General features: G+C 43.0%; 4 protein-coding genes across 10 annotated transcripts in view; 1 reads left to right on the top strand and 3 right to left on the bottom strand.

The window, feature by feature from the left end:
- Positions 1–4,531, bottom strand: part of SKP1 (S-phase kinase associated protein 1) — an 18,752-nt gene extending 14,221 nt beyond the window's left edge. Inside the window, exons 1-2 of the mRNA XM_030574074.1 lie at positions 4,424–4,531; positions 494–590 (exon numbers count right to left, since the gene is read on the bottom strand). Of these exons, the coding sequence (XP_030429934.1) occupies positions 494–590 (97 nt within the window). The 5' untranslated portion in view covers positions 4,424–4,531. The remainder of the gene's footprint in view (positions 1–493; positions 591–4,423) is intronic.
- A 25,801-nt stretch (positions 4,532–30,332) lies between these two features.
- On the bottom strand, positions 30,333–110,711 carry LOC115656635 (serine/threonine-protein phosphatase 2A catalytic subunit alpha isoform). 6 transcript variants are annotated; one of them, XM_030573643.1, is made up of 17 exons: positions 105,943–106,122; positions 103,386–103,580; positions 102,452–102,630; positions 101,332–101,444; positions 99,330–99,469; positions 95,220–95,308; positions 90,354–90,507; positions 87,018–87,352; positions 85,970–86,063; positions 84,853–85,015; positions 83,411–83,508; positions 35,354–35,563; positions 34,266–34,439; positions 33,967–34,056; positions 33,329–33,490; positions 32,448–32,566; positions 30,333–31,073 (listed from the first exon to the last, which is right to left on the bottom strand). In XM_030573643.1, exons 1-17 carry the CDS (start codon positions 106,105–106,107, stop codon positions 31,001–31,003), a joined length of 2,553 nt encoding a protein of 850 aa, XP_030429503.1. In that variant the 5' UTR covers positions 106,108–106,122; the 3' UTR covers positions 30,333–31,000. The 6 variants fall into 6 exon arrangements, with proteins under 6 accessions (XP_030429503.1, XP_030429502.1, XP_030429498.1 ...); XM_030573638.1 differs by lacking the exons at positions 30,333–31,073; positions 32,448–32,566; positions 33,329–33,490; ... (1 more) ...; positions 34,266–34,439; positions 35,354–35,563 and adding exons at positions 79,115–80,629; positions 109,552–109,695; positions 110,406–110,711 and having other exon boundaries at positions 105,943–106,128; XM_030573639.1 differs by lacking the exons at positions 30,333–31,073; positions 32,448–32,566; positions 33,329–33,490; ... (1 more) ...; positions 34,266–34,439; positions 35,354–35,563 and adding exons at positions 79,115–80,629; positions 109,552–109,695; positions 110,411–110,450 and having other exon boundaries at positions 105,943–106,128.
- A 4,151-nt stretch (positions 110,712–114,862) lies between these two features.
- UBE2B (ubiquitin conjugating enzyme E2 B) lies at positions 114,863–127,669 on the top strand. 2 transcript variants are annotated; one of them, XM_030573644.1, is made up of 6 exons: positions 114,863–115,019; positions 120,494–120,574; positions 121,722–121,747; positions 123,270–123,359; positions 125,843–125,931; positions 127,099–127,669. In XM_030573644.1, exons 1-6 carry the CDS (start codon positions 114,976–114,978, stop codon positions 127,225–127,227), a joined length of 459 nt encoding a protein of 152 aa, XP_030429504.1. In that variant the 5' UTR covers positions 114,863–114,975; the 3' UTR covers positions 127,228–127,669. The 2 variants fall into 2 exon arrangements, with proteins under 2 accessions (XP_030429504.1, XP_030429505.1); XM_030573645.1 differs by lacking the exon at positions 114,863–115,019 and adding an exon at positions 115,442–115,662.
- Positions 127,670–132,663: 4,994 nt separating this feature from the next.
- CDKN2AIPNL (CDKN2A interacting protein N-terminal like) lies at positions 132,664–142,705 on the bottom strand. The gene is made up of 3 exons (XM_030573646.1): positions 142,461–142,705; positions 139,724–139,823; positions 132,664–137,539 (listed from the first exon to the last, which is right to left on the bottom strand). Exons 1-3 carry the CDS (start codon positions 142,664–142,666, stop codon positions 137,528–137,530), a joined length of 318 nt encoding a protein of 105 aa, XP_030429506.1. The 5' UTR covers positions 142,667–142,705; the 3' UTR covers positions 132,664–137,527.
- Positions 142,706–144,179: the final 1,474 nt, after the last annotated feature.

Here is a 144,179-nt window from a genome sequence, read left to right as displayed (position 1 = left end):
TCACCAATTTACTTTAAAAAAAATAAACCACTACACACTCACTTTCATCTCTTAGCTTTGATGTTTGTTGTACCTTAGTAGCCATCATACAAAGCCAGTAAATTCAACCCATAACAAGTGTTTTGTAGAGATTAGCTATTTAGCATGATCGCATGCTTAGAATCAATTTATGTTACTTGCCTACCACCACAAATCAGTAACTGTACTTTAGGTCTAAAAATCCAAGTAGGTTGCACATCAAAACTCATCTCCATCTTACAACTACACCATAAGAATCCACACTTAAGTGTTACTTGCAAAAGTTTTTGCTTTGCTATTTGTGACTGTACTAATCCCTTCCCTTACTACTATATCTGTGCCGAGGATAGTGCTTCCAAGAACCATTTAAGCGGAATTGTGGTAATGCACCTCAGTTTTTAAAAATTCTGATTTGAGTGATGTTTCCTGGGACACTAGTTTGCAATAAGCCTTTATCTCAAATCTGCAATCTTACCTTCCAACATAGTCTTGATAGTTACAGATTGCTTTGCAATTTCAACATCAACTTCAAATATTTCTCCATCTGAACTCTGTAGTTTAATTGAAGGCATCTAAAACATGAGAAAGTCACTAGTTATTTTCATGCAATAGTTTGCAGAGAAGTTAGTGTAATACAAAGTGTTGTTCAAGTTATAAAAGCCATCTTTACCACTCACATCGCCTCTTCAAGACAAATGCCATCAAGATGGGACATACCATTTTATATGGAAAGGAAAATAAGTGTCTCCCATACAATCAGAGACATCTTTACAAAATTTACTGTCTGGATAAACAAGTCTTAATTCACTACTTCTAGATCAAAGCATCTGAGGATGAGAGAGAGTGGAAAAGGAATAATCTAAGATTGAGCTAAGCAATTAGGAAGTGTCTAATATGTTGAACAAGAGGCCAACACATTTCACATTTAAATTTTAGGGCAATGATGCCATGTGAATGAATGTCAGCCATATGTTGGCAGTACTACAGATGCAGTAGCATCCTTCCCTGGTCTTGAATATCGTTTTAAGTGCTCCCAAGTACTAATGTCAAAATATTAAGATTAGTATCATCCTTCAAATTTGCTAGGCCCTTCTGCCATCTGGTGACCATTCAGGTGCAATTAGATCCCACAGCACTTTCAAAATTCTGGTTTCTTGGACAAGTCTCCCTCAGATGAAACAAGACTGACATATTACTGATATTGGAGAGCTTTCAGGACAGATACTGGGCAAGCTTTTTGCAGCTGACCCCACACTTACTGTTCAAGACATTAAGTAATACACTGCTGGGTCTAGAAAAAAGTGTATTTTAGAGCATAAGTTCAGAAAACAACAACAACTTGTAAGATTACTGCTTCTTGTTGCAGCATGTGTGTTTGAGTTTCCTGGAGGTATTTTATTAGGAGTCTGATTATGAAGACTCCCAAAATTGATCATCCTAAGAGTTATGCTACCGCTCAAATACTAGTTATAGGCTTAATGAGGAAATTATGGGTGAGGTTCTATGGCTATGCAGATGGTCAGACTAGGTGATAATGGTGCCTCATTGCCTTAAAAAATGATATATATCTACAAGTCCTTCAAGTGTTTCTGAAGTCAGGCTATTTCAAATTTTAGAAACCGGCTTTAATTCATTACAACTAATATGTAAGCTGTATTAGTGAATTTCTCCAGTTAACTGCTAACAGAAAAAGAAAGCAAGCTTGCTTCTATTGCAATGTTAAAGAATTAGTCTGGACTAACTGGTTCTATACTAGCTGTGAAAGTCATTTGTTTTAACAGGAAAGGTCTTTGAAGGCAGCTACACTTAGAGAAGAGTCTGTGTGAAGTCATTAGCCCTAGTGCCTTCAAAGTCTCAAGACCTTTTTTGGTCATTTATTACCTATGTGTTGTTTAACTTTGCAGAAGGCTATTACAGTTTAGAGCTCCTTTAGTGGATATAAGAGAGCTAAGTCATGCATCATTTAATGCAGCCAGACAATCCAGTTCAAAACCTGTTGGAAAAAGCTTTAGGGACAAAAGGTACAGAAAGGTTAGGGGGCCTAAGATTCCACAGACCCAAGATCTACTGCAATTAAAGCAGCTGACTGGCTGTCTCTCTTTCAGTTAGCTTGCATTATCTGCTCCACAGGGCAGACTGTAGCACGTCAATACTGCTGATCCTGACTACTGCCAATAAAAATAAGAAAAAAAACAAAGCAGCAAACAGCCCAATGAAGCCCAGCCAGCGCAGGTTATTAAGCAGCACACAAGCTGAATATAGAACCTCATCTGAGAGGATGAGTGCAATCTCAATTTATGTTTGGCAGAGTTAGAGCCAATCCTTTAACCCAAGATGTAGTATCTACATCTTAAGTGGTATGGGTATTTTTGGATGGACTCATGATCACTGCATCTCTCATTGAAGTATGATACTGAATTTGTTGCTTCAATGTAACAACTATGGTTTCTCTTTTAAGAGTGCTGAATATTGATTAAAGTTACACGAATTCAATATTATTAAGCAGACTAGTCCTACAATGAGAAGTTGAGATTGCTCAAGTACAAATCTAGCTTCATATTTTCTAGATATAAATATGACTTCACATCTAAACCAGTCACCCCTGCAATCTCTTACGGGGCAGGGAGAGGGGACAAATCAGCCAGCAACAAGACAGTCTATTTTTGACTATTTAGACTTCCAAAATGTCAAGGAAATTAATAACATGCAAATAGTAAGTTATAGCTTCCAGTTTGTTTAGCATCAATACAGCAAATTTCTGTTAAGTGTAATTTGATTTACATCATAGCACTGCTTGTTCCATAAGCAGACTGAGTCAGCATTATTTTTAATTGCCCTATTTTCAGTCTAACTATGCTAAAATATTCAGTGAAGGGAGAGTCTCATACATCTAAGTATTTTAACTGTATGATGAAATTACTGCTTATTGTGATCAGAAAATGCAAGACTTTCTTTAAACTGAAATTTTCATATTTGGGATTTACAAGTCTCCCTTTAAGTGAATGTTTTTTGAAGGAAGCAATTTCAAGTTGTTTGTTTGTTATCAGAGTGACAGTATCAAGTTTCCTTGTATATCCAGTCCACATGCATGACAACTGCATTGACAAAATAGGTTGAGTAGTTATTAACATAACCTGATTAATAGAGGACATTAAGCAGCACAGAATATTTTCATACAATGAATAGTTTAAAATTAACCACAGCATCTTGACATTATACCTATTCGGATCTCGCCAACCAAAATTTAGTCATGTTAAGGTGCAACAAATGCAAGAAGGGCAAAATTAATATTCATACATTCCCAGGTTGTACACATCTAGAATTATTACATAATTCTGCATGATGGGCTATATCCATAGATTTTGCCTGATCAAATTCAGTCAATGCAAAACTATTTACATTAAGGGCAGTTTCACACATTAGTTTTAGTCCATAATTCAAATACACATTGTGAAACTGATGTGATCAAACAGGGCTTTATTGCTAGAAGTCTTAACCAAAAGGACGTTTTAAAGTAGTTTAATTCCCATTATCAATCATGAGGAGTGTTTATATTTCGTTAGTAAAGAAGAGACTACCTCTGCAAGAGAAATATCATTTGCAGTGTACAACTTGGAAAACAAGTTAGCCTCAGAAACTCAGTGACTAAGCAGAACAGTGCAGAGCCTGCATTTGACAACACTTAATCAGGTAACGTTTTATTATTGTTGTTAAGGGCTGTACTTAAATTACAGCATTATGCTCACGTTTTACTAGCCCTAGCCGCTCAGCTCAACCATTTACGGTGTCTTTAGCCAACTCTGTGCCCTGCGAAGCTGTTACAGCACGTACTCCGGGCTCTTCCCCTGTACTTCTCACACTCCCCGTCCATTAATAAGGGCCGCGTTTCAGACACTTGTTTAACGGTTCTCGTCGCAAGGTCTGACAAACACACACGCTAGAGAAATGCTCCGTGGAGCCCAGGGCAACGCACAACACAGCAGAGCAGACCGGGGTTTGTCTGCGCTTGAAGGGCTCAGAGAGAGCCTTCTACCCGGGCAGTACCGGGGGCCGGGGCTCTGCATTACCCCGCGCCTCCCCAGACCGGCCTGCCCTTCGCCCAGGGAAGCCCGCAGCCCTCCCGCCCCGCCATAAGTGGTACGAAACCCCCGGTTCCCACCCCACCTGGGGGAAGAGGCGGCTCCCCAGGGAGCAGGCCGCAGCCCGTAGCAACCACCAGCCGACGCCTCCCCATTTTCCTCCGCGCAGGGCCAGGCCCAGCTCCCCGCGGGCGGCCGCTGCGGCCTCCATCCCCGGCCTGGCCTAGAGCCCTCGGCCCCGCCCAGCTCTGCTCCCGGGATCGCCAGCCCCACCGCGAGCAGGCGCAGCCCAGCTAGGGGCCGAGACCTGAGCCGTCGGCCCTCACCGCGAGACGGCGCCCGGCGCTTCGTCCCTCCGCGACGTCCGAGACCCGGGAACAGCAGCTGCAGCTAAGGCCCGACTGCGGCGACGCCTTTTATAGCACGGGGCGGAGCGGGGCGGGACTCCGGGAGGTGGAAACGAAGGACCCTCGCTGCCTCACAGACCAACTGTAGGTGTCCGCGCAGATCGCCTGAGTGATCGTGGGGAAATGTAAAATTGAAGCCCACCCGCGGGACACAAACGCCCCCCTCACCTCCCCCTTAGATACAGGGGAGCGAAGGGGAAGGGATTTCATGCATGTAAACAGATTGGGGGAGTTAAGCAACAGCCATGGTGTCTTTCAGGCACAGGGTGCCCCTGCCAGAAAAGCTACCTCACATGGCAACGGCAACAGCCTCATAGTGGATGGAGGGGGCTCACCCCAGCACGTGGTTGTTCCCAGGGCCCAGCCTCTAGCCAGCAGCTTCTCATTCCCCCACCGCCTTCCTCACCCAGCAGGAGGGAGGAGTGCAGACGCCTCCAGCACTAGGCCCCCGTGGGTTCAGTTCCCAGTTCTGGCACTGACTCCCTGCCTGGCTTTGGTCTGTCTCATGCCTCATTAGCAAAGTGGGAGAGATGATATTTCCATGGCAGGATTCATTAATAGCTGTCAGGCAGGGGCCACATCCGCTTATGAGTTTGTAGCATGATCCTGATCAGATCCTAGAGGTGCAACTACTACATAGATCATACTGATACTCTTCCAATGCAGTTTTCACAATGTATCATAACAAATCTCAGGGCAGTTTGGACATGGTGGGTGTTACTGAGCTAAACACCTCAGCCACTCTGTCCCTGGTAGGAACAAAATTGAGCCTCCTGCTCCAAAACCCAAAGACCCCTAACACTTGCAGTAAAGAGAAATCATCACAAGCTCTGTCAAGTGCACCTCATTTTCAGAGATTCCCAAAGTTCCTCTAACAAAAATGAGGGAACACCACTTTGTGTAAAAGGTAGGGAAAGTTTAATATTAAACAGGTTATAGCAAAGTTTTTACTATAAAAGAATGAAACCTACAACATTTTAAGATTCCTGTATGAATCATTTTTGTGTCCTTCATTTTGATTCTCTGACACACACATTTATGCCTCTGTAGGTGCATGATTTTCATTAACTGTTAACAGTATAGGGCCAATGCCACACAGTTGAGAGGTTCTGATTCTATCCTGTGGAGGGTGGGGTAACTCACAGGATTATGATTGTGTAACTACATATATTTTACTCTATACCTCAGAAGGCTGAGTCAACTCTGCAAAGATTCATACCTCTGCTTTCAAGATATTGTACTTACCTGCATGCACTGGAAGTATAAAACAATGAAACTCACAGTTGTCAATTCCTCTTAGCGAGCTAGGGTTACAATCATTGTCTGATGAAGGGAGTGACACAAAAACTAGGCAATTAAAAAAAATAAGGTTGAGAGCTGAGGATAAATTTGCTAAGCAGCAATTTAATCTAAAAGCTGCATGTCAGCTAAAATCCTCTTACATTAATGTGTTAGTGCTGTCAATTGTTACATTAAACCCCATCTCCACTAAGGGAAATGCCATGTCTCTACTGCAGCACTTGATTTCTGAAGAACGGTTGGCTCAGTGCCATCTCTTGCAAACAAATAGCCTAGAGCCTGCAGGCACCATTCACAACATTAGTACTAGAATAAAACACTATTCAGAGTAACCCTGATTCAGTTTAAGGGCCTACTTGTATGGCTCCTGTCATCCTCTCAATCCTCAGTGTGAGGTAAAATTTCAAAATCAGAGATTAAGAAAAATAATGGTGAGAGAAGCTTAAAATAATGGATTCATTCTGTATTACTTCAGTTTCTTGAGTCACCCTTTCAGATGTAAACACAATAAAACTTTGCCTTACACAACCACTCAGCGGAGTGGCAAAAATTTGGTCTTTAAACAAAATCATATTGGAGATCTTGAGGATAATTTTAAATTGTTGCTTAAGACAATGGTTTGCCAATCTAAACTGGAAATTTATAACTATATAGCTGGATAGCAGTTTCACACAAGTTTATGTGACACAGTTAAATTTGGGTCTAACTGGTGATCATTAATCATTTAAACTCCATGCCTCTATTGAGCTCCAAGCAGGTGGACAGAACCTGCCTCTGACTGGAGTCCCCTTCATAGACATCAGCAGGAGTCTGCCAGCATGGAGTTCATAGCAGTAATTGGCCCTTGGGCCCAGAACCTCAAAATACTTAGGCATTGTTCTGCTCCACGTTGCAACACCTAACCCCTACTGCAGTCTGCAGCCTAGCGGAACCCTCAGCCCTAAGCTAGGTGCCCAGACTCCATACACAATGCAGGAGACAAGTTAGGCACCTAAGCAAGGGATCCTCAGAAGCCAGAAAACTGTGTAAGCAGCTGACCCGGTGCTCGCATGCTCACTCTGTATTTCCCTTTACCACCAGCTTTTTTGCAGATACTGTGTGTGACGGGACTCCTGGAGTGCAACCTGGACTGTGGGACCACTGAGCCCTCTGTTTCACCAACATGGGGCATCCTTCTCACACTGTGAGGCAGTTGTTAAGCCACATACATCTGGCAGGTACTGCACTTACACAGAAATCTACAGGCAGGGACACATATAGGGTGACCAGATGTTCCGATTTTATAGAGACAGTCCCAATTTTGGGGTCTTTTTCTTATATAGGCTCCTATTATCCCCCACCCCGTCCTGATTTTTCACACTTGCTGTCTGGTCACCCTAGATACACACAACTGAGTTACATGGATGGTTTGCCAGCCACTCGTGAAACAATAGAGAGGCTCCAACCAATCCCCCCCACCCCACTCCTCCAGCTCCCCAGCCTTGCTCCCTGGAACTGTACCATCTTGCTCTGTTCAGAAGCCTGACCAGTGTAAATTCATTACCCAGTCCGGTCCTCCCCTGATGGGAAGAGGACACACATTTGCCTTTGTAACCTGAGCTGAGATTTCCTAAGCACTTCAACCAAAACATACTGTTTTAGGTAAAATATAGAACAGATGTATTAACTACAGTAAGATAGCTTTTAAGTGATTATAAGTAGCAAGCATAGAGATCAAAGTTGTTTACTTAAGAAACAAAAATAAATTTGCAATCTGAGTTCTGCAAACTAAATAGGATTTGAATCAAGCGGTGTCTCATCCTGACAGATGGTACAGTCCTCAAACATGCGGGACTCTTTTCCAGCCTGGGATCACCCTGACCAGTTCAAAGCCTTTGTCAGACAGACGTTTCTTCCAGGTGTGGAGTTGGGGAGGGCGGAAGAGAGGTCAAGTGATGATGTCACTTCCCTTCCTTTATAGTTTCTTCCAGATTACTGGAAAAATATATGTGACATGAGGGTCCTCCCCTGTTGGTCAAGCACTCTATTGTCTAGATCAGGGATGGGCAACCCATGGCTCCTGGGCATTCCCTCACTTAGTGTGAGAATCCTGCTTCACGGTCTCACAGGCTTTGGCTTGAGTTAGGCCTCCAAGTGGCTCATTAGCTGTGGGGCGGCATCAACACTTAGGCGAGACTGCAAACACCAACCAGCAGAAACATAGATGCCTGCAGGGCTAGGCAACAGTTCTGAAAATGTCCCCATTTGAAAAATGGTGGACTGAGGTACCTAAAGAAGGGGATAGGCACCTAAATACCTTTGAGGAAATGGGCCTAATTCATTCATAGTGCCTGTCCATTTTAAAGTAGAAAGAAAGACAGACCTCTAAGCTGCAGTTAATGTATGTAACCTGGCGGTCCTGTTACTGTCACCCTTGTCTTCTTCCTCCCGAATCACCCCCACTGTGTTCTTCAACTCCCTGTTGGTCTTGTCCCTATGTTGGACCACTAGTCCCTTCAAAGTAAGCTCTTTAAACTACCTTTTATTTGCTGTTGATATAGCATCCAGTACAATGAATTCCTGATGCTGATTGTGGCCTCTGGATGATACTGCCATAATACATAATTTATATTAATTATTATACCTGTCCTGTGCACTGTCTTTGTATTATTAGAATTGTTAATCTGCTTTGCTTAGCCCAAGTACAAATACAGTAGACCAAAGCTGAGAATATCCTGTCACACTCCAAGATGTAAGGTCACTAATTGCCTTTAAGAGTCTTGTTTTCCCAGAACTAGCAGAACCAGTCCCATCTAGCAGGATAGTGTCACCATAGAGAGAACACAGACTTCCTGGGGACTCAGACAATAGCATAAACACATCCAACAACACAGATGGGAGAAAATACTAACGATAAAGATGCCGGTGGAGTCAGTGGGTGGGAAAAGAAACACATACTTAACTTCGTCCTGCTGTTATTTGTTTGTATTTTGTTGTTGAACTACTCCCCAATAAGCAAGTAGAGGTGGGAGGATGTCATGGAATACTGTAGATAAGTGAAATGTGTGTCCAAATGTTATACCAAGGGATGAATCTTTCATTGTATATTTACCAGTCTTCAAAAGAGAATTAGCACGTAATTTTCTGAATCTGTCTGCAACCAGCCTCTTCCACCAGGGAAAGGTGTTTCCATGGGCAGATTATTGAGGCATACACAACATAGGCTGACGCCTAAAGCCCGCATTGTGAAGTCATGTGATGACTTTTTTGGGGGGGGTAAATGAAAGCTGATGTTCTGATGTAAGTTTCTTGTTTTCCTGGTTACAAAGAAAAGCTTGAAACCGTGATGTGGGACCAATGCACTGATGTCTTCAGAGAGCCTGAAACAATAGCTCTGAGAGATGAGAATTGCTCCATAGATCTCACTGAGGTATTAATTCCCAGACTCACTCCTCCAGGAGGGTCCACCAACACCATCTCAGCAGAAGATTCTATAGCCATGTCTATACTAGAGGAAAAAACTGTGTGTTTAACACCTCTTAACATGTTAAAACCATAGTGTTGTGTTAAAACCTCCACATAAATGAGACAAGTAGTAGTTCTAACACATTAGCTGAATGAAGTAAACCTAGGCTCCCTCTTAGGGTTGACCCTGAGCAGCTAACACACATGAAAATACAAATTGCTCTGTCTAAACTAGGGTTTTTACTTTCTATAAATACTTTTTTCCTAGTAAAGACTAGGCCTATGTGTTGGAGCAGAAGAGTGCAACAACCAAGACCCATCCACCCCAGCTGCTGGGAGTAAGTACTGAGGGCTACCTCGATACACCTATGATGGGTTGGGTCACAGAAACCCCCTTGGGACTCTCCCCTGTTGTAGTGAGACTAACTCTGAGCCTGTTTTCCTTGACAGCTTGGGACTTCAGTACCCTGTCTTGTTGAGCCACATATGCTAGCCTATTACAAACACAGACCCAGGTCTGAACCACATCCTCCACAAGCTGCAGACTTAAGCTGTTTTCAGTTAAGAAGTACTCCTATCTCTAGCACCCAGATACCCAGTTCCCAATGGGGTCCAAACTCCAAATAAATCCATTTTACTCTGTATAAAACTGATACAGGGTAAATTCAAATTGTCCACCCTCTATAACACTGATAGATATGCACAGCTGTTTGCTCCTCCAGGAATTAATGGCTTACTCTGGGTTTATTAATAAACAAAAGTGATTTTATTAAGTATAATAAGTAGGATTTAAGTGATTCCAAGTAATAACAGACAGAACAAAGTAAATTACCAAGCACAACAAAACAAAAACATGCAAGTCTAAACCTAATACAGTAGGAAACTAAATGCAGGTAAATCTCACCCTCAGATATGTTCCAATAAGCTTCTTTCACAGTCTAGACTTCTTCCTAGGCTGGGTCCAGCAAGGAGTGGAGAGGCTATCTTCTGAGCCAGCTGAAGATAAAAATGGAGGGGTTTCCAGGGCCTTTTATATTCTCTCTCTTGTGGGCAGAAACCCCTTTGTCCTCCTGTGTGAGATCACAGCAACAAGACTGAGTCCGTAGCCACCTGGGCAAGTCACATGTTTATGAATGATTCAGCTTTTTGCAGGCCAATGCCATTGCTTACATGTTAGTTTGATCATTCCGAAGAAAGCTCAGAGGTGGATTGGTGTCTCCCAAAGTCCATCGTCAGTTAAGTGTTTCTTGATTGGGCACTTCCTGGGAATAGTCCTTTCTCAAGAAGCTGACCTAATGATTCACTGAGGCTACTTCGAATCAAACAAATATATAGCCAATATTCATAACTTCAACTACAAAAATGATACTCACATACAGCCAGCATAATCATAGTCAGCAAACTACAACCTTTCCGTAGACACCCCACTTGGCCTCCTCTATATAAGAACTGGTGAAACCATAGGACCCTGGTTGCAACGATGAACTATACAGTCACAGTTTATGTCAATAACATCACAACACCCTTGCCTCTACAAGAGAAGAGGGGATCCCTGCGGCCACTTTGGGGTGTGGGGGCATGCTACTGCCTGTACTTGGCTGAGAAGGGTGACAGGGCAACCCTCACTAATCACTGCTCCAAGTGGATGGCAGGACAATGGCATGTGGACAGAGTCTGGATTGCCTAAATCCAGATCTGGACTGTATAAAGTATTTTTCCTTCAGGAGATATCTAATTTTGCCTACATTTTTGTAAGGAGGGGCTAAATTTGAGGAACTTTGTCATAGGAACAAGTATAGTGTGTGAAAAAAATAATCAACCTGTGTGCATCTCCTCTTTCTCCATTGTAACTCACGTTGTATTAAAAAACATGGTTCAGAGGATTAGACACAATAGTAACAGCTGGTCTGTTTTTCATACTGCTTTGTTACATCTCTGAAGGGATAGTAAACCTAATCCACTTTTCTGACACCAGAAAGAGGGAGGGGGCACCTGCCAGAAGAAAGACTCTCCCTCTAAGCCAGGAGGTCAGACTCAAGATGTTGTGTTTGTTCTTTATACAATATACTATCAGTTCCTACATCCATGCTTATTTATGGTCCATGGCAGGATGTACATGTATAAATTCAGAACGTAGTCTTTCCCACCCCCTCATACTGTACAGCAGTTCACCTAATGGTATTAATGAAACGTTTGCACAGATATCAAGGGGAGAATACAGCCTTTATGGTGCAACTACACATGCAGTATCTATTATTTTTGCTTTGTCCTGTCATTGCATCCATCACTCAGGGAGATGCTATATGTGGGCCCAACGAGGTGTGATGTGAATTTCTGCCCTTTGCATCTCTTCCTCCCGCATCCTCCTATCTCTGTGCCTTTGTGAGTTTCCACTGTTCCTTCTGCATTTCCTTCCCCATAAAAACTCCAGATTCCCCCTTACCAAATTCCCCCTTTCCAGCAAGTAAACTAATCAGCCATGAAATAGTTAATCAAAATGTCATCACTGGGTTTTAGAGCTGATACTGTCATCAGATCAACAAGGAGCAGAGGCATTTACCCCTCTCAGAATCATTAATTTATACTTGCCAACTCTCACAATTTTCTTTCACGTCTAGCGTGTTTGGGGTGTTTTTTTAATTTGTTTCTTGAAAACATGATAAAAGGCTGCCAACACAATTTTTCCCGTAATCAAAATGGTCGCCATCTCCTGTTACAGTCAATGGAGCTGAAACCAGCAAGTTGGCCACCATTTCCATGCAGCTTACCTGCACGTGGCAGTGAGGCTGCCTATAATAAAGTTGACTGCCACCGCTCACTGTTTTCAATGACATTGAAGCCCCAACCCACAAACAAAATGGCTGCCTCTTATGGTTCAGGGGGCTCAAAGGACACAGGGACTGTGAGGAGTAGGAAAGATGCTGTGAAAAATGGATGGGGAGAATGAGTAGTATCAGAAGACAGAATTAGAGGTTGTAGTGGGATGGGATGCAGGAGGGTGCCCAGAACAGTGATGTGGTCAAAGATGTAGAGATGGGGGAGGGACACTTTCAAACAGGCACTGGCTCAGTGCCTGTGAAAATCATATGTGCTCTGAATTATTCAGCTGTACTATTTGTCAGACTATTACAGAGCTGATAGATCTACCTATGTTACTACTTATTGTTTCAAACAAGCCTTTGAGCCATTGTATAGCTACTATGGAATCTGAGTGATAGATGTCCACTGTGTGCCAAGAATAATACGGATTTATCCCCAAATCTCCAAACCCAGCTACTGCAATTTAAAGCAGTTCCAAGGATCCTCTAGGTTGCAGCAGCGGCTGCTCTCAGGTTTAGAGAGATGGACAAGTGATGAATGCTGCATTTGCCTCTTCACCTTAGGAGGGTGTTTGTGTGGTGGGGATTTTAAACTTTTTCAAGTTATCTTTATGCACAGAGAAAATGGGCACAACCCCAGTGCTTTTTGTGTGTTTATCTTTAAGTGAAAGATAAACAGCACTACAGTAAGTAAATGGTTGAGGATGAATGCGTTATTTAGTTTATCCAGCAGATGGTGCCAGACTCAGAATTAGGTGGACCTAAATAACAGGCCCATTGACAGAAGTATTTCACAGCGCTGTAAAAGAAAGTTTCAGATAGTTAAGTCAGTACTGCTGGGCCCAATCTTGCACCACTTCATTTTTCCATCCCTGCCAGCTTTGTGCCCTGGGCACCTGCCCTGCTCACCTCACCCTAGTTACAGCCCTGAATGTAGGGGTGAAAAGGACCTTGAGTAATCATCTAGTCCAGGGGTCGGCAACCTTTCAGAAGTGGTGTGCCAAGTCTTCCTTTATTCACTCTAATTTAAGGTTTCGTGTGCCAGTAATACATCAGAGGTCTCTCTCTCTACAAGTCTATATATTATATAACTAAACTAGTCTTGTATTATAAAATAAACAAGGCTTTCAAAATGTTTAAGGAGCTTCATTTAAAATTATATTAAAATGTTGATCTTACACCACCAGCCCGCTCAGCCCGCTGCTGGTCTGGGGTTCTGTTCACCTATGCCGGCAGTGGGCTGAGTGAGGCCTGCGGCCAGGACCCTAGCTGGGAAGGGTCTGGCAGCCAGAACCCCAGACCGGCAGCGGGCTGTGCGGGGCCAGCAGTCGGGACCCCTGACTGGCAGCGGGCTGAGCAGCTCAGCCCACTGCCACAGGGGTTCCATCCTCTGGCTCCTGCCAGCTGGGATCCCGGCTGCCGGACCCGCTCAGCCCGGTGCCGGTCTGGGGTCCTGGCCCTGCCCACATACAGTGGGTACCTACCTTCTCCCTGGTTCTGGCCCATTCTCTTCCTCTCTCTGCACTGAGCTGAGAGTTGGAGTGGACGGAGCACAGGGCTGGGGGTGAAGGGTCTGGCCAGGAGCTAGAATGAAGGAGGGGAGCTCAGGGTTGAGGCAGAAGGTTTGGGTGTGGGGGCACTCACCTGCGCAGTTCCCATTTGGTGTGAGGGGTGCAGGGGCTCCCGTTTGGTGCTCGGGGTGGGGTGCAAGAGTCAGGGCAGAGGGCTGGGGGCATGTGAGGGGGGTGCAGGTGTCAGGGTAGGGGGGCTGGGTATGTGTGAGGGTGCCAGTCAGGGCTGGGGTCATGGGGGGGTGAAAGAGTCAGAGGGCTGGGTGGTACAGGGCTCAGGGCAGGCGCCTGGGGTGTGTGTGTGTGTGGAGGTGCAGGGCTCAGGGCAGAGGGCTGAGTGACTGCCCTCCCAGAAACTCCAACCCCCTCACTCCTTATCCCGACTACCCCCTCCTGGGACCCCTACCCCTTATCCCCTGACTGCCCCCCCTAGGACCCTGCCCCCTACCTGTCGTCCCCTGACTGCCCCAACCCTTATCCACACCCAGATAGACCCCTTGGACTCCCATGCCTATCTAACTGCTCCCCGCCCCCTGACAGGACCCCCAGAACTCTGGACCCATACAACACCCTCCCCTGCTCCCTGCCTGCCCCAACCCCTCTCCACACCCCTGCCTCCTGACAGGACCCTGCAGAACTCCAAACTCATCCAACCCCCCACAGCTCCTTGTGTCCTGACCACCCCCTCCAGAGATGCCCCCCACAGCCTAACTGCTCCCCCAGGACCCTCCTTGCTCCCTGTCCCGACTGCCCTGACCCGCTATCCACCCCCCAAAGACACCAGGACTCCCATGCCACATCCAACACCCCTGCTCCCTGACTGCCCCCTCCAGAGATCCCCACCCTAACCACCCCTGGGATCCCACCCACCCTGCTCCCTGTCCCTTGACTGCCCCCACCCCTTACCCAATTCCCCCCCCCGCTGGCCCCGGACCTGGCCCCCTTACCATGAGGCTCCCCACTCATCAAGAGCCCTGCCACTGCCACCTCCATGTGCGTAGCCCTGCCCTGCCCCTCAGAGTGCTGTGCGCACAGCAGCAGGGCTCTGGATGAGCGGGCAGCATCTTTCCCCTCCCCACAGAGCCAAATGCTGCCTCATGGGAGCGCCTAGCCCCAGCCCCAGCCACCAGAGCACTGCGCGCACAGCGACAGGGCTCTAGGGGAAAGCGGGGGGGGGGGGGAGAGGCTTGCTGCGCTCGGGTAAGCACTGCAGCCTGGGACCGTGGACCCCGCAGCTTGCCGCGTCGGCAGGATTTTTAATGGCACACGAGTCCCAGCAGGCAGCCACGTGCTATTAAAAATTGGCTCATGTACCATCTTTGACACGCATGCCGTAGGTTGCCCACACCGATCTAGTCTATCGCCCCTGCAGAAGCAGGACAAAGTGTATCTAGACTGCCTTTGATAGGTGTTTTTCTAACTTGTGGAATTCACATCACTGGAAATTTCTAAGAACAACCTCCCCTGGAAGCCTTTTCCAGTGCTTAATTATCCTTGTAGCAAGAAAAATTTTCCCAATAGCTAACCTAAAACTCCCTTAATGGGCTTAATCTGCAGTACTACTTGTCCTACCTTCAGTGGATATTGAGAACTGATCACTGCCCTCTTCCCACCAACCAAGTTACTTTCTGATGGCATTTGAGCACATATCCTTCACTTCATTATGCCCCTGTGTCTACAGGAATCCTTGGAGTCCTGAAGGACTGTGACTTAAAAGGATAGCAGATTGCAGTGGAATGGTGGAGATAATTTTATTAAGACAGACTCCACACTTGGATGTTGTATCTAATGCTCACTGAACAGAATAAAAGAGAGCAAATACAATAAATACTTGAGAGCATTAGAGGGAATTTAGGAAAGGACTCAGGGAGAGATCTGCACAAAAATGGTGAAAAGCTGTTACATTTGAAACATTTCAGTTTAAATAAAGAATCACATGCTATCCTAGCAACTGCTTGTTTACTTCAGTGACAAGACAAGTGAAGGGTTCTGAAGAATGAAATGAAACATTTGCAAGCAGTAGTAGACAGGTTCCAGAAAAGAAGTTTGGCTGGGTTCAGAAACTTGCTTTGCAACCTAATGCCTTCTTGAAGATCTAAGAAAAGAACTCAGACCAGGGATGCAGGGTTAGAAAAGCTGGCTTCTAATTATCCATGAGATAGGAAGGAAGAGATGGATTAAGAGTCATTCGGGGTTCCTAGGATGCTAAAAACATCTTCCCCATTCCCATTCTCTCCCTCCACCCACTTGCTCTTCTGAAAGATTTCATAAGTGAACTGAGTGCAAAAAGTTGATGTGCCTTAAGAAACAGAATGTGACTTTTGCATCTAGGTCTTCAGTGGCAAACTGTAGAGAACTGTCACTAGATTAAATTCACTCTTGTGCAAAGGGTCAGCATAAAGTGATGCACCACTTGAGGCTACCAAAATAGGGCTTGAGTGAGACATAAGTGGTGCACAGAGCTTATGCAAGCGCTCTGCATAGGAAAACCTCCCATTGGCACAGATAGTTTCTACACTTAAAACCCTACAGTGGCTCAACTGCAGTGGCACAGCTTTAGCATTTTAAGTGTAGACAAGCCCTCCACCATTGATTTAAGTTGTGGCCTTGAGCCTCAGTTTCTCTATCTATAAAATGGGGATAGTGACACTTTATCCACTTTTATAACCACTTTAAAATCTACCAGTGGAAAAAGACGGTTACTTACCTTTGTAACTGTTGTTCTTCGAGATGTGTTGCTCATATCCATTCCAGTTAGGTGTGTACGCGCCGCGTGCACATTCGGAGAAACTTTTACCCTAGAACCCAGACGGGTCGGCTGGGCGCCCCCTGGAGTGGCGCCGCTATGGCGCCCCATACATATCCCAGCCGACCCAGCCACCCTTCAGTTCCTTCTTGCCGGCTACTCCGACAGTGGGGAAGGAGGGTGGGTTTGGAATGGATATGAGCAACACATCTCGAAGAACAACAGTTACAAAGGTAAGTAACTGTCTTTTCTTCTTCAAGTGATTGCTCATATGCATTCCAGTTAGGTGATTCCCAAGCCTTACCTAGGCGGTGGGGTCGGAGCGCGACGTGGCGGTATTTAAGACTGCTACGCCGAAGGCCGCATCCTCTCTTGATTGTCTGACCAGCGCATAGTGCGCAGCGAATGTGTGGACCGACGACCAGGTCGCTGCACGGCATATCTCCTACATAGGCACGTGCGCAAGGAAGGCCGCCGACGTCGCCTGAGCCCTCGTGGAATGTGCCTTGAGGTGGCCAGAGGGGACACGAGCTAAGTCGTAGCATGCATGAATGCATGCAGTTACCCAGGAGGAAATCCTCTGCGAGGATATAGGCTGCCCTCTCATTCGTTCCGCGATCGCCACAAACAGCTGACGGGAATTCCGAAATGGCTTTGTTCTCTCAATGTAGAAAGCCAACGTTCTACGTACATCTAAGGAGTGTAGCTGTTGCTCCCGCTGAGAAGCGTGTGGTCTCGGGAAGAAGACGGGGAGGAGGATGTCCTGGTTGGTGTGGAAGGTGGAAACCACCTTAGGGAGGAACGCCGGATGGGGCCGCAGGTGTACCTTGTCTTTATGGAAAACGGTGTAGGGCGGGTCCACTGTGAGAGCTCTCAGCTCGGAGACCCGCCTGGCCGATGTAATGGCCACCAGGAATGCCGTCTGCCATGACAGGTACGTGAGCGAGCAAGTTGCCAGTGGCTCAAATGGTGGGAGCGTGAGTCTGTTCAGGACCAAGTTAAGGTCCCAGGTAGGGGCAGGGCGGCGTACTGTGGGGTATAGATGTTCCAGGCCTTTAAGAAATCTGGAGACTAAGGGATGGGAGAATACGGAGCGACCGCCTTCCCCTGGCCGGAAGGCGGATATGGCCGCTAAGTGTACCTTTAAGGAGGCAGTTGCCAGGCCCTGCTGCTTAAGGTACTGGAGGTAGCCCAGGACCATGGACATCAGAGTCTGTGTAGGGTTCACCCCTTGAGAAGCATGCCAGCAAGAGAAACGCTTCCACTTGGCCCTGTACGTTGAGCGAGTGGAGGGCTTCCTGCTGTTAAGGAGTATATGCTGGATCGGTGTGGAGCAACTGAGCTCCACTGTGCTCAGCCATGCAGGAGCCACGCCGTGAGGTGTAGCGCTCGTAGGTCCAGGTGACGAAGCGCGCCGTGATCCTGGGTAATCAGGTCTGGGTGGAGAGGAAGGGGAATCGGGTGGTCCACAGATAGGTTCAGCAAGGTGGTGAACCAGTGCTGTCTGGGCCACGCAGGTGCGATCAAGATCAGATGCGCTTTGTCCCTGCGCAGCTTCAACAGGACCTTGTGCACCAGAGGGAACGGAGGGAAGGCATACAGGAGGTGGTGGGTCCACGGCAGGAGAAATACGTCCAAGATTGACCCCGGAGAGAGACCTTGGAAGGAGCAAAACTCCTGGCACTTCCTGTTGGACCTGGTTGCGAAGAGGTCTATGCGGGGAAATCCCCACCTCTGGAAGATGGAATGGATGATATCCGGTCTGATCGACCATTCGTGGCAGAGGAAGGATCTGCTGAGGCTGTCCGCCAGCGTGTTCTCGACCCCTGGGAGGAAGGATACCACCAGGTCTATCGACTGGGCTATACAGAAGTCCCAGAGTCGAATGGCCTCCTGACATAGGGGAGACGAACGGGTCCCCCCCTGCTTGTTGATATAATACATGGCCGTTGTGTTGTTCGTGAGTACGGAAACACAGCGGCCTTGTAGGTGTCGTTGAAACACCTGGCAGGCGAGGCGGACTGCCCTTAGCTCCCGGACATTTATGTGGAGTGACAGCTCCTGGGGCGACCAGAGGCCCTGGGTGGGCAGGTCCCCTAAGTGGGCTCCCCACCCCAGGGATGACACATCGGTTGCTAGAGTTACCGATGGTTGCTTTGAATGGAACAGCATGCCCGCACATACTAGAGATGGGGTCAGCCACCAGTCGAGGGAGCGGAGAGGGTCGGGGGGATCGTCACTAATACATCTGGTTGGTCCCTGTTCAGTCGGAATACTGAGTGAAGCCACGTTTGGAGGCGCCTCATTCTGAGTTTGGCATGCTTTGTCACGTAAGTGCAAGCGGCCATATGGCCGAGCAGTGTGAGGCAGGTTCGAGCTGAGGTGAGTGGGGAGGCTTGCAAGCTGCGGATGATCACCCCAATCGCCTGGAAGCGAGGTTGAGGTAAGAAGGCCCTGGCTTGAACTGAGTCCAGGGTCGCGCCTATGAAGTCCAACCTCTGTGTGGGTATTAGGCTGGACTTCTCGGCATTGATAAGCAGGCCCAGCTGTGAAAAGAGGTCCGTAACGGCCTCGACATGCCGTCGCACCTGAGACTGGGAGGACCCTTTCAGGAGCCAGTTGTCGAGGTACGGGAAGACGTGGATTTTCCGCCGACGGAGGTGGGCAGCCACGACAGCCATGCACTTGGTGAACACCCTCGGGGCTGTCGAGAGGCCGACGGGCAGAACTGCGAACTGGAAGTGCTGGTGTCTGACCGTGAAGCGGAGGTACTTCCTGTGTGGTGGAAAGATGGCGATATGGAAGTACGCGTCCTTCATGTCGAGGGCGGCGTACCAGTCTCCAGGATCCAGGGATGGGATAATGGTTCCCAGGGAGATCATGCGGAACTTCAACTTGAGCATCCATTTGTTGAGGCCCCTTAGGTCTAGGATGGGCCTGAGACCTCCCTTGGATTTTGGAATTAGAAAATAATCGGGAGTAGAATCCCTTGCCTCTCTCGGCTAGAGGTACTTCCTCTATAGCCCCCGCCGCCAGGAGGGAACGAACCTCCTGCAGGAGGGTTTGCTCGTGAGAGGGGTCCCTGAAGAGGGACCAGGAAGGGGGAGAGGAAGCAAATTGCAGATGGTAACCCTGCTTCACTGTGCGTAGCACCCAACGGTCTGACGTTAATCGGGACCATGCCGGGAGGAAGTGGGAGAGGCGGTTGGAGAAGGTAGGGGAAGGATCCTGTGTTGAGACTGGTAAGTCGTCCCCGGGCGCACCTTCAAAAGCCGGACTTGGGGCCCGGCTGTGGTTTGGAAGGCCCTTGGTTCTGGCCTCCCTGGGAGTTGGGTTGGCGTTTGTGTCCCCCCTGGCCACGCCGTCTATTGAGGTCCTGCCTCTGACGGGGTGGGAAGTATGGGCGCCGTGCTTGGGGCCTGAAGGGTCTACGCTGGGTGGAAGGGGTATGCATCCCCAGCGAGCGAATGACGACTCGGTTGTCCTTTAAATTTTGTAATTTGGAGTCCGTCTTCTCCGAGAACAATCCTTTCCCGTCAAAGGGGAGGTCCTGGATTGTATACTGCAGTTCCGGGGGTAGTGTGGAGGCTTGAAGCCATGAGATGCGCCTCATGGTTATCCCGGACGCCAGGGTTCTGGCTGCCGAGTCAGCCGCGTTGAGGGAGGCCTGGAGGGAGGTCCTGGCCACCTTTTTACCCTCCTCCAGGAACGCGTTAAATTCCGGGCGTGAGTCCTGGGGAAGCAGTTCGGTGAACTTTCCCACCTCCGTCCAGATGTTGTGGTTATAGCGTCCCAGTACGGCCTGCTGGTTGGCCACCCGGAGTTGCAGAGCCCCCGCCGAGTATACCTTGCGACCCATGAGGTCCATCCGTTTTGCCTCCTTGGACTTGGGGGCCGGTGCCTGCTGGCCATGCCGTTCCCTGTCATTAACCGACTGGGCCACTAGGGAGGAGGGTGGACATACAGGTACTCGTACCCCCAAGAGGGTACCATGTACTTCCTCTCCACCCCCTTAGCTGACGGCGGGATGGAGGCTGGTGATTGCCATAGGTTTTCGGCAGTGGACTGAATGGTCCTTATGAACGGAAGGGCTACCCGGGTAGGAGCATCGGCCGAGAGGATACTCACTACCGGGTCCTCCACCTCTGCGACCTCCTCGACTGGGAGGTTGATATTAAGAGCCACTCGACGGAGGAGGTCCTGGTGGGCCTTGAGGTCTATCGGTGGAGGCCCCGATGCCGACGACCTGGCCACTGCCTCATCTGGTGAGGAAGAGGAGGAGGATACCCCGGGGATAAGGGTCTCCTGTACGGCCTCTTGCTCTTGACCTGGTTCCTGCTCCTGTTGTCCCGGGGAGTGCGTGGGCGACTGTCTGTCCGACTCAACCACCGGGGGGGCGGGAAACAGTGGCCTCTGGTACCCGATGCTCTGAGGCGGTGGGACATATCTGAGGCACGGGGGCGCCCTGGGCCTGATGGTAAGCCCAGGGTGTCCAAAAACCCCACTGTTGGGCACCCGAGTCCCATGGTCGGGGGTCTTGGAACACACCCAACGGTGCCTCGGGGTCCTGGTCCCCATAGTAACTGCCCGCCTGGGAGGATGCCGACGTGCCCCTTGATGGCCATGGTGGTGCTGCAAAAGTCGGTGCCGCGGTACCGACCGACCTCACACCTCTGGACAACGGTGACCGGTGCTGGCATCGGTGCTGGGATCGAGACCAGGACCTGTGACTGGCTCGGTGCCGGGAGGTCGACTGGGATCGCGAGCGCCGTTGCCTAGATCCGCTCCTGGAGGTGTGGCGCCCACCTCGGTGCCGAGAGCTGGAGCGGTGTCGGGAGTACCGAGTTGACCCTCGGGAAGTAGACCGGCGCCGGGAGCCCGACCAGTGCAGAGAGCGTAAGCGGTACCAGGGTGATCGGTGCCGGGAGCTCGACCGGTGCCGGGAGTCTGAGCGGTGCCGGGATCGTGATTGATGCCTTGAGCCTGAGTGGCGCCTTGATGTGGAGCGTCCACGGGACCGCGATCTGGAACGGTGCCGGCCTGTTACACTGACCGAAGCTGGTCTGGGTCAGGGTCGGTTTGCCCACAGAGCAGAGAACCCGCACCGGCGGTGCTGGGGGTAAGGGCATCGGTGCCTCGGTGATCGCAATTAGCTCCCTCGCCGCTGCGAATGTTTCCGGGGTAGAGGGAGAGGCGAGCTCCACCACGGTGTGTACCGGGGAGCTGCCAGGTGCCGGACTCGACGGCCCGTGCGGGGTCGGAGTCAACAGTACCGGCTTCGGCGGTGCCGCGGCAGGTATCGATGCTGGGCGATCCACCTTCTGCGCAGGGTCTGACTGCGGGATGGCTGAAGGCCAGATGATCTGTGCCTTTGCAGCCTTTGGCCTCAGGGAGAGGGAGCGGCTCTGGGCCGGTTTCAGTGCTGGCTTCTTGGTGGTGGCACTCGGTGTGGCGGTGCTCTTGCTCACCGGCTGACTTGCGCTCGGTGCTGAGGGCAAGGGTGTCAGGGCCGCTTCCATGAGGAGCTGTCGCAGTCTAATGTCCCGCTCCTTCTTGGTCCTCGGCTTGAAGGACTTACAGATTGCGCACTTGGCTGATAAGTGCAACTCCCCTAGGCACTTCAAGCATGAGTCGTGGGGGTCTCCCACGGGCATGGGCTTGTGACAAGCCGAGCACTGCTTGAAGCCCGATGAGCCGGGCATGGGCTCCGGCTCCCAGTGCGGGGGGAGGGAGGGGTACCTCGATCCCCTCGCTACCCTACTAACTAAACTAACACACTATATAACTTACTAAGAACTATATATCTATATATGTACAACAACTACTATATACAACGGTAGCAAAACGAGCTGCTAGGGAGTGTGGAGGTCAGCAAAGCCGCGCTCCACAGTTCCAATGACCGACACGGGCGGTAAGAAGGAACTGAAGGGTGGCCGGGTCAGCTGGGATATATATGGGGTGCCATAGCAGCGCCACTCCAGGGGGCGCCCAGCCGACCCGTCTGGGTTGCTAGGGTAAAAGTTTCTCCGACGAACGTGCATGCGGCGCGCACACACCCTAACTGGAATGCATATGAGCAATCACTCGAAGAAGAACTATCAAAACTAATCATGCAAAAAAAGCAGATTAAGTAATTTTTTTCAGAAAATGCAACTGAAGTCACAGAGAGCTTACCCCCAATTTCAGTGTTAACTGTGCGGCTACCAAACAAACAAAATTATTTAGCTGTATGTTCAGTATACGGTTTTAAAACCATCACATCTTTGTTAAATCAGAACAGTTGAGGACATTAACTACTACATTCCAAGGTTCAAAACTTGACATTTCCACTGCCAAAAATCTAAATAAAGGGAACACTGTTTTGTATGATGGGAGAATGGAGAAATGCACTAGGACTTTGCTCAAACATTCCATCAAGATTCTCTTTCTATATTCTCCCATAGAACAGAAGATTTCAGCCCAACAGTTGTGTGATACAAACTATGAACATAGCTATTCTAAGTACCTGCTGTTGAAAGGGCACCTAGCCCTGCTGAGCAAGAGTCTCAAAGGTACTAGGGGGATTAGGCACCCAAATGATTTTGCATTCAATAGAAATTGGGCAACTAAACTTCCTTAGGTGCCTCTGAAAATTTCACCTAGAACCTACAAGTAGTGCAGTGTGGTAACACACAGAAGACATAAGTTCAGGACTCTCCCTCCAGTGCTGCCCAGGAGTGGCAGGAGCGATCTGTGCAGAGATGGAAGGACTGCTTCACATCACTACCATGTTAACTGTGCAAGAGCTCCAGCCATCCTTTCTGTGGTGGAACACTGCAGTGCCTTTTAAACTAGCCTTCAACCCTCTGATTGGCTAACCCCTTGCAGCCTCCCCTCCTGATTGGCAGCTTCCAGTGCAGTCTCTCCACTTGGAGGTTAGCTACACTGAGGCCTCCAGCAACAGGCCTCTGGGCCTTGCCCATCCTGTCATTCCCCCCTACCCCCCCTAACAGGGTTGGGGTGGTAGTTCTATAGAGAGTAATCTCTCATTACCCCATCTTTTGCCCCACTTTGGCAGGGTCTTCTCCTTCCCAGACTGTCTGGAGAGCTACTAGTAATAGTCTCTGCAACCCTATCTACCAGGGTTCTTTTCTCAGGCCTCTGCCTTAGAGCTTGTCTTAGTCCTTGCCCCTTTCAATCAGGTCTCTCCCCCCCTAGAACTGTCTGGAGAGCCTCTACCTGGTATTTGCCCTCTGGGTCTACTCTCCCAGATCTTTCTTACCTGAAGAGCATGTCTATGGTCTTTTGACTCATTCTCTTCTCCCGGATTTCAGGGTGTTTGTACACTGAGCCTGTAGCTGCATCTCTTAATCATATGCCATGTGGCGCAAGTGCTGTTTTTCATCCTCAGTGAACTGGAGATCTTCAGTCAGCTGAGCTTGAGATCCTCCAGTTACTTTTCTGCTGCCTCTAGTCATTTTGCCAGGTCATCCTCTAAGGAGAGCGCTCACAAAGCTTGCCAGTGCTACTCCCCTCTCTATCCTAGGGTCCTGTTCCATACCCTAGCTCTGCACTTTCACCTTCTCCTGCTGGGGCGACTGTTTGGGCTTCTGTGCTAGTTAGCACACTGGGTATGTTAGCTGGGAGTTCCTACAGTACCCTGCTGAACTCTAAAATCTGTCCAGGTCTCTATGGTATCCTGCTGTGCCTAAAGATCTGTCTGGGTCCCTGCTGTACTTCGCAGAGTTTTCTCCCTGGGCCAATGCTTCCTATAAAGCCAAGCATTGTTCCCTCTGCCCCTTGGCTTCCACTTGCACTTGAGTCAACTCCTGCTCTACCCAGACCAGCTGGCTAATGACTTTCCCTCAGGAGATGCTAGCTTTGTCCAAGTCTTCTTGGCACTTCCTTAGAGGGTCCCTCACATCTGGGCCATTCTGGTCTCACCTCCAGGCTCTTTTTCATGGTCTCCCTACGCTGGCTCCCAGCCCCTGCTTTCTTTCCCAGCTGGGCCCAGACCCTCTCGATCCTAGATCACAGTCCTGGTCTTTCCCACGAGAGTTGAATAACCCACCCAGTCTCTTCCCAAAATTATGGGCCACAGCAGGTCCCTGACCATGCCAACATGGAGTCGAGCTCTCCAGCCCTCTACCTCCAGCCCAACTGCTGCCGTGGGATAGACTCAGGTCTCCACATGTACACAGGAGACATTTACTAGAAGTCAGTCCAGGCCAGTTGCCCTCACCTGATCTTCCCACATCAAGGTGTATCCCATGCCCTGAGACTACCAGACCCATGACAACTTCCTCCCAGATTGTCAACTATCCAGAGTGGGGACACCCTGATCTTTGTAAACCCTGCAATTGGTTCTACTATAACAGTTTAAGTAGCCACACTATTACTGGGCAGTTCCTTTTAATATGCTTGGGCTGCCCACACCTGTAGCAGACTACCGGGTCTCCTTGCTCCTTCCCACTAGTATTCCGATAGGCTGCAGAGCTCTCCGTACCCCTTGCTGTTGCAGTACGTCCCCCACATCTAGAACCCTCAAGCCCTTTTCCCCTTGCAAGCTTCCCTGGGTCACCCTCTGGTGAACCCCTCTGTTTACTAAAACAGCTTAGGCCGTTCTCTCCTTCAGCCTCAAATTAAGCCTCAGCTCACTTGACTGCTTCCCCTGTGGAGGCCAGCTGAAAATGTCTTAACCAGCTTTGTGCCCCTACTGGTAGGGCCTTTAGGAATTGCTCTAGGAGCTTCGCCACCAAGCTGGTCTCTGCACAAAGCCAGTGCATTGCTAGGTGCATAACTTCTGGGCTCATAACCCCAGCTGATCCAAAATTGCTGCCTTCACCACTGGGTAAGAATTCGCTGCTCATCACTTACCACTTGGCAAGCTGCCTGCACCATGCCCATCAGGAACGGAGCTATGCAAACCACCCAAGTCAATTCTTCCCATCCGGCTGCCTTTGCCACCTGCTCAAAGGTCTGGAGGAAGGCCTCTGGGTCATCATCCAGTCTAAGCTTTGCCAGGCCTGGATCCAAACCAATCACTAGTTCCATCACAAACTGGGTTCCTAGGTGTGGTGTGACCCAACCACTTGTGTATCCACACCTACAGGTGGAGGTGGATCTCCTGCCATTGTTGCTGCGCCACAAACTGGATTTCTTGTTTCTGTAGGTTCTCCGTCAACTGCATCAGGAGGATCCAAGGCTGCTGCTCCTGCTGTCAACAGGTAAATCCTCTTCAATAGTTGTGCCCCTTGTTGATCAGGGGCCAGGCTGAAAGAAACCTCACTACTGGTAACAAATGTAATGGCATGGCACCTACCTCTTGCATACCCCTTCTGGTTGTGTGTGTCTGCAGTCTTTTAAACAGCCCCAGCCCTGGTACTGGGCCATATATCCAGGGCTTCCTCCTTGGAGGCAATGGTTTTGCCCTTTCTGGCCCCAGTTCTCATGGCCAAACATAGGGATTGTCTCCAGAGGGAGTGCCTGCTCTGATAACATACGCACTTGTTTCACATCAAATACCCAAACTGCTTTCATAAATGACTGTCCAGGCTGCGTGAACCTTGGTCCTTGTCAATCTGGTCTGGCAACACTTTTCTTGGTGTTGCAGTAATATTCCTACAGTTCGGCTGCCATTTTCTTGAACACTCCTTTTAAAAATGCATTCTGCTCTGCATCTTCACTGTACTTTTCTTTTGCATTGAGTCTGCCCACTGTGTCAAATCCATTACAGCGTTGTACGATTGATGGACGGAAACAGAACATCTCAAAAAATTTAAATAGTTTTCATCAATGATTTGGTATTCCGAGCAATGACTGAATGGCAAGGTCATGTCATTTAAAAACAAGATCAGTGTCCCCATTACCTCAATGCAGGATGAAATCTCCATTTCACTTGCAACGAACTCACAGTAGTGACACATTCAGCATTGTAAAGAACTGCTTCAAACCATGAATTCCATCGTGTCACTACTGGTTCTCCACACAGGCATTTGGTCAAGATTAAGCTTTTTTCTCTCCCCCTGCAAAGAAAGCCCTGAAACGCAGTTTGTGAGCTGGGCAGTGTTTAAACATTTTCTTCATTGCAGCAATGACTATCTATTTTAGAAAAAATGAACATGCCGCGGATTGCTAGCCAGACTTACAATATATGCATTGTACATTACATGCACCATATTAGGAAGCAGGCCCTGTTGAACCTGAGTATATGCTCGAGTACAGCATGTTGCATTGTTACTATCCCAGACACCCTAAAATCTGTATCAAAATTGGTTAGGCAGTTTGGTGACAGCTGGTGACAAAGTTGAATAATTTACCAGGTTAAGAACAGGACTGTCCAAAAGAAATGATTGTAGCTTTTCTGAGCCATTAGTTTGCGGGTACGCCAATGATATGCAGAACACAATTATCTTTGTAATCTGTTGACTCAAACAGAATCATCTTTTTTCATATGCTCTTTCAGCTCCTGTGTACTTAAAACATCATGGATACGTAATCTTGGTGATGCTTATTAGCAGAAGGAAGAGCACACGTGTTTAGAATTGGTTTCTGAATGTACTCCCTTAAGACTGGGCTATCCAGTTTCTCCACTGGTATATCTGCACTTGTGATGCTCAAAATGTGGCATATATTAAACTTTGAGGCACTCTCAATTGTCAGTACTGCCATTAAACAGATATGACAGTTGTCTGATGTTTTGTTTTTGCTTTGCGTTTGGCATTAAGATGCTGATCAGAATACAAGAGTATCAATATTTGGCTTGTGTGTGTGGTTTAATATGACATTGCAACTTTCCTCTATCAGCATGCAATTGCTTGGGATGCTGCTCTGCACAATCTAAAGCACTGATTTTATTTTTGCAGTTTGAGTCTTAGGATTTGCCATATTCTTAAACTCGTGGAAGTACTGTATGTGTGTAAACAAACATGTGTCTCCTAGCAATATAAGTATTGCTAGATCAGATGAGTCTGTTCAAGTTTGAATGTGCATGACAAATTAAATACAGTACATCTTCACGATAACAAACCTCTGAGGATCTAAGCCATTTTTTCAGCATACCCCAGGCTTAGTTATAGCAAAAAAGGGACGGACCACAGCCCCAGGGGCAGAGGATCTCTGAGCTCCCAACATTTGCTCTCTAATGTTGAACTGAGCCAAATAAGTCTCCCAAGAAGTTTTTCCTCTCAAAGTTAGTCGTCCTTTGCATCATTTGAGATGGGACAGCCCAATGTCTTCTCTTGACTACGAACAGGGCACAAAAACTGTTGTAAACGTTTGCTCTTACCCAAGTCCTCTGGCTGGCTCAATTCCTCATCCAAGCAGTTGCCTTCTACTATGATCTGTGATGCTTTGATCTCCTTCTGGAGCTGAATTTTCACCTTCTTGTCCTTGCTAATAGATGAGCTGCAGCAAGTTCTAAGTTGGTAAATGGTTGCTTGGTCTCTATTGTTTTGTGGAAAGTCTTCTGGTCTATGGAAATCAGATTGTTGGTCACCTCCATCTGTTTTACTATTCCAGCCTAGTTGTGCTGCTGTCTTATCACTTTGTAGTTGCTGCTCCAACAGGGATCTCATCTCAGCCTGCAAGTCAGAGTCCTTTCTGGGAAACCTTCAGCTTGTTTTAGGTAATCTTAATTCCTTTTGCAAAGTCTCGAGCTCATGTTTTAAACCTCAGATGAATGTTGGATATTTACAAGCGTTTCTAATTATTTGTTTCGTCTTGGCTCAAGAGGAACTTACATAATATTTTCACTTCAAGGTCCCAGAGACACAGACAAGGTTTTCATCTTGAGGCTAAAAGACCAAAAACATCAAGACACTTGATCGTGGCCTTGGATAAGCCAAAAGACTACTCACGCTTGATCTTAGCTCAATGTCACTCCTTGGAAACTTGAACCCACTTCTCTCTGTGTTGTCCCTTTTTGACAAAGTGGCTAACCAAAAACTTGGGCATCAGGGATGTTCTAGTTGGGAGCAGAGGCTGATAGAGTCTGGTATTCTCTTTGATGCAATCTTGTTTATATACGAAGGGCCATACAAAATGCTACTCCTCCAAATGTTCTTAGTTCCCCTGCAAAAGGAAGTTTTAGACTCAAGCCTTTTTAGCCAACAGACCCACAAGCTCTCTAGCTTTTCCCAGGGTCACACTACTTACAGGCTTTCTTGCCTCTAGTTCTGTTCTTTTTGGTCCTGTGTGTTCTGTCTTCACGTTTACACATAAACACTAAATATGCAGCAGAAGCCCTCTGCCTACTCAGTCCAAACTCCTGGGCAGTGTTACATAACCCTTTTGTCCTAGGCAGGGGCCTATGATTAATATATTCTGACAATTATGTTAATTGAAGGCTGCGTTCACACTATCAGTCTCAGTGAGGTTTTAACTCTACCCATAAAAAGGTTTCACCCAGCTTTAACAGTACGCGAAGCTCTGGAGATCTCTTCACACCTGTCTAAAAGCAGTAAGCACGCTGCTGGTACTACACAATTAGCAACAGAGAAAAAAGGCAATGTGGTGATAGCGCTTCAGACAGCCCCTTATTCTGTTAAAAAGTCCCTGTAATGTCTACACTAAATCACAACAGGTAAGCATTGCACCTGCACCACTGTAGTGGAAACATTTACTACAGTGACAGAAAGGGTTTTCCGTTGCTTTAGTAAATCCACCTCGTTGACAGGCTGCAGCTAGGTTGAGGGAAGAATCCTTCTGTCAACCTACCGATCTCTATACCAGGCTTATGTTGGCTTAACTACATTTTAGAGATGTGAATTTTTCATACCTTTGAGTGGTGTAGCTAGGTTGACCTACATTTTGTGTGTAGACCAGGGCTAAGAGAATTTTGTGCTCCCAGTGTCTTAAGTTTTAACTCATTAGAACGCTTTACGCATGGTAATAGACTATCCAGATTCTTTCTGGTTCTCATGCACTAACTCGTAATGTGAGCTGCAAAAATCAAACCTTTTAAGTTTCCATGAAAGGAGAAACAGGAATAGTCAAAGTTTGATTAACTCTGTATGTAACTGAAACATGAGGCAATTCCTACCACCTTAAATGTGGTATGCAGCTCATTTCTCAAGTTACTTACTCTGCCAGAGCAAGTGACAACTCAGCTTCAAAATTAATCCAAGTTTTGTTTACGGGAATTGTCGGTTTCTCTGGTGCTGAGTAACACAATTGACCAATTGCTCATTTGTCAACCTTGGAGGAAGGTAACTTAATAGCAACATTTACATTTTTAAATAGGCAAGCATTTCTTCCTTTGGAATCTTTCCAACTTCTTTAAATGGTTAATGATGCTGTCATGTAGCTCACCAATTTTCAATTAAAACTACCCCATTATGAAGAACAATTTTAACATGTTAATGGAATCTTGAAACACACACACATTACATTCTCCTTGGTTTTCCAAGTAATTAAAAACAGGACAGATTATGCAGAGACACTAGAGAAAGGCCCGGATGACTAGGCAAAGGGAGAAACGCAAAAATATTTTAGTTCAGATTCTGTGCTCAGGTCTATTTATGCAGCACCCATTGACTTTAAGTGAGAGCTGCTTTTGTGTATTTGCAGACAATGTCACCAAGTTACGTGCTCTGTTCACATGCTTCTGCAGAGGCTACCTTGCGCCTCCTTGAAACAGAAAATCCAACATGCCCATTTATGTAATAAGGATGGACTGGTGGGACAGCAGAGAATGAGGTCAGTTAAAATCAAGCAGCAAGTTCACTCCACACTTTTTACAAACATGGGAAAGGAAGGAGCAAAAGAAATTCAGAGTACAAGCTACTTGTAAAAATTCCTATTAAAAAACTGCAAAACACCAAAAAAATGACATATTGAACTAAAGCCCGGCTCAATACACCCCCTTCTATTAATGGATTAAAGAGCACTGCAGAACATGCTTCTACCCCGATGCTACTTAAAACCCATCATGTAATCAACCTTTTATGAAAGCCAGCACAGAGTTGACCTGAAATACTTAGTTCACAAGTTTATTATGAAAAAACACTGCAGTACTCTCCTGCAGTAACATCATTTTACAGGAAAAAAAAACAGTTCTGTTCAAAATAACTCACTATGCTTGGACAATTACAAGGGACAATGAAGGAGGCAGAATGGGGAGGAAGAAAATGAGACAAAAATCAATACAATTAAATTAAACAGTATTCCCTGAAAAAAAAAAATCAGAAGAGATTCAGAACACAAATAGGAGGCGGGCTTGGTACTTATTTTAAAAATGTTCATTAAGCTTCAATGATTGTTTGCTGCTATCCTTATCTACAGTCATGCTGAATAAAGCTATAGCTAAATGGAAAGTTAAATGTATTCACGACGTGTTAATGTCTACATCTTAATATTTGCAGTCTCTCAGAGAAAGCAAAAGTAACTACAAATAGTGCTATGCCAGAAACTGGTTTCTTGACCAACAATGTTGCTTCAGCATGCAATGAACTGGTTCATTCTAAAGTGGTCACGGTTGTTGACAAGAGGCTTTGTATTATTATGGCACATCTTTTGGTCCATGTGAAAATGAGTTTGAATGTTAAATATTTTCTGACACTTTGGAGTTACTGTTGCTCTTCCCATTTCCTTTAGGTCAACACATGGTTCATGGCAATACTGTACAAGTGTGAAATCTTTACAGGAAATAGTCTGGGGTGCGACGAGTAACATGTGGTTCACCTCTGCGTGGTGCTGGATCAAACTGCAAGCTGAAAGGAAACACGTTTTTATTCAAATTGCTACAGATTTTGTTGACGAATTCATAATTACCATATGTGTGCCCCTGATTAGCTGTATTCCCCATAAGAATTCTGGGACTGTTACATGATAGTTAAGTGCCCTTTTCCTCAATATTAAACCCATACTTGGAGCTCATAGATTAAATGGGTTTTTTCTACAGTCAATAGGAACTGAGGACTGGTGAAGAATATCAAGGCTGTCACTAAAGTGTATTCTCTACAATACCCACAAGCCAGAGTGCGTTTAGGAAGTCTACAAGGTACCCCAATATCAATGCTGCAGAGAGGAGGCGATTTAAGAGTATGACACATTTCCAGGTTCTCACTCCATCTTTTATATTCCAAGCATTCTTGTAACTCAGTGTTTTTCAACCTCTCTCATTTTGGGGACTCCTAATAAATTCTGAATGGAGGTTGGAAATTCAATCTATGGTTCAAGGATCACTACCATAAAAGCCTTAGATGACTAAACAGAATTGAACTATAAATGTTGTGCATGCTCAGCACGATGACATTTGATGCAGCATGAGGAAGGGCGCTAAACTGCAGGCTTCTCTGGTGGTAACACTTCTGGATTTTGGCCTGTAAGTAGGGTAGTCACATACTTCTGTGTAATCAGAAAAACGTAATGCCTTTTCTTGGAGCTGAAGCTTTATTTTCAGAGTCACCTTTTGCAGACCCCTTATATATAGTCCACAGACACTGGGTTGAAAACCACTGTTTTAACTAAATGCTTTCAATGTATGACTCACCCTACAGAAATCAAACGTATGAAGAATTCTAATCACCTTTGACATGGGGCAAACATTGGAAGAAATATGTTTTCTGACTTTAGAACTATCAGAGAAGAGATCTGAGCTAAGCTTCAACGACAGCTTTATAAGAAAAATGGCTAATATTCCCAAACCAAACAAAAAATAGTTTAAAAATAGTAAATAAGATATCAAGTCACATTTTAAATTTATATATCTATATCTGTATGAATATGAGAGAGAGAGAGAGCTGCTGCTACATGAAGTGTTTAATTCAGTCATGTCTGAAATGTAATTTCTGGAATCTGTGTTTAACAATCCCTTCTCCCTCCACCTTCAAATTATCTTTCTATTTGCACAGCTCTGTAGAGCTACTGAAAGAATTTAAAGAATTTCAGAACTGCAGTTAATAATTTACGCTACCTGATGCCTAGACAGTCACTACTCATTATTCCCTTTTTAGATTTGGCATTTGATATTAGTCTAACAGTTACTACACTCCTTTCCCCCCACAACAGTATAAAGTGATCTATTTTTACAACTGTTTTCTTAACTACATTGCTTAATGAGAATCTGATCTTTAAATACTTACAAGGAGTATTTTAGAGTATCATCAAGTTCCATAATTGCAGCCTGGTTGCCACAACGGTAACAATAGTTTGGAGCACTGAAAATTGTTACTACATTCCGATCATGGCACCAGTTGTACCCCTAAAGAGGGAAAATACAAAAATCAAATAAGTCTTTATTAAGATGTACTTCAAACATTCATTCCCTCTTCTCTCTGTATGTAGCTGTAAGAACCAGACAGACAATCTCAGTGGTTCACAGATTATGGCTCATCGAACCCTTTACGTAGTACATCTAAGAACATTAAAAACTAAGCAGTGAGGAATCAGAAGGAGAGGTTGCCCACACTGGATATCTTTATTGATAATTCTCAGAATGGGGGAGAAATCTGTTCTTTATACCATAACCAGAGATTTGTGATTTGAGAAGAACACAAGAGTGTCCCTGGTTAAGATCAAAGTATAATAAAATAACCAGTGGTGCAAGTAAAATCCATGTCTTACCAGTTCCGGGGGGTGAGGGGAGTAGCTAAAGGGGGCATGTGACCTCCCCATGTGACTCCTCACTGCAACACCCCTAGCCCAGAGCCCCCGCGCTCTCCCTATCCCCAACCCACATCCATCCCCTGTAACCTGGGGCAGCAATGAATTATCAAAAGGAAGGCAGAAGATTAGTAGTTGCAATGCATTTGACTTTAGATGCATTAACTATATACAGAAGTTTAATGCTCTTCCAGTTTCAGGATGAAGCTTCTGGATGTCTTTCCTTTCTCTTATCGGAGCAGGACAATGTATTGCCATGGAAGCCCATTCTGAAACAGAATCACTAGGATAATGGCATTTAAGTATCAAAGCATTTAAGCTCAAATTGTAGGTATTTAAAACAAAACTGCACAATACTTACCTCCATTACCAGCTGATGTGCTCTTGAAACCAACGTAAGGCCATTGGCATGATTAAAAGTTTCTGAAATATCTTGCCCAAACGTATAGCCAGCACCACGAGGAGAAATGCCCCAACCACCACGATCATCTGGATCTGACCATAGCAAATCACACATCGGACCCTGCAACACATTTTTAAAGTCAGGAGTTTTCAGCTGTATGACAGAGTCAGTGAATGTGTGTTTATATATCTATATCTATCTCAGACTCAAGTGTTCACTTAAATATACTAACAGCACAGTTGGCACTTGGGAAACCCTGGCAACTGATTACAGTAAGAGAAGAATCTTTGTGACGAAGGGACTTGCTCTAAGAGATTGGAGACCTCAGATTAAAAGGGCTTATTATGATCTAGTATGATCACCTTCTCCAACTTATTCTCTAAATCCTGGGCAAGAATAATGTATGCGTACCACTACCGTCCTTTAGACGGTCTGCAGGTAGACTGACATTGTCATACTATGAATACATATCTGTTTGTCATGAACTTCGTTCTTGAACTATGTTTATATAAGCACACAAGGATATAAAGAAAGTATGCTGAAATGGAAAAACTTGTGTCTAAACAGCACATTTTGATAATAGATCTATCAAATACCTCATGGGGAACTTCTTGCAGGCGATCAAGTGCTCTGATGTGATCCAGTGTATCTATGGATGGTGAGAGGCCACCATGTAGACAAAAAATCTGGAAGAGTTGTACATCTGTTAGAATCATCCAATTGATTTGCAAATATTTTATATTAACACATGCTAGTAAAATGTATAATCAGCAGCAAAATTGTAACAGAGAAATGAGCAATAAGAGCTCTAAGATTTAATCTGATTCTACACCTCTTAAAAGCTACTCTTTTTAAGACAGCTTTTTAAAAAAATGTCTGACTAATTTCAACATACCTGGCCATCCACCAAGGCAGTTAGAGGAAGATAGTCAAAAAGGTCTGTGAAGTACTTCCAAACATTTGCATTTCCATATTTCCTTAAACATTCATCGTAGAAACCATATACTTGTGTTATCTGCCTGCTTTCGTGGTTCCCCCGAAGAATTGTGATGCGTTCACGGTAACGGACCTACAACACAAAGCATTTATTATGACGATCAAATATCACCTCTCCCTTAAAAACAACCCACCCCCCCGCCAAAAAAAACCAACAAGAAAAAAGTAGACTTCCCAGAAGGAAGAATCAGAACAAAGGGAGAACAGGGCTAAGTTATATTTTTCATGAAATGCCCAACAGAAGAGAGTTATGTAGATCAGTGCCATTTCTTCTGATGTAATCTGCAAAAAGCTAAAAAGGTAAAAACATTCAAGCACAAGATCTATTAATAAAAGACCCTGAACTGCCAAAGACCTACTATGGGCAAAACGCTGGGCTAAGGTCTGTGGCCACTACTATTCATGGATTTCATATAAGCTTTTATCTGCTCTCAGCTGCTTTCTCCTAGTAGCTTTCAGTTTAGTACACTATTTTCAGAAGATTTATAACCAATTAGTTTAACCCTGACTCATTAAAAAAACTTTAAAGTATCTTTAGGCTCTCCCTTTTGTCAGGCCTGAAACATCTCAAGTTTTTCCCTCTACCTGTGGATAGTCTCTCCAACCCTCTTTCATCCTCCAACCTTTGCCCAGCAGTGCAAGACCCACATTTGACATTTAAACCCTTTCAAACATGAATTGCAAGTTACTTCAGTTAATTAATACAGCACTGATTTTCAATAAAAATATTCTTAGAAATCATAACTTTTGCTGAGGCAGAATAGTCTAGTACGAGCAAAGAACTGGAAGTCAGGAATACCAGCTCTGCCAGTGACAAACTGTGGTTTTAAGAGTCATTTAGTCAGTTTCTACATCTATAAAAACAGAGGTAACATCTAACAGCAGTGTCAGATGTAGATGGTACAAAAAGTATATTATAAAAATAGTTTTATTAAGTTAGATATATAGTCATAAATACAGAATAAACTGGAGGGAAAAAAACATTACCTTAAGAGCTACAAGCAGTGTGACTGTTTCAACTGAATAATATCCTCTGTCAACATAGTCCCCCATAAACAAGTAATTTGTGTCCGGTGATTTGCCTCCAATTCTGAAGAGTTCCATGAGGTCATGAAATTGCCCGTGGACATCTCCACAGACTGTGACTGGACATCGCACTTCTTGTACATTGGATTCTTTTGTCAAAATTTCTTTAGCCTGGAACAGAGCACAAGAAATTGTCTATAAACAGCCATGATGTTAAAGCTCTGCTCTACATTCCCAGATCATTTACTGTATGCTCCCTTCAAGTACTTTTGAACAGCCTTTTCAAGACTGATCTGTCTTACCCCAAATATTTTGTTAAGTGCATATTCTTGCTTGACTATTTTTAAAATAGTTTTAAAATAACTGAACTGAAAGTATGTCATTCTGCTTAATATTTTTTTTTTGGGGGGGGGGTTTGAAAGCAGACATTAAGCCTGTTGCAGCACTTTATGCCTCAAACCTAATTGGTCCTACTATACCATAGCACCTTTTACAAGTATAGCAGCATTTTCATTGCTATTACTAGTCTAGAACCAATGAATCTGGATTCTGCCTAACATGCAGTGTAATTTCAAGTATATGAGATGGTATTCTTCCCTTGTTGCTTTCAAGTTGTTAAGTGTTGATTAGCACTGGTAAGTAGCTCATGTATTCTGCCTCAAGAGGAGAAAATGTGTAGCAGTTCTCTAACTGTGGGTCATGACCCCATTTTAATGGGATCGCCAGGGCTGGCTTAAACTTGCTGCAGCTCAGGCCCAAAGCTGAAGCCTGCGCTTCAACCCTGGGTAGCAGGGCTCAAGTTACAGGCCACCTCCCTGGGGTGGAAGCCCTTGGGCTTCTTCTGCTTTATCCCCCTCGCCTCAGTCCCCCCTCATGGGTCTTATAGTAATTTTTTGTTGTCAGAAGGGGGTCATGGTACAATGAAGTTTGAGAAGCCCTGCACTAGTGAATAGATTCCTGTTTATTATGTACTTAAACCTAATTTTTAAAAAATTATCAAAGCATTCCAAGGTGGTTAGTTTTAGTACTACCCTAAAAGAAGTGAAGGTCGGTGGCTTTCTAAAGAAATAAAATGTGAGTCAAGTTAGAACTTGACTTTCTCACAACTAGGCTACCACACTGGGGCCACTGAAAAGCTGTCTAATTTGGAAGAACCTTTAAGGATATAAAGGAATTTAGAATAAATTCCCTGAACACAGAACTATTCACTAATATTTAAAGTCAAAACAGTTCTGCTACAGCCAAGATCTTATTTATCCCACAGACCTTCCAATGCATTTAGAATTAATCTCCTTCCACTTCTTCCTATACTTCTATGTCAAAGGTATAAATCAAATAATTGAAAAAAGTCAACTGGTTCAATCTTTACGATTTGCAACCATTTTCCGGTCAGACGTCTTTCTAAACAAATCCAGATACCAGGTAAAACACACTAGCTTTTTCTACTGAGATCAGCAGCCATGAAATAGCTCACATTAACTTTTCTGATGTCATTATCGAGTTTCAGAGATATATCAAGATAAATGGGTAACACATCATTGTTTCAGATTGCCTACAGATTCAAGAACATTTCTTTTTATTTATTTATTTGCATTTAGATTTTGAACTAGAAAGATACTCTAAATCAATCCCTTATCACAAACTTGGTGTGTTTTCCATAAATTTTTAAAAAAAATGAAAGTATTACATTTTGCAGTACACATTAATCAATCCCAATATTACTTACAACTATGGGAAATTGGAATCAAACATATATTTCTGGCCTAATTTCCAATTTAAGTCAGGACCTCAAAAAAAGATTCTGAAAAGTGATTCCTTGTCATGCAACATCATTGGCTTCATCCCACTCAATCACTAGGTATACCACCACAACGATCAGAGGAGACGTTTTCAATTGACTACTGTGAAATATTAAAGCTGACATCATGCAAACAAGTGTGCCACTGGAGACCTTTATGTGGTGAGGAGCAATGTCCATGGACAGCCTAGAACAGGGGTCTCAAACGCGGCCCGCGGGGCTCTTGCGTGTGGCCCTGTCATAAACAGATTAACCCTTAACAAATGTCTCTTGTACCTGTAAAGGGTTACAAGCAGGGAACTGGACACCTGACCAGAAGACCAATCAGAAGACAAGATACTTTTAAATTTGGGTGGAGGGAAGTTTGTGTGTGTGTTCTTTGTCCGTTGTGTGTTCTCTCGGAGGGTCTGAGAGAGACCAGACATTACTACAGGCTCTCTAAGTTTCTTTCCAAATAGTAAGTAAAAACAGGCGGTTTAGGCTTTTTGATTGTTTTACTCTATTTGCAATTGTGGATCTGGCTGGTTAACTTTTATGTGTGTAGTTGGTGGGAATATTTTGATTTGTATAGGTACTGGGGGGGAAGTCTCTTTCTGGTGTCTGTAAGCTATAGGACCCTGTAATATTTACATCTTGAAGTTACAGAGATAATTCTTCACTTTTTCCTTTCTTTTATTAAAAGGTTTCTTTTTAGAGAACCTGATTGATTTTTTTTCTTGTCTCCCTTGTTTTATTCCAGGGGATTGGGATAACTCACCAGGACGGGTGGGGGAGACGGGAGGGGGAGAGATAGAATCTCTCTGTTTTCCTTGACTCTGTTTGCCTCTTTGTGGAAGGGAAGGGAGATGCTTCTCTGTATGGTGATTTAAGAGGTTGGATCAGTATCTCTCAGGATAGCCCAGGAAGGAAAATTCTGGGAGGGGGAAAGGTGGAGGAATGGTTTATTTCTCTTTGTTTTAAGAACCAAGGGATCTGGGTTCTTGGGGTCCCCAGGGAAGGCTGGGGAGGTCAGCGTGCCCCAAAACACTATATTTTTGGGTGGTGGCAGTGCTATCAGATCTAAGCTGGTAATTAAGCTTAGAGGATTCAGGTGCTAGTATCTCATTTTCTGAACTCTAAGGTTCAGATCTGAGAACGAATGCTATGATAGGCCCAAGCTCCCTGTGCCCCCCCCCACCCCTCTGCCTACTCGCGGAATTGCCCCCTGTGGCATTGCGAGCCCCACGTCGCTGTCTGAAGCAGCTGGCAGCATGCTCCTTCGGGCCAGGAGAAGGAGGCAGAGGGTTCCTACCTCCTACCAGGCACCACCCCCCACAGCTCCCATTGGCCAGGAACAGGGAACCGTGGCCAATGGGAGCTTCGTGGGAGGTATCTAGAGGAGCAGCAAGAGCAGCACATGCACAGAACCCTGAGCCCCCTCCCCCAAGGGCTGCAGGAACAGGGTTCCAGCTGCTTCCTGGAATGGAGCAGAGCGTGGCCAGGGTCAGTTGCTCTAGGTAAGCAGCACCGGGCTGGAGCCTGCACCCCAACTCCCTGCCCTTAGTCCCCTGCCACATCCCACACCACTCCTGCACTCCCTGCCCTGAGTCACCTGCCACAACCCTCACCCTCTTGCATCCCACCCACCAACACCTTTCCTTAGCCCCCTGCCACACCCCGCACCTCAATTCCCTGCCCTGAGCCCCTGCCATGCCCTGCACCCTTTCTGCACCCTCTGGGGGCAGCGTTGGGATGGGGACTTTGGGGAAGGGATTCGTTTGGGGCAGGGGCGGGGCCCAATGGAAGGGATGGAGTGGAGGCGGGGCCAGAGGCAATGAGAGGGGTTGTCAGTGATGCAGCCCTCGGTTCAATGCACTCGTCCTCATATGGCTCTCATGGTCATTTGTGTTTGAGACCCCTGGCCCAGAACAGCTCAGAGAAACACAAACTATTTATCTCAAAGGGTTAGTGCTGATAATTACAGTATGACTATTTTAGAGTGTCAGTTACTTCACTGCTCACCATTTAGCACAAACATCAAGCTTATTAATCACTGTTGGATGCTGTGGGAGATGATGGGGCAGCCACTTGATGTTAATGGTTGCTCGACTTAACAGATAAATTCATAAACATCTCTAACTTTAAAGTAAAGTAATCAATACCCTTTTTGTTTCCCTCAGCTCCCCAAAAAAGTGCAAAGGGGAAGAGGAAATGCATCCCTTCACCAATACTAAAAACTAAAGCAACCCCCAAACTTTTCTGAGTATCATAGAAAACCATATCCTACTCTCTGGAAACAGTATTTTTAAATTGTGTAGTGTCTAAGTAAAATACCTAGATGTTTGAAAATTTTCAGCTCCCCGCTCCAAAACCTCCACATTCAATTACTCAGTGGAAATAAAACAAATTAGTCTTCATTTGCCTAATTACAGTTCTAAGTTCTCTGCTTTATAATTTAGATCTAGTGGGCTGCATAAGACAGATTCTTGGCTAGAGACCTAAAATTTAAAAAAATCTATTTTTCCTTCCTGGTTGTTGGGAGGGTAGGATGGGGTGGAACCCAACTCTTTTCACAGGGGAGACTATTTAAAGAGAAATGGATTACTCTGATCTGTTAGGGGAAAGGATGCCAAGCAATACCCCAAAGTGAAATAAAGGAATGATGATTCCTTCTCTCCATAAAACAAAAAAACAAACACACACATAACTGCATGGAAACTAGGAGAAACAGAATGTCATGTCAGTATCACAGGTATTAGGGCTGCCATTTGTACACCCAACATACAAGACATCTGTTCATATGAAAAGTAAAACATAGCATAGAATTTTTTTTTAAAGCATTCAATTCATTACATTATTTTAATCCGATCTTGCTGCCAGCTGTCATAGTTTGTGCCCATTTTGGGCACAGGATACATGCCAAAAAACTTTTTAACTTCCCAAGCCAAGAGAGTATGTGCAATATAAATAGGAGCACATTTAACAAGGTACTTTTCTTGATATTTCAGTTTAACTTCCATAGCCCTAAAAAGAAAAGGCCTAACATCTGACAATCTAGACCAGGGATTGGCAACGTTTCAGAAGTGGTGTGCCGAGTCTTCATTTAACAACTCTGATTTAAAGTTGTGTGCCAGTCACACATTTTAACGTTTTTAGAAGATCTTTTCGTAAGTCTATAATATATAAACAAACTATTGTATGTAAAGTAAATAAGGTTTTAAAAATGTTTAAGAAGCTTCATTTAAAATTAAAATGCAGAGCCTCCCGGACCGGTGGCTAGGACCCTGGCAGTGTGAGTGCCACTGAAAAAAAAAAAAAAATCAGCTTGTGCGCCACCTTTTGGACATGTTCCATAGGTTGCCTACCCCGATCTAGACTCATGCACCAGTTTATTTTATTTTGTACAGCACAAATCTTCCGAAAGCACTGTAGGTGGAACTAATTTGTGCCCATTTAAAGAGCATTAGATTTAAAATTTAGGGAACCAGAGACATTTAATGTACTTTTTATTATTCAGAAACATTGATATGAAACATGCTTCTGTATATCCAAGTTTCCACATTGTTTTATAGGTAATCAGATGGATGACTGAAATGTCATCTCAATGTTTCTGGATATTATCCAGTCTAGCAGCCATGGTAACAGAGTTTTAAACCAAGCAGTGCCAGAGAGGATTAAACTTTAAATATTAAAGTAAGATGTAACTCACCAGACCTCACCTAAACCTGAAAAGTAGTTTTAAAAATGCAAAAAGGTGATAGGTACCCCGGAACACACAAAATTAATCTGAGGGACAGAATTCTCATTGTCCTTAGAATACAACAAATAAATATGAAAATTAATCCAGTTTGCAGACATGCAAACTGACATAAGAGAAACCTGGATCTACTCATGTTGTGTCCAAGACTGAAGTTGCACAAGGCTGGTGGTGGCTACTTACTCGTATGGTAACTTTAGGACAGAATTCTGATTTAAGTTATTTTAACTCAGAGCACAGATTTTATCAAGAACATAAGAATGGCCGTACTGGGTCAAACCAAAGGTCCACCCAGCCCAGTATCCTGTCTACCAACAGTAGCCAATGCCAGGTGCCCCAGAGGGAGTGAACCTAACAGGTAATCATAGAAACAGAGTATCAGGGTTGGAAGGGTCCTCAGGAGGTCATCTAGTCCAACCCCCTGCTCAAAACAGGACCAATTCCCAACTAAATCATCCCAGCCAGGGCTATGTCAAGCCTGACCTTAAAAACCTCTAAGGAAGGAGATTCCACCACCTCCCTAGGTAACCCATTCTAGTGCTTCACCCCCTCCTAGGTGAAAAAGTTTTTCCTAATATCCAACCTAAACCTCCTCCACTGCAACTTGAGACTCCTTGTTCTGTCATCTGGTACCACCAAGAACAGTCTAGATCCATCCTCTTTGGATCCCCTTTTCAGGCAGTTGAAAGCAGCTATCAAATCCCCCCTCATTCTTCTCTTCTGCAGAAAAAACAATCCCAGTTCCTTCAGCCTTTCCTCATAAGTCATTGCTCCAGCCCCCTAATCATTTTTGTTGCCCTCCGCTGGACTCCAAATTTTTCCACATCCTTCTTGTAGTGTGGGGTCCAAAACTGGACACAGTACTCCAGATGAGGCCTCACCAATGTCAAATATAGGGGAACGATCACGTCCCTCGATCGGATGGCAATGCCCCAACTTATACAGCCCAAAATGCCATTCACCTTCTTGGCAAGAAGGGCATACTGTTGACTCATAGCCAGCTTCTCGTCCACTGTAACCCCTAGGTACTTTTCTGCAGCACTGCTGCCTAGCCATTCGGTCCCTAGTCTGTAGCAGTGCATGGGATTCTTCCGTCCTAAGTGCAGTGATGATGAAGTGAACTCTCTCCTGCCATCCATCACCACCCTGACAAACAGAGGCTCGGGACACCATTCCTTACCCATCCTGGCTAACAGCCATTAATGGACTTAAATTCATGGAGGTTATCTAGTTCACTTTTAAACCCTGTTATAGTCCCAGCCTTCACAACCTGCTCAGGCAAGGAGTTCCACATGCTCATTATACACAATGTGAAGAAGTACTAGTTTCAAAGATGCTAGTAGCCAAATATTGCTTTGGATACTATCTAATTCAGTTCTTATCATATTAAGCATTTCATATTAGACAAAATTTCATTCAGAAGTGGCTCATGTCTTTTCCAAAAGTAACTGATTCTGCATAATCATGCACAAAACATGTAGGATCAAACTCAAGGAAGTTGTCACAATTGTTAATTTGAGTACTGAGAATGTTATTAGTTCAACTCCCTATGGCCTCTCTCTACTAACCTGATTTCTTCATTAAAAAAAGAGCGCATACTCCCATCAAGCCTTGCTAATCTCACTCTCAAAAACATTATCTTCATTATGTTAAACATCTCTTTTCCTGACTAGAGTTTAAAGTTAACACTGTAAGAACAAAAATGTGTTAACATGTACAAATTTGCCAGTAAAAAATGTCCTTACAAATAATTTCAGCTGTAACAGAATATGTAAGCAGTTTTATGCAAAAATAGCACATGCTACAAAGAAGATCCTCCTAAGAATTTTTCATCCAAGGTTACCACCACTTCACATCAAAGATACACACACCTTTTTCTTGTCCTTATCTTTAGGAGATAAAAATCACTTTCAAAACATTAAAACGTCCTTAGTCAGCTTTTGAAAGACTCATTTCTTGAATCTTGAGAGTGTACGCATCCTTTAACAATAGCTATGTTTTCCTGTCTTAGAGCTACAACATAGAGGTGCAGATTTCAAGAATAATGAAAAGAATTAAAGATTTCAAGATTAACAGGTATTATGAAAAACCTATGCTGAAGCAATAGTCTTATATACGGATACTGCTACAGAAAATACTTGTAGTTCCACTTTAAAGAGAAGAGGCAGAAGGAGAAGTCAGCAAAACGTGATGTAGTGTAGGCTGTTAATGGAGAACTCCACCCATTTACTCAGCAGGGCAATCCAAAAGCTCAAGACATAAGAAGCACTTATCAGATACACTTCAGATTAGTCATACTGTGACTAAAGTTCATTTACAATTGGCATTTGAGTTGTCTGCTTACCCAACAAGTTTTCTCAAAAGCAATTTGACAATGACAGAGTAAGCCCTCAGACTACAAATGGAAAAAAGACTCAATATTGGTTTAGTCAGGAATAGGAATTTGGTTTGCAACATGCTGTAGTACAAGTATTAGAGGAAAATTTAAAATGGTATTTTTTTTAAAGAATATATTATTGGATTATTGCTCATCCCACCCTATACAGTTTGTAATGAGATCCCAGTACCTAGGAAGAAGACAAAAATCTAAAGTACTATTCTGTAGATTTGCTTTTGAATTCAGAGCACATTTCTGCAAAAAACAATCATTTTAAATATACAGTTCAAATATTTTGCTGGAGGTCATCTTTTTAAAGCATGGAGCAAATTATTAGTCTACTAACCTTCAGTAACCATTTATTACCAATCGTCAATTTGGTTTTAAGTATAGAAGATGGGTCAACTGCACCTGCCACTGCTATTAAAAAGCAGATACTCCTGCTAAGTGAAACTCATAAGTTGTGGCTCAGATTCTTTGGTGCACAGAATTTCTGCTTGATGCAACAGAGATGGGTGTGGAAGGATCATGTGTATGTACACATACTGGCATTCATTTCTTACAGCTCCCTGATTCTCAGAGTAGATCTTCAGCAGATATAGCCCTGCCAAAATCCAAGACACCCAGGAGCTCCTCTAAAATACATCAGCTGGGGCAAACTGCATTCCAGCTTTGCCCTATTTACCAGCTCCCTATCCTGGGGCTCATGTGAGTTTGACATAGGTGTATACCAGCCTAACTCCAGCAGAGCTCCTCTGTATCTGAGAATTCCCCTATACTCAGCTGTTTTTCAGACTTTTTGCACTGCCAGAGTGCTCCAGTCAGGCACAATCATTTTTCAATCATTCCTGTATTTCCTTCAGGTCCTTTCGTGGTTTTCCAGTCAGAAGTCTGAAGTTCCTAGCCAATACATTTGATCATTTGTAATATCACAATTTGGGGTGTGTAGCTCAAACATTGCAGGCAAAATAGAATACCTGCTCAGAGAAACTTGAGGACTTAAATGCATAACACAAATATGAAACAGAATAATGCAGGAACTACTCTGAATTTTGTAGATGTAGAAAACCTAAAAAACAAAACCACGTACAGCGTAGTGTACACTACCAAGAACCAACAGGTAACAGAAATACCAACTAGGAGCCCGTATGCAGATCATTTTATATAAAACTTAACATCCAACATCTTATTCTGAATAGATCACAGCCTCTTAAATCCCCAACCGACCTGATTTCAAGTCAACATGCATAACCAATCTTTGCATAGAACTCAGGAGGTATTTATGTGAGCACAAACCCCAAGCTGCATACATTGAGTATTAATAAGATATTTCCTCTGTAGGTCTGTCCCATGTGTAGCAGTTTAGCATATGAATCTTTTTTTCTCCTTAGGAGACCAAATCTTTGAGCTGCTTTTGCTCCCATGGATGCCCCAGCATGTTGAACTGGCATGTCTTGCAAGATGGAGACTGGTTTCAGCAGTAACATCTCTTCTATAGTGTGCTGTTTTCAGTCACCAGGAAAGAGGATGCTCTGACCATTCTGAAGACACCACCCATTCCCCCAACTTCCTCCTCTAGATCTGCTACACAGGATATGACTACGGCCAGATTGATCAACTGAATGGGATTGGCTCACAGGTTCAGGTCCTGGTACAAGACCACAATACCAAGCAAGGCCATTCACTGATGGACATTATTTCTCTTCTTTGTGTGCAAAGATTCCCTATTTGTATGTTTCAGCATGGGGCTAGGAGAAGAGGAAGTTTGGATCAGGATGATTTTAAAAGCTGTGAGGATCTTTTAACTGACTCAGGTATTTATTATGTAGTCAAAAGAACTGCAATTCTATGATATTCTTAGAAGGCAGATGTTAGGCTGAATGGCAGAAAAGGCTAACAAGCCAATTTTGACCTATGTTGAACTTTAGAAACTGCTGATGAGAAAGTTGTGGGTATGTGCAGGAGTCAGATCAAGAGATAAGACTCTTCCCTGGGGGTTATCTGACTCAGCTTAAATTTACTTTTGCCTTTCAGTTCATACTTCAGCTTTTAGGTGGGAAGTAGATTCTCATCCAGATGGAGGAATAGCAATAAGCCTTGTTTGGCCAGGCTATTACTTTGAGCTGAAAATACACTGTCCTGGCCTCTCCATTTTGTGAGCTTCCTGCACTTCCGGATGTTCTCAGTTCCAGTTATGGTGAATACTTAGGGTTCAATGAAACAACGGATGCCTGGTCCTTCAATACATGTGCTATGGACACATAGTACAGCCACAGAGTATACTTGCTGCCCTTTCTTTTAATGATTGCTGGGGACTGGAGAAAGGTGCTGAAGAGGATCAAAACAGTTAATAAAACTAAAGTTGTGTGTGTTAGGGTGAAAGCAAAAACAAAAGGTGCAAAAAGCATATGGATAGTAGATTAACTTTAGAAGTGGGTAAACTGAACCATTACTAAAGTGCAAAAGCTTTAACTGGGGCTGACCATTCCAACTGTAGACACGGTAACAAAATATAGAGCTGCCTGAAGTGGGCAGCAATGCTCAATCTTAAAGGATACAAACACTTCGTTATCTACAGATTGCTATTTGCCTGAGTGCCAGAGGGAGCGACTAAACCAATTTGACTGCACTGATAGCAGCAAGATCAAACATTCATAAGGAAGTTAACTGGAAAAAAATCAAGCTCATACACTCCATGATACAACACAGATAAGCAATTCATTTTTCACTACTCATACTTTGGAAGAAATTCTTCCTGTGAAGGAAAAAAAAAAAAAGAAAAAAAAAAAAAAAGGTTCTACAGTGCTTTTAAGCTCAATTCTGCCAGAACACTCTCCATCCCTGATTTTTAACTCAAAGCAATAGGTTTGTCAAGGTTGCAAATACCTACAGTTTTAATGTATTTCTGTCTCCACCCTTACCCACAAAACCAGAAAAACAAATTATTATTTGGCTAAAATGATTCACTTTAGGTACTAGACTAAATTAAAGACTTGGGAGGAAATCACGTTTCACTTAACACCAACAGCTGACCTGTCCGGAAATGTCATGAATAGTACAGGCTCCTCTGAAACAAAGGTCATGCTATTTTCCCTACTCTTGAACTCAAGTTTATGAAATTTTAACACAAGAGTCACGATGAAATGGATGGCTCAGGTAATTAAGTAAACAAACCTTCATCCTTAGATGACTGATTCAAAAACAGATTAGTAGCACATGAAGCCAACTATTCAGGTCTTGTCTATATGCAAGAGTTGTATTGCTTCAACTTAAGTCAGTTTTTAAACATTTAGTTAAATCACTGCAAACCTCTACATGGATGCTTTTTTCAGTTTAAAATAGCGTATATTTATTTATCTTAAACTACTTCCTAATTCACTTTAAGTAAAATCAGAATAAGCATTTCCACACAATTAACTAAAGGTATGACTTAATTAGTTAAAACCAGTGCAACTGTCGTATGTAGATGAGCTCTAACATTAATTCTCAGCAGAACACTGATTTTATGGCCACTGGAATTGGTAGTTCAAGCATTTAACAGGCAGGACTGAAACTCAATGATTCGCATCGAAGATCAGGTTTGAAGTACATGGCAAGGACATTGTGGGTAAGCCAACACTACCACTGGCTGTCACATACCTGTTCTGTGGATATAGATTTCAGCATTACATTAGCAACCAGCACTTTTCATAAAAACTAGGATTACTTTAAAGAGAGTGAAAAGATTGAACACTTTTTAATGAAAACGATCATAGAAATACAGAACTGGATGGGATCTTGAGAAGTCATCAAATTCAGTCCCTGCACTGAGGCAGGACCAAGACCACCTCCAACAGATATTTGTCCAACCAGTTCTTAAAACTCCCAATGAGAGGAATACCATAATCTAACTTGGAATATTATTCCAGATCTTCACTACCCTTATAATTAGAAAGCTTTTCCTAGCATCTACCTTCAGTCTCCCTTGCTGCAGATTATTTGTCCTTGTCATAAACAGATAGCTAAGGGTTAATGTCTCTTTCACCTGGAAAGAAGTAACCTGAAACACCTGACCAGAGGACCAATCAGGAAACAAGACTTTTTCAAATCTGGGTGGAGGGAAGTTTATGTGTGAGTCCTTTGTTCTTGGTCTTGAATCTGGCTCTCTCTCGGCTATGAGAGGATTTCTGTTTCCTGCTTTCTAATCTTCTGTTTCCAAGTTGTGAGTACAAAGATCAGATAGTGATTTATATGGGTTTTTTTTGTGTTTACAGGTCTGTAGTTGCTGGAGTGTTTTGAATTGTATTCTTTTGGAATAAGGCTGTTTATTCATATTTCTTTTAAGTAATTGACCCTGTATTTGTCACCTTAATACAGAGAGACCATTTTTATGTATTTTTTTTTCTTTTTACATAAAGCTTTCTTTTTAAGACCTGTTGAAGTTTTTCTTTAGTGGGGAACTCCAGGGAATTGAGTCTGTGCTCACCAGGGAATTGGTGGGAGGAAGAAGTCAGGGGAAAATCTGTGTGTGTTAGATTTACTAGCCTGACTTTGCATACCCTCTGAGTGAAGAGGGAAGTACTTCTGTTTCCAGGACTGGAAATAGAGAGGGTGGAATCCCTCTGTTTAGATTCAAGGAGCTTACTTCTGTGTATCTCTCCAGGAACACCTGGAGGGGGGAAGGGAAAAGGTTTATTTCCCTTTCTTGTGAGACTCAAGGGATTTGGGTCTTGGGGTCCCCAGGGAAGGTTTCTGGGGGGACCAGAGTGCCCCAAAACACTCTTAATTTTTTGGGTGGTGGTAGCTTTACTAGGTCGAAGCTAGTAACTAAGCTTGGAGGTTTTCATGCTAACCCCCATATTTTGGACGCTAAGGTCCAAATCTGGGACTAGGTTATGACAGTCCTACCTTCAGCAGACATGGAAAACATGATCATCGTCTTCTTTATAACAGCCTTTACAATATTTTAATAATTATCAGGTTCCCCCCCGCTATTGGCTTATTTTCCCAAGACTAAACATGCCCACTTTTTTTAAACTTGTCCTCACACATCAGGTTTCCTAAACTTTTTTTTTTTTTTTGGCTGCACACTCTCCTCTGGACTCTTGCCAATTTGTCCAGATCTTTCTTAAAGGCAGGCATCCAGAACTGGACTCACTGATACAGTACAGTAACTCCTCATTTAACGTTGTAGTTATGTTCCTGAAAAATGTGACTTTAAGCAAAACAATGTTAAGTGGATCCAATTTCCCATAAGAATTAATGTAAATGGAGGGGTTAAGTGCCAGAGAAATTTTTTTTGGTTTGACAAAAAGGCATTATATACATTTTAAACAAGCAATTTAATACATGTATTAAACAGGCTGGCAGCCCCGCCCCGCCTCCCCCCCCCCACCCCATCAGCTCCCCTACACTGGGGTGGAGGGGCAAGGACACAGCACATGTCCTTCCCCATCCATCCAGCCTCTTGAACACCGCAAGACAGCTGATTGCTGTGGGAAGGAGGTGGGAAAAGCAGGGGGGAAGGCGATGTTCCAGGGAATCCACTGACGGGCAGCAGATGCTTGGGGGGGGGGGGCGAGGTATAGGGGAGCTGATGTGGGGCTGCTAGCTAGGGGACAAAGCAGGCGGCCAAACATTAGAGGGGAGCATTGCACAACTTTAAAGGAGCAAGTTCTGTAATGGATCAGGGACATAACATCAAAACAACATTGAGAGGACATTAAGAGGGGAGTTCTTGTAGTCCATCTGAGGACTCACCAGCGAGAGCAGAACAGGACATTTTTAGTTAGAAAGTTATCAAAAGTTTTCCACAAAGCACCAACAATTCTTTAAAGGTGTAAACTGTGACAATATAACCTCCACATCAATGACTCACTCCTCAACTACACCAAGCTCAAGGGGGCCGAGGCAAAGATGGTGCTCAATCACCTTTTCCATTTCTCTTGGAATGGCTAAACAGACTCCCCCAAGCTTCCATACAGCTCAAGGTATGTTCTTGTAATGAACCCCACAAGAAGGGCAAGAATGTAAAGCTGGCTATATGACTTCCTCTAACTCTTGAGTTTCGCTACACTAGGGGTGGACAAACTATTGTCCGGGGGCCACATCCAGCCCTTCAGATGTTTTAATCTGGCCTGGGTTGTGGGCTTGCCCCACTCCGCGTGCGCCTGCCACAGTGTGTGTGCCGTGGCTCCCGAAGCAGCGGCATGTCCCCCCTCCAATTCCAATGCATAGGGGCAGCCAGGGGGCTCTGCATGCTGCCCCTACCTCAAGCACCACCCCTGCCAACAGGTTCCCAGCCAATGGAAGCTGCAGAGCAGGGTCCTGCAGACAGGGCAGCATGCAGAGCCGCCTAGCCACACCTCCATATAGGAGCTGGAGGGGGAACATGCTACAGCTTCCAGAAGCTGGTTGAGGTAAGCGACACCTAGATCCTGCACCCCGACCCCTTCCTATGCCCCAACCCACTGCCCCAGCCCTGATCCCCCTCCCACCCTCTGAACCCCTCAGTCCCAGCCTGGAGCACTCTCCTGTACTCCCAACCCTCATCCCCAGCCCACCCCCAAGACACCACCCCTAGCCGGAGCTGGAGCCCCCTCCTGCACACTAACGCCCAATTTTGTGAGCATTCATGGCCTGACATACAATTTCCATACCCAGATGTGGCCCTCGGGCCAAAAAGTTTTCCCACCCCTGCACTACACCAAGGAATCCCCAGCTGCCCCTTTAGTGCAGCTTTCCAGCTGTTTGCAGCAAGTTCAAACAAAGCAAGCTCATTTTTACAGAGCTCTCGGGCACTGTTATAAACTATTTGAACAGTTTTGCATGAAGTTAAGATACATAATGCCAGGCCACAAATTTTGTATCAAACTGAATTAGCCCTCAGAATCCATAAGCAAGCTTTGCTGTCAGAGATCATGCTTTCAACCTACAGCAGCACCACTTTAATTTAAGCTGAATGGGTAGTCAAGTTCAGAGGTCTACAATGGGCCTAAATTACCTGCTTGTTAAATTTGTTCTCAATCGTAAAAATAGTCTCAGAAACTAAATTACAAGTACAAATCAGGTTTCAAGTTTAGATTGCTATGAAGAGCTGACAATGAAAAAGTCTGTAATAACAAGTAAATTATGCCATTAATTACAAAAGAATGTCAATTGAGTTTGTACAGCTTTATAAACCTGTTTACACTAGGAAAGTTACCTATTGTTGACAAGTGCTGAACATGGGTTAAATACAAGTGTAGCTAAGGACAGAATGTCCCACTGTTTCCTAAACTATGGAAAGAGCAGGTTTTGACCAAAGTTTCTGGCAGAGTGCTGAATGCGTTTGCTCTTGCCACCCCTGCAGTTAATCCATGTTCAATACTGGTTTAACTGCACCAATTCATTACTAGTTAATTTTGCTAGCAACAGATATACAGAGGTAGAACAAAGCAGTTGCAGCTTTAAGAAAAAATTTTCTTACATAGTAATGGATTTCTCCCCCCCTTAAAAATCAAGTCTAAAAAGAGTGGCCCAATTATAGATTGTACAATCTCCAGGGCAGGGACTGTATCAACATTTATTTTGTGCTAGTTGTATAAACAGGACACTGACTGGAGTTTCTAAAAACTATGATATCATAATTCAGCCCTTAATGCATCTGTAAGGTGGCATCTGAGCTCCTGAAACTACACAACACTCCCCTGCTACATCTCTTTTCAGCATACTTCGTTTGCAGACAGGCCAGAGGGCAACTAGATCATTGCTCCTTCTCCCAGTAATGCACTGTGAACACCAAGGAGTATGAAAAGCAGCCCATGTTCCAGAACTTAGAGTTTATGCCTTGCTTTCCCCTTCCTTGCATACTCACATTAAGAGCTGGTCTATACCTGATCATGAGGGATTTATACTGCCCTCAATTTATAAACACTCATTAAGGAATCTTCACACAATGCAATGTTATCAAAATTAACATTCGAAGCGTGGCTACCAAATAGCAACAAGCTATGGTTTAAGTGATGTGCCAAGTTTTATTATATTTTTAATAAATGGAACACATAAGCAAAGCAACACCTGTAAGATGCATCAGTTATACACTAAGGCCTTGGCTACACTAGCGCTTTACAGCGCTGCAACTGTCTCGCTCAGGGGTGTGAAAATGCACACCCCTGAATGCAGCAAGTTACAGTGTTGCAAAGCGCCAGTGTAAACAGTGCCCCAGCGCTGGGAGCGTGGCTCCAAGCGTTGCAAGCTAATCCCCACGGAGAGGTGGAGTACCTGAAGCGCTGCGACCACACTTGCACTTCAAATCACTGCCGCGGGAGCGCTCCTGCGGCAGCGCTGTACAGCTGCAAGTGTAGCCATACCCTAAGAAGCCATTCATCTTAGAATAAATATCAACTATTCAAAAAACATCTAATCACCATTCATGACTGTAGTTTTATTTTTAATTTGAAAAAATAAAAATTTAGAAAACTAGTACTTCAAGGAGTTATTTCTTTCATACATCCAGTGGACATTTTGCCAAGTTATAGCATAGTCACCATTCACTATGTGACCAGGCACAATACGACAAGGTGGTATATTAATGGAGCAACTAGATTAGAGTCATTATATTACAGCATGGAATAATGCAAACAATGTGTATTCTTAACCAGGAGAGTTGAAGAAGGAAACAGAGCAGAACCCTTAGGCTTATTACTATTCCACTAGCTCCAATTTACAATACACACAACCCAGGCTTCTTGAATGGCAGAATTCAAGGTCTGATAATCCTTATCAGACAAAAGTTAAAGGATTCTTGTATATTTTGTCCATAAATTGATTTTTCTTATCACAGCACTTAAAGTCTGTAAAACAATGTATATTCAATACTGCTACTCCCCTTTAAAAGGCACAACTATTATTTAATTCAACTCTGACTTTCAAGTATCCTATTTTGTTAATAAACCCACCCTTAATCCCATTCAATTTTCAATTATTCTCTCCTTCTCCAGCCTTCTATTCATGTCTTGGAATCACCAGGAAGCTTCATTTCCACTTCAATCTCTCACTGAAACTCCCTTTAGAGTCAGTAAGGCCTGGTCTACACTAAAAAATTGGATAGACCCAGCTAAATCACTCAGACATAGGGAAAATCCACACCACTGAGCAACATAGTTAAGCCAACCAAACCCCGTCATGCTAGGAGGTGGATGGAAGAATTCTGTCTCATGTAGGCCCTGTTGATGCACTCTAAAAAAAGACTCATAGTGCATACACAGTACTGTTTCCAATGGGACTACATCAAAATATATTAAGTACCTTTTTGAGCATGTCAGCAGGTCTACACGGAACAGTTAGAATGCAACACACACATTAAAGCACTCTATAATTTAGACCATTCTGGTGTGCACTGCCTCACTATGAAGACAAGCCTTAAGTCTGTACAACAAAATTCCTCCTGCTAGATCAAAATAGGATATTTATTCCAAATTAAGCAATCTCACAGAGCTGCACCTAAACAACAAAAGGTGCGACTTTAAACCAATTTAGTTATTTTAGTTGAAGTTTGTGTATTAAGCTAATTTTATAGATGTGCAAGGGACTGTCAGTTTCAGTGGGGGTATATATATTTTTACAAGTTGAAGCAGATTCATGCCAGAGGATCAACTATGTCCCCTTCTCTGGCCACTCCCGTTACCTATCTACTCTCATTTCTGTTATCTCACCCTTGAAGTCTGACTACCATTTATGCCAAACTTATTTCTTTCTACTACCTCTCATCTTGCCCACTGACAATTCCCTCATCTTCACAATCTCAGAACAACTTTTTACATTTATTTCCTTCTTCATTGTGGCTAAAAGGTCTCATTGTTTCAATCTACCCTTACTGCTAAAAAACTGCTTCTCTCACCTTATGAGTGTTTCAACTTCCCTTCTCTCTATCAAAAATGGTTCAGTTTAGGTCATCTTTCCTACCAGCTGTATAAGACGTACTTCTGCAGTGCTCATCACCATTATACATAAGTCCTGAGGGAAAGATCCACAAAGGAAGTAATGCATCTAACTGCCACTTTAGTCATCTACGTCCACAATTCAGATCCTACAAACATCCATTCAGCAGCTGCCACCTAATGCCATACGTACATAGGTTTCTTTTTATGAAGTTCCAGCGGCACTTAAAAATCTGCCAGCAATCATGGCAATACTGCCTCCATCCTGACTCCAGATGCCTCTCTCATGCTTAAGTCCCAGCAGGATCTTAAAAGGTGTTCCCCCACCACTACCTTCCCTGAAGGGCCAAATCCAGTAGGCATTATTAGAATTAACCTTAAAGCACATCTACTGGATCAGGCCCCATACAGAACCCCACAGGAATATAATGGTGTCCAGCCCACATAACCTTTGTTGTACATACAAAACTACACAGGATCTTTTCAGGGGGCAAGACAAAGATACCACATTTATTATGATAATTTGATTTATGACTAATAACTAATATCTTAATTCTTATACACACACATTATACCTAATACACACACACACACACACACACACACACACCAGATGTTCTGCAGCTGCTGCATAGTTACCAGTCCTGAAGATAGCTTAAGTTCATGCTGATTTTGTAGCTTGGGTTCGTAGCTTGTGGCGGCTAACTGGCCAGGAAAGCCGGGCACAAGGACAAGCTGGATTTCTGTTGGGCAGGCACTGATGTCCTACCATGTTGGCAGCAGAATGTTACCCAGAGTCTCTCATCTCACCCTTCTTTTTTATAGGCTTTTAGTTTGGATTCAAAGTCTATAGGTTTTGCTGTGTCACACTGCCTCTGGGTTTGGATTGATCACCCATCAATTGCAGGCGTGACTTTCAGCCTTGAACCTGGCTTTGATCTTTCTTCTGTTGTCCTTTTCTTTTTAGGGTGGATGCTTCTTACTTTGTTTAGGGCTGTTGTCTAGGTCTTCAGCCATTGGTATTTGAACTTTATCTCATCAGGACAGGCTGGGGCTGGAGGTTGATTCCGTCATCCACACATACCTCATTTACACATCTAAACTAAACTAATAAGATTACAGCAGGGTTTGGAAAAATGAAGGTTGGAGGAAGCTTTTACAAAATGGAGTGAGTGTTTTAAAATGGGGTTTGAATAACAATATGGAACAGAAGTTACAGTGTAGGCAAGTGTAGTGTGGATGGTGAACAGAAGTTACATTAATAAATTAAAAACAATTTCATTTATCAGTTCTACACCTTAAAGACAAGTGCTTATAGCACTCTGCCAGGATGCAGGAGATCTGGGTTCAATTCCTTCCTCTGATTTGCAGCATGGATTTGAACCAACATCTCCCAGGCAACAGGAGAATGGCCTACCCACTGGACTATAGTCATTTTCACTCTCTCCAGCCCAATTAATATTTAATTTATATATAGTGAAACAACTTCAATGGGAGATACTGAAATACCAACCCCAGAATACCACTTAGCCCAGTGGCTAGGGCATTCTGCTGAGAGGTGGGAGACGGGTTCAAATCTCTGCTCCACATCAGATGGGGAGGAGATCTGAACCCATGTCTACCACATGTGACTGTGCTAACCACCGGACTAAAGGTTATAAGGGGGCACTACCATCTCCTCTTCAGTCTGTGTTTTTTGGGGGGAGGAGGCAAGAAAGGTCTTAGGGCACGAATGGGCAAACTTTTTGGCCCAAGGGCTATATCTGGGTTGGAAAATGTATGGTGAGCCATGAATGCTCACGAAATTGGGGTTGGGGTGTGGGAGGGAGTAGGGGCTCTGGCTGGGAATGTGGGCTCTGGGGTGGGGCTGGGGGGTTTGGGGTATAGGAGGGTGCTCCGCGGTGGGACTGAGGGGTTTGGAGGGTGGGAGGGGTATCAGAGCTGAGGCAGGGGACTGGGACACTGGCTCAGATGTGCTGCCCAGAGCCTGCCCCTACCTCAAAAGCAGCTTCCGGAAGCAGCAGCATGTCCACCCTCCGGCTCCTACACAGAGGCACGGCCAGGTGGCTCTGCTGCACACCGGCCCTTCCGCAGGTTCAGCATGCAGAGCAGAGTCCCTTGGCTGCCCCTAAGCATAGGAACCAGAGGGGAGACAAGCCATTGCTTCTGGGAGCCGCACAGAGTGGCCCCCAACCCTGCTCCCTGACTGGAGTGCCAGAGAACGGCAAGCCCCAGACCCTGCTCCCCAGTGGGAGTTTAAGGACCGGATTACGACAGCTGGTGGGCCGGATCCAGCCAGTGGGCCATAGTTTGCCCATCCCTGGTTTAGGTTCTTTAACTCCAGGAAAGTGTTCATGGCTGTTAACCCCAAATGGAGTTAGGCACCTAACTCCCTTTGAGGAGTGGAACTCATGCCATACACACAACCCCATGGCATTTTCTATGCTCAACTTGCTGGCTTCTATGGATTCCATTCTTAGGCACCTAGCTCTTCCCATGCATCATACAGGGAAGCCTGGGCATTTCACTCAGGGATGTGGATTCCATTTGATAGTAAGATGTCTAAACTCAGAAACTGCAATGCTGAGTCAATTCCCTTCCCAGTCTTTGTTTTCTCTCCTTGCCTCAACCAAGCTGCTTTCCTTAAGTCTCCTTTCCCAAACATCCTTCCTAACAGTGTTCAGATTCCCCACATGCCCACCAAGCGTAATAAATTGTCATTGTGTTTAATTTAATTGCAAGCTCATTGTGGCAGGGAACTAGTCTTGTGTATTTGTAAAGCATTATTAATTATTTTAACAATTATTAAGGTATATGTATAGACATCACCTCACTTACTAGGATACCACTTTACATATAATTTGGAAGAGTAATTTAAGAAAAAGGTGAGTATATTGTGTTCAAGCATATGACAAAATTTTTGCACTTATGTCTTATTACCTATTTGAAACATTACAATTTAGAGAATTAAATGTTCACCATAATTTGAACAAAACTGAAGTGTTGGAATACTTCACAGTTGTAAAGTTTGCACTCAGTGCATTAATGTGCACTTGTCTATTAAAATACTTTTCAGTGACTATCAAGATTACAAAGAACCCTGTGGAAAGAAGCAGATTCCAACAACACACTGTAGTGATGACAGACAATGACAAATCAGGCTCTTCAGTATTAGGGATAAAGTGAAAGTATTTACAGCAGGTGTACATCAGCGATGTCTCAAACTCTGCAACCTGAATTCCCTCAAACACTCCCCAAATATTTCCCCACACTAGAATTATATGCACACCCTTATGCTAAGCCATAAAAACTTATAACTGAAAAGTCAACATAACTTGATTGGTATTCAAAATTAGAATGCCATTTGTGAAAGACAGGTTCGTATTAAAGGAGAGTGTATTGTGACCTGCATAAAAATTGTTTCTAAAACCCAGAAACGAGAATGCCGCACCATTCATTGCTCCAAGTGATCTTACCATGGTGCACATTTCCATTGACCTAGAACGAATTACCTATTCACACACATATAAGACTTTGGTCACATGTCAGAAAGCCACTGCACTGCAAATAGACTAGTTTAAGAAAAAACAAAATAATTGCTCTAGCATAAGTTTTTCACCTTCTGGCATTAAAGCACATGTTGAAGGGGAAACAAAAAGCAAGAGATTATACATCCTCTGCAACAGCTTTGCAAAACTGTCATGAAAGTGTACCTGTCCAACTTTTTTTTTTCCACACACACGCACACACACTCTAGAGTATTCTCTACATAAAGGTTTGCACAGCTTCTCTAAACTGATGAAATCCGTGAGCATAAGAATGACTCCCAAAACAGATTATAACATTCAATCCTCAACACCCATAACAACTCCACATAGTTGCATAACATGAAGTTTGTTACTTCTTAAGTTTACTTCAGGCAAAATTTAGAAACTCCTACAAAGAGAAACCAATACCTCAAATTAATCTAATTCCCAACTACATTTTAAAGGCCATTCCAAACACATCATGAAGTTAAAAAAACATGAATGCAATGAAGGAGTCAGAAAATCCCAAATCCAAATTACTTGTTGGGGGCTGGGGGGATGGGAACAGTTACATTACCACCTTAAAATTAAATTTTCACTTCACTTTAATTCCTGCTATTTTGGTGGACTGTTACAAGAAAAACTAACATGTATTAACTGTCCCAAGGGGACTAGCATCTTGTTCCCAAGTGCTCCAATATGCCAACAGTTACAGAATGGGTTGGCGATTAGCATGGTAACACAGAAGATACAAATTTGTGGCCACAACACCCCCATATTCTGCTCACACAACTGAGCAATTCCAACGATACTTCGAACATTGTTTTAAGAATGGAAAGTGGGGCTGGGGCATTAGAGAAAAGAGGATTAGCGTTTGGACGACGTGCAACGTGTTGCTTTATGGATTTGCCTTCGTCCGGCTAGCACGGACCCGGGAAGAGGAACTAGCTGGTGACACCGCGAGCGAAATACCCTCATCGCCGAGGATGGCTGATGTGCCCAAGGGTCTCTTCGCCCCGGAGAATCCCTGCGAGAGGCGCCATTTTAGGAGGCAGTGAAAAGCAGGAGGAGGATTCAGTCTCCGAGCGGAGCGACAGGGGGCGCAGAACTGCCCGGGGGGAGGATACCCCCGCCTCGGAGCTCTAGGACCCGCTATTCCCGCGGGGCGAGACAGCTTCAGGCAGCCGCAGCGGCGCTAGGAAAAAATCGGCCCCGCCCGAGGAGACTCATCCACGGAGCCCCCCGGCTCTGCCCTGCCCTACTCCCGCAGCTGCCCCTCGGAGAGACCAACCCCGCTCCCCTCCCACAAGCCCTTCCCCAGCCCCCACCCTGTCAGAAGCGCCTCCTCCGCTTCGCGCCCCCAGCCCAGACTCCCTTTCCCAGGTCTCGCCTCACCGCAGAGTATTGCTCGCTCTTCCCTGCCTCCCAGCCCCACTTACCTTCTCGCAGAGGCTCTTCACCTGCCCCTCGGACAGCTGCTTGCACTCGTTGAGCTGCTCCACCCACTGGTCGAGCTCCTTGGTGAAGACCTTCTCCTCCATGCCGCGCGCCCGCTCTCCTCACCGGCTCCTGCCGCTGCCGCTCGGCTCTGCCACGCCGCCCCCTACGATCCGCACCAAGCAGCGGCCGCGGCCTCACGGGACACACGGGAGGCGCGGTGGCGGCGGCAGACGCTAACAGCTCCCACGGCTAGAGTCCGGCTCCCCGCACCGGTTCTAGCGCTCACTCGTTCTTCACTCCCCTCCGTGTAATGGCCGCCGCGCCCTGACGTCACCCCCCTCTGCTCCCCCTAGAAGGGGGAGGGGTAACATGGCGCATGCACAGAAGCGGACGAGAAGGAAGCGCATGCGTGATACGTATAATAAGAGGGCGGGGCCAGCCGAAGAGAGGCAGCGCATGCGTAATAGTTGCAGCAAAGGGAGGAAGCCCGAAATATCAGCGCATGCTTACTTCAACGCCGTGGCGATGTCAGCATTAGCGCATGCGTAACTCTCACAGTGTTTTACGGACGAATGGAAGGACGCATGTGCAGTGCTGCATCAAAAGGAAGAGGAGAACGGCTGGACGGCGACGCATGCGTAGCATCAATAACGAAGCGGTGGGTGAAGGTGCCTGAACTGAGCGACTGGAGACGATTAGAGCATGCGCAGTCTAGACTCCAGTCCGGAGCACAGTAGGAAAGGGCTGGTCCGCCCGGCAGAGGGTGATTGGATCCCTTCATGGTAGCCACCGGCTCCTGTGTAAAGTCTTTTTGTTGCAGAGCTGGGTTAACCCCGCCCACTACAGCCCGCGGAGAGCCGGCTCGAGCCCCCTTCCCGACAGGGTGCTGCCCCTCACAGCAGGCAACCCCCCTCCCCAGCAGGGTGCCCCCTCCACACCCACTCCCCGGAGCCGGCTCTCCGCGGGGAGGTAGTTGGTGCCTGCTCCTCACCTAGTGGTGCTGAGTGGCCCGTAGGATAGCCTCAGCCGTGTGGTTTTCCTGAGAGCGTCGGGGCGCAGGTGATATTAGTCACCATGACACCACAGAAAGGTAAAGTAGCTGATGAGTTGTAAGTGGTATGAAGCCTTCGGCTTACAAGGAAAGGTCAGCATGCCCCGTGAGACGCAGCAAAAACCATTGCTCTGGCTAGGATGGGGAAAGCTAGAACTGAGGTGACCTGCTCCTGGCTTAGGAGACAAAATCCGCCTCTGCATCCATCCTCTTCAACCTTGCTGAGGCATTTCATGCTGTAGATCATACAGCGTTAATGACATGCATGAGATCCTGCAGGAGTGAATGGGTCTGTCTGCCCTTTGCCGGAACCACTCATTTCTAGTAGAGAAGTCACAGAGGGCTGTGGTGAGTGCACAGTCTTTGTTAGCAAAGTCACTCTTAATAGAAGCCTGCCTGGCTCAATACTCTATCCCTTCTCCCACCACATCTATAATACTGCAAGGTAAGATTACACAGATTCAAGTGCCCTTAATGAGAATATTACTCCAACTGTATATCTCCACTGATGCAGCTTCCATCATCAGCAATGTGTCTCACTATCTGCAGATGGACGAGCAGCTGGTGGCCCAACTGTAAACCAAGATTAGGCTTAGTAGGAACCACTTAGAAGAAATTGCCAGTAGGTTATCCCCTGTGATCTGGGGGAATACGACCATAGAAATAAAGATTCTGAGAAGCCTTTGAGTCATCTTCAGTCATTAGTACTATTATATAGAGCAGTTGTTAAGATGTTTTCTGCATTTTAATTTGGCAACAAAATTGTTCCCCTTACTCTTGGGTGAGAATGTAGTCAATGTGAGTGGTTCTTTAACTTTCATCATCTCTGAGTTAGACCAGTGGTTCTCAACCAAGAGTATATGTACCTCTGGGGGTATGCAGAGGTCTTCCAGGGGGTACCTCAACTCATCTAGATATCTGCCTAGTTTTACAACAGGTTACATAAAAAGTACTAGCAAAGTCAGTACAAACTAAAATTTCATACAGACAATTACTTGTTTATACTGCTCTATATAGTATACACTGAAAAATAGAATGTTTTTATTCAAATTGATTTATTTTATAATTCTATGGTAAAAAAAAGAAAATAAGCATTTTTCTCAGTAATGTACTGTGGCACTTTTACACCTGATTTTGTAAGCAAGTAGTTTTGAAGTGAGGTGTAACCTGGGGGTATGCAAGACAAATTAGACTCCTGAAAGGAGTACAGTAGCTTGGAAAGGTTAAGAGCCACTGAATTAGACTACTATAACTCTCTAGCTAAGGATGCATGAAATGTCCACAGAAAGGCTAAAATGGGTGCAGCCTACACTGATAACTGTATTTTACACTCACGTTAGACTGATCTAAATGACTTCACAAGTTTCAGGACAACACTGAATTAGGCCCACCCAGTTTGTAGTATTTGAGTCAAGCTGAGCCAACTGATTGCCGGATATAGTTTTGCTCACACTCAAGTCACCACTGCCATTGTTAGAAACAGCCTTATTTGGAAGGTGATATTAACTGTGAGAGGCGTTTTTCCTCCCATTAATATTGCCTAGGAAGAAAATTCAAGTTTTCTATTAAACAGGACATGGGAGGGGTTTGTTGTTTTCTTTATACTGGAACAAACTATCATGGGAAAATAAAATAAATATAGCATTTATAAGTGTAAATTACCTGCTCCCCTAATGGGTGGCGATGCCCATCTTTCAGCTTAATTAACACATGACCTACAGTGACACCTCCAGGGCTCTAATATTAGAGTTGGGACAGGGTGTTTCCATCAGTGGTATTGTAAAAATGCATCATAATTAATGTTACAAAAGTTGCCATCGTAGTCACTAGTAACCAGCAGGGCACTGCAAACTTTATGAGCTATCTGATTCACCCTATAATGAGGATACAAGTATCTTTGGAAAAAAGTATTAGACTGAGAAGAGGACAGCAAAAAAAATAGAGCAGCAAATCCTCATTGATGAGCATACCAAAAAGGACAATGTCAGTGTGGCTCCCCCATTATGAATTCAAGGCCAAATTCTTCCCTGGTATATCTCCAGCCATGTAGTCCATAGAGTTATATTAAAAATGATTTTAGACCTCAGAACCACAGCTGTTGATAAAAGTGATGAATCTGCTACCACTAGATCCTTCCAGCCAACAGTAAGCAGAAATAAGGGCCTGCAAAGTCTGACAAAGTATCAAACTGTAGAGAAGATTGCATGCAGCAAACAGCATTAAAGGGGATGTTTGCCTACCTCTGAAGCATCAGGCATGCATTACTGCAGGAGGCAAGATCTGGTCTGGCTAATGTTACATTCCTAGATAAACCCTTCTGTGAGGAACCTAAACACTTTATAAAAAAAATATTACTCTGAAAATATCAGTATGTTTAGGACACTTTCAATATGAGCTTTATGGTTATTCTGGCCAGAAAGCATGGAGAGGGTGGCCCTATTTCTTTATTTTTTCAAAAATGCAACAATTTCTTTGTTTGTGCACATCCAAACATAAAATCAAACAACCCCCCCACACACACACACAAAGTCAAGTATAAATATATCCCACCCTTCAGACAAGAACATAACCCACCATTTTCAACTTCAAATTTTGTGTCCCCACCCTAAGAAACCATAGATCTGAGTTTCAAAAGCACATAGCACCCACATTTTTTTCCAAATGAAGTTAGTCCCTTCAACAAAAAAAATCTCAGATCACACACTTCTGTTATTCAGTGTTACACTCCCTCACCCCCCATATTTTATATTTCATCACAAGAAAACCTGCCATGTTGTGTTCAATGTTTTCCCCTAATTAGTTGCAGAACACCTAGCTGGGTCTGAATATAACAATCATGGCATTTACTTAACAATTTAAATCTTCAGAACACTTTACAAACATTCTCTCATTAATCTTGCAGCAACTCTGAGATGGGGTGATAGTGCTTAATTCCCTATGTTACCCTCTCTATCTCAGTTTCTTCCTCTGTAAGTGTCTTGCCATAGAGGGAGTCAGCAACGGTGGTGGGTTTAGAGGCTCCAGTTCAGCAAAAAACTTGAGCACATCATGCTCAAGTGTTCTGCTGAATCAGTCCCACAGCACTTTAGGTTTGCTGACATGCTCACATCAATGTACTTCACACCACTAATTCAGAAATGCATTCCTATTGCCTGATGATCATTTCCAGAAGCTTCTTTTAAACTCTTGGAACATGGAACAGATCATAAACAGGCAGTTGCCATGGAAGTAATATGTTACAGGTTTTTATTGCAAGGAACATACACGTGGCACCTCCCATATGCATTGTATTGACATAAATCCCACCTAATCTTTCTTGTGCTCTGAATGGAATCTCTTCTCTGCTTTTCCTACCCACACGTAAAGGAATGACAACTGTTTCTGACTGAAACAGCCAACTTCAGAAATCCAAATTATGTAGGATTTAAATGTATCTAATATTGCAGCTAAGTGGCTGCGGTCTTCACTTCCTTTAAAGTCAACTTCAAACAAAATGTAAGGTCTAAATTCTAGCTAGACCTGTGCAGGAGCAGAAAGTATCTTCTTTTTCTATCCCAGTGAACAGGGCTGTGGCAAAACAGACATTAGTGATTCCTACCCACGTAGAGGGCAACTGGCTAATGCACTCAGGCATGCTTCATAGTCCTAAGGAGCCAGCTATGGCAAAGAGACCAGGATTCCCTCCCCCTACCTTTTTATAAACCCAGTGTTGGTGTCACTAGGCATAACCCTAGGTAACTTGGGAGGGTGGAAGATCACGAGTGCCGATGAAGCCCTCCTGCTCAGGCCTCAATGAACCAATGTTCCTCCATGTTAAACACTTTGTGTAACCTAGTGTAACCTAATGTGTTAACAGCTGCAAAAGTGTAGTGTCGGCAGCCAGTGATTTGTTGTAACAGACTGGATTTAGGCTGAAATGAACTCAAGGCCGCTTTTAGATAAAATGTATATGTCTACAGCTGGACAGAAGAGGGAGGGTGGAACGGGTGATGAGCTTGTTAGCAGGTTTTGTAGTAAACAACTTGGGTATAAAAGAAAAGCCGCTTGTTTTAGGTGTGCATGATTTGAGGCGTTCGTCTCCTTGCACCGCTTTGAGATCTCAAATAAACTTTGTTTGCTTCTCCACCCTGGTGTGTTTATTGGCATGGCACAACGGGTGACGGACCCCTCCGCTGTTGCTTGGCCTTGGGCACTTTGTGCCGGCAACACCAGGACGAGCATATGCTGCACCTTTCGTCAGCAAATATAAAGAGTGCAAAGCACTGCCCTTCCCCCTGTAGTCCCACAGGCCTTCTACCTGGATCTGCTCTTTACAGACCCAACACACCAGAGTACCTTTCTTCTGCAGCTATGTTTCTATAGCCCAGCTCCAAGGGCAACAGAGAGAAGTAAGACACAATTTAGCCAAGGGAATACATGATTTTACTTCTATCTCTGAGCTGTAATTCTTTTCCCTTTCTTGAACCCAAGCAAGGAATAGTTCCCCAACTTGAGAATGCTGAACTTTGCTGACATACGTGGTGTTGGTTATGTTTTTTGCCTAGGCATTTTTTTCTGATTATAACCAAGGGTTTTCAGAGTCTCCTTCTCCAATTAATGCCTCATCTCACAAAGCCCCTGTAATAATGACCAGCCCTCTTTGCCCAGATGGATGAATCACACCCGTGTTATTCAAATGGTAATGAAAAGTTTAACCACAAGGTCACCAAGCCAGTGTGATTGATAATCCAGGGCTGAGGCTGGTTTTGGTTTGGAGATACTACAACTAGGGAAGGGGAAGACATAGAATTTTGCCCCAGGGCAGATTCACTTGTATTTACGTTCACATCCAAAATATAACTTAGGGTGACCAGAGGTCCCAATTTTATAGGGACAGTCCTGATTTTGGGGGCTTTTCTTTTATAGGCTCCTATTACCCCCCATCCCCGTCCTGATTTTTTTTTGCTATCTGGTCACCCTAATATAACTCCTAAAGCAAATGCTAACCAGTGCCTTTTATCCAGTTTATCTTCAGCTCAGGAACCTAATTCTGAGAAGTGCTGAGCACTTGTGACGCCTATTGACTTGACTAGGAGGCAACTCCACATTTGTAAACAGGTCAGAGTTCAAATAAATCTGACCTTTTCCTATATATAGGGCAAAGTGTTCAGGAGGGAGAAAAAATTCCATTTGAGACTCCATATTCATGCTCAAATACAAAGAAACCTGGTGAAATAAGAAAGGGCCTGTGAACATAACAGGCACTTCACAGAAAAGCTATTCTTAGATCCGAATTTTAAATTTGTTTCAATGTGACTGATAAATGCATTATGTTATTATTTATCTATTATTAATACTAATAAGGAATCTCCTTTTTAAACAAATACGTAATCAGATTTCAGTGTAATGAACAGATCAACCCTGTTACATTTTGTTCTCTAGACAATACTATACTGAATTTCTGTGCCTCACATCTTGGCTGTTATAAATAGATAGTGATGCAGTTAAGATAATTATTATGGTTCTGAATGTAGTTTACATCTTACATAATAGAATGTTCTAACTAAAATCCCTATTATAAGGGTGTAGTAGAAGAACATGCTGCAGCACCCTGAAATTATTGATGTATCACAGTTCACTTTATACAGCATCTACAGTGAATACACCTTTTTGGCTCGAGGAAAGTTTGGAATCAAGTTTAATGCTTATGCAAGTGGGCTAAAAGGACTGACTCAAGTCTGGCATTATGCCATCAGGTGCTGCTGTCAGTGTACCTTAATCTTGACCTGCAACCACACCTGCCACTCCACCCAGGTATCATCAGAGCAGAGACTGTCAGGCATAACTTAAATTAGTGTAATAATAAATCATACAAAAATAAGCTATAATTCTAAATTACAAGAAGGAAGAACATTCCTGTGGAGTGGAGTCAATCCCCAGGAGCTAGGGGAACTCCCCAGCCAGGAGAACCAAGAACAGGGCAAGAGCTGAAGCCCAGCTAGGTTTCCCTTGTCCCCTCACCCTCTCAGATCTGAAGCAGCTGGGACCTCCTTCCCTAGTCCATGTGGCTGTCAGAGAATGAAAAGCATTGGGAGGAAAAGAGAGAAGGGAGTCAACTCAGGAACCTAGGTCATCCCAAACCCAGCAGCAACCACCTTCCCAATTCTCTAGATGCCCAGAATGACATCAGACCCTGCCTTCTTCTACTTGAATTATGGATAGGGCTGTCGATTAATCAGTTAACTAATGTGATTACCTAAAAAAAAATTAATCACAGTTTTAATCGCACTGTTAATAGAATACCAATTGAAATATATTACATATTTTGGTTTTTTTCTACATTTTCATATATATTGCATTGTGATGTAATTGAAATTAAATATTTGCACTGTAAAAATGATAAATAAAAATAATATTTTTCAATTCACCTCATACAAGTACTGTAGTGTAATCTTTGTGGTGAAAGTGCAAATTACAAATGTAGATTTTTTTTGTTACATAACTGCACTCCAAAACAAAACAAGGTAAAACTTCAGAGCCTACAAGTCCACTCAGTCCTGCTTCTTGTTCAGCCAGTCGCTAAGACAAACAAGTTTGTTTACATTTACAGTAGATAATGCTGCCCTCTTCTTATTTATAATGTCACCAGAAAGTGAGAACAGGCATTTGCATGGCACTTTTGTAGCCGGCATTGCAAGATATTTACGTGCCAGATATGCTAAACATTCATATGCCCTTTCATGCTTTGGCCACCATTCCAGAGGACATGCTTCCTTGCTGATGACACGTTAAAATAATAATGCGTTAATTAAATCTGTGACTGAACTCTTTGGGGGAGAATTGCATGTCCCCTGCTCTGTTTTACCTGCATTCTGCCATATATTTCATGTTATAGCAGTCTCGGATGATGACCCAGCACGTTGTTCATTTTAAGAACACTTTCACTGGAGATTTCAAAAATGCAAAGAAGGTACCAACATGAGATTTGTAAAGATAGCTACAGCACTTGACCCAAGGTTTAAGAATCTGAAGTGCCTTCCAAAATCTGAGCGGGACAAGGTGTGGAGCATGCTTTCAGAAGTCTTAAAAGAGCAGTACTCCAATGCGTAAACTACAGAACCCAAACCACCAAAAAGGAAAATCAGCCTTCTGCTGGTGGCATCTGACTCAGATGATGAAAATGAACATGCGTCGGTCCGCACTGCTTTGGATTGTTATCGAGCAAAACCCATCAGCATGAATGCATGTCCCCTAGAATGGTGGTTGAAGCATGAAGGGGCATATGAGTCTTTAGCGCACAACAGCGATGCCGGCTACAACAGTGCCATGCAAACGCCTGTTCTCACTTTCAGGTGACATTGTAAACAAGAAGCAGGCAGCATTATCTCCTACAAATGTAAACAAATTTGTTTGAGCAATTGGCTGAACAGGAACTAGGACGGAGTGGACTTGAAAGCTCTAAAATGTTACATTGTTTTATTTTTGAATGAATTTTTTTTTTACAAAATTCTTCATTTGTAAGTTCAACTTTCATGATAAAAAGACTGCACTATAGTACTTGTATTAGGTGAATTGAAAAATACTATTTCTTTTGTTTTTCTTACAGTGCAAATACAGTACTTATCAAAAATACAAAGTGAGTACTGTACACTTTGTATTCTGTGTTGTAATTGAAATCAATATTTGAAAATGTAGAAAACATCCAAAAATATTTAAATGGTATTCTATTATTGTTTTACAGTGCAATTAATTTCACAATTAATCACAATTACTTTTTTTAATCGCTTGACAGCCCTAATTATGGATACTTTTTTTTCCTCCACCAACTGTTTGCTGTGACCCCCCCCTTCCCCATCAAAAGATTTATGCTACCAGCATCATTCTCCCAGCACTCCAAGTCCTGCCCTGCCTCCTCTACCCCTTTTTGCCCTGCCTCCTCTACCCCTTTTTTTTCTGCGGCTCAGACTTCAAGGCCAGAAGGGGCCTTCAGTCTGACTTCTTGCTTATCACAGGCTATAGAACCTCATCCACCCAGTCCTCTAATAGACTCATAACCTCTCTCTGAGCTATGGAAGTTGTCAAATCTCTATCACCGTGAGTGTTTCCTTATGGCTGGGGAGGTATTGCAATCTTTCCCCCCAGTGCCTCCTGCAGGCCAGCCTCAGTAGGTCTTCAGTGACAGCCTTCCAGCCAAGTCGCAAAGTCCAAATGAACCCCTTCTGGGGTATGAAAGAGTCCAATATATAAACAGCCTTTCTGCCCTTACTACGATCTTCAGCCCTGATTCTGGGTCCTTTAAATTTAGCCCTTTGTTCAGGCTCCCAAATAAGCTCTAACTCTTCTTGGAGTTTATACCACTTTACCTGGGCCCAGCTATCACACCAGGTATCAACCCAGTGACCCTATAAACAGCAGCCACATATTGTTTGGTTCAGTTTGTCACCACTTCTCCCTGTGTCTCTTCTCACCTAACCTCTTTATCTTCACCCTTATCTCAGGGCTAAGATTCTTAGGTCTTGAAAATCTAGCTATGTAAAATACATCCATAAAACAAACTCAAGCTCCTCTAGCCAAGGGGAGCAGTGGAGGCAAAAGACATATCTGGCTTCAAGACTAAGCTTGATAAATTTATTGAGGGGATAGTATGATGGGATAGCCTGATTTTGGCAATTAATTGGCCTGACTATTAGCAGTAAATATGCCCAGTTGTCTATGGTAGTACACTAGATAGGGTGATATCTGAGTTACTACAGAGAATTCTTTCTTGGGTGTCTGGATGATGAGTCTTGCCCACAGGCTCAGGGTTTAGCTCAGGGGTAGGCAACCTATGACACGTGTGCCAAAGGCAGCCCATGAGCTGATTTTTAGTGGCACTCACACTGCCTGTGTCCTGGCCACCTGTCCAAGGGGCTCTGCATTTTAATTTAATTTTAAATGAAGCTTCTTAAACATTTAAAAAACCTTATTTACTTTACATACAACAATAGTTTAGTTATATATTATAGATTTATAGAAAGAGACCTTCTAAAAACATTAACATGCATTACTGGCATGCAAAACCGTAAATTAGAGTGAATAAATGAAGACTTGGCACAAACTTCTGAAAGGTTGCTGACCCATGGTTTAGCTGATCACCATATTTAGGGTTGGGAAGGAATTTTCCTCCAGGGCAGTTTGGCAGAGATCCTGGGGTTTTTTTGCCTTCCTCTGCAGCATGGGGCATGGGTCACTTGCTGGAGGATTCTCTGCACCTTGAAGTCTTTAAAGCACAAGTTGAGGACTTTTAATAGCTCAGACATAGGTCAGGGATTTGTTACAAGAGTGGCCTGCGTTGTGCAAGAGGTCAGACTAAAAGATCATCATAGTCCCTTCTGATCTTAAAGTCTATGAGCTAGACAAGCACATCCTTCCTTCCCTAGGCCAGGGCAACTCCTTTTATCTGGGCTAGCAAGGCCCTGATTGGCTGCTGCCAACCCTTCTAGGTCTTGGAGGACCAGGTTTCTTTAGCTTCCAAAATAGCTATTATAGTAAGATCTCTCTAGGCAGGCCCAGAGAACTAATCTTTGCTATTCTTTTCCCTTCTGCTTGCTCCTAGGGGTGGAGATGATATAGCAGAGCAATAGGGTCTCCAGCAAGGGGCTGCGAAAGCCTAGTACACCTCTTCAAAAGGCCATTACCTTAACTGGTGCTGATCTTACTTGATGGGACATGGAGGTGGTGTGTCATGTAGCCAGATCTTGTATGTTATTAATAATTAATTAATAATATTAATCTGGTGCCTTTGCTTGTACAGTATCTGACTGGGATGATTCAACAGAATGGTTTCTCCTCAGAATGCAAACTGAAAAGATAATGAAAATGGTCTTTCCAAATGATAAGTGTTGCTTTCACCAGCTGAAATTCAGGAATTATCTCATGATATCAGATGCTTTGTCTGGAGGAGTAATGAGTTTCAGAAAGTTATCATTACCCTAGGCAATTTGAACTGTCTGCCAAATTTTCAATCCTATAATTAGTGTAAATTTATTAGGGGATTTTATGAGTGAAAAGGAGATATGGGCATCCGTTGCAGCATTTTAGCTCTCTCTTCATTGCCCAGTTAGCTTCACAGTGGGGGGAGGCAGCAGTTTGCCAACAGCGTGCAGGTGTTTTTCTCTTACACAGGAGCCTTGTTGTCAGGCCTTGAGAATTAATGGGATATTGAATAGAAATTTTAGCTCTGTGAGTTGTAATTCTTGTTTTACTTTAAAAACTGACTGCATTGCCTAGGAAGAATGTATTTGTTTGGTCCAGAAAAGGCACATTCAAGAGCACTCCCTGGTAGTTGTGGCAGAAATTCTCAGTCTTGGCAACCCAGCAGTGTTAGATCTACTGGTCTATAGGCACAATTCACTTCCTCCACACTGAGTGTGATTAAACGTAAGCATTTGTATAGAGTGTTCGCAGGAGTGAGAACTTAAGAAGTTGCTATTTTGTTGTAAGAATGGCTTTGCCATTTTTCTTTAGCATAATAACAAATACTGTATCGGGTATAATCTTAATTCGGTTCCTGTGCTTATATCTGTCCACAAATGATGCCATGGTTACTTCTCCTGGCTGGCACTGGCAATTCTATGGTTTATTTGGAAACTAGTAGTAGTATAATCATAGAATCTTAGAAATAGGGCTGGAAGGGACCTCAAGACGTTATCTGGTCTAGCCCCTTGTGCTGAGGCAGGACCAATAAACCTAGACCATCCCTGACAGGTGTTTATGTAACCTGTTCTTAATATCCTCACATACTGAGGATTCCACAACCTCCCTTGGAAGCCTATTCCAGTGCTTAACTACACTTACAGTTAGAAAGATTTTCCTAGTATCTTTAAGCCCATTACTTTTTGTCTTACTTTCAGTGGACGTAGAGAACAATTGATCCGTGTTGTCTTTATAACACCTCTTAAAGACTGTTATCAGGTCTCCCATCAATCTTCCTTTCTCAAGACTCAGTATGCTCAGTTTTTAAATCTTTCCTCATAGTCACAGGTTTTATAAACCTATTAGCATATTTGTTCTCCTTTGGACTCTCTCCAATTTATCCAATCTTTCTTGAAGTGTGTCTCCCAGAACTGGACATAGTACACCATTTGAGGCCTCACCACTGCTTAGTAGAGCAGGCCAGTTACCTCTCAGATCTTTCCTGTAATACTCAGTATCCCTCAGAGTATCAGCCTTTCATACAACTGCATCACATTGGTGACTTATATTCAATTTGTGATCCACTATAATCCCCAGATCCTTTTCAGCAGTAATACTGCATAGCTAGTTATTCCCCATTTTGTAATTGTGCATTTGATTTTTTTTATTTCTAAAGTATAATACTTTGTCCTTGTCTTATGATTTTAGTCAAATTATTATTAATAGAGGTAAACAAAAAGAGTGATATGTTTGTAACAATTTGTTATAGCGTATACAGGGGCCCCAAATAAAGGGACATATGAGTGAATTGGCACAATGGGGTTGCATTGCCCAATTTACCTCACAATGGAACAAACACAAGGTTGCTGGTGACAAGCAGTTGTTTTTGATTTTGCAATACGCTGAAGGTTTGGTCTCAGAACAAGAAATATTGTTCACCTAAGGAACTATTCTGGTGTTTTGCTACTAAAGCATAGAGTGAGAGATTGGTTAGTAGCTATTTGTCTGGGCACTTTGAGTTGTGGACTCAGCAAGGGGTTGTTTAGATGGTGAATCCTTGTAAGAAGGTCTTTTCGGAAGCAGTGCTATGTATATAGGCTTCTGAAGAGTTTATTTGGTTGCCAATACCTGTGTCTTTAAGAAACAAGTTTCTCTTCAGTCCCTCACTGTACCACCACTAGAGACAGGCCACCCAGAGATTCAGGGGGCCTGAGGCAAAGCAATTTCAGGGGCCCCTTCCATAAAAAAAAAGTTGCAATACTATAGAATACTATATTCTCGTGGGGGCCCCTGCAGGGCCCAGGGCAAATTGCCCCACTTGCCCCCCGCCCCATGGGCAGCCCTGACTAGAGAGATTTCGGAGTAGCAGTTTTTTTAGTCTGTATCTGCAAAAAGAACAGGAGTACTTGTGGCACCCTAGAGACTAACAAATTTATTTGAGCATAAGCTTTCATGGGCTACAGTCCACTTCATCGGATGCATGCAGTGGAAGATATATATACACACAGAGAACATGAAACAATGGGTGTTACCATACACACTCTAACGAGTGTGGTCAGTTAAGGTGAGCTATTACCAGCAGAAGAGAAAAAAAAATTTGTAGTGGTAATCAATATGGTCCATTTGCAGCAGTTGACAAGAAGTTGTGAGGAACAGTGTGTGTGTGGGGAATAAACATGGGGAAATAGTTTTACTTTGTGTAATGACCCATCCACTCGCAGTCTTTATTTAAGCCTAATTTAATGGTGTCCATTTTGCAAATTAATTCCAATTCAGCACTCTCTCATTGGAGTCTGTTTTAGAAGTTTTTTTGTTGTAATATTGTGACTTTTAGGTCTGTAATCGAGTGACCAGGGAGATTGAAGTGTTCTCCAACTGTTTTTTGAATGTTATAATTCTTGACGTCTGATTTGTGTCCATTTATTCTTTTACATAGAAATTGTCCAGTTTGGCCAATGTACATGGCAGAAGGGCACTGCTGGCAGATGATGGCATATATCACATTGGTAGATGTGCAGGTCAACGAGCCTCTGGTAGTGTGGCTGATGTGATTAGGTCCTATGACGGTGTCCCCCTGAATAGATATGTGGACAGAGTTGGCAACGGGCTTTGTTGCAAGGATAGGTTCCTGGGTTAGTGTTTTTGTTGTGTGGTCTGTGGTTGCTGATGAGAATTTGCTTCCGGTTGGGGGGCTGTCTGTAAGCAAGGACTGGCCTGTCTCCCAAGATCTGTGAGAGTGATGGATTGTCCTTGAGGAAGGTGTCATCCACACTCAGAACTTTAGGGTACAGATGTGGGGACCTGCATGAGATAACCCCTAATTTACCAGCTTAGATCTAGTAGCTGCCACTACCAAATAGTTTAAACAAGTATTTATGGGAGAGTCCTTTGGAAACTCTGTCTTCCCCCCAAACATTTCCCCAGTCTTTATCCCCCTTTTCCTGGCAGGACTGAGACTGATTCACCTCCCACCAATTCCTGGTGAGCCTAGATCATGTGCCAGCAATGTCCCCCTGGGTTTAAAAAGGTCACAAGCAGTTGGAGTCAGCTGAACCTAATTAGTTCCCTAGTAACCCCTTTTCCAGCTGAACCTTATTTCCCTGTGGTTCTTTCTCCTCAGTGGATTGGGAGAGGCCTTTTAACCCCCTGGGACTAATTACTACCTCCTTCCCCTTTGTAGCTGTTTGTCCTGGGTCCTTATTTATCATTATCTATCCGAGGATTTCCAAGCACTTTACAAACACTAATGAAGGACATTTCCAAATATTCCTATAGTGAAAGGAAACTGAAATACAGGGAGGTTATACAATTGTCAAAGTTCACACAGTACATCTGTGGCAGAGAACAGATGCTGTGTTGTCTAGTAGTTAGGGCACTGGACTGGGAGTCAGGACACCATGAGGTTCTGTTCTTGACTCTCCCACTTATTTTCTGTATGATGTGGGGCAAATCACCTCACCTCTCTGTTTCCCCTTCTATCCTTTGTCAGTCTTTATTTAGTCTGTAAGCTCTCCAGGACAAAGCTCTTACTATGCATTTGTACAGCATATAGCAAGCATAATGAGGCCCCCATACCGACTGAGACCGTTAGGTGCTACTGTAATACAAATAAAAAATCCAAACTTCCTGACTTCCAGTCCTTAATTACTAGCTTCTGTGTCCTCACCTTAAAAAGCAAAAGTTCTCTTTTCAAAGAAATTGAAAAGAATATAAACATTGTTACCCAATAATTTTTCTCATGTGGCATCAGAGGCTTTCAATAAAAAGCATTCTATTAGATAATTAGCAGCTGCATATCAGTGACTCAAGGGAAGCGCCCAGTTCTGAATTTTGAGTGGATGTTTGTACCTCTGATGTAATTTTTTTTCTTATAATCTGCACAAGCTCTGTGTGCAACACAACAAAGAACAGAGTCAACCATCACATTTTTTTGAGCCAATAAGCCAAAGAAACTATGATTTATTTTGTTAGACTTGCTACTCTGTTTTTACAACTCACTCTTCTCTTGTGACAGGAACTGTAGACGATCACTCAACATTGAAAAATACAAGTTTTGCTATAAGATAAGAAAACAACAATTTGAAAGGAAAGATATTGCCACTGTTAGAATGTTTGTCTAGTGCATTTGGGCTCAAAACTGGTTTTGGAAATAATTTACCTGTAATAAAGCAATCAGGGTTTAATTCTGCACTATGCAATAACATATATTTAGAGATATTAACTAACACCCTAATGTATTTGTTTACTCTTTCTGCAGAAAAACTCAGAGAATGGCACTGAGAGGAATAAATCTCTCACACCTTTTAGGATCAGAACCCTAACTTTTTGTTAGTCTTCCAAAGGCAAATCATGCTCTGTAAACCTGTGAGCAGAAACATGCCCACAACTGCAACAATAAATGTAACAAATACTTCTGAATATAGTGGTTGCTTTCATATTACTCACATATGCAGTTCTATTCTCGGTTGTACGTTTTTGCCTTGAGGGAAGTTCCTGCCTATATCCATGATATTTAATAGCATTGTTGTTAGACTGGTTAACGCTACAGGTTGGAGATAGTCATATGCTATTTTTCCTGGGGGAAGAATTTCTTAAGGCAAAGACTGGCAAGTTGTTTGAGTTCCTCATCAGGACTTTTTTTTACCACCGTGTCAAATTCTGTATCTAACAAGGATGGGCAAACGCACTTCCAGGAGAGTCCAAATATTGGCCCTCTTTGTGGAAACTGTTTTCAATTAATAATACCTAGCTCTTATAAGCCCTTTTCATCAGAGAGTCTCATGGCAATTTACAAAGGATGTCAGTGTCATTATCTCCATTTTACATATGGGGAAACTGAGGCATGGCACAGCAAAGGAACTTGTCCAAGATTAGCCAGCAGGCCCTTGACACAACTGGGATTAGAACCTATATAGCCTGAGTCCCAATCCAGTGCTCTATGCAATAGGCCATGGTAACTGGAATATCTTTAGCTGTTTGTTCTTGCAGCCTCCCCCTAGCACCACATCTTTGAGCCTCATAGACTTTAAGGTCAGAAGGGACCATTATGATCATCTAGTCTGACCTTCTGCACAATGCAGGCCACAGAATCTCACCCACCCACTCCTGTAACAAACCCCTAACCTATGTCTGAGTTATTGAAGTCCTCAAATTGTGGTTTGAAGACTTCAAGCTGCAGAAAATCCTCCAGCAAGTGACCCCTGCTCCACACTGTAGAGGAAGGCGAAAAACCTCCAGGGCCTCTGCCCATCTGCCCTGGAGGAAAATTCCTTCCCAACCCCAAATATGGCCATCAGTTAAACCTTGAGCATGTGGGCAAGACTCACCAGCCAACACCCAGGAAAGAATTCTGTATAGTAACTCAGATCCCAACCCATCTAACATCCCATCACAGACCACTGGGCATACTTACCTGCTGATAATCAAAGATCAATTGCTAAATTAATCGCCAAAATTAGGCTATCCCATCATACCATCCGCTCCATAAACTTATCAAGCTTAGTCTTAAAGCCTCATAGCTGCAGTCCTTTTCCTCTGAAGATCTTCAAAATACACTAGGTGGATGCTCGCCCATCTTCTGTATTGGGGTTGAGTATGTGGTAAACGCACTTCTTCCTCCCAAATCTGACCTCCAACTCCAAGAAGACCTTTTCCAGACTGGGTAACAATGGGCCTACTAGACACCATATACACTCATCTCCCAAAATACACTTAAGATAAGAAATGGTTCCCTAGAGCTGCAGCAGGAGAGGTTTGAAAATGCTGATATTTGAGAGATCTAGCATCGAAGTAATAAGACCCACCCTTCCAAATCTCAGCATAGTCTCTCCTCTCTAAATTCAAATATCCCCACTATGTGAGCATTGCGTATAACGGTGGGTCTACTCTGGGAAAGTATTGGTTCAGTGCTGGTGAGGAGGCGACAAAGGATCACCCAGCACACGTAGAACAGAAATTCCAAACTGCTGGCTACACCCTAGTGATATCATTACATTATTTGCCTACAACTAATCTGCGTTACAGCTTATTTACATTCATAGCTGAGACAACCCACAAAAACATCTATTTTTTATTATAATTAGTGCCTGTCAGTCAAATACTTGCCATTTAAACCTGTCAACATTATGAAAAGCTAGAGTGTCAATGCTGCATAGCTGGCTTACAGCAAATGGCAAAGCGAAATTGTATGGACCCTGGTATATTTACATATCCTTAATCTCGCGTGCCTCAGACATTGAATAAAAAGCAATTAAACTGTTCTGAAGTAACCTAATTTTTGATTCTGTTTGATTGCTTTGCTACCATAAAATCTGCTTTTAAAAAATGTTAGTAGTATTTCCATACTATATTTTAATTGCTAAATTTAAACAGCCACCATATTATTAAAATAGATACTTTTAATAAAGCTTACACATTGGGTCTGTCTTAAATGTTCCACTCTTTTCTTTAGATTTTCCTTTGCCTCAAATACCTAGCCTTAAGTTATGTTTAATTCTCTGTTTGGTTTCTTTTCTCTATAAAGTTTTACATTATTTTCACTATAAAGTTTTACATATTTTACTACCAAGTATATTTCTTCCTTATCTCCTAAGGATAAAGACAAGAAGGAAAATGAGGGTCCTCATAATAAGGTACTCAGTGGTTTCTTCTCCCTCCTTGCAGTATGGAGGATGCACTACAAACCAGTGCTGCAGTTAGCTAAATCGTTGTTACAGTACTTAGAAACTTCAAACTTTGATGCTACAGCTTTGTATGTATAGTATGAGGAAGCTTCACCTCCTCCTGTTTATTGTGATCTAATAGTTTGGGGGAAAAGACAAAGCCAAGGAAATCCTGATTCATCCAGTCAGTGATTATTTAACAACTTTTTCAGCTGCTCCAGTGACCTTCTGGAAAATAAAATAAATATAGTTAATTGAGAAGTTAAAATAGGTAATAATTAAAATGAAAAATTAGGGCAGGAAGAGCTGGTATGTGCTTCCTAATGCTCGACATGCCACCTATCCTTCCATCCCCTCTGCATACAATTTACATTCATTTTGTATACCCACTGAATGCCAAATCACTCAAATTTACACTGCTTCACCTCTTACACACACACACACACACACACACACACACACACACACACACACACACGAGATGTGTAACTGCTTACATTGTTGTTGAATATTGCCTGTAGTCAATCAAGGCAGGATTAGTAACATAGGAAATAGCAATAAGGAATACAAAATATCTGTTATCTTTCTCTGTTCTTCCAGTATGCATCTGTTTTCCTGGAGTACATTTTCCCTTGCACAGATGCATGCTATTGTTTATTAAACCTGCAGTGCTATGCAGGTTCCTCTTACATAAGCATTCTGATCCCTCTAATGGGTCACTAATCCATTTAAAACAATTTAGATGTTTTAAATTAATTCATACATGCAGATTAGAGAAACATAATTAAAACATTACTATAATATCAGAAGCCTGATATATTTTTGTTGTTTTAAATACTACAAATGCCAATTAATGTTGGGAAGAACCAGTTGAGACTTTGAAAGTGGAAGGCAACTTGTGTGAAAGTGATCATGAAATGGTAGAGTTCATGATTCTAAGGAATGGTAGGTAGCACAATAAAGACAATGGATTTCAAGAAGGCAGACTAACAACTCAGGGAGTTGTTACTCAGGTAAAAAAAGTCTAAGGGGAAAAACAATTGAAGACAGTTGGCAGTTTTTTAGAGACATTATTAAGGGCACAATAGCAAACTCTTCCACTGCGTAAGAAAGATAGGAAGTATGGCAAGAGACCACCCTGGCTTAACCAGGAGATCTTCAATGATCTAAAACTCAAAAAGAGTCCTACAAAAAGTGGAAACTCGGTCAAATTACAAAGGATGAATATAAACAAATAACAAAAATATGTAGTGACAAAATTAGAAAAGCCAAGGCACAAAACAAGATCAACTAGCTAGAGACATAAAGGGAAACAAGAAAACATTCTACAAATACATTAGAAGCAAGAGAAGACCAAGGACAGAGTAAGCCTATTACTCAGTGAGGGGGGAAAGACAATAAGAGAAAATGTGGAAATAGCAGAGGTGTGCTCAATGACGTCTTTGTTTTGGTTTTCACCAAGAAGGTTGGTGGCGATTGGATGTCTAAAATAGTGAATGCCAATGAAAATGAGGTAGGACCAGAGTCTAAATAGGGAAAGAACAAGTCAAAAATTACTTAGACAATATAGATGTCTTCAAATCACCAGGGCCTGGCGAAATGCATCCTAGAATACTCAAGGAGCTGACTGAGGAGATATCTGAGCCATTAGCAAGTATCTCTGAAAAGTCATGGAAGACTGGAACAGGGAAAATATAGTGTCCATCTATAAAAAGGGAAATAAGTACAGCCTGGGGAATTACAGACCAGTCAGCTTAACTTCTGTACCCGGAAAGATAATGGAGCAAATAATTAAGCAATCAATTTGCAAACACCTAGAAGATAATAAAGTGATAAATAATGGCCAGCATAGATTTATCAAGAACAAATCATGTCAAACCAACCTGATAGCTTTCTTTGACAGAGTAACAAGCCTTGTGGATAAGGGGGAAGTGGTAGATGTGGTATATCTTGACTTTAGTAAGGCTTTGGATACTGTCTTGCATGACCTTCTCATAAACAAACTAGGGAAATAAATCTAGATGGAGCTACTATAAGATGGGTACATAACTCATTGGAAAATCATTCCCAGAGAGTAATCATCAGTGGTTCACAGTCATGCTGGAAGGGCATAACGAGTGGGGTCCCGCAGGGATCGGTTCTGGGTCTGGTTCTGTTCAGTATCTTCATCAATGATTTAGATAATGGCATAGAGAATGCACTTCAAAAGTTTGCGGACAATACCAAGCTGGGAGGGGTAGCAAGTGCTTTGGAGGATAGGATTAAAATTCAAAATGATCTGGACAAACTGGAGAAATGGTCTGAAGTAAACAGGATTAATTCAATAAGGACAAATGCAAAGCACTCCACTTAGGAAGGAACGATCAGTTGCACACATACAAAATGGGAAATGACTGCCTAGGAAGGAGTACTGCAGAAAGGGATCTGGGAGTCATAGTGGATCACAAGCTAAATATTAGTCAACAGTGTAATGTTGTTGCAAAAAAAGTAATCATCATCCCGGGATGTATTAGCAGGAGTATTATAAGCAAGACATGAGAAGTAATTCTTCCACTCTACTCCGCACTGATTAAGCCTCAACTGGAGTATTGTGTCCAGTTCTGGGCACCACATTTCAGGAAATATGTGGACAAACTGGAGAAAATCCAGAGAAGAACAACAAAAATGGTTAAAGGTCTAGAGAACATGGCCTATGAGGGAATATTGAAAAAACTGGGTTTGCTTAGTCTGGGGAATAGAAGACATAACAATTTTCAAGTATGTAAAAGGTTGTTACAAGGAGGAGTAAGAAAAATTGGTTTTCTTAACCTCGGAGGATAGGACAACAAGCAGTGGGCTTAAATTGCAGCAAGGGAGGTTTAGGTTGGACGTCAGGAAAAACTTTCTAACTGTCAGAGTGGTTAAGCACTGGAATAAATTGCTTAGGGAGGTGGTAGAATCTCCATCATTGGGGATTTTTAAGAGCAGGTTGGACAAACACCTGTCAGGGATGGTCTAGGTCTAGTTTTGCCTTGAGTGCAGGGGACTGGAGTAGATGACCTCTGGAGGTCCCTTCCAGTTCTATGATTCTATGATTGTATGTTATGAACTGCCAGCTTGCAAAACATATTTAATTAAATTAAAGATTCTGAAATAATATTTCAGAACACAAAAAGTCTATAAACTGAGAAAGCCTTTTATTTCTAAGGATTACACACACACCTAAACAATTTATTTATTAAAAAAATATTCCTTCTTGCCTGATACAAGTTTCAGCATAGAGTGAACTCTTATGGTTTACTTGAACAAAAAAATTAATAATAGATGGACAATTAACTGTAGCATTTCCTGAAGAACTGTATTACCACAGCTGAAACAAGAACTTGTTTTTATTCTGCATACATATTGGAAATATATTCGTTCTCCCTTTTAACATTAACTTTTTTATTACATGTTTCCCAGACCCTTTTATCAATTAAAAACTGATGTAGCTGTGAAACAATGCACTGTAGATACTTATTATTTAAAGTTTCACACTTATCCCAATGTTTTTGTTTAGAGTTCATATAAGGAAAATGTTTTCCACCTTGCAACTGGTTTCTCTTAAAATGATAAAATATTAAAAAGTGAACTAAAATGTTCTAAAATGTAACTAATTCAGGAATTTTCCATGAGCCAAATAATTTTTACTGAGTGTTACACCAAGAGTAATTTATCTTAACAGTTGCTTACTCCAAGAGCATGAATATTTTCAGCATATAAATGTCTGGATTTAGTTTCTTTTGTTTTTAGAAACTACAACAAAAATAGTAAGTAGAACCCTAATGAGCAAAAGATGCAAATAATAATGAGCAAAATAATAAACCAGAAAACACAAGGGGCCAGATTTTTAACCCTGACATCTGATTTGGTGTACCCACTTTTGTACATACTAAAATACATAAACAATCTATAAATGGGGTAGCTGGCCATTAAAATGGCCAATCTGCATGTGCAAAATGGATACCGACCACATATGCAATCACAATGAATTGTTTGGAAAAAATAGGTGCTAAAATTAAACAGCCAGAAAATTTAGCTCACATTACCGTAACCCTAAAGCATCTGAACACATCAAATGATCCATTGTTATCTTGTACACTATTACAGAAGTCTTAAATCATCATCTGTCAGAGAAAAGAGTAACAGGCTCTTATAGAAATGCCAGGCTAATTAATGACCTTTAGCCAGTCTTAGATCAGCTGGACATCCAGTTGTGATAGGTGTACGGATTTTATACATAAGTACTTGAAGGAGCCTAATGTTGGTACTTAGCCTTCAAAAATAAGTTTTGTGTGTTTTAGATTTCATAAAAGTTTAATGTAAGCTTCATTTATATAAGCAATTTTAGGACCAATGCATTCTAAAGTAATTTCCTGGAGAATAACCATATATTACATGAAGTCTATAAAATTTTCTGCAGAATTATCCAGATATCTTCCTTTATTAAAGGTTAATAGAAAAGCACAGATTTTACTGTACTGTGATTCTTCAGTCTCTCAAGCTTCATGCTTCTACACTGCTTATTCTACATCTGGCAGATTGGTTTTATTTTCATTTTGTGTATTTCCAGTATTCTAAAAAATAAATTGATAAGGAACATTAGTTGATTGGCTGTTCATTCTTACATCTATTTAGTTTTATATTAACACTCTTTCTCCGCTAACAGTTTTTGCATCGCAGCACTAATTGCTAAAAGCAGTCAGATTTGTCAATCAATGGAAAATGCCTTTAACCATTCCCCAAACTCCTCTTCACTAGCGTGAATAGCTACTAGAGACCTAAGTTTGATGAAATTAAGCAGTGTACTCTTATTTCTCATTTCCTCCATTAGATCGTATCTGTTGATGAAGATTAAAGCCCCCGACAAGACAGTGGTGTCTTTTGTTTTCCACCTGTCCAGCCAGATTAGACACTTGGCATCAACTACTGGTGTCATGGGCAGGCACTGCCTATGAAGCATTCAACTGTCATCCTCAAACTTTTAATTCAATGTTACAGTATATAACATTGTCCCATAACACTCTATGATGTAAAAGCATATAGTTGTGTTCAGCATTACTCTTTTCTTGACTCTTGTAAATATTTGTGCACAAAGATGTTAGGACTCAGTTGTGCAACAAATCTTCACAGTGTACATCCACAGAAACTAGGATATCAATGAAGCTTTTTGTATGATTGAAGCTGGATGAATTTTCCTTTCTGGCACAGTTCACTTCTCATTATGTAAATACACCTCTACCCCGATATAACACGACCCGATATAACACAAATTCGGCTATAACACGGTAAAGCAGCGCTCCGGGGGGGGCAGAGCTGTGCACGCCAGCAGATCAAAGCAAGTTCGATATAACATGGTTTCACCTATAATGTGGTAAGATTTTTTGGCTACCGAGGACAGCGTTATATCGGGGTAGATGTGTATATGAAATCTGAAAATTATGGAAAATACAATCAAATAATGGGAAAAATCCTTAGGTCCTTAATCAATTTTCAGTCAGTTCTTACTCAGGTAAGTAGTAACCAGCTTTAATGGGAGCTGACCTCAGTAAAAATGGAGTAAGAACCTCAGGATATGGCCTATTTAATAATACCTGACATTTATACAGAATTTTTCATCAACAGAGGTCAAAGTGCTTTATGAAGATTAGGTATGAGGGAACTGAAGTACAGAGAGTTTAAGGTTATACTGCAAAGTATGCAACACATTTAAGTTACAGACTTTATAATCATTCACTTTACAATGTATTGCAAATCTATTTTTTCAGTCTTTCTTACTGTAAAACATTATTTTATATAATTTCATAAACGTGATCTAGCATGGTAAAGCCAAAAAGGAGGAGTTTGGTATGCTATCTGATTCACTGACATGCCCACAAATGTTGCAACCCTTGTGCTTTCCCCTACTACTTTTAAAGCCTAACCTGTTGATGACAGTACACATAAATCAACGGAGTATCTAGCACAAGAGATGCACATAGATGCTGGAACTAAGGGTGCTGCACCCCCTGGCTTGAAGTGGCTTCCATCATATACAGGATTTACAGTTTGGTTCAGTGGCTCTCAGCATGCCCACTATACAAATTGTTCCAGCACCCCGGAGATGCATGACCTTTATTCTTTTTATTGGTGACAGTGTGTAAGATCTTGCCCTTCTATTAAATATTGTTTATGCTAAAAATGATCCATCATGGAACAATGCATTATCTATTGAAATCCTGGTCTTCTTGTACACACACAAATGGATTTCATATAGTGCCTAATTATGATATTGAGATACAGCATGACCTAGTGGAACAGAATGAAACTGGGAGCCAGGAACTCCTAAACTCTAATCCCAGCTCTAACACTGATTCAAAGTGATTCTTTGGGCAAGCTACCTGTGCTTATCTTCCCTGGGTCTCAATTCACCCTTCTAGAAAATGGAGAAAATAATACTTACTTTGCTGCTTCACAGAGATATTCTGAAGTTGAATTAGTTAATATTTGTACAATGTTTTAAAATTATAAACTGCTACAGATATGCTAAATATTACAATTGTGTGTAAATTTAGGCTGGGAAATAGCGAAGGAACTTGTTCTGTGTTTAGCAACTAGATCATCATACTCTGATCCTTATATCAGATTTGTCTAGCTTTGGGGTGAATAATTACTGTGTGTTTGGTTGCAATGCAAATTTGGAAACCTCTTCCCTTTACAAGCAGGGAAAGATCTGGATTGATTTTTGATGCTCTGCTTGAGCGCAGAGATCCTCAGAAAATTGGCAGATCTGCTTCTGAGCCTTCCAAACAGTAGCATTTAACTCTTAGCCTATTTTGATTGCATCGTCAGAAAATGGAGAGCAAGGCATTTCTGCAGGAGTATCTGGGGATATAGTGAGCAAAATCAAGACCAGCTCAGTAAAGTCAATAAAGTGGCACCTGGTTACACCAGGTCTGAACTGGTTTATTGCGTATTAAGTTCAACATATTCTCTGCAGTCATGGATTCTGACAGTAGATCAGTTGTTTGCCAGTTGTAGTCATTTATCTTCATCTTAAGTAAAGTTCTAGTTCTTAATGATTTTTACATTTTGAAGCAGTTATAGAGTTATATTTTCGGTTACTGTGTTAGAAATATGGCTAATTGCTATCTATTATTTACAAATTTGCAACATACTTATTTATAAGTTACTGAACAAGGGAAACTTAGATACAATATCTAGTTTTAATGAGCTCTTGATTTTAAAAGTTTTTATCTAATTTCCAGCTAGGTTTACTAAGACACAAGACTGAGTAATTTTCCCTCATGTTCACATAGTGAGTCAATAGCCCAACCCACACGATTTCTCTACTAAACAAACATACAGTATTAATTTACCTCTTGTTTTTCTTGATTCTGATCCACATTTAGTAAAGATGGTATTTTAGATACTTCCAATTTCTTTGACTCCCTCTTCAGCACTTTTACCTGTTTAACTTTTACAAACAGATACCTTATTATTTCCGCATATTGTATTTTTTTCCTTTCTACATGCTCCCTCAGTTTCATCTTCTTTGTTTAATTGATTACTTTTGAAATAGTGTTGAACAAGAAAACCAGGGTCAGACTGAAAATTGAGTATGGAGATTGCAGAAGAAGACAACCAGTTATTGTATCTTGAAGGACAGAATATGACAGAGTTTCTCAAACAGGGGTCGCCACTTGTGTAGGGAAAGCCCGTGGTGGGCCGGGCCGGTGTGTTTACTTGCTCCGTCCGCGGATCCAGCTGATCGCGGCTCCCACTGGCCACAGATCGCTGCTCCAGGCCAATGGGAGCTGCTGGAAGCGGCCCGCTGGTGTGTTTACCTGCCCCGTCCGCAGGTCCGGCTGATTGCGACCTCCACTGGCCGCGAATCACTGCTCTGGGCCAATGGGAGCTGCTGGAAGTGGCCGCCACTTCCAGCAGCTCCCATTGGCCCTGAGCAGCGATCTGCGGCCAGTGAGAGCCGCGATCAGCCAGACCTGCAGACGGGGCAGGTAAACACACCGGCCCGGCCCGCCACTGGCTTTCCCTACACAAACAGTGACCCCTGTTTGAGAAACCCTGGAATATGAGATACAGTTCCCATTTACATTCAGACTGATCATTTTAATTATCAGAACCAAGTTACAGATATGCTACTAAGGCTGTCCATTTGGCTACACGGCTGCTGTTACTTGAACTAGTCTCTAGATGTCATTGTTTTCTATAGAGAGACAAGGTAGGTGAAGTAATATCTTTTCTTGGACCAGCTTCTGTTGGTGATAAAGACAAGCTTTTGAGCTTCCACAGAACTCTTGTTCTAAAGAAGAGCTCTGTGTAAGCTCGAAAGCATGTCTCTGTCACCAACAGAAGCTGGTCTAATAAAAGGTATTACCTCACTGAGCTTGTCTCTCTAATAACCTGGGACCAGCTACAACATAACTGCATACAACAATGGAAGATATCTTTGTTTCCCTGGAAATCCTGATTGAAGCTCATTTGTCTGGCAGTTCACATATGTGGAAATACAAATAAAACAAGCTGACAAAAAATTCCAAACTATATTTTTAAAGTTTGTTTAATATGTTAAAAATAAATGAACTCTTTAAAAGATGGTGCTAATTTCAATTTGCAAATGAGGACTCTTGTCCAGTCCAAAGACTCGGATGTGTGTACAGCAGTGATTTTTCCAATTTGATGCATTTTTTTTCTCAGCACCTTCCACCAAAAATCACATGCTGGTTTTTAAATCTTAGATTAACCCTTCTCTTCAACTGGCACTTGATGCAGATTTGCAAAACCAATTACAATTTCATACCTTCTATTCCTTTCAGCTCCTTTTGTTGTGCTGTTATTGGTAGTTCTGGGAAATGGATATCTTTCTTCTCAGATTTTGAAATACTGCGTTTCTTTCGGTTCATATTGGCCATTTGATCAATCTGAGCAGCTCGTTCATACAGTGTGACTTTTTCTGCTTGAGTCTAAACAGAAAATCACAATATATTTAAAACTGTATGTGACATGAGTATGGCTATATCTTTCTTGGCATGTTTCAAGAGGTTACCACCAACTAAACGAAGTAAAATATATTAAAAATTCAAACTTCAATAGTGTTCCAAAAGCCAAGGTCTTCACATGCTAGAGGAAGCTAACTATGTATCGTTACTAGTTATGTATCATCATTATGGGATAGAAGAACATTTAGAATTTTTATCTTTCAAAAAAAGTCTATCATAAAGTAGCTCTGGCTCCTCTGCAGGTGGCGGTATTCAGGGACATAGGCACTTACATCACCATGTATTGTTCGCCACCTTACCAATTTAAAAATGAAGAACAGAAGCATACAATTACTTTGTCATACCTCCTTGCAAGTGGGAATGGTCAGTTGACCTGAGACATACCAAAAGAAAAATGTGTGTTATTCTTTGGCCCCACCAGGGTTTTCACAATAAAAGACAGGAAGAGAGCTCTGCAGGGAAATTAGTGTATTTGTTAATGTCAAAAAGGGGGGTTCTCAGGATGCAGATATGATTATGGTAATTGATCAAGGATTATCATGGAGAAAACCCAACACTAGTGAGAGAGATGTACATGAAAGTGTAAAACTCTCTCAGGAATATAGGGAAAAATCCTGGATCCACTGAAGTCAATGGTGAAACATCCATTAATAGGTCCAGCATTTCATGCAGAGTCTGAATTTCTTTTACTCTAGTTTCTGGAGCTGCTCCTCCACCCTCAACCCCTGCCCATCACCACCAGCTGGGAGTCTCCAGAAACCACTAGACCTGTCCTAAAATAAGAGTTTCACAACATAGAAGTCTTATTATGTGTCAACAGGAAAAGTATAAACAAATAAGACAGTAGCATGAAATACAGAATATTATGGAAGAGAGAAGAAAGGGTTTAATTTTAAATTACCAGTTTTGTAAACATACTTGAGCCAGAGTCCCATCATCCTGTCTGTTGTTTGGACCTATTTGTCCCACTGACTGCCAAGGGCTTCTCCTTTTCTTTGCTTTTTCAGGTAGCCTATGACAAAGAAATACAACTATAATATGCAACATTAATTATCAGTTAAGTGTGGTATGCTCTCATTATGTAAACAAACATGCACATTCACAAATGTATTCTAAACTAGCTTTGTTGGTGGGGCTGGTGTCTGGCATCTGAGAACAGACACATCTCAACACAGCTTTGGAGGCCGCCACTTAATAGTAATACTTAGCATTTAAACAGTACATTTCATGTTCTAATTATTTTAACAATATTAACTAATTAATTTTTATAACACTCTTGTAAGAGTGATAGGAAATATTATCCCAATTTACAGAAGGGAAACAGACAAAAGAAAAGCTAAGGTCACTGATCTAAGGTCATAGAGGGAATTACTGTCAGGGCAAGGATTCATATGCAGGAGTTCCTGCCTTGAGAACTTTCCTCTGACCATGCATCTATCTCCATCTCCCATAATATTCACCGATGCCCACCACCATGCTGCAGCTACTTTTACAGTGCTCACCCTCCAGCCAGAGGGCCACTTTGCCAACTTGTCAAAAGCTGAAAGATTACATCTTATTTGGGGGGAAAAAAGCAGATTACAGGAACCCTCTTCTTCTGAAAGAGGATTTGCTCTTATTTTAATAGAGGCGTGGACTGTAGAAATGACTGATCTCGGTTTGTCCTATCTTTGACCCAAGACCGGACCTGGCTCAATCCATGATAGGACAAGTAATCTCTGTGAGCTCCATCTCTGTATTTAAGATGAAGCAGCCATGTGGGCTGCACTGTGAAATGTCACAGCCACAGCTGGCCTTTAGCTAGCCCTAGTTATACAGCATATTAACCAAATGAAAGAATTATTCATTTAACCGAACCATCACTAGATACATAAATGTGGTAATTAATTTCAAAAGATACTTTTATTAAATAAAGAGCAACTGTCTATTCGAACAGAACCTCATTACATAAGCAATAGGCTCTAACCTTGTATTGGAGTGTGGGAAGGGTGAATTGAAATTTGCAGCAGTAAGGTTCCCACAATTTGGATTGATAGGTGGCATTGTTGTACCAACTGCTATTAGTGGAGGATCTTCCTTCACACTGCTGGGATCGTTGCTAGCTGCTACAGTGGTCGTTATATCAGTGATTGTAGGTTTACTCTCTTGAGGAAAACTGGGAGGATTCTGTGAGGAAGGAGCCCACTGATTAACTGCATCTTCTTGTTCAATCTTTTTTATTTCTGGAATCTCTGGTTTCCCTCCTTTCACTTTTGTACCTTTTACTTTTAAGTCCTTTGATTTTTTGTCCTTTTCAATATCCTGGAACAGATACTACATCAAAATATACATACACTGTGAAACATAAAATGTCACCTAATTTAGTCTGCTAGGTCCTGATCATGTGAGGTGTTTAGTTTCTTTCAATTCCCATTGAGTTCAGTGAGAGTGGAGAGTGCTTATTGCCCCGCAGGACTAGACCCTACCATTGTTTATGCTTTGGAAGTCCTAATGCTCTTTTCAGACCATCAAAGATCAATTTTTAGAACTTGTAAATTTGGTTTTTCAAATTCAGACATCAAACGATGACGTTAAATGTACCAAGGTAGCAAGATCATTTTAAAATAAATAACAATAAACTATTATATTGCTGTCCCAGTAGAGGAAAATATAAACTGCATTTCTAACACCAAGTTCGTTTCAGGCAAACTCCTTTGCCATTTGATAACTTGAAAACTTTTAAAAACAGAAGTGTTAATGAAAGGACTATTTAACCTAGCAGCCACATATCAGAACAAAACTCTAGCTACAGCTTAAAATTAATAACAACAACAAATAAGTTTCAAGTCAGTAGTTTAATGTGAGATCTTATTTTCTTTTTCCCAGCCCTGTCTGCTCAGGGGCTGAAGTTACTCTGTTGATGGTGACTGGCCAGAGCAGATAGGGTACCAATAACTATACTGGGACATTGCAATAACAGGTAAGTGACATTTCCCCCATCTCTTAAATGAAGGTCTAGCAAGCTACTAGGACTATGTTTTACCTCATATTTCCCTTGGTTTGACTCTTGCTCTATGTCTTATTAGGAGGACTACAGTCATAGGGTTAACTGGAGGGTGGTGGGACAAATGAACCAAGCATATGTAGAAAAGGAAGCTGCTGACAGGCCAAACAACCACTTCTATACATAGTGTTGGGGAAGAGCCTTTATCCCTGAAATGTTCTGGGTCTACTGCCAGAAGCCAGCTCCTTCCTAGGTCTCCCTTCCCTGGACCAGCAGTAGCCTGCTCCACTCACCAGCTAATCTATTCCCCAGATTTGTTTCTTGCAGGTGGTAGATCAGCTGGTGACGGAAGCATGCTGCCAACAGAGGAAAGAACAGAGCAGGAGCTACTCAGCAGAAAGAGAGAGAGAGAGAGTGTGTGTGTAAGCAGAAGCACCCATCTGTACTGTCAGAGGCTCCCTTCCCACTGAGGACTCACTTCTATTCTTGGCTTCCCACCCACAAACTGAGCCCTAGCACTGTGGTCTTGCTTTCTGTCTACCCTCGCTAGACCTAGAGAAGGGAAGGAGAGGGGAAAATATCACTTACCTGCTGCAGTATCCTAACATAGTAGCCAACTAGCTTCTGGTCAGGATGTCATCAGCAGAATAACCTTAATATGTGTCTTCATCAAGGAAATAGGATGTGGCCTGAGAAAAACAAAATGTGAACTAAAGTTAGACTGCTGATTTGAATATATTTTTCTAATACTCTAAATGGAGTCCGGAATTAAAGGACCTACCCATACCTGCAAAATGTAACTAGGGGAAGAAAAAGCTATAGCCATGTTTTAAAGGGACATGCAGTAACATAAAAATCATACTTCGAGTAACACCCAAAATTACTTACTGTAACTAAAAGCAATTAGAGAAAAAATAATTATTATTTCTTGCTTATTTTTATCATTTGACAGTACTTGGTGTACAGTCAATTCCACTTTTTATAACCAATCAATCTCTTATTTAGTTTGTGTCAGTCATTCAAACAGCAACAGAGAATAGAAAAAACATTTTTACAAATAGGGAAGTGTGATTACAAAACCACAAAATTTGCCAGTGAATTTAGACTTAGTACTTAAAAGTACTTTTAATTCATGTTTTGAAATTGACTGGATTTTAGATTGATTGTGTTCTTTTAATATAGTACTAGTTGTCTCTGGAATACTGTGATTCTCCGATCTTTTTGTCATGGGGACCACTTCATAACAAAAATAGACTCTCATTGATCATCTCTCCTCTCAGCCCCTCACTGCTTGGTTCTCAAATTGTTCCAGTACCAGTGCTGCTAGTTGTATCTTATTGATGTTTCTGAGTAACACTAATATTATGGATTCCTCAACTAATAAAGTGGTCTCAAACTTTCCTTTAAAGGCAAGGTATGTGTTTTCATCTGTCTTTGGAAAGTGCCTAGCACATTTTTGGTGCTACCATAATATGAATAATAATTTGCAAATCACCAGGAAAGGTTCCTTGCTCTCTAGTTTGAGGACCACTTTAAAACTGGAAGAATCCTTGGTACTGTTGTCTCAAAACATCTGTAATATAGAAATGGCAATATAAAGTGTTATATATACAGGTAGCTAGCAGGTAGATTAGAAAGGTATCTAAATGAAGTCACATAGGACCCTTACTTCTTTCATCATCTTTTCATGAGATTTACTCTAACTACAGACATGTAGACTCCAGTTCAGCAAAGTATTTAAGCATGTCCCCTAAGTCTTGCTGAATCAAGATTGACTGCTGAGTCAGGGTCCTAATGAATATATACGAATATAAGATATTTTGTTTCATTTTGATAATATTCGTCTCTCTAAATGTAACAGACCAAATTCATTCCTACTATAACTACACTGACTTCAGAGACACAGTCCAATCCATTACAGTAGAACCTCAGAGTTATGAACACCAGAGTTACAAACTGACCAGTCAACCACATACCTCATTTAGAACCAGAAGTATGCAATCACACAGCAGCAGAGACGAGACAAAAAAAAAGGCAAATACAGTGCAGTACTGTGTTAAATGTAAACTACTAAAAAAAGGAGGGAAAGCAGCATTTTTCTTCTACACAGTAAATTTTCAAAGCTGTATTAAGTCAACATTCAGTGGTTGAAAGAACAACCATAACATTTTGTTCAGACAAACATTTCAGAGTTATGAACAGCCTCCATTCCCAAGGTGTTTGTAACTCTGAGGATCTAGGTACCTCTATATTGTAGGTATACGGTTTAAGATGACAATTTAATACAGCAATAAGTATTTTAAGAAAAATAATTCTCACCTTCCCAACCACTGGACCATTCTGAGAGGCATTAATATGAATAGTTCTCTTTTCATCTTTTATTAGTTCAATCTCTTTATTATTCTCTCTGAGTTTTGAGAGAGAATTTAACTTTGCTTCTTGTAATAATTTTGCCTTCAATTCTGGTAAGAATCTGATAAAGTGAAATGTTCTTTTTATTTTCATACATACAGTTTTTCTCTTAACATTTCATGGTCACTACTTAACCTAACCCATTAATTAGCAAATTTACCTGCCAAATAGCTCATGAGCAGATCTATGCATGATGCAACTCTATCTGGCAAAATTATAAAGCATGTCTATGAAGGACATATCTTTAACAAATTTGATTTTGGCTCTTTAGACAAACGTTCTAAAAAAATGTTTGCTAATAAATACATTATGTTCCTTATAAAGTCTTTTTCAAAAGGCAAAATTTATTCATGTTTAGAGAGTTCAATTTTAGTGTTGACAAATTATATACCAATCTACTTATTGGTGTTCTAAAGTTCAAGAAAACTTCTTGGCATCGCACATTAACAAAATCCATTTGAGGTCTGACTGATTCAACATATATCTAGCCATTTTTGCAACATTTTTAATAGATGCTTTAGTTCTTTTTTTTATAAATACTTGACACCAACATAATTAATCCTGCAAAAGGAAATTTCACACTGATCTAATTCCCACACTATTGTTTTGCATCAGGTCTAATTTACATCCACTGTACAATTAGCAGTTAGTTATACTTCCAAACTGAAAAGTATAGTGTTATTCCAAACTATTCATTCAATTTGATGTTTTGTTTTGTTTTCTTCTGGCCACTAGAAATCAGCTTTGAGAAAGGTGACTGACACTAGTTCTCCTCAAAACTACAACACAGAGAATCTAAAACATTTAAATTACTGTACACAACTGCTCTTAAGAACCAAACATTTAGGGCTGGTCTACACTAGAAACTTACATCTGTATAGGTTACATCCATCAAGGATGTGAAAAATCCACATCCCTGAGAGACATAGCTATACCAATCTAACTCATAGTGTAGACAGTACTAGGCTAATGGACGAATTCTTCCATTGATCTAGCTACTGCTTCGCGGGGAGGTGGATAAGGTACAGTGACAAGAGAAGCCCTCCCTGTAGCATAGATAGTGTGTACTCTGGCCTTGTCTACACTAAAAAATGAAGTAGGCTTCACTATGTCACTCAAGGGTGTGAAAAATATACCCCTGGGTGACATAGTTAAGGTGACCTAACCCCCAGTGTAGATAGCTGTAGTGTCTTAAGCGTAGACACATCCAGTGAAGCGGTACAGCAGTGCAGCTGCAACGGCACAGTTGTGCTGCTGTAGTGTGTTAGGCGTAGACATTCTGCCTGCTTCACTGATGGGGTGTGTTTCAGGAAAAATCTGTACATTTTTGCAATGAAAAAAAAAAACCCATGTATATGCATGCAAAACAGGTAATACCACAAATTAGTGGGCACTTGTGTGTGCAATTTGAGATTTTGGGCAAACTCCTGGGTTTCTGAGGTTACAAAGTGGCACACCCATTATGCCCCTCCCCTCATAGAAAGGGTGACCTATAAGCTATGAACCTCTTTGTGCATTTTCTATTGTTCTCTGTACGACTAATTCAACACTGAAGCTACATCTACACTTGGAAGAAGGGGGTGTGATCCGCTGCTTGTGTACACGTAGGCGCACTAGCTCTCATTGAGTTAGCATGCTAAAAACTGCAGTAACATGGACAGTGGAAGTAGCAGCACGGACTAGCCACCTCGAGTACAAACCCACCCAGAACCTGTGGGTACACACTCGGGGTGGCTAGCCCAGGCCGACTCTTGCCGCTGCCCAGGCTACCCTGCTTATGCTACTATTTTTAGCACATTAGCTCAATGAGAGCTAGTGAGAGAATGTGTATGCAAACTGGGAATAGCACCCCTAGTTCATAACCTCAGAAACTTGTGTGTGCCCAAAAGCTTAGGCCTATAGTGTAGACGTTGCCTTACTGAAGTCAATGGAAGAAATCTGATCAACTTCAGTGGGCACCAGCCCAGGCCCTATAGGTATAACTGGCTAACTATCTAAAACAGGCCAGGGTGGTGTAATAAAAGGAGTGTGGATAACGTAAAGTTTTAGGAATGGCTGCGTTACTGATGAATGATGAAAATAAGAGTGAACTATACAGGCTGTCCCAAAAGAATGTTGATAAAACCTTTATTCTACCCACACCATCATGTCTTCTGCATGAGTTAGAGAAAACGTACTTTCCAAAATGCTTTAGAGAGTTTTTAAAACATGACTGGAAATATTTTTGGTATTCATCCACCTATGAATTCAGATGCCTTAGATACCATGAGTTCAACATACAAGGGCAAAAGAGAGCCCAAAAAGTCTAAATGTGGCCTAAAACAGCTTTTCTGTAGATGAAAGTGTCACAGTTTTAAGCTCTAATATCTTGCAATTAGCTAGGGCTAAAAGTAAGAGTCTCAATAGGAAGATGGTAATTTCCCCTTCCAAGGGTATAATGATTTTGTTTCTACTCCTAAAAAATTATAAGATATCTAATTATGACCATTTAAATGCTAACATTGTTAAGCACAGCCAATCACTTTTTTCACTCCTGCTTAGTTAAAAAAAAAAAACCTAGAAAATTAAATGCAACACCTATTTAAATAATTTTAGCACAATTACATTCAATAAATAAGGAAATGCAAAAATTAAGATTTCAACAGCAATATTAAGTCAATTGTGTTACACATATTTATTACACACACAAAAATTTATATGAACATTTTTAAGATTGCAAAGTCAAGTTCTAAAAGGTTAGGAAATGCCAGAATTAAGGCAACCTTAATTCAGACCCCTGGTGCATATGTTTTATGATACAGTCTTTAATAACATGATCACATACTATTTTTCCATAGGTTTCTCATCCTAGTCCTACTTTCCCCTTCTCGGATTGCTTTCTGAGTTCCAAACTCCCCTTGCCACTCCTCATTCTCCCCATCTGCACATCCAGTCCTAATCTCCTTGTCCAGCCTCCCACTCCGCCCTGTTCCAGGTTCTAGTCCCAGACCTTCCTCCCCAGCTCCTGCCTTTCCTCTCTCCCAGTCCCAGCATTCCCTTCCCCACAATTACCAGTCCCAGTTTGCTTGACCACCCAGTCCAGTTCTCTCCCTCCTCCTCCAGTCCTAGTCTCACCAGACTCCTTGCCCCTTTTTACTCTTTTCCCACCCCACAGTCCAGCTTCTGTCTGTCCCCACTGCATTTGACTCAGATGGCTTCCTCCTCCATGCTGCCTAGGTGCCAGTAAGGAGACCAGTGGTCACTGAAGGCAGGGAAGAGAGAGTCTCCCTGCTCTCAGTATCAGTGCCTGGCCCCACCTCAGCCCAGAGCAGATGGGAGCCATTACAGGGAAAGCCCAGTTTTGCCTCTGAGCTTTGGGCAGGAAGGAACATGCTTAGGGACTCTGTAGCTCTGAGTCTGCAGAGTCTGGTCAGCACTAGGAGCTCTGAGTGGACGAAGTATGCTCAGTGAGGATGGAATTTTTGGAGAGTTTAGCTACTAAAATCAAAGAAGTCTTAAGCACGCACAAACTGCCATTTTGCAAAGGCTTATAACTTGCTCAGACTTGGATGGATTTTCACTGCAATAGCAAAAAGCATATTCCTGAGACAAATTTCAAGTCCCTGCTCTCAAAGCATGGGTGTGACAGTGCTGCTCAAAGAAAAAAGTTGCCAGGATTTTTTTTGACACAGGCAAAACAACATATTTTCCCTTGCTTCAGTCTCAAAAACAACTGAACCATTTTTGCTGAAATTTTTGAGAAAAATTCAGCCAGTGGCAGACACCTGGCATGTAAAATTGCAGCCCAAGCAGTTAAAGTTTGGCAACGTCATAAGCAACTGAAAACCGGGTCTTATAATGAGAAGTGTTGGGCAACCTTAATAATAGACAGCGCTACCACCCCCGCGTATAATTATACAGTACTGTTTTTCTAGTTAGATGTGTAGCTTCATACATTACTATTTCTGTTCTTGACAGTATTTTCTAATTTTCTGTAATTATATCAGTGCTTTGCATAACAGGATTTCTTCCATTAATTTGCTATTTTTACTTTTATAAAATATCAACTGTACAAATAAGCAAATAAAAGTTACAAAGAAGTAAAATGTCCCTTGTTTCATGTTACATAAAGGCTCAGGAATATTCAATTATATGTCAGACAGGGGTTAAAATTCACTTTCTGTGACCTATACAAAATTAGCAGAGATACCTTTATGAAGACAAAGGCTGGATCCTCCAGCTGGTGTATGTCATCATAGTACCATTAAAGTCAACACAATCATGATGACTTACAATATCTGAGGATCCAGCCCGGTGTGGTAGGAACATGATCAGAATTTGTGAAATCACCTCTGTATTAAAGCCTTTTTTGAGGACATAATAGCTAAGATTTCTCAGTTTATCTTATAGAACAGATTTCCTAAAAACCTCATGTTCAATTTTGGGGACACTGCCATATTCTTATTCCCATCTCTGGTTTACTGTTGGCAGGCAGAACAGCTGTAATTATGTCCTCAACTACCCTAGACCCACCAAGTGGGCAGAGTTGGCACAAGTACTTAATGAAGCACAACTTTTATCATGATGGTGAATTCTTTTAGATCCTAGGGATAAAACAGTCAGTCATTGAATGTGCCTATAGCTTCACAAAAATACACTTGTTCTAAATTATTACCCTTGTATATTTGTGTACCATGTACTTCCTTATTTACTGTAGTTCTTACAAAAATCATATAAATTATAATAATCTGAAACTAGGGCTTTTTATGTTTTACTGGCCAACAAAATACTTACTTTTCAATAAATCCATCTCTAGTAAAATAGTCATGCTGCAGCAGATCTGTAGATGAGATCCTATCAGTGGGATCCATTTGTAAACAAGCCTGTAAAATATGAGAGGTTATTTTAGAAGGAATTTTTTAATCACATACCGCATAATGTAAGCAATCTTGTGTATTATATCTCTTTATAGAGTCTAAAGCATCTTTCAGTTATAACACTACTCACTGCTTCTGCACTCTAATCTGTCCTTCTTGTACAGCTGAAAGCCTTGTATAACATTTCACTGATTTTTTTGTCACTGAACCGTGTTTCAGTAACGCCTATTATGTCCAGATCTTCTTCTATTGCTACACAATCTAGTTTATTTATTTTCACTGTTAAGCTTTTTATGTTGGTACAGATATCTTTAGGAACAGATCTTAGCTGTAGCCAAACTCTGTTCAGTGTTGTTGGTTGGAAGATGGCTCTAAGCCATCATTATGCCCTCCTGATCTTCAGGCTAGCCCGAGGGCTACTCTAAGTTATACTGGCTGGAATGGTCCCCTATGGACTGCTCTACTGTCTAAGGATTTCCACAGCATATTCCTCCTGCTCTCTACATAGAGGGCTGGATAAGGGAGTGACATAGAGGCAGGTTCTGGCAACTTGACGCCAACCAGGATTCTCTCCCTCCAGAGGCTCCTCTGCTTTCTCTTTAGTGCAGCTTTCCCACTTTTGCACTATCAAGAAGACTAAGTGGCCAAGCACCTGACCCCTCCATTTTTATTTTTGGTTGTGTGCCTATGTTCATTTAACTGCTTATTCTGACAGCTTGTTGCTATTCTGGAATTTACCAAACTAGTCCTCAACGTGGACCTTCCTCTACTCTATCTATAATTTATGTCCTATCTTTTACGGGATGTAGAGTTATCTTTGTATTACTGACATCCATGTCTTCCAGATGTCTTTGTCCAATCAGAGTTCTCCTCAGCACCTGTTAGTTTTCTCCCAGGTCCTCATTTAAATAATATACCAAAAGTGTAGTAGCTTCCTTTGCCTGCACTTTGGTTATGGTGAAGCCCATCATTTCTATATAGGTTCCTCCTTCCTCAGAGGTCCTAGGTGCCCAGTAAATGTAAATCCCTCTCCTTTACACCTTATTTTCATCTATGCACTGAGAGTCTGAATCTTCTTCTGTCTTGCTGCCCAAGCACGGAGTGGGAAGCATTTCAGAAAAAACTACCATAAGGCCATCAATCTAGATCTTTCTCCTAGTAATCTAAATGTCTCTACCATGACCACAATCCTCACCATTTACTAGATGTTGTCTCTAGATGTCTTGGGAGATTTAACACATTTGTACCCAGTAGACAAGTCACCAAACAGTTCACATCGTTGTCAGAGATCCTTCTGTCAATATTTCTATTACCACAGCCTTTTTATGTCTCACATCTGTAACTCCATTTTTTGGAGTGACCAACTTAGAAAATGGGTCCTAACTAATGGAGAATATCCTGCATCCCCAACTAACTAAATTATAAGGATGAGTAGTTCTGAGATGGGTCTGTTCAACAATATTCTTATATCCTGCCTCTGTAAAGACACACAGAGAACTAAAAGAAATCCACTAAAAATTCACTTGTTTGCTCGCTTAAGTTTTGTAGATTAAACTTGAAAATAAAAAAGCTTTGCTGAGCCGAAGTAATGCAATATATAAACTATACTCCCTCCCCTGAGGCTTGTGTTCAATGCTGCCTTTGATCACAGATGAAATGAGCTTGGTGGTCACAACCTATTCCCTTCGGAAAATATATCAGTATCACAAACCACACAAGTAGCACTATTCGCAATTTCTTCTCACAATAGATTTCCTACTGAAATTGTGAGGGATGTGTACAATGCAACAGAACTAGGCAGAGAAGAATGGAATAATCCTGCAACACTATGACCACTTTAGTCTGTGTAATCATTTATTTTGTGAGTGCTATAATTCATCCACTTAAAGAAAACTTGGCTTATGGTCCTTTCACTGAATGAAAGAGATTCTTCATTTTCTTGAAATCATCAGTATAAAGAAAGAACTGCTGTATTCCAACAAAATGCATTCATTTTTTCCACTATTACTCTCTGTAATTGTACAGTAATGAATATAGTAATTAAACAGTACATAGATGTATAGCATTGGGTAGAATTTTCAAAAATCACCTAAATGACTTAGGAGCATAAGTCCCATTGACTTTCAATGCCAGCTCTAAACAGACCAATGTGGATGGACTGGGTCGTTAAGGGTTTGCTAGAGGAACTTTGGCTTGTACATGTGTGACATTGTCTAATTAAAATATAACGATGCAAATCGTTACTGCTACCACTGCTATTTAATTGCAATAAATCTTATACAAAATATAACTCATGGACAGAAAGGTTTAAACAGCTTGCAGACTAACTAACCCAAAGCTGGTAGTTAGGGCCATTCCATGGCTAATAGGCTAAAACTTTGAAATGCAAACCTATATTGTTAGAAGTGATACTAATTGTGTGTATCTTAGATGCTACCCATGTAAACAGACAGTTCCTGTCTGTTCCTATAGCTGCTAATTCAGAGATCAAAAGGGAATATTAACATTTAGATCAGGGGTCTCAAAGTCCCGGCCCACGGGCCATCTGCAGCCCAACAACCTCCCCACTGCGGCCCCTGGAGGACAGAGGCATACAGGCCACATGTCTGCAGCAGGCACCGCCCCCTCCCCATAGCTCCCATTGGCTGGGGAAGAGGGACAGAGATACTATCACTAGTCACCGGGCAGAGTCAGCCATGGAGGCAGAATCATTAGTTGCCAGGCAGAATCAGCCATGGAGGCAGTGTCACTTTTTTCCCACAATGAATATCAACAAGTCAAAATACTGAACACAACTACCTGATGCACACCTTGCTGCAACCCAGAAGGTTTCAACTGTTCAGTCACTGAGGCCAAACATCAACAAATTGACAGAACTGAAGCGTTGCCAGGTGTCTGGCCAGCACTAAAATCTCTCTGGCAGGCGAAGAATTGTCTAAAGTCGTATGACAGTTTTATTATTTCTAAGAAATTTGAAATAAAAAATGCAATATAAAAGGTTTTATTTTCTGAACACCATCTTCAGTGACATTATTGGCCCACTGATAGATTTTGAGGACTGGCACTGGCCCTAAGGTAAATTGAGTGTGAGACCCCTGATTTAGGTGAATCTTGGTGAAGTAATGTCATTGTCTATATGTCTCTTGAAGTTTGTGATAGACTACCTAATGAATAATTGTCCTTAGTTAATGTGTGTAACGAATTACTGGTGATGTTTAGAAAGCAGAAGGTTACAGCAAAAGCCTATTGTTTATCCAGGACTGTATGGTCAAATGGAGGCTAGAAAACTGTATAAAAGATCATTCGGTCCTCATCCTGTTTATCTCAGATCTGCTTGAGGTTTCATGCAGGGGATGCCTATGCCATAACGACTGAGATCCAATCTCAGTTCTGACTGGACCACCTTGAAATATAAACATGGGACTATAACCTATGAACTATTTCTGAAAGAACTCTTTGCCACTACAAAGCTCATCATCTCTGCTATGTATCTGAACCTCAGGAACTGAACTCATGTCTATAGGTATACTGATCTTTTAACCATACTCTCTCTCTCTTCTTTTTTAATAAATTTTAGTTTAGTTAATAAGAACTGGCTATAAGCATGTATTTGGGTAAGATGTGGAATATTCAGTAATCTGGGAGGTAATGTGGCCAATCCTTTGGGATTGGTAGAACCTTTTCTTTTATATGATAAAATAAGATTTTCAGAAATCTTCATCATATTTGACTTGGGTACCTGGATGGAGGCCTGAGGCAGGGTTACTTCAAGGGAACTGTGTTGCTTGGACTTCTGAGTAACCAGTAAGGTATAACAGAAGCTGTTTAAGTGTTGGCTTGTAAATGTAACTATTGAATTATCCACCAGCTTTGGGCTTTGTCTGCCCCATCCTTTCCAGTTCACCCTAACTGGGTAACCTCAGCTGGGCCCCACTGGGACCCTGGTCACCACATGATATTATACATTAGGCAGAGCTACAAATAATAATCATCAGCAAGCATGATACTCAGACCTCTTCTAACATACATGAACAATATCTGCCAGTAATGCACAAAGCTTGGGATACTTTTTCCTTGCATTTTTAGGGTGCTGGACTTCCGGAAGGACCACCCCTGAAAAAACTGGACTCCTTATAAAAATACTCTGAAGATGAGGTGTCAAATTCCCTGAAAGAAAATATAGTTTTCAAAATTCACTGTAAGCAGCCAATAAATCAAATACATATAATTAAGTATATACACAGTACTCTTATTCTATTATTCATGAGGATGGCTACGATGAATTAAAAATCTCTCAGCAAAAATGCCTTTAGGCTTCAAAATAAAGCTGAAAAATATTCAGCAACGTTAGATTGCTAGATTTCGCTCTACACTTCCCCTTCCAAAGAGGAAAACTACATATAAAGCAGAACCCTCCAGTAAAGACTTGTTCTGCACTATAGATTATATTTGCAGTTTGATGCACGAAGTAGATTATATATGTATAACCCAGCAGACGATGAGGCTTTACCCCCATCTTTGCAGTTCATGTCATCAGAACAAACTACTACAGCAGCATATATAAGGATATTGACTATAAAATGATCTTCACTCATCTTTACAATTAGAATTCTCCTTCCTACAGTTTCATATTGTTAGGAGGATAAAATAAACAGGATTTACGTTGCTGCAAGTCGGAAGCTCAGTGCAAAAGAAAAAAATACTGTACTCAAAGAGCAAAAAGAGTCCTGTGGCACCTTATAGACTAACAGAAGTATTGGAGCATAAGCTTTCGTGGGCGAATACCCACTTCGTCAGACGTCATGGATATTCACCCACAAAAGCTTATGCTCCAATACTTCTGTTAGTCTATAAGGTGCCTCAGGACTCTTTGTCCATTTTACAGATCCAGACTAGCACACCTACCCTCTGATACTGTACTCAAAGAGTAGTTATGAATGGTTCGCTTTCCAACTGGGTGGGTGTATCCAGTGGGGTCCTGCAGGAGCCAGTCCTGGGTCCAGTACTATTCAGTATTTTCATTAATGATTTGGATAATGTAGTAGAGAGTATGCTTATAACATTTGTAGATGACACCAAGTTGGAAGGCGTGGCAAGCACTTTGGAGGACAGGGTTAGAATTCAAAACAACCTTGAAAAATTAGAGAATTGGTGCGAATTCAACAAGATGAAATTCAATAAAAATAAGTGCAAAGTATTTCACTTAAGAAGGAAAAATCAAATACACAACTACAAAATGGGGAATAACTGGCTAAGTGGTAGTACTGCCGGAAAGGATCTGGGAGTTACAGTGGATCACAATTTCAATATGAATCACTAATGTGATGCAGTTGCTAAAAAGATTAATATCATTTTGTGGTGTATTAACAGAAGTGTTGTATGTAAGACACCTGGGAGGTAACTGTCCTGCTCTACTTGGCACTGCTGAGGCCTCAACTGAAGTACAGTGTCCATTTCTGGGTGCCACACTTTAAGAAATATCTGGACAAATTGGAGAGAGTCCAGAGGAGAGCAAAAAAATTATAAAAGGTTTAGAAAACCTGACTTGTGAGGATGGGTTTTTAAAAAGTGGGCATGTTTAATCCTGAGAAAAGAATACAGAGGAGGGAACTGAAAACAGTCTTCAAACATGTTAAAGGCTCTTATAAAGAAGCCAGGGATCAATTGTAATCCATGTCCACTGAAAGTAAGCCAAGTAATGTGCTTAATCTGCAGCAAGGGAGATTTGGGTTAGATATTAAGGAAAACTTTCTAATTATAAGGGTAGTTAAGATCCGGAATAGGATTCCAAGGGAGGTTGTGGAAATCCGATCACTGGAGGTTTTTAAGAACAGGCTGTAAAAACACTTGTCAGGGATGGTCTGAGAGGTTTACTTGTTCCTGTCTCAGTGCAGGGGGCTGGAGTTGATGACTTCTCAAGGTCCCTTCCACTCTACATTTCTATGATTCTATAGCACAGCAATCCAACTGATAAAACATGTCAATGTTTTTCTTAAATATTGTTTGCATTACACATCAGCAATACTTACCTACTTTTGTCACAATTTTATGGAGTAGGTCTAGGTCAGAGCTGCTGGGTAGATAAGGATTTCCAGTGGCCATCTCAATGATCATACAACCTAAAGCCCAGATGTCCACAGGTCTAAGATCAGGAAATGAACAAAGTGCTCAACAATAATGCTGATGCTAAGATAAAACATATTTAAAGAGAGCTGATATTTTAAAAGAAAAATTTAAAAAATCTCTAAAATAACAGAATATTTGACAATATAAAAGGATAAAACATAATTAATCACACTTTAAAATATCTTCACAATTAATTACAAAATAATATTGCAGCATTTAGCTGTGAAATTCTTTTAGATTGTGGAACTGTATATTAAGATTTATAATTAATATAGCTACAAAACAGCTATCTACTAGGACAGTCCTTAAACGTGTGTAATAGCATTAGCATATATTATGAGTGAATTGGCAGATCATTCTCCAAAAGTCATACTTAACAGCAGAACTTTAATTAGCACGTTCATATGAAATTGCCAGATATTTTTGTTTCTTGTTTCATGACATTTCTCTTAATCCTCTTTTTGAGACTCAGACAATACCCCAATCTGATTAAAGATTATGATGTTTTTGGTGTTGTAACACTTCAAGGATTAACATCTATATAGGAACTATATAACAAATATTGAGAATCTCCATGGTCTATAAAATTAGAGTATTCTATTTAATGGTAGACTGTGTACCACTGAAGTCAGTAAAAGCTTTGCCATTGACTTCAACTGGCTCAAGATCAAGCCTGAAATGCATGTATGTGACCCCATATATGTGAACATTTTGTTGGGTACTGGGAATGAATTTTGTTATTATTTTACTTTCCTCTAGCAAAACAAGAGCCACTCTTTAAAATATGTGACAGAGCGCATCAAACGTTCCCCTGCTATGCCCAGGCACTAGCAATTTGATTTGTCAAAGTGATTTTAAATCCTTTTGTTGGTTTAACATTATTTTTAAAGAAAATTGTTTCACCTACAAGCAAATTAATTTCTAGCTTTTTGTCAACAGTACTATATTGCTCTAAAAAGTGTAAGTTCTAACAATGCTGCCCCATGCCAGTTTAATAATAAAGATGTAAATAAAAATACATACTTCCCATATGTGGTGTCTTTTAATACCAGTTCTGGAGCCCTGTACCATCGTGTGGCTACATAATCTGTATAAACATCACCAGGGGCAGCTAATGTCCGAGCAAAACCAAAATCACATAGTTTAGTAATTCCCGTCTGTGATACTAAGATATTCTCAGGTTTGATATCACGATGTATGACCTGGACAAAAGAAAGAAAGTCGAATCTACCTTAATAATAAAAGGGATTCTGCAAAAAAGATAACTTTCAAAGAGCATGGACTGAAACAAACACATAAATTTTGCCACTTTAGGATTACAATAAGCAGTACAGTGTCCAAAATTCTCAAAATTGTCTGCAGAGGTTGAAGACCATAGGCTGCTACTGCTACACACAGCAACAGCCTAATTTGTATGGGGTGAGGAGAGAAAGAGAAGTAACAGTGCACCACTCAAAATAAAGAAACAGAAGAAATAGGCATCCTGGAGACAAGGGAATAAACTGCAAAAAGACAGAGAGAGCTGGGGGTGAAGAGCTATGTACTGTAAGCAAACTGCCCTGAAAATCTGAAACTGGGGGATACAATGGTGCAGTAGGTTAATAAGAAAGCTATAATAATCAGAAATGGACAAGAACCATAACCCATGCTCCAAACATCTCAGAACCAAAGTTTAGATCTGGATCCAAAAAGTGTCGACACAGCCCATCCCTGAGAATAACAGTATCTAACCCTTTAATGGCTAACCCTTTAACATATTTCATCTTTTACTGCACACGTGTTTCAGTTCTAAAAATCAAAATTCAGTTGGAGGCATTTAGGCTATTATTATGAAACTATAACATTTTAATATGAAATTAACATTTTCAAATTCTGGGAGATGAAACACTATGTAAAATCAGAAAATGGAAAACATAACACCACTTTGTTTTAGCCTTAGCTTCTACAAAGTACTTACATTGTTGCTATGGAGATACTCAATTGCTCGAAGGATCTGGAAGAGATATCTTCTAAGTCTTTTATTATCCAGTCCGTGACAGTAATGTTGTAGCTCATCTAAAACTGTATGATCAATAAATTCAAACACCAAATGAATTTTTTTTTTCTGTCTAAATACTTCGATCAGGTTGACCAGGTTTTCATGATGAAATTGCTGTTGGCAAGAGGAAATAAAACATTCTACTGTAGCTTTTTGGTATTTATTTCTATTAGGATAGTTTTTTCTCCTTGACCAAGACATACTTGCAAGGGTAGACATGAAAGATTCATATCATTTTGTAAATATTCAGACATTCTTATTCCCTCTACTCCAGCCTTCCCCCAATATTTAAACCATTGCTATTCAGCTATTTTGCCAAAATGAAGCTGAATCTGACCCCGCACTTGGTAAGGCAACTCCCATCTTTTCATGTGCTGTAATATTTATACTGCTTACTGTATTTTTCACTCCATGCATCTGATGAAGTGGGTTTTAACTCATGAAAGCTCATGCCCAAATAAATTTGTTAGTCTCTAAGGTGCCATAAGGACTCCTTGTTGTTTTTGCTAACATACTCTAGTAAGTTGCTAAAACTTTGTGATACCACTGGACCTAATAAAAATAAAAAAAATCCATGCTGTACAGACTTTCAAGTCCCCAGAAAATCAGCTTCTTCCGTGGTACAAAAGCTAGAACTTTCCCCCCCTTTGTCAGAGCTCACTGATGGTGAACCAAAAACTGCTGTCAGTTACAGGGAGGGTAAGCCAGGAATAACATAACTGAAATGGTTGACTGAGAGAAAGTGAGAAAAACTCTTGTACACGCACTTTATTTGCATTGATCATTTAAAGATGCAAAGCCTCATGTCAAACTGGTATTGTTAAAAAAGTGCACTATTTCACATGAAACTCCATATTTTATTTCGATTTATATTCTAGTTTTAGTATTTTTAAAGTTTTATTAAGGTATTTATTAATGGACTACAAAGATGATGTGTCTCAGTTTTTTAATTATAACCATTTTGAATAATTTTGGGTTACATTCTCAGTTATAGAGGCATCCATTCAGATTAATACTACTAAGGCACATGGAAATTCGTATAGATTTAGAGATAGAGCCTTTATTCCCTTTGATTTCTATACAAGTTGGAGAATCAAGCCCTTAGCATAGAATCTGGTTTTTTGTAATTCGCCAAGTCTTAATTAAAAATTGATAAGGATCAAATTAAAAAATAAATGTCCTGTGAGGGCAATGAGTAGGGTTGGTGCTGAGAGTCAGACTTTATGACCCAGTCGTTCAACTATAAAACATGAATTTAAATCTTAGGCTTTGAATTTGCAAACACTAGGTTGGCTGAGAAGAAAAGGGCAAGCCAGGTCAAACAGGAATCTGCCCCGAACCATCTCTAACGTGTTTAACAAGAAAACGTAATACATTATGTCTGCATTAACTTTCTTGCAGGATCCTCCACATGCACTGCTTTAACCTCACATGAATGTACTGCGGTCGGGGGTAGCTATGGGAGTAGGAAACCCTTTCACTGCCACAAAATGATGCTGGGGAATCTCTGGGAAGGAATAGCCAGAGATTCCTCCTCTGTTCCTAGGTGGCACAGAACTGGGATGATGACTACATCACACCCCTGTGGTGATGATGTAGGCTGTAGGAAATGTACTGGAGAAAGGGCCTGGGGAAGGTGGTGTCTTGGCACTGCTGTATTCTGGTGATATGCAGCTCCCAAAGTGGCTTCCCCTGGGCTGCTGGATCCAGGCACCACTCAAAGCTGCAAATCTGGAGTTTAGATTGGAAAGTCACAAAACCTGGCTTTGCAGCCACTTTTGCTCTTCCTACCCAGTTTCCTGATGCAGCTGAGGATCTAGTCCCAAAGAGAATGCACATGAGTTATCTGAAGTCAAATGGTAAATCGATGACAGACTCAAGCATGGGACTCTGTGACTCCCAACCCAATATTAAAAATGGGGAATGTTTTAATGTCATATGTTGACTGGTAGAAAGAGGTTAATGTGTTTTATATTTCTCTTACAGCTGAGAACCTTCAGCAAAGCTGCCATGTATCGCAATAGATTGAGACACAATTTTGGGGGACAAGGGGTAAAGAAATTACAAATTTATCCCTGTCAACTGCATCAAAAGCTGACATCAGTAGACTTTTGTGCCAGTTCAGAAGTCTATAGGACTACACAGCAGATTAATGGTCTGCAAAATTGTGGCAAATTAAAAGCCCATCAAAATTCACATCCGTGCTCTCTACTGTTTTAAATATTAGAGAGACAAGGTTAATATGTTCATAAATACGGAGTGCTTAACTTACCAAGTTTCTTTTAAAATCATAGCCACAAGTTTTATCTTCACTTTACTTTTTATCTTCACTTTATTTTTTAAAAAGGCTAGTCAACACGCTTTTTCTTGGTATATTTTATGTGTAATAGCCCAGGTATACGCCAATAATGATGCAAAATTTATTTCTAAGCACTTTCCCTTTTGATTTACAAATGACTAAAGCAAAGAAGCAAACCTTTAGAAACTTTATTTCTCTCATAGCAATTTTGTTGACAGATTTTTCTGGTTTCTCATAGAATATCTTAATGGCTACTATCTGTCCTGTTTCCTTGTGTTTGCACTTCACTACTGTTCCATAACTCCCCTCTCCCACTTTGCCAAGGGTCTCATACATCTCCATCTTCCAGTCTGATTTTTATTTCTTTATAGAAAGAGAAAATGTTAAAAATTATTTTGTGCATACACTGGTTTTTAGTTTTCTTAAACTATAATTTGCATACAACATTAGCAAGGTGAATTACTCCTACAGACAGCAATAACTCCATTGTACATTTTAAATATTTGGTTCTACGTGTGAAATTTATCCCAGTAACAACAATAATAGTCAGACAGGACGGCAGGATCAGGCCCTTTCTCAAATGTGCATTCCCAGTTCAATCAAGTGGTCAACTGCAGGACTGATGTAATAGTCAATATCTAGAAACTTCTTAAATAACAGTACATTTAAAACAATTCTTGTATTTAACTGTCATTAAAAGGAAAGGAACAAACAATGGAACCATGAACAATATAGAGGCAAAGTTAGTGTGATAATAGTCATATAACTATACAAGTCTAAAAAATGTAAAGATAAGCCAAAAAATGAACAAGACGACTTTGAGCAACCTAAATCAGGCCTGCACAACATACGGAGGCTCACTGTGCGGCCCGCGGCGGGATTCAAAAGGCTCTGGGCTGCCCGCAGCAGTGGGGAGCCCAGAGCCCTTTAAATCCAGCCACAGCCGGGATTCAAAAGGCTCTGGGCTGCCCGCAGCGGCGGGGAGACCAGAGCCCTTTAAATCTCAGCCATGGCTGGGATTCAAAAGGCTCTGGGCTGCCCGCAGTGGCGGGGAGTCCTGAGCCCTTTAAATCTCAGCCGCGGCCAGGATTCATAGGGCTCTGGGCTGCCAGCAGCTGCAGGGAGCTCAGAGCTCTCTAAATCCCAGCCGCGGCCGGGATTCATAGGGCTCTGGGCTGCTGGCAGCTGCAGGGAGCCCAGAGCCCTTTAAATCTCAGCCGCCAGGGCCGGCTTTAGGCCAATTCAACCAATTCCCCTGAATCAGCCTCCCCCTAAGAGGACCCCATGCCCAAGCCCCAGTACGGTGTACCAGCAAAAGCTAGTGCGCTGTACTGGGGTGGCCCAGATTCCCCAGGGGGCAATTTAAAAGGCCTGGGGCTCCCAGCAGGGGCTGGAGTCCCAGGCCCTTTAAATTGCCACCAGAGCACCACTGCTGGAGCCCTGTAGTAGGGCTGTGAGGCTCTGGGGGCTATTTAAAAAGTCCGGGGTTCCCGTCACTTCTACTGCCCTGGCCCTTTAAATAGCCACCGGAGCCCCACCACTTCCCCAGGGTTTCCGTGGCTATTTAAAGGGCAGGGGCGATAGAAGAGGATCCCCGGGCCCTTTAAATACCCCCAGAGCCCTGGGGTAGTGGGGGGCTCCGACGGCTATTTAAAGGGCCGGGGCTCCAGCTGCCTCTGCCGCCCCGGTCCTTTAAATAGCTGCTGAAGCCACACCGCTCCCCAGGGCTCCCTCGGCTATTTACAGGGCTGGGGCGGTAGAAGCAGGGGAGCCCCGGGCTCTTTAAATAGCCCCCAGAGCCCTGGAGTAGTAGGGGGGTTTCTCCAGCTGCCTCTGCTGCCCTGGTCCTTTAAATAGCCCCCGGAGCCCCACCACTTCCCCAGGGCTCCCGCAGCTATTTACAGGGCTGGAGGAGTGGAAGCAGGGGAGCCCCAGGCCCTTTAAATAGCCCCTGAGCCCCAGGCTGCTGCTGCTACCCTGGTGGGGGAGGCAGGAGGAGGGGGCACTCACCATACAGGATGGGCTGGACCCCCTGTACCTGCACCAGCTGCCCGCAGCCAACCCCTGCTGCACCCCCTGCCTGCACCAGCCCCGCACCTCTTGCCCTGCCTACACCAGTTCCTGTCTGCAGCCAGCCCTGCACCCGCTGCCAGCCCGTCTCCAGCCAGCCCCGCACCCCCTGCCTTGCCTCCAGCCCTGCACCAACCCATCTCCAGCCAGCCCTGCATCCCCTTCCTTGTCTCCAGCTAACCCCTGCAGCACCCCGCTGCCTGAAGCCAGCCAGTCCCGCACTCCTTTGTCTCCAGCTCTGCCAACCCATGCCGCACTCCCTCTGTGGCCCTGCCTGAAGCCAGCCAGCCCACCCCACACCCCTTGCCCAGCCTGCAGCCAGATCCTACCTCCAGCCCCCTCCCCCCGCCACCTCCAGCCAGCCCATGTCCACTGGTGCCCTGCAGTTCCCAGGGAAGTAACCCTGCACACCTGCTTCAATGAGGTGGGCAGGGAGCAGCTGGGACCCAGACATGTGCACCCTAGCACACTCTCAGAGAGTGGCGGAGCTCATTTCTAGTTCAGACCCATCTTTTTAAAAAAGAACTTTAGTCAGAGTTAACATACATCTGTATTTTCTCGGACATGTCAGGCTTTTTGGTTTTTAAATCGCCATCCGCGAGGAAAATACGGACGTATGGTAACCCTATTGGTACAAAAAATACATACTTTGGCAGAACTTTTTGTAGGGAACCGGTTGCTAAGAAATGAAAGGCTTTTTTTTAAATATTTTTTTTTCAGTCATCCCTGCTGGGGCCCCACCAAAAATGTTTGAATTGGGCCCCGCACTTCCTAAAGCCGGCCCTGCCAGCCGCAGCCAGGATTCAAAGGGCTCTGGGATGCCCGCAGAGATTCCCGGTCACAGCTGAGATTTAAAGGGCTCAAGGCTCCCCGCCACCACGGGCAGCCCAGAGCCCTTTGAATCCCGGCAGCGGCTCCAGTGGATGGGCTGGGGCTGGGATTTAAAGGGTTCGGGCTCCCCTCAGCAGCAGGAGCTCTGGGCCTTTTAAATCGCTGCTCCAGCCCCGCAAAGATCCGGGTTCCCCCAGCCGCCAGATCCCCGGGTCCTTTAATTTGAGCCAGCCACCTCTTCAGCTGGCAGCTCCTGGTTGATTTAAAATCAACTATAACCTCCCCACTCCCAACCTTCCTTTTTGGCCCACAGCTGTTCTGGTGGGGCGGTGCTGGGGAAGGAGTGTTTGTTTCTGCAGGGCTGGGCGGTGCTGGGGCGGGGTGTTTCCACTGGGCCAGGAGGTCCTGGGGGGGGTGTTTCCGCGGGGCCGGGGGGGTTTCGGCTCTCAGCTGTTTTCTTTGGAGTAATGTGGCCTTTGCCGCTTTACGAGTTGTGCAGGCCTGACCTAAATAAAGTCAAATTTAACATATTTGAGAAAGTTCACTCCAACAGTGAAATAAACATCATAGTCCAAAGAGTGTTGATCAATATCAGTCCACTGGAAACTCCTTTGGTCAGAGAGCAGGGCCTCCTTTATAATCTCTGTTTGGAATTCCTGAATATCTCCACAAGTTTTTAATTTAGCCATATTTCATGATAAATTTATTCACCAGACTTAGTTATTAAAAAGTTCATCCTCATTTCATACAGTATAGGTGAATAAGATTGTTGTTCAAAAAGTTAATCTTATTACAAGAAATAGAAGGTTTAACCAAGAGAAGAATAACTTGACCTCTACAGAGTTTGTACCACTGATTACATGAATACACAAAATTGGCTCTTACCTACAAATGAGGAAGGGGCATAAGAATGAGAAAATCACAGCTCCTTCACTGACGAGTCAGTGAGATCAAAATCACTACATTTATTGGGGTGTGGTGAAAGCAAGCCAGAATAACACTGTGATTCACTCTTTCAAACTCTGTGATCTGGAAATGTTTCAAAAATAACCTCGATCATTTTATAGATGGCAGGTGCTTCTTGAGAATCGAGACAGACTGTAGCTACCCTTTGCCCAGAATCTTTCACATGGATCTCTCACCTGAAACTGAACTGCCCACACCCACAGTGCCTGAAAAAGAGAACCAAATCCTCCCTGAAACCCTGATCTAACTGTCTAGGAATTTATACTGAGTTTCTTGGTGCCGTATCGGCACTTCCCCCACACGGGGGCACATGATTCCTCAGGAAGAGTCCAAACCCTCCCTTCTTCCCAATTACTAGGGCTATACATGGGGAGAGAATAGTTACATTCCGCACCTTGCCAGGTTTATTACGCACCGGAGGAAGGCCCTGACTGGACGACAGCTGCCCCTAGAATCCCAGAGAGACATTGGAAAAACTCATCAGTTGAGCCCTTGCTCCTGATGCTTGAAAGCAACAATCTCCCAGGCTCCTGCCAGCTACCAGCTCCCAGCCACGGCAACATCCCCTGCTGCCCGGCCCAGCCACCAGCCCCTACCCAGCACAGTCCTCCCCCAGCCTTAGCTACCCATCCAGTTCAACCCCCTTGCCCCCCAGCCTAGCTACCAGCCGCCATCACTGCCTCCCTGCCACACCCCCGTCCCCTGCCAGCCCCTCGGCTCTCCCCCCGGCCCGGGCAGCTCCAAGCCCCCAGCCCCAGCCTCCCTGAGCTAACCTGACCTGCTCGAGCCGGCTTTCCATGCCGGGCCCTTCTATCTCCGCTCGGCACGGCTCCCCCGCACGGGCCCTGTTACCATAGCAACCACCAGCCACAGCAACAGCGCTCACAGGATCCGCCCACGGGCCGCGGCGTTTCCGTGACCTCACCGCGTTCCACCCGGAAGTGACGCCAAAGCGCGGGGTCCCCGGCAGCAGAGGGGGAGAAGGTGCGGCTGCTAATGGGGATGGGGGTCTGGAGCAGAGGTGGGGGTGGGATTCAATGGCGGGAGAGAGAGGTGGGTGGCTGCCGGTGATTGGTGGAATGATGGGGTGGGGGCGGGAGGGGAGCGACAGCGATGCAGCTGCCTATCACGTCATTGACAAGCAATACAGAGCGTGGGTGCGTGTCAGAAACCCTGCCCACGCACGGGATACACACGGACGCCCTGCTTGGCAAAAGGATGCGTGTGACGTCAACGTTATATTTGTTCACACACCAGTCAGGCTGACAGCCTGGGGCAATCATGTGCGAGTCTGCTGCGGACAGATAATTCCAGGCACTGTTCCCGCTAATCTACGGGACAACAAACAAACAGCAGCTGTGAACACCTTAGGAACTCTTAGAATGTCTATACATATGTGAAGTGACCTGTCCTACTGAGCAAGCTCTCTCAATATATTTATGATTACATACAGAAAACAAGATAACAAAAATGCAATAAGTGACTTAAAACCAGACAATTGTATTAGACACTACAGTGTTATTCTGCACATTCCTGAATGAAAAAAACCCAATGGTTTTAAATATGAGATCAAGTAAGAAAAAAAGTCTAGTTTGAAAACCTTTTATAATGAATCATTGTAACGCAGTGTTGCATGATGAGTTATAGTCAGAGCCGATGCAACCGTTTAGGCGACCTAGGCAGTCGCGTAGGGCACTAGGATTTGGGGGGCGGCATTTTCTTCGGCAGCGACCACTGCGGTCAGATCTTTGGCCGCCCCGGCCGCCGCTGGCATTTAGGCGGAGGGAGCTGGGACAGGGGAGCGCGGGAAGGGCCACCTGCAGCAAGTAAGGGGGGGGGCAGCATGCAGGGGAACTCCCTGCCCCAGCTCACCCCTGCCCCGCCTCCTCCCCCTCCCCTAGCATGCTGTGGCTGCTTCACTTCTCCCGCCTCCCAGGCTTATGGTGTCTAAGCTGATTGGCGCCACAAGCCTGGGAGGTGGGAGAACTGAAGCAGCGACGGCATGCTCGGGGAGGAGACGGAGCAGGGGTGAGCTGCTTCACTTCTCCCACCTTAGGCACCGCAAGCCTGGGAGGCGGGAGAAGTGAAGCAGTGACGGTGTGCTCAGGGTGGAGGCAGAGCAGGGTTGAGCTGGGGTGGGGGGGGATGCCTCAGGGCGGAGAGTGGGGAGCTGCTGCAGGGGGAGCGCCTCAGGGCGGAGGGGGGGAGCTGCCATGGTTGGGGGGGGCACTTTAGGGCGGATGGGGGAAGCTGCTGCGGGGAGGGGGCACCTCAGAGCGGGGTCTTGGGGACGGGAGAGGGCGCAAGGTGTAAGTTTCGCCTAGGGCACAAAACATCCTTGCACCAGCCCTGGTTATAATACATGATAAAGTGAAAGTAATATTTTAACTAAAATGTCCTTAGTGAAATACAATAGGATGTAACTGCAATAACAAGTTAAAGTCTATTTAACAATGTACTGTAGGAGAACAATATCAGCAGACATGTCTAAAATGACTGACTCCTGCAGTGAGGTTTTCGGTAAATAACAAAAATTGGTTATTTACTGAAGATGTGGTTACCAAGATTCAGTAAATCTTCATAGCAAGAGAATTATAAGAGAAACCCAAAAATCACATGCATATTAACTGCATACTTTGACTATTGCAATTGTGATTTAACTTAAAATACAACCCAGAATGAATTTGATTAAAAAAACTTCCACATAATCCACTTAAATAATAGTGTTACATATAACTGCCTGAAAGAGAAAATGCACAAACCTTTGTTTTTATTTTTCTAAGAAAATAAATTAATTAAAATGTATCTTTAATCTCAGGATAAAATAAAATACCCCCTTAATTAGTTAAAATTAATTCATATGATATGGTCCCACTATATCTGATTTTGGACAGAGCACTGTGGAATATTGTAATGAACTAGCCAGTGTTGATGGATACCACTGCCCTCTACTGGATGGAATCATAACTGCTCAGCTATGTGTCATAGGCTGTACTCTGCCAATCGCTAATGTAGTGAAGGTCCCCTTCAAGGAGTATGGAACTATGCTTTTGGCCCAGGAGATCTGAATTGTATCCCCACTGCCACCACAGAGTTCCCAGTAGTAAGGGTATGCAGTATATTAACAACAGTGAAGTCAATTAATTTTGTTAAACTAACATTATTATTATTATTATTATTATTTATTTCATTATCTATTACCTATATAGGGCCAAACATGCACATGGCTTTTACAAACACAACGTTGGATAATGTCCTTCCCCTGAAGAATTAATAATTTAATTTGCACAATATAAACAATTTGAAGGCCAGGTATGCAAGAGAATTAGAAATGACCTGCAATAGAATAAAAGTGAAGGAAGTCAGGGGAGCAATTTTGAAAGAGGAAAGAGAGATCACTTGGCACATGGGCAGAGGGAATTATTTCCTACTGTTGTAAGAAACAATTCTGCATTAACAAGTATGAACTAGCACTAGCTAGCTTAATAGATCCTTTCTGTCTTCCATTACAATGGAAGATTTTATAGATTTTTGTTTCTTTATATTAAGCCCTGACCCTGCAAACATGTATGTACATGCCTAACTTGCACGTGAACAGTTCCATTGTCTTGTGACAATGGAAATATAAACATTCTTAAAATTAAGCATGTGAATAAGTATTTACAGGATGGGGGGGCTTGCATTATAAACTCTTTGGCGCAGGGACCATCTCTTTCTATATGTTTGCATGGCACCTAGGTCAATGGGATCCCCCAATAAAGCACACAAAGTAGCTTTAGTTTAGAATCTGCTTCATCTAGTAATAAGAAAACACCATTATTAGCTAACACAGGTGTTTTTAAAATACTGCGTTAAGGGTTACAAATAATTAAGGGCCTGATGCTCCTCTTCAAGTATATAGGTAGCAGGAAGCAAAAGCAAGCAGGTAAGGAAACAAGTGACAGTTGTTAAGTCAATGTCCATACTAAGGGTTAGGTTGGCATAGCTACATTATTCAGGAGTGTGGATTTTTCACATGCCTGAGCAATGTGGCTATGTCAACCTAAATTTTAAATATGAACAGATTCAGTGTAGCTGCTTCTCTGCTCCACACTTTAATTGCCATAGAGTGCCCATTTCATTGTGAACGGGTCTCTGTGGGGGTCCAAGGATAGGGTTGTCAATTTTGGTTGGAGATTTAATCACATACCATAATCTTTACTTAAATATTAATCTTTAATTCCTGGAGACTCCAGGCCAATCCTGGAGAGTTGGCAATCCAACTCAGGAAGGTGGTGTTCTTACACCAATGGAAAAACCTCTACACAGACGGACAAACCTCTTCTGTCAGTGTAGGCTGTGTCTTCACTACCGGGTCATGCCGGGCCTAGTGTAGGAATGGCTTCAATAGCATCTGCTTCCTGAGGACTGTGCTGAAAGCAGCATTAACTATGCCCTGTGCCTGATAGCCCCTATGGGGGCTGGTTTACACATGAAACGAAAGGCCTTTTGGGATAAGATGGGATGTGAACTTAAAGCAGAATAGCTACTCCCAAATAGCTCCACATGAGTGGATGTTCTTATTTTGGAATAAAAAGAAGTCTCTCTGGTTTAACTCAATCCACTTCCAAAGCAGAAAAGGCAGGGGGAGGGAGCTGTAGCCCTCGTTCCCCTTTGCTCACCCTATGGAGCTGGCACGCCCATCTGCCCACCTGGCAGGTGAGGCTAGGCAGGAATTTGCCAAGGCGGCTGAGGATGTACCCAGGGCAGGGGCCGCAGTATTTCTCTGTGTGCAGTCCTGCTAGCACAATTTGGCGAGGGAGGGGGGCCCTGAGAGCCGTTGAACCAAACAGTAAACCCTAGAATGCACTTCAAGCCAGCAGTGCGGCAGCACCTCTAGTTCCACCAGCACCCGTGTTTGTGTGTATTATTCATCCGCTTCTAAAGCCCAGCGGGCCTGTTACACACCGAGCTGTGCCTTCAGAGCGTTCTCCTGCCCCAGGGCAGCTCCCTGCCAGCCGGGCTGGGCTCGCGCAAACATTCGCTGACGGCGCAGCTCCCTACTCTGGGCCGCGGCGCGTTCTGAGGCTAGAACGTCGGCGGCTTGCCTCTCCCCCACCTCCCCCCGCGGCCGGCGCAGTGGTACGTTCTGACGGCGGACACGCGCGCACACTCTCCCCACCGGAAGCAGTGGTACGGTCGCAGAGGGGGGCCGGTGACTTTCCCTCCCCCAGGCGGAGGGAGACGCCATTGCAGGGTTGTTTGTGCCGCTGCCGCCGCCGCTGCAGGCTGGGGAGGGAGACCGCCGCGCTGTGAGCGGTGCTGAGGCTCCTGGGAACAGGGACTCTTTTCCCAGAGAGGATCATGTCCACTCCGGCCAGGCGGAGGCTCATGAGGGACTTCAAGAGGTGAGCGTCTCCCCTCGGCCGGCTCCCCAGCGGGTGCGCGCCGGGGTCGTGCCCTCCCGAGGGAGCACAGGGGCTCCCCTCATGCCCCCCCCCCCGTGGGTCTGACTGGCGTCCCGCCATGCCCTGCGTGTAGCAGGCCCCTCCTGGCCCGGGCAGGAGCCTCCCCGCGGGCGCTGCTCCAAGCTCGTGGCGCTGCGTGGCGTGCTGTGGGGAGAGGGGTAGGAGCCCCCGGCACCCCCACCACAGGGCCGTGTACCCGTGGGGCTCGGCGGGCTCCCCGGCAGCCAGCCCCTGGGTGCTGCCGGGTGGGAGCAGCTGTGGGTGCCCCTGGCGTGGGGGCGCAGGCGGTTCCCCTGTCCTGTTCCACCCCGCTGCTGGGCTGGGGTCGGCGCGGTGAGCCGGGTGAGTCAGGCCTAGGGAGCGGCCCCGAGGCTGGCGCACCCGGGCTGCCAAATCAAATCCGCAAGGCCTCGGGGCCTGGCGAGCTGGACGGGCGTTGCCCAGGTGTAAAGCGGGGGGGCGGGCAGACCCGTCAGGTGTCTGATCGGGTATCTGTCTGCGGATCGGCTTGCCATGGCCTGGGGTCCAGGAGTGACGCTTGGCTCTTGTACAGCACTCTCCAGCCCCTGAGCTCAAAGGGCAGGTAGGTATTGCTGTCTGTGTCGTACTTGGGGAAACTGAGGCCTGGAGAGGTGAAGGGACTTGCTCAAAGTCAGTAACAGAGCTAGGAATAGAATCCAGTCTGCTGACGCCCAGTCTAGGGCCTTATTAGCTGGACTGCGCTGAATCTGTACATTTTCCAATGCATCAGTTATGTGCACCAGTTTAGGGCTTCTCCATGTTTAGGATTTAATCGGCTTTATTTATCTTTGTCCACTTTTCCCTCCACTATGCTGGACTGTTATTTGAAAGGGAGACTTAATAATACAGAAACAACCTTTTCACTTTCTAGCTTGTCTGCTCTCAAGGAATGCAAAAACCTCTCAATGCTGGTAAGAGGGCAAAATGCTGGTTTGTCAAAGCACTGTTACTGGGGTCAGGACTACCAGACCAGCAGTCTTTTTCCCCTGTACTCTTTGGGGCAGGGATGCTGAGCAAGTTTGGGTCTATATGGTAAATGCTGTTCCTACACACATCTTGATAAGAAAGTTAAAATATCCTGCCCCACTAAAGGGATTAGTTGAATCTCTGCCTCTGTAGAAAGGAGGCTGCTTTTGTTTTGGGTTACTTCCTCCAAAGTTCTTTGCTGCTTACAGTATGCTGACATCTGGAGGCATCTAAGGATAAAAGTTGGTGCTTATGTCTTTTAAACAATAGCCACTGTCCTTTCTCTGTCAACAGCTTGCATGAGAAATGTCCAAAGAGCCTTTCATTATGTTGCCTGTGGTTCTGTTAGGAAACCTGTATTATTTGTAAAAGCCATTGTTTATAGACCAAACACTTAGTTATAACATTTAAAGAAGCACATTCTGATTATATGAGAGGTTCCATGATGCAATAACCCTCTAATTTAAGGGAACTAGCTGTATGATGTCAAACTTTGCTTCAGGCTGGAACTTGACAGGGGAGGGAATATTGAGCCTGTAAATATTGACGCAGGTTTCAAATGCTCATATATACTCTCATATTCAAAGACTTAAGATTTTTTTTTTTTTAAACGCCTTTGGAGATCACATATCAACATTCTCTGGTTGGTTTTTGTAACTTTTTTGTGGGCCTAGAAGTGAAATGCTTAGTGAATAAAGCTAACATTTTCAGAGATGTTCCCTCATTTTTTGGGCCTCTGTATTTGGGTACCTGCCTTGAGGTACTTTGCATGGTGGTCTTCTACCCTCCTTGCCCCCATCCTCCCAGTGCTGAAGATCCACAACTGCAGCTGAAGTGAATAAAATGATCAGGTTGTTGGTACCTCTGTGTGCCCATCTTGAGACAAGCCAGAACTACTGAAAACTTCTGGATTCATGTATATGCTATTCTGGTTGATAGTTTGTCACACATTGTTTAAAAATGTTTGTAAACAAGGACCTTTTTCTACACCTTCGTGAAAAAAGGTACGGTAGTTATATTCTGTTTAAAAAATGGTAAGTGCCGAAGTACAGACACTCTGGAACAACTGTTCCAGTTTGTCATTTAATTACATGTTATGTACAGCATCTATTATGCATGTAGAAAAGCCTTTTATAAGCTAATTGTTAGGGGCTTTAAATTGTATGCTTTGTTTCAGCGTGATATGAATTAACGTGGCTGATAAATTGGAAACGAGTCAACTTTAATAGTGTTCCTTTTTAGGTGTAGTTGTATTTGCAGGTACCACAATATTATATCTGTAAACCATGGTCATATGTGTATGATATTGTAAGCCGGTTGTGTCGGGGCTCGTCCCCCTCAGGCGCGGCGGGGAGCCAGGGCGCCTCCTTGTGTGCCGCAGTCCGGGTAGGCTTAGCCCTCGGCAGGTGTTGAGCGGGGTACAGGGTCTGTAAACAGGGTAGAGCCCCGGCCCTCTAGCCGGGGTCGGGGCTCTCAAAGTCAATAAGCCACAGCCCTTGGACAGGGCGGGCAGCAATAGTTCAGGCTCAGGCCTCCAGCGGGGCTGAGCAAACACAGTATCAGCCCAGGCCCTTGGACAGGCCGGGCAGTAATAGTTCTGGCTCAGGCCCCTAGCAGGGGCTGAGCAAACACAGGATCAGCCCGGGCCCTTGGCTCGGGCGGGGCACCAAACACAAGTCTAATTCGCTCTGGCCCTTTGGGTCAGGGCAGAGCAGTGGCAATAGGCGGGAAGAGGGGGAGTCTGCCACCCGGTTACGGGTGGCAGGGGGAACGCTGGCCCTCCCACTCCACTGCGTTCCAGCCCGGGGCCCTAGCAGCGGTCAAGACCCGCTGCGGTCAGTGGGGATCCTGGCCGCAACACACTGACATAGGTTCGGGCTCTTCCGGAGCCAAACCAGGCTCGGCTACCCCCAGGCTACTTCCAACCTCCCCCTCTCTGGGTACCTGGTTCTTGCCGGCGTCGTCTGATGGGTCCCAGACCATAGGTTCCTCTGGGTACCGGTCGTGGGGAAGCTCAGGCCACTCCTCGGGGTATCGGGCACACGGCAGGTCAGGCCGACGTTCCTCCGGGTACCGGGTCTGAGGCAAGTCCAGCCAGCGCTCCTCTGGGTAGTGGGCGTGGGGCAGGTCCGGCCAGTGCTCCTCTGGGTAGTGGGCGCGGGGCAGGTCTGGGCAGCGCTCCTCTGGGTAGTGGGCGCGGGGCAGGTCTGGGCAGCGCTCCTCCGGGTAGTGGGCGCGGGGCAGGTCTGGGCAGCGCTCCTCCGGGTAGTGGGCGCGGGGCAGGTCTGGGCAGCGCTCCTCCGGGTAGTGGGCGCGGGGCAGGTCCGGCCCGGCAGGAGCCCGGGCACCAGCGTCTGTCCTCTCCGGCAGCCTGCCTCCAACTGAGCGCTGGGGCCAGGCTTTTATACTTCCTGTCCTGCCCCTTGACTTCTGGGGGGCGGGGACAGGCTTTGCTGACTTCGCCCACTGAGGCGCCTGCTCTGGCTCGTCCTCGTCAGGCGCAGCGGGGAGCCAGGGAGCCTCCTTACAGATATGTATTTGTAGCTTCACCCAGGGGTGGCTCCAAGCCCCAATATGCCAAGTGCGTGCTTGGGGCTGCAAGCCGCGGGGGGCACTCTGCCAGTGTGCCTGCAGAGGGTCCGCTGGTCCCATGGCTTTGGTGGACCTCCCACAGGCGTGTCTGCACAGGGTCCGCTGGTCCTGTGGCTTCAGAGGACCTCCCACAGGTGCCTGCGGGAGATCTGCCAAAGCTGCGGGACCAGCGGACCCTCTGCAGGCAAACCGCTGGAGGCAGCCTGCCTGCTGTGCTTGGGGCGGCAAAATCCCTGGAGCCGCCCCTGGCTTCACCTAGCCTTGTAATACAATATTAAAAGTCTGATTTGAACCTACAAAGCTAGGAACCTCTGAGTGGAGCTTTAGATGCCATTTAACTCACCCATTGCATGTGGATATTGCATTATTTGAGCGTAACACTTTTTAGTTCCCGTTAAATGAAAATAGGATATTAAATCTTTTTGCTTGTAGTGGGTCACATAGACGGTAAAAATTAAAGTAATTATGATTCCAATGAAAAGGAATAGCTGTTAGAAGCAGTGATTTTTTTATTTTATTTTGTTAAAATTGTAAGTGAAGTGGAGATTTTACATATGAAGGGAAAGTACATCTAAATAAATACATTAAAACTTGGAATCGAATCTATCAGACATGTGATCTGTCCATTTTATGCCTGCAAACTGAGATCACGTATCTTTACAATGTCAGAATCTTGTCTGAAGTGAATGGGGAATATTTTTTTGTTTTGTTTCCTGTTTATTTTAGGGTGACATAGCAGCCAGGACCATTCAGCTTACCTGTGCGGCTATGAACTCTGATTACTGTTTGAATGTAAGCTTTGTATAGTGACCAACAGGGTGGTGATGAGAAAGGAATATGACAGATTACCTACCTGAATACTGATTTTTTTCTTCCTTTTGAATAAAATTACAGAGAAATATTAATTTAATTACAGCTTTTAGTTTTGCTTGTAGAAAAGGAATGTGAATGCTATAAATACCATATTGTTCCTAGCTCTTAAATATCTCTGGACTCTGTTCAAACAAGTTAAGCTTTCAGTTCAGGCCACACCACAAATTCTCTGTAGTTGAAGACCTTCCCACAGTGCAGTGTGTGAAACTTTGTCCTGATTTAAATGCCAAAGCTACCTCTGAAGTGCACATTCCTTCTCTTCCTGGCCAAAGCAGTAGGTAGCTCATGCTGTTGACATTTAAGTTGTCTGACTGAGCATACTGAGAGAACAGGTTACTAGCCAAAATAGGCCAGTGTGGTCTGGCTAAATTTGGTCCACATAGTATTAAAAACCATAAGAAAAACCTGATCTGTGTTCCCTTCTATTAGTTTCCAATGTGTGCCTCACACAAATATAATTGGTTGGTTTCCACAATAGTTACGGTTTAGTTGTGTCAATTTGTGGTTATACATCTTTTTCTCTTCACTGCTGTAGCCAGCGGGTGTCTTTCTGAATGCTCATTTCATTATTTGCAATGTGGTGTTTTAAACCAGATGTACAAGATGTTTCATAACTGCTCTTGTATTTGATGATGTGTTCCATGCATGAGGAAACATATGCTTCACTTATTTATTTGGTGCGGATCTGTCTTAATAATATTGACAAAATATTCGAAGAGAGAACCCTGATCTGCATCCCTTGGTGGGCTTCTGTCTCTGGAATATTTAATGTGCATATAACACTGAAGTATGTAGTCTGTGTTCCAAACCACAGCCTGAATTCTCTAGTAGTGAAGAAGAAATGGGTACAAACTCTGGATATGCTTACATGTTTCTGTCTGAGTATTACCCTCTTTGGCTCTGTGTGTGTGTGTATAATTTTAACGTACATTTTTTTCATATTCTGTTTTTTTAATTGTTAGATTGCAAGAAGACCCTCCTGTGGGTGTCAGTGGTGCGCCATCTGAGAATAACATTATGCAATGGAATGCAGTTATATTTGGGTAAGAGAAGAATTTTGCTCACTGTAGAGAAGATAATACTAAACGGTTAAATATAAGTTAGATCAGGGGTCAGCAGCCTTTCAGAAGTGGTATGCCAAATCTTCATTTATTCACTCTAATTTAAGGTTTGGTGTGCCAGTAATACATTTTAACATTTTTAGAAGGTCTCTTTCTATAAGTCTATAGTATGTAACTAAACTATTTTTGTATGTAAAATAAATAAGGCTTTTTAAAATGTTTTAAGAAGCTTCATTTAAAATTAAATTGAAATGCAGAGCCCCCTGGACCGGTGGCTAGGACCCGGGCAGCGCGAGTGCCACTGAAAATCAGCTTGCATGCTGCCTTTGGCACCCGTGCCATAGGTTGCCTACCCCTGAGTTAGATAATGGCTGATTCTATGAAAATGCTTGAGACTATGTGCATGTACTAAGCCAAAATGCTGAGTTTGAGACAAAACAGCAAAATTAGTAAGTATGTTCTGATGAGGAAATAGGTTTGTATGATCTATAACCTTGAATACTGAGGCATAGTAGAGCACTCAAGGAAAGCAGCTACATTTTTGTCCTTCTGTAGCCTTATAATGTCCATTTTCTTGTCTTTTTTTTTAAATTTGTATCAATTCATAGTGAAAGCAAAGGAGATTATGTTGAAGATTGGGTAGGAAAACAAGAAAAAGCAGGATTCCCCCCGAGAAGCACATAAGAATTCCATGCCCTTTGCAGACAAATTTAGATGTTAGCAGTGACCAGATTGGTTTACAATACAATTCTGTGGGCAGAACTTGTCTAGTTACATTAGGTATCTCATGGATTATTAAACCAATTCAGTCTTATCATAAATCCTAGTACTTTGCTAGTGATCTTATTGCAGTTTTAGTGAATCTGAATCTTCCCATTGATTCTGGTCGTCCCCATTTTACGAAATAGTTATTGTCCTGGATCAGTTGTAAGAAATCCAATTTCTGGATTAAAAACCAAGTTACCAGTTTAATAGGAGAGTACTTTGAGTATCCTGGGAAATATCAAGGAGTTGCATCTTAATTCTTTACTCTCCCCCACCCCACCCCCCATTTCTATTTTGAAGGGGATGGGGGAGGTTTGGGTGCCTGTGTAAAAATAGATAAATATATTTATATTTTTATTTCTAGGCCAGAAGGTACCCCTTTTGAGGATGGTAGGTAACTAATTTTTTTTATTCCCTTCTCTTTCAGAAATGATCCCAGCATTGCTTTTAAGAAAGATTTTTATATTTCCTATATATAAAATGTTGTATGTTGTTGGTTTTTTTTTTTATAGCCATAATACACACACAACTTAATTTTGAACTAGAAAAAGCAAGCCAACAGACAATGTGAGTTGGTAAGGGCTTGCTGTCTAACAGAGACTACAGTATTTTGACCAGAACTCGTGCCAGTGCATTGTCTTTTCTCTACAGTGGTTGATGAGTAACTGTAATCCTGTGAAACAGTGGCCATATCTAGAAGTGTTTATATACAGAGAGAGTGGAATGTTCAGTAGGAGATGCTGAAGGCTAATACCATCGGACTGTTTCATATGTCTTATGCCTAGTCACAAAGATTTTCATGCTCTCTGGTTACATATGGCTTTGTCTTTAGCACATGATACAACACAAAGGTAAATCAGATTTTATTAAGAGCAAGAGGAAATAATCTTGAATTGATCTCTGTATAAAACTGTTTTAATGAAAAAGATCAAATTGTAAACAAACACGAAAGAACTGTATAAGTGTAATATCTACTGTATATGCAGAAAGGGGGAGTCGTTTCAGTTATGCAAGGAATGGTCATTAACAGGGCTTTCTACTTTTCTTGCAAGTCAGAAAATAGCTTACTGTGTGTGTAGGGAAGGGAGAAATTGGGTGGAAGTGGATAGAAATTGGTTGAAATTGGCGATATGTGGCATACATATTCACTGGTCCCTAATAAATATTTTTCAGTAAATCAGTCTCAAGTTTTAAAGGTTGAAGCCATTTGTTATAAAAATCCATCTTTTCATGTACTGGGCTCAGCCATAGTCCATTTTAGGTCAAACTCCGATAGATTTCAATGACTAAGCACTGGAAGGTCAGGCCTACTGAAGAGACACTAAAATAGCTAGTGGGTGATGATAGTCATTATTTTTAAGTTGTTGATTAATGGTGTCAACAGAAATTCAGTATTTCACCTTTAAAAAAAATTCTTCTTTAGAAGTGTTTGATCCAGGCAGGAAAACTCTTACCTTCTGATTCACCGAATCCCAAAAACTGTCAAAACAGGAATCATTTGGAAACTTTGGCTGAACAAAATGACAGATTAGTGCGCTCACTCTCTTCCCCCCCTTTTTTTTTTCTCTTTAAACTATTGGTCACATAAAGTTATCCAAAACTTCCTGCTGTCCAAGTGCAGTGTCACCTTCCCAGTATCTGATAATAACATAGTTCAGACCACTGGAGGATTTTTCTAAGTGTCGGTTACAATTTTTAGATAACTGAAGTTGTACTCTATTCAAATAGTTGCTTTTCTGTGTATTGAGTAGGCTCCTCTAAATTTTACAAAGATGCTGATGCTATTTTTGTTCATGGCAATACATATCAGTTTTATTGGCATTTGAAATATAAATATGACATCAAGTGTTCACAGAGATGTTTTGATACAATTATAGTTACATGATGTTTTTGTATTTGCTTTCTTGGACAGGTACTTTTAAACTAATAATAGAATTTTCAGAAGAATACCCAAATAAGCCTCCAACTGTTAGATTTTTATCAAAAATGTTTCATCCGAATGGTGAGTATTCATACTTATTTAGCCAAAACAAATGTAGAATAGAATAGTGTGATATCACAGCCTGAAGCTCAGCAACGTTTAACATTTTTTTTCAAAGTAAATATCCTGGTGCCAGTAAACTTAGTTAGAAGAAGCTACTTCTGGATTCTGTAATCATTGTGCAGTCTTGTTAGCTAATGCAAATATTAGCCAATGAGGAAATGAAATATCTTAGACTATTGCTATCCTACTCTCTTATAGCCAGTGTTGATTTCTGGGAACTTTCCATTTTAGCAAGATGCTTTATTTCTGGATCTCTTTTCTCCTGCTCTCACTAAAGTCAAACACTTAATTTGTTTTCCTCTTCTGCTCCTTCATTTTTAGGAAGGTCTTTTGTATAATCCCTTTTACTTCCTTGTTCCATTGCACCTACCTGTCTTGAATAGTGGCAATCTTCTGTTTGGCAGAGGGGACCTTAGTGTATTTTTTTTTTTAAACCTTATCAAAGCTGTTTCTTCAGCCTGCTAGAATGATGATATAATTATTCTCTTAAAAATTGAATGAACTACTTCTGAAGTATTGCTGGCCTAAGCAGCAAGGGACTGAATTCAGAGCCTGATACCTGTCACTAGCTACCTGAGGCTATGTCTACATGAATAATGTAGCTGGAGTCAATGTAGCTTAGGTCGACTTACTGCGGTGTCTACACTGTGCTGGGTTGACAGGATACACTCTCCTATCAACTTACCTTACTTCTCTTGTTCCTAATGAAGTACTGGGGTTGACTGGAGAGCACTCTGCTGTCGATTTAGCAAGTTTCCACTAGATCCGCTAAATCGACCCCCCAGTACATTGATCGCTGAAGCGTTGATTCCATAGTAGTGTAGACATAGCCTGAGTTGTGACCTCCTCCGTTGTGTGCCTCTCTCCTTTGCTCTTGGTTCTTTTCTCTGTTCCCTTTTTTCATCAGGATTACATTTCCTTTGGCCTTGGCTACACTGGAGAGTTGCAGCGCTGGTAGTGGCTTTACAGCACTGCAACTTACTCCACATCCACACTGGCAAGGCACGTACAGCGCTGTATCTCCCTGGCTACAGCGCTGGTTGTACTCCACATGGACGAGAGGAATAAAGAGAACAGCGCTGGTGCTACAGTGCTGGAGTGCCAGTGTAAACAGTGATTAATCTTACTACACTGTAACTGACCTCTGGAATTTTCCCATAATGCTTTTAACTAAAGAACTCTCTTTGTTTTGTTATGATGCCTCCCTTTGTTTTGTTATGAACTTGGGGCTTCTGGTGCTGCTTATCTAAAAAACACAGCAATTTTTTGCTTGAGCAGAGGCAGGCAGGGAATGTCCACAGCTAGTGTTTGCTTGAGGAGAGAAACAACACGGCGGGGGCGGGAAGGGAGTCTGTTGGAGCAGCTGCTTATCTGGTCTGAAGGCTATTTGCATTTAAGAGTGAATGAGAGAGGGGTGGGGGAAGTGGTCGGAATTTGCAAGGCAGTGTGGCCACACTGCAGCGCTTTCCCTGCACAGCTGTACGAAGACAGCTTTAACTCCCAGCGCTGTACAGCTGCAAGTGTAGCCAAACCCTTTGTGTGCATATGTGTCACGATCCTGCACCAATTCAAGTTAGCAGGAATCTTAACTTCACTGGGAGCAGGATTGGATCCTTAGTGCTTCTCCAGTCATGCTCCAGAGACACTTCACGAGACACTTGGTGTGAGGGGTAGATAAGCTGTATTTTTTCCCCTTCTCTAAGAAGCTGCAAAGGAGTATAATTATACCTCTGCTGCTCTAGAATACTAGTGTTCCTGTTGGGGAAACACTGAGTGAAGATCACTGGCATCACATCAGTTTGATTCAGCACTGTGGCAGATGTAGCACTGGGATGATTCTTCCATCACATGGGCCATGAGAAATGTAGGCATACCCTACCCAAATTCAAATCTGCCTACCCATTTCTTTCTCCCCACTGTGAAACATCAAGAACTCCAGTATCTCTTTTTTAGGTACTTCATATGGCCCTTATTACCATAGTATCTGAGTTCCTCACAATCTTTTAACATAATTATCCTCACAACACCTCTGTGAGGTAGGGAAATACTGTTATCTCTGGTTTACACATAGGAAACTGAGTCATGAACAGACTAAGTGACTTGCCCAAGATCATACAAATGGAGGAGGGAATTGAAGCCAGAGCTCCCACATTCCAGGCTAGAGCCCCAAGTACTGGACCATCCTTCCTCTCCTCTTACGTTACTGAAAGCAAACAAAGTATGTATTTTCCCCTAAATACAAGGTATAAAACTGGTGTCCGATTCTTACAAAAATGCTCTCCTCAGAAGAACACTTTATTTCCCTTTCATGCTTCCTAAAATGTTTAGTGAAACTGAATTGTCACATTCCAATATAAATAGTGCATCCATTCATGCAGTGTTTAATCACAACAAATTAAAAATGGCCGGAGTTTTAAATAATTTCTGTGTTCTGTTTACAGTTTATGCGGATGGTAGCATATGTTTAGACATCCTTCAGAATCGCTGGAGTCCAACGTATGATGTTTCATCTATTTTAACTTCAATTCAGGTAATTTTTAGCAAGCTAAGTATATGATGATTACCCTCCTTCACAAAACCGATGATACAGTGAAATAAACAGCATCAACACCAATGGACTGTACTGAAAAGTAATCATGAGTTTTTAAGCTTATTTTAAAGACTAGTTAGTTGATGAACTATATATTCACTTTATTTCTAAGCAATAAAAATAATCCTGTCAGGGAATGCTTATAGGAGGACATTTATTTTGATTAATTTTCCTGACCATTATTATTCCAGATGTGACAGTAATTTTTATGTATTTAAGGCCAGGGTGTGTGTGAGAAATGTTAACTATTTTATTTTGAAGCCTATGTTTCGTTATGCTTGTGAAATCGTTAAAGAGCCAGTATTACTGGAATCCAGCTACTTGGACTGCATTAATTTAGGATGGAACTATTTCATATGTTAGGACTACTTCTGGGGGAATTCTGCACCAAAAAAATTAAAAATTATGTGCAATATTTTAAAATTCTGCAAAAATCTGCATATTTTATGTGTCAAAATAACACAATGTAATCACTCCATTTTCAATTATTTTGGTAATTTATTTCAAAGTACTTGTCAACAAGTGTGCCAGCAATACACACAACAACAAAAGAGATTCCCTTAGGAGTAGAGAGTTAAAGAAACCCTATGACAACCTAGTTTCAGTTGGGGAGTACTGGAGGGGGCTGTGTAGGGCCCCCAGAGATACCCGCACCCTCCTCCCCCCAGTGGCGTGGCACCCCCTGACCTAGACATCCTCAGCCCCAGAGCCTTTACTCACCTCAGCTTCTTTACTGTTCTGTCTGGGTATGTGGTGTGGTGCATCCCTGTTCTTCCTCAGCCTTTGCCAGACCTGGGTCTCCCAGGTCCTCTCCCGTCCCAGCGAGAATGAGGATGCTGGGTGCTGTGCTTACTGTGAGCTGGGCTCTGCAGAGTCCAGCGGCCCTTAGTGGCAGTCAGCAGCTCTGCATCCCCAATTCTGTCGAGGAGGAAACATGAAATTCTGCATTGTGCAATGGCACAGAATTCCCCCAGGAGTGCAGAGCTTAAGCTAGTTGCAAAATCAGCATCCTGTTGTTCCCCATGGTGTGTGTGTTTAATGAAATTACTATCAAGAACATACTGGTCCAAGTATCTTATTTTTTTTTCTTTCCCCGTCCTCTCACAGTCTCTGCTTGATGAACCTAATCCAAACAGTCCTGCAAACAGTCAGGCAGCACAACTTTATCAGGAAAACAAACGTGAATATGAGAAAAGAGTTTCAGCTATTGTTGAGCAAAGCTGGAACGATTCATAATAGATGACTACTTTGTTAATCTTCCTCTTCATAATCATTGTGTCCAATTTAACACTCAGTAGAAAGGCTACCAGAAATTTTAAGTGCCACAAGTTCTAAGGATTTGCATACAAACATGTTTGCAAAAAAATTAAGCCCTTCAGTTTAGAAACTTTAAAAGCTTGTGTATCTTGATTAATGTACTTTTTATTGCATGGTATGAACTAAGTTATTGCTACATAAATTTGTAATATATCCTGTTTGTATTTTTTTTTCCAAGTGTATAATGTTGATGTGGAGTTTTCATGAAAGAATATACACATTTTGTAAATCTGTACTTTTTCAAATATTGAATGCCTTATTTTTGAATTCTTTAGATTTTTAAATTGGAGAAAAGCACTTAAAGTTTTTATATATAAATATTACATGTAAAACTGTTAAATACATAACCTCAGTGCAAGACATTCTTTTGTTAATTTCTTTTGTATCTCTTTCAAAGGGCTTAGTTTTAGTGTTGAATCTTTTTCTCTTGATAAATGCTAATATTATGCACTTTACAAATATGAGGAAAACTGCTGTGATGTGTAACGCATTCATAGTCTTCAGTGGAGATATGTCTACCTACACTGGAGCTTGCTTTGGTCCTGTAGTCTTCTTGCACAAATGTGTAGGGAAGTATCTGCCCCCATTTTACAGATGGGGAAACTGAGGCACAGATAAGTGACTCATCTAAAGTCACACTGCAAGTCAGTGGCACAGCTGCAACCAGAACCCATATCATCTGACTCTGTCCTGTGTTTTGGCCTGTAGGCCATCCTTTTTCTCACTAATACAAGCTTTATTAGTATCACTGTTGCATACATGTATAAGATGCTTAATAGCTTGTCACATGCAGGGAAAGTATTAATCACTTAACAAGTCTTTCACATCATATATTAACACACATGAAATAGGTTTACTATAACTTGATCTCTGATCATCCAGAATTGCTTAATTCCTAACTAAGAGATCTTATGTATTACTGTACAAGTTGATACATAATAGGATAATATTATTATTATATTTACTCTTCCTTAAATTGTGAGAAAAGCATTAGTTAAATCTATCACGTATCACATACTGTTACTGAGATGTATTTTTGATGTTTATTTTCTAATTGTAGCCAAACAGTTGGCTCTCTTACGCATTCTACCTAGAAAACTCCTGCAAGACACATTGTTTTCAGAGAACTGCATTTTAATCGTGACTGTAAAAGTGATATTGTCTAGTTCCGTGGCTATTTCTCAGACACTCGAGATCAAATTTGTTTAGTTTACAATTAAAGTCAGGTGGGGTTTTTCTAACTGCCACTTTAATAACTTCTCCGTGCAATCGGAAAGTTATGTTGGGTCCCTATAATATCCCACCGTCTGTAATAAAGATTTTACAGGCTCTATTTTGTCCCCAGCGATACACATGCAGTCTCTTAGTCTTCCGATTCCATCCTCCATTACCTGTATACAACCATGCGATCTCTACAGGGGTTGTTTAAGTATAAGGCATGACAGAAACTGCATTTCTATCTTAGTTAACAATTTTGCTGAGGATGTACAAGCCAGCACAAACTTATTTTTATCATTAAACTAAGGGCTTGCCTACACAAGGAAGTAAGTGCAAAGTAATCTAGGGTGTGAATTTAGAGCACACTAGCTATTGCCTACCAGCTACCTGTGTGGACACTTATTAGGCATTGAATGCCTACAGGTAATTTAGCTTAATCAACTTCCAAAGTGCAGTAAGCTACTGTGCACAAAGACATTTTTAGTGTGCAGTAAGAGTGTCTACTGGGGCAGTTAGTGCAGAATAGTTAGTGTGCACCAGCTGCTATGGCCCATTTTTTTTCCCATGTAGACAAGCCCTTGGCATACATTGAAAATACACAGGATACCAATGCAACAAACGTGCTGATATTAATCACTTTGCCAAACTGCATTTTAAGGACTAATTTTAGGATGTTGTGCGAATGAGTAATAAAAAGAGAGCAATGTAAATATATGCCAGTGTATTGTTCAATACTCCCCTTGAAAAAAGACGTTTAATTTGGCTCCAGTTTTTGAAACTAAAAGACTCTTTGTAATGCTGGCAGGTAAAAGCTAGTTCTGCCTTTACTGATACACTGATGCAGTAAACAGTTGTATTATAATTTTTCATGAACTATTTACTGACTTTTGCATGTATTGATATTAGATTTCAAAATGAACTGAAACAGTATATGCCCAACAGAGAAACGCCATCCAATTGAATATAGGACCTCACTTTGCTCAGCCAATTACGGTACATAATGAAAATAACTTTGTATTGGTCATCCTTAACATTATGTGCCTCTTCCTTCCTCCAACCATAGATGGAATGTATTCATCTAGAATGTTAATGAAGTCCTCCTCATTGTTCTTTAAATTCTCTTCTGGGATGCGTATAAAAAAATTTGCAATGGTTAGGAGCTGGTTGACTCTGATGGCTGCTGCTGCTTATACTGACCTGTGTTGTCTCACTGTTACCTTGAACTTCCCTCTCTACTGCATCTGCCCATGGTCTCTCATCTTGTGCTTAAGCTGTAAGCTCTTCAGGGCTGGGATTGTCTCTTTGTGTTTATATAGGGCCTGGCACAGTAGGGCTCAGATCTATGGCTGGAGCCCATCGGTGCTACCATAATATAAATAACAGAACCATGGGATGTTAATAGAAGATTTATACCTGATCATAGATAAATTTGAAATGTCTCCACATTGAAAAAACATTGTCAAATTACTGTTTCAAACAGCACAGCATCTCACAATGATTGCCCTGCCAATAATAGGTGTTTTGAAGCTATCAATTCACAGGTAGGTAATAAACCAAAGAAAACTTCAGTTTATGGGAAAATATTTATGAAGATAATGATGGAGTGAAGTCACTGCCAACAAAAGCTACTAAAGCAAGAGAGAGTGTTCCAGAGTGCTGGTTATTTGAATTGAGGCAGCTGCTTTATTTATTTACTTTCAGATGCAAAATGATCTGGAGACCACTTGTAGATGAAAGGATAGAATGGACTGTAATTAATTGTTTGGGGGGATGACAGTAGTTCTCTGCAGAGTTGTTTCTGGAGAATTTGGTGTACAGCAGTGATATTAGAAACTAAGCTGCTAAGACTGCGTATATTTTAAATCTTTTGAAGAACATGTTCCATTATGTTACTCTAAGAGCTATTTAGATGAGTAATTTATTAATGTTACTTTCCTCGAAAGCTGCAAGTTTAGCACTATGTATTTCAACTTCTTGATAAATATATGCTTTTATTTAAAACTACTGAGAAGCTTTGAGGAATGGGAATGCTTTGAGTTTTTCATCCCCAGAAGCTCTTGATACAATCTGCTGCATAAACAGATTGTTTATAGCCTTTGTAACTCAGGTGGCTGATTTAAGAGAGAAGAATGTACAGAAGTTGGATTTTGTGCCAACCCATTGCAAATATAACAGTAGTTTTACTTTCGACTACTCTCCAAACATGGTCTTTGTCGTGTTTAGGGTAACATTGCATAACTTATGTGCAGTACTTGCGGACTGAGATATGGAAGTACAAGTGTCACTCTCACAACTTTTATATTGGCAGAAATTCCAAATAATTTAGGCCTGCTCATGCTACCACTGAAGGAGAGGTTTGTTGTTACAGAAGCAGATCTTTAACCCATAGGAACACTGCCAGTTCCCAGGGGGATTCAGTGTGGGCAATAGGTAATTTTAAGGGCTTTAGGGCCCCATAGTAGAATGAAACTAGGTCTGTTTCTGCTGGAAGGAGGGGCTAGCTGAGGCCTCCTGCCTGAAGGGAGTCCCACTCTTCCTTCCCCTCCCCTTCTTTGGGGATACTCCGTCTCATCAGCCAACCTTCTGTGAGATGCCTTTCCTTCCACCAACCTAGCAGGGGAAAGGTGGCACCGCTCAGCAGCAGCGAGCAAGGTGGGGGCTGGACATTTCCTTACATGGAATGTGGATCAGCTCTCGGAGGAAAAACAGGATGGTTGCTGAGAGCAAGTAGGTGCTGTTTGGGGGTGAGAAGAAATGAGGATGAGTACTGTTCAAGTGGCCGTGACGGGGATAGAAAGATAAGGAAGTCTTCATTTTTAGGAGGGAAGGATGAAATGGGGTGAAGGGCCTAAGACAAGTATCTACCACCTCAGTGTACTTGTTCTTAGCCTAAGAATCTTAGGGTGCTGAGTGGGGACAGCAACTTTTCTTGGCTTGGGTAAACAGAGTTAATTACAGCTTCCCCTCCTCTGTCTACTCTAACTACTATTTCTCTCCCCACTTGGCTGAGAGTTCACTGTTCACAGTTGCTTGAAATTGATATTTCTGAATTCTAAAATGTGTATTAGTACAGTGGTGGTGTTTTCAATCTTTCGGCATCTTGTTTTAAAGGAATAGTAATTTGAAAGGATGTAGAATAAAGATCTTTAATTTTGTCCCACTTCAAAGTCCTTCCCTGTTGCTAGTCTAAACTCACTGTACCAACATTAGTAACAACTTTTCAGCTGTAACTTTCTAGATTGCTACTGAAGCATGAAAAAAGGGAAAATATAAGATTATAACCAAACATTTTTGAAAAAGGTGGTCACATGACTTAAATAATGCTGACCTCCTCTAGTGGAAAAGTAATAAATATACTCTGCTGCAGCTATCCCTTCTGATAAGCCAGGTGCAAGAGTGAGTAGATTAGGCAGAAAACTATGGGATCTCTAGGGAAGAATATTTTTGGGAAGCAACGTGTTCAGTTTCCAAAGTCCAGGGGACACACTGTCAAGGTAGTTCTGTAACTCAAAGGCAAGCAGAATACTAGCCACTTATAAGAAAGTGAGTGCAAACAATGATACAAATTAAAAAGTGTATTTATTTACAAAAAGCTGTGTGTGAAAGATGGCTGCTACTCCTTAATAAGAGTCTGCAAAGCAATTGGGAAATGCATACAAAGTAATAAACTGTTGTAAAACACTTAGGGCCCAGTCCTGCAATTGTTCTTAACATACACCTCGCACACCTGGGAGGTATGCATGCAGGATATCTCCAAAGGAATAACTTAGTGGTCTAAGTTCAGGTGGTTTAGAATAGATTCTCTGCATCCATAGGTTTAAATGCTGGTTAGATTTACACCCTTAATTCTTAAAAGTAGATAAAAGCAGCATCATGACATGTATGTATATACACACTAGATAGTGTGACTTCACTGGTGTTATTAACATATGTAAAGTTACTTGTGTGCCTAAATGGTTACAGGATCAGAGCCATAGTTTGTAAATACTTCAGGATGAAAAGAATGATGTTAATGTAAAATATATAGTGATGGTCAGCCTGCTCTATTAGCTGCATATTTTTTACCACTTATGACCTTCACTGTCAGACCTGGATCTTATAGGCCACATTCTCAGAATTTTAAGATGTTTAAAAATAAAACTGCCAAAGAAAAGATTTTCCTCTCTTGGGTCTACAACTGCCACCCTCAACAGGCCCAACACTGGTCCCAGAAATGGGTTAATCAGTTATGCTGGTGAAAACAAAGGGCTGCAGAAATGTCCCTGCTTCTAGAAATGTGAAAGATACTCCTATTTGCTCATTTAAAACAAAACTTTAAAAGTATGATGTCTAAATTTGACATACTTAAGTCACCTCTTCTTTTGTTCTTTTTTTTAAAGAGGGCTGAGCACCCACAACATACTGACTTCAGTGAAGAGCCACTTTTATGTAGGGTGCCTAGATTTTTTAGAAGACACTAGTTTATTTTGAATAGCCCAACTCAAGGCACTTTGAAGGACCTGAATTTCAGAGGGGAGGTTCTCAACACTTAATAAACATTTTTAAAGTTAAAACAGCCAAAAATCACTACTCACTTTTGACCATCTTCACTTAAGTATAGGCACCCAAGTTTGAAAATTTTACCTTTAAATTTTGTTTTAAAAGTCAAATGTGAGAGTTGTTTTTTTTAAATGTTTCCAGCTTCTAAGGTTTTATAAATGATACTGTGTTAATGGAAAAGTATTTGAGTATTTCATTTGATGTCATAACTCCTTGGCCAAACTTATTCACTAGCTGTACTAAATACTTTCAAGAGATTTTGTATATTGATGTTACAAAAAGCTTTCAGTGATGTTCAGTCAGTCACTGTTCTTGACTAGCTTCCACTTAATAAAACATTTCATGTAATGTGTGTTGAACTTGCAGTGATCTATGGTCCAACCCAGCCTCCATAGTCATTAACAAACAGGCTATGTACAGCTTTAGAAATAGAACTCTGGACCTTTAGTACCAAATGGGAGGAATAGCTTACCTAACAGGGCAACCAGAGGAATTAGTACAGCAGCCTTAACGTTCTGGCTAGTGCACAATAGGTGTGATACTGCACACTGTTAGCCACTGTATGAGGGGATATCAGTGTTCACATTTACTTTAACTTCTGGAAAATACTGGCACAGTGCAATACATTTACAGTGTCTTAAGCAGAGTTTAGGCACATAAAGCAGCTCAGTGTAACCCTTGCTCAGAAAAGTGGCATTGTAAAAGAAACTGAAGCTGTTCCTTTATAATGCAACTTTAAGCTTTTGCTTTGAGAGAGACAGAACGTGATACAAAGGGAAGAATTCTGCTTTCGAAACAGAGCTGAGAGGCTGAAAATCAGCTCTAGTTAATAAGTATAGAAACTCCTGAAAGTAAGCTGCAATAAACTAATTTAAGAGGTATGCATGCTTTTTCGGAGTGCAGTTATCCTTCCATTTTAAACGTTTTACAGCTCAGTATTTCATCCAAGTGTGGTTAGCAGTTGGCCAGAGCAGCAGTTCTCTGCTATATATTACAGATTTTCCTTTTATTGGCCCTGTGATACCCTTGTAAGTTGCTGGTAGCTCATTCAAAGCATTCTTGGAACTCTGGTAAATCTTAATAAACCAAACCTACTGTTTATTATTACACCCAGCTGAGCATTGCTGTATTAAACATGGGTGATGAGTAGTATAAAGGAGGCCTGGTAACGCCCCATGGAGGGGCTAATGACATTTCCATTCATTGGAGATTTGAAATTTGTAAATGCTTCTTCACTAATGACTAAATTTTTTTTTCATTTTAGGTCACAACCGTTTTATTCCTACTAGCCCCTGCTTCCCTATTGTCTTGACATTGATCAGATTCTTAAACACAATAGAAAGATGTTCATCAGTTCCTACTGGGTTTGTTCCTGTTACGACTGGGGGGAGGGGGGGTACCTGTGCCTTCACAAAATAGGTAAAATCAAAAGCTTGTTCCACTCAGCATTTTAACATTTCCTAGGACTTTCACTTACACCATGACTTTGATGCAATGTTATAAATGCAAGAGCATCATATGTATGTCAACTGTTGCATTAAGAACACAAGACTGGGAGTCAGCAGATCTGGGTTCTGTTTCCAGCTTTGACACTGGCCCTCTCTGTTGCTTGGTCTACAGCAGGAACTTACACCAGCATAGTGCTCTCTCTCTCTGGGGTGTGAAAAATCTACACCTGTGACAGACAACATATCTATGCCACCCCAACCTCCTGTGTAGACAGTGTTAGGTCAACAGAAGAATTCTTCCATCTACCTAGCTACCACCTCTCTGGGACATGGATAATTTATGCCAACAGAACTCCTATCAACATAGGTAGTGTTACACTGACGCACTGCTGTGGTGCCACTGTAGTGGTTTAAATGTAGACAAATCTTGAGACCTTGATCAAGTCACTTAATCCCCTCAGAACGAGTAGCTTAATTAGCTAATGTCTAAAGCACATTCAGAGCAACAGCTGGAAATCAAAAAAGCACAACATATCCTTCTAAAACATCTGTTAATACTGGCAAATCATGACACCCTAGTTGAGTTGAAAGTTTGCATCCAAAACAGTATTTAACAGAGCTGAAAAATACCTCAAACTCAGACTTAGGGTACAAGGTGTCAGCAAATTTGAGAGATTTTGTAACCTTTAGAACCAACAGGCTCTAGGTCATCTGTCCTCCCTCCCCCAAGCCACAGCACAACCCCCAGCCAGTGATCTGTCCCTTCCTCACAAGGAAACTTGACCCTACACAACCAAATTCTAATATTTTATACTGTTACCACACCTTCCATCAGAGAATCTCAAAGCACTTTACAATTATTAATGAATTAACCATCACGATCCCCTTGTCAGATGAGCAAGTACTATCCCCATTTGTGTCTCAGTTTCCCAATCTGTAAAAGACAGGTAGTGACTTTACCTAGTGCTACATGGCAACCTGGATCTCCTCACTTCGAGATCTGTGCTTCAGTCACAATGTCATCCTTCCTCTCTCTCAACCCAGCACAACCTTGGTGAACATCAGCTGCCCCACACTATGCTGACTCAAGTCCAGTACGTTTGCATGAAGTCCCTAGACATAGATGCTCAGATATAGGGGGCAGTGGAGCCAGGACTTGAACTTTTCTTTTAAATATGCATTTTGTAACTGTGTGTTGATTTAAACAATGTTGAAAAAACATTGGCAATATCAACAGTTATTCAATATAGAAGTGGTGCTACTAACACCAATACCCATGTACTCTGTATAAACTGATGCATTGTCTTCCGGCAGCCTGAACGTGAAGTTTGAATTCTCATTTATGTCAGTGGGGTGTTGGCTCTGAAAATTACTAATAATTTAAATGTCAGCAGCTAACTGCTGATCAAATGAGCAGAATTCAGCTACTGTGCTGATCCCAGAATCCCCAAACTGCCTCCTTTTGCGTATCTAGATTTTAAAAGCCCTAACGCTCCCTACCCCAACATGCAAAATCCTCCAGCTTCCCCTTACTTCTATGATACAATTATAGATTGGTCAGTACAGTCTGTAGTATACTGAAAATGCAGGGACAGACAAAATAAATTGAATATCAAAACAACACAAGCTACTGTAGTGATCGTATTCATTTTTATATTTAATGCAATAAAACATTCATTCAGTTTTAAATGTAAATAAAGCTACTGCAGAATGTTCAGTCTGCTGTAGCACAAAACTCATGTTGAGGTCCAGATCACAAAGGATCTTGATCTCATTTATGAAATGGCTACTGTAACTCCATGGTGATTAGAAGGGGCTTCCCAGAGAGGTAATCAGTGGAGGCAATGCTTTTGGTAACTGATCTGACTACCCATCTGGCACTTACGCTATTTAAGCCTCTGTTCAGATGAAACCTTCAGCATTTCCCCTGACATTTCCCAGAGATTACAAGATACATGTAAATAAATCTATAGCAATTGTTATTCATTTGGAAGATTACTAATTTAAAGCATTCTGGGGCCTTGATTCCAACGGGCTTTGGATCAGATCCTGCCAGAACAGCAGTAGATATGTTTTATTTAAATAAAGCTTCAAGAGAGGGAATTCACTTTACAGGAAAGGAACATGATTTTATTGCTAAAAATCAAGACAGTTATCCAGATTTCGTGATTGAAATTTTCATTCCAGTGACTGAATGGACACAGTTATTAGGCCTTCTAAAGACTTTAAAAATGTGGCATAAAACACTTAAAAATAAAGACTTGTAAAAGAGAATATTCTGTGTTACTTTTAGATTTCTATGGTTCCCCTGCAGTAGAGAGAAACTCTGGGGAAGAGTGATGCAAGCATGCAGAGGGGAAAATCAGATAATTGGGACATTTATCACCACCACGGACTCATCTAAGTTGCATATAGAAGGGGAAGAGCAGAGTAATGACCACGTTGTGCACCATGCCCTCCCTTTCCCGTTACACAGAAAGAAACCTGGGTAACAACAATATTAGTCAATGGTCAAAACAGCCTTATAACATCTCCTTACTTTCAACAGAGAGTGAAGTGTAAGCCCCTGCTTTCCTAAATGGGTGTGTGCTTTGAGGCAAGTATTCCCCATGGCCTCTCATCCTAAATTGGACTCATTGGTCATTAGACAGAATTGTACTCAAACAGAACAGGGGATGCTGCAGCTCCCCAGCCCCTCTCCCTACTTTTCTGGGAGTTATTACTCTTCCCTGTCTTCATGTGAAAGGGGAAAATACAGTCCATCATAGCTTTTTCTTTGTTCTATGAATCAGTGAGTTGTAAAAATTGTTTAAAAACCTGATTCTCTCATTTTAAAAAGCTTTGGAAGTAAATATCCATCATCATAATGGCACAAAGTTTAAAAAAAAAATCCTTTCCCTAGGGGTACAGCATAGAGAGTCCTTTTAGAAACAGTATGTTCAATTGACACTGCGTCCTCCACATAAACTGATCTTGTATCATGACAAAAATTTGAGACCTCTTCTTCGCAGGTACTAATGTTGATGCTAAAAATAAAGAGAAAACAAGTTACGTATTTGTAATATGGAAATGCTCATGGTAGTGAAAGCAAGTGATACCTGAATTTTTACTCCAGTGAAATATTAGGTAGAAAGGAGATATGAGTACTTGATATCTTGCAACAGAAAATTCTGTAGAATACAGTTAGTATCTATTTCTTGTTATTCACAAGGCAGAGCATATTTAGTTTACATCTGCTGGCAATAATTGAAATACTTAAAATCTCACTCCTCAAACAGTTAGCAATACAATTACTTGAATAGTTAGATTGTTCTAAATTGAAAATAGCAAAACCCATAGAGCAATTTTCAAATTTGGCTATAGTGCTGAATAAAGTAATTGTGGGATCTGAACTTCATTCATTTCTGAATGTAACACTCTCCAACTGTAAAAATATGGCTGCCAAGAAAGTAAAACTAACAACCTGCTCAGCATTCTTTGGCACTGAATGAACATTTACATTCTGTTTTAAACTACTTTTAAACAGCATGAACAACTCACACTGACTTTTACCTACATTAGCTTTAGAGGATTTCCTTAGCATAATAGAGTACAAGACTTAAACAAAACCTACTTCATTACTTCCTAATGTAACTTCTTGTAGAGTTTTCATGGAATAGTTTTATTTAATCCCCATTAAATAACAATAAAAGTGCATCCATGTGCATGTGTGCACGTGCGCACACACAGAGTTTGGTCTTGAAATTTCAAGTGATTTTGCAAGCAACTAGATTTTAATAATCCAAATTGTTTAGATTTGCATTTTAAATTAATGTTTAACTCCCTGTAAAGCCCAGAACTAACTCTGGGAGATAAAAACTGACGTATTTTCAGCATAACCATATAAAAATGTCATTTAATAAGATTTGCAATCTCCTCTTCACCTGTTTATATATCCAAAAAGTGTTAAACAACTAAGAGAACAAACAAATATCAATAATTTTAATGGCTGTCTTTTAAAATCTCAGTTATCTCACAGTACTGCTCACTTAAGAGTTTGCTATCCTAGAAGATGATAAAAATACAGATCTCCACTAATAATGACACCAAAAATGACCCCCATTTTCAGAACAACAATTTGGGACCATTTTATTCATGAGAAGACACTTTTGGTGGTGTTAAATGAGGCAGTGTGAGAGTACGAAAAGTATTTAGAGTCATGATATTAATAGGTTTTGAGTGTTGAAAATAAAGCTTCTAAAATCAACATGAAGGACAGCTGTATATCTACTTATGGCCTCTAAATGTTGTCTAAAAGAGTAGTGATTTCAATTGCTTCCCCTATTGGGAAGCTGTTACCATTATTGGTCTGTTTGTCTTTTCCGGGGGAGGGGGGGGGGAAAGAGAGAGAGAAGCTAAACTGAGTTAAAAAAACTGAGCCGTAATTTATATTTGATGATTCAAACTCTGCCTGAAAACAACAGACAGCTGTTTCTATGGCACAGAGATTTATTAGTTTGTTTTGGGGTTTTAGTACTTGGTTGTCATAGTGCTTTCATTTATAGCTCTACTTCTCATCTAGTTGTAAGAGAGATATACAAGCATTCCAGTTCACCCACAGCCCAGCCAGATAACACTAATGCCTTGATCTTGCAAACACCAGCATATGTGCTTACCTTTAAGCACATAAGTAGTTCCTAAAGTCAATGGGACTATTTACATGCTTAAAGCTAAACAGATGCACTAGTGTTTCAGGATTGGGGCCTTAATCCTCTGGGAATTAGCTGCTCATCACAGTACTTTTTGGAGTACATAGCACTTGCAAAGCTGGTGATACAATTCTTCCAGTGAAACACGCAAAAATGAAATTAATGATTTCCAATTAGCAGAATGGATAAAAAATGCTTTTTAATAAATGGTAGAGATACATTTGACCAACATTTCCTTAGTAACTGAAAAGCAAATATTGCAAATATGCTAGTAGGTCCACCACCAATGTATAACTGATCCATGTGTAATATTCTTCTGGGATGTTATTAAGAACACTGTAAGAAGCACAAGATGGAGAGGAGAGAATTTTAGAGTAGTAAAGCAGAACTCTTAGGAACAAGTACTTTGGATACTTTTTTTTTTTTTGAGACTTATTGGTTCTGTACATCACACAAATCTGGAAATTTGACATAGCGTCATCCCCACAAAGCAAGTTCTGAAATTCTAAACTGAATAGTTACCTTTTTCATTATTTCATCACGCGTAGTAAACTGTGGTACATCTTCAACTTCAATCCCCTCAGCCATTTCTATTACCTTGTCTAAAAGGTCTTTGCTGTAACTATAAAGATAAATGCCTGTGAAAAATTACTGATCCCACATTACAAAACTGCAGTGCACTGTATTATAAAACTAACCCTCAAATATCTCAGTATGGCAAGGATGTATGTTCTGATCAGTTATGAAGCTGAATGAAACATTCATCTCTCAACCTGTGTGGGTCTATCAAAATTTAAATACATACAGTTTGTTGTGCACAGGTGTTCCATACTAGGTCTGCAGCAGCACAGTATTGAAACCAAAGTTATAGAACTTAATAACACCACCTTTTGCACATTTACAGACACAGCCATGCTGGTCATGGTTGTGGGTTTTAGATCAAAAGTTTTCCCTACAGTGTTCACTTAACTTTGGGGTGCATATTGAAATTTGGATCCTGCTAACACTGGAGCTCATAATGCAGTGCTAACTCAGCTCTGTGCTAATCCAGTCACTTGGTGCTGCAATGTGTTGTTTTGCAATGTGATGCTCTCACTGTAGCTAGGCTAACCCGAGAGGCATTAACTCAATTTAACAAGGCAAGGACCACTAAAAAACAGAAGTTTTTTTTTTTTAACTTGGTGATAACTAATGCAGGTGAGCTATCCCGAGGTAAACACATACTGAAGACACAAGGTGCTTTAGTTCTACAGCAAGATAAACTTTCTTCCGCCTGGGGCTGATCTCAGCAAGTTTGCCTTGATGTGGTAAAACTGAAGTGCCTTCGTGCTGTCTTCACTGTGCGTTTCCCTGGAGGTTACTCACACACGTTAGTTACCCCCAGGTAAACCCGCCCAGACCTTTTCAGCAGCGACGGGGAGCTCGGGCCATGTCTACATCTAAAATTTTGCAGCGCTGGTTGTTACAGCTGTATTAGTACAGCTGTATAGGGCCAGCGCTGCAGAGTGGCCACACTTACAGCAACCAGCGCTGCAAGTGGTGTTAGATGTGGCCACACTGCAGCGCTGTTGGGCGGCTTCAAGGGGGGTTCCGGGACGAGAGAGCAAACCGGGAAAGGAAACCAGCTTCCCCGCGGTTTGCTCTCTCGGTCCCGGAGCCAGCCAGCAAACCGCAGGGAAGGAGACCTGCTTGCTCGGGGTTCCGGGACCGAGAGAGCAAACCGGGAACGCCGCGGTTTGCTCTCTCGGTCCCGGAGCCAGCCAGCAAACCGCAGGGAAGGAGACCTGCTTGCTCGGGGTTCCGGGACCGAGAGAGCAAACCGGGAACGCCGCGGTTTGCTCTCTCGGTCCCGGAGCCAGCCAGCAAACCGCAGGGAAGGAGACCTGCTTGCTCGGGGTTCCGGGACCGAGAGAGCAAACCGGGAACGCCGCGGTTTGCTCTCTCGGTCCCGGAGCCAGCCAGCAAACCGCAGGGAAGGAGACCTGCTTGCTCGGGGTTCCGGGACCGAGAGAGCAAACCGGGAACGCCGCGGTTTGCTCTCTCGGTCCCGGAGCCAGCCAGCAAACCGCAGGGAAGGAGACCTGCTTGCTCGGGGTTCCGGGACCGAGAGAGCAAACCGCGGCGAAGCTGGTTTCCTTTCCCGGTTTGCTCTCTCGGTCCCGGAACCCCGAGCAAGCAGGTCTCCTTCCCTGCGGTTTGCTGGGTGGCTCTGGGAACGCGAGAGCAAACCGCGGCGTTCCCGGTTTGCTCTCTCGGTCCCGGAACCCCGAGCAAGCAGGTCTCCTTCCCTGCGGTTTGCTGGCTGGCTCCGGGAACGCGAGAGCAAACCGCGGCGAAGCGGGTCTCCTTTCCCGGTTTGCTCTCTCGGTCCCAGAACCCCGAGCAAGCAGGTCTCCTTCCCTGCGGTTTGCTGGGTGGCTCCGGGACCGAGAGAGCAAACCGCGGCGAAGCTGGTTTCCTTTCCCGGTTTGCTCTCTCGGTCCCGGAACCCCGAGCAAGCAGGTCTCCTTCCCTGCGGTTTGCTGGCTGGCTCCGGGAACGCGAGAGCAAACCGCGGCGAAGCTGGTCTCCTTTCCCGGTTTGCTCTCTCGGTCCCGGAACCCCGAGCAAGCAGGTCTCCTTCCCTGCGGTTTGCTGGGTGGCTCCGGGACCGAGAGAGCAAACCGGGAAAGGAAACCAGCTTGATTACCAGAGGCTTCCTCCTTCCACGGAGGTCAAGAAAAGCGCTGGTAACTGTCTACATTGGATTACCAGCGCTGGATCACCAGCGCTGGATCCTCTACACCCGAGACAAAACGGGAGTACGGCCAGCGCTGCAAACAGGGAGTTGCAGCGCTGGTGATGCCCTGCAGATGTGGACACTCTCAAAGTTGCAGCGCTGTAACTCCCTCACCAGCGCTGCAACTTTCTGATGTAGACAAGCCCTCGGAGACCTTCAGACCCAGGAAGCGCGCTGATGGCTGGAGAAGGGAGTGTCCAGGGGTTTCTCCTTGTCCTAACCTAGTGTGTAGGGGAAGGAGAATGGCGGAGGCACGATGGAGCAGCTGACCCTCTCCCAAGGACTCTCCACCTTAGCCCGGGGTGGGTTCAGTGGGCTGCCTCTGCCACCAGAGAGACCTGCCTCCAGCTCTCTACAGGTTCGGGATGGGTCACTAAATGGCCCGCACCTGCACCCGGGGTCGGATTCACTGCCCCGCCCTGCAATGGGGGGTAGGGGGGAGCTGGCGGCGGATCGGGGCCCGATTCGCTGGCCCCCCACCTGCAGCCCAGGAAGAGGTGGTTGGCCCACACCATGGAGAGCGAGAGCAGTTGGTCGATGCGGCCGGCGGGCCGTGGCGCTCCCCCCGCCCAGTCTGGGGGCAGGTTCCGCAGGATGAACTCGCGGCGGGCCCGCCAGTGCCTCTCGTTCTCCGAGTAGGAGCGGAACAGCTCGGGGAACTCGGCCTCTTCCAGCTCCCCCACCATCCCGGCTACCACTGACCCACAATGCAGCGCGCACCGGAAGCGGCTACCACCGACCCCTGGAAGCGTCAGGCTAGAGCGGCCCAAGCAAGTGCGCTCTGACCTGCACACTCGACTGCACTGGAAGACCTCGGCCCGGGTGGCTGTGCTTTGCCGCAGCCGCCTCTGAGCAGCGGGGCGCAGAGCCCCTCCCCCCACCCGTGCTCGGGCTCACGGGGCGGGGGGGTAGGAGCCCCATTGCTGAGAGGCCCCCCTGAGATGGGGCCAGCTTACTCCGGACATTATATTGGGGCCCCCGCGCCCGGGCCGGAGCCGCCCGAGCCCCGCGGACACTGACCCGGGAAAGCCGCCCCGCTAGTGGACACCGGCAGGTCGCTGGCTGCTGCCTAGGCGGTGCCGAGGAGCGGGAGGCCCAGCCGAACCTACCCCGGGCCTGCTGCGAGCTGAATGCCCGGCGCGGGGCTGGGGGCCTACGCAATCACCGGGGGCTCAGCAATAAAACCGAAAAGCCCGGCACACCTGTAACGTCACTAAGGGCAGGGGCAGGACTCCTGGTTCACGCGAGTGTGAGGGAATCAGGCCCAGCGATTAACAATGAAGGGCCAGACTTCAGGGCAGAAGTAGATTAATAATAAGATGCCTTCAAGAATCCAGCTAGAGCTTGCCTTAAAAGCTAGACTAATGACCTGGAATGAGGGTGACTAATGAAAGGGTAAGGTTTGCAGATCACACACAATTATTTGGGTTGCTCTAAATCAATGGATCTCAACCTCTTTACCATTGTGGGCCGCATATGCAATTTTCTGTGGTCACATCCACACACTATATATATTCACACACTACCTGTTGGCCCTGAAGATGTCATGTAGACTGTAGATGTGGGCTGCAAGCAGCAGGCCAAGAACCACTGCTCCAAACTCAAAAATACTGTGAAGAATGTCAAGGCCCTAATAAAGCTAGGAGATTAGATGACACATTGGCATATGAAATTCACTGCGGGCAAGTGCCTGGTGTAATCTGTGTTGGGTGTTACAGTTTGAACTATTTATACATATTACTGGATTCTGCATTAATTACTTGAGAAAAAAGCCTCTGTGTCACCATGGTTAGCTCATTAAAATGTTCAGTAGTGATCAAAAAGGGGTGGATAATGATGGAAAATATTTTAAGTACAATGTAAATTGATGGTGTACTCTCATCTTGATTGTTGTGTCCTGTTCTAGACACTTCATTTTGAAAAATACGTAGACGTTGTCTAGAGAAGGGCAATACAAATTATTAAGAGGTTTGGAAAGTCTTCCAAAGGAGAAGCAATGGAAAACGACTATTCAATTAAGAGAGCAGATTAATAGGAGGTGACATGATAGTCTATAGAGGTACAGAAAATAATGCAGACCTGACCAAAACTTAAGTCCTGATGCTGCAGACACAAACGTGCTTACCCTCTCATTATGCTTAACTTTACTATTGTGAAAAGTCCCATTGTTATTTCTCACGGTCCCTACTGGGACTACTA

Source organism: Gopherus evgoodei, chromosome 8, assembly GCF_007399415.2.
Source record: "Gopherus evgoodei ecotype Sinaloan lineage chromosome 8, rGopEvg1_v1.p, whole genome shotgun sequence".
In the NCBI taxonomy this organism is placed as follows: domain Eukaryota; kingdom Metazoa; phylum Chordata; order Testudines; family Testudinidae; genus Gopherus; species Gopherus evgoodei.
The sequence above is the reverse complement of the archived record's forward strand: the minus strand, read 5'-3'. Positions and strand labels throughout refer to the sequence as shown.

Bases quoted from the DNA above. Each gene is read 5' to 3' on its own strand.
- UBE2B (XM_030573644.1), top strand. From the start codon at position 114,976: ATGTCCACTCCGGCCAGGCGGAGGCTCATGAGGGACTTCAAGAG. The intron at 115,020-120,493 runs GTGAGCGTCTCC...TTTAATTGTTAG, and splicing joins CTCATGAGGGACTTCAAGAG to ATTGCAAGAAGACCCTCCTG. The intron at 125,932-127,098 runs GTAATTTTTAGC...GTCCTCTCACAG, and splicing joins CTATTTTAACTTCAATTCAG to TCTCTGCTTGATGAACCTAA.
- CDKN2AIPNL (XM_030573646.1), bottom strand. From the start codon at position 142,666: ATGGTGGGGGAGCTGGAAGAGGCCGAGTTCCCCGAGCTGTTCCGCTCC. The intron at 139,824-142,460 runs GTGGGGGGCCAG...TTATCTTTATAG, and splicing joins CACCTCTTCCTGGGCTGCAG to TTACAGCAAAGACCTTTTAG.
- LOC115656635 (XM_030573643.1), bottom strand. From the start codon at position 106,107: ATGGAGATGTATGAGACCCTTGGCAAAGTGGGAGAGGGGAGTTATGGA. The intron at 34,440-35,353 runs GTAATGTTTTTT...TTTGTGTTGTAG, and splicing joins CACTGCTTGTAGCTCTTAAG to GTCCGTTACCGTGAACGCAT. The intron at 32,567-33,328 runs GTAAGTATTGTG...TTCCCTCTTTAG, and splicing joins CACATCAGCTGGTAATGGAG to GGGTACAACTGGTGCCATGA.